General features: G+C 30.5%; 4 protein-coding genes and 1 long non-coding RNA gene across 9 annotated transcripts in view; 4 read left to right on the plus strand and 1 right to left on the minus strand.

The window, feature by feature from the left end:
* Positions 1–2,320, plus strand: part of LOC111039356 (UNC93-like protein MFSD11) — a 7,993-nt gene extending 5,673 nt beyond the window's left edge. The window contains exons 5-10 of the mRNA XM_022322846.1: positions 18–286; positions 371–496; positions 553–742; positions 812–947; positions 1,629–1,759; positions 2,114–2,320. Coding sequence (XP_022178538.1) covers positions 18–286; positions 371–496; positions 553–742; positions 812–947; positions 1,629–1,759; positions 2,114–2,129 — 868 coding nt within the window. The 3' untranslated portion in view covers positions 2,130–2,320. The remainder of the gene's footprint in view (positions 1–17; positions 287–370; positions 497–552; positions 743–811; positions 948–1,628; positions 1,760–2,113) is intronic.
* Positions 2,321–2,355: 35 nt separating this feature from the next.
* LOC111039358 lies at positions 2,356–4,942 on the minus strand. Of its 2 annotated transcripts, XR_002605089.1 has the most exons (3): positions 4,505–4,942; positions 4,274–4,431; positions 2,356–3,396 (listed from the first exon to the last, which is right to left on the minus strand). It is a non-coding gene; the product is annotated as an uncharacterized LOC111039358 (long non-coding RNA). The 2 variants fall into 2 exon arrangements; XR_002605088.1 differs by lacking the exon at positions 2,356–3,396 and having other exon boundaries at positions 4,064–4,431.
* Positions 4,943–9,502: 4,560 nt separating this feature from the next.
* LOC111039378 (UNC93-like protein MFSD11) lies at positions 9,503–17,673 on the plus strand. 4 transcript variants are annotated; one of them, XM_022322881.1, is made up of 11 exons: positions 9,503–9,707; positions 9,824–9,897; positions 13,115–13,249; positions 13,538–13,707; positions 13,818–13,994; positions 14,090–14,358; positions 14,431–14,556; positions 14,612–14,801; positions 14,889–15,024; positions 15,137–15,267; positions 17,468–17,580. In XM_022322881.1, exons 3-11 carry the CDS (start codon positions 13,163–13,165, stop codon positions 17,484–17,486), a joined length of 1,305 nt encoding a protein of 434 aa, XP_022178573.1. In that variant the 5' UTR covers positions 9,503–9,707; positions 9,824–9,897; positions 13,115–13,162; the 3' UTR covers positions 17,487–17,580. The 4 variants fall into 4 exon arrangements, with proteins under 4 accessions (XP_022178573.1, XP_022178576.1, XP_022178574.1 ...); XM_022322884.1 differs by having other exon boundaries at positions 9,503–9,897; positions 17,468–17,673; XM_022322882.1 differs by lacking the exons at positions 9,503–9,707; positions 9,824–9,897 and adding an exon at positions 11,321–11,524.
* A 12,061-nt stretch (positions 17,674–29,734) lies between these two features.
* On the plus strand, positions 29,735–40,029 carry LOC111039374. Its single transcript, XM_022322874.1, has 4 exons — positions 29,735–29,818; positions 37,094–37,376; positions 38,525–38,621; positions 39,987–40,029. The coding sequence occupies exons 1-4, from the start codon at positions 29,735–29,737 to the stop codon at positions 40,027–40,029; spliced, it is 507 nt and encodes a 168-aa protein (XP_022178566.1).
* Positions 40,030–45,299: 5,270 nt separating this feature from the next.
* Positions 45,300–64,193, plus strand: LOC111039347 (meteorin-like protein). Its single transcript, XM_022322826.1, has 4 exons — positions 45,300–45,831; positions 56,313–56,722; positions 61,054–61,110; positions 62,621–64,193. The coding sequence occupies exons 1-4, from the start codon at positions 45,662–45,664 to the stop codon at positions 62,917–62,919; spliced, it is 936 nt and encodes a 311-aa protein (XP_022178518.1). The 5' UTR covers positions 45,300–45,661; the 3' UTR covers positions 62,920–64,193.
* The last annotated feature ends 46,750 nt before the right edge of the window (positions 64,194–110,943 follow it).

Consider the following 110,943-nt stretch of genomic DNA (forward strand, 5'->3'; position numbering starts at 1 on the left):
TTTTGTTTGGGTTTCAGTATGTTTTTAGGAAATACATTTGTGTTTTTTGCACTTCATGATAAAAATCATTTGGATGAATCAACAAGAACATTAGTCTTCACCGTCCTCATAGCCATATGTTTTTTGGGTACATTATTATTTTTACTTTTACGATCGCCTTTAAGTTCAGAAGGAACTGAAAATGAACGAGGAGAAACTTTATCGCCTATTCAAGAAATAAAAAATTCTCTGTCTCTTTTCCTAACTGAAGACATGTGTTTGTTAAACATGTCATTTTTTTTTACTGGTGAGTGGAAAAATTATCATTAGATAAATTTTAGTAGTATAGTATATGCTTGTTACCTAATTGATTTGTAATATTTTTTTATAGGTTTACATTTGTCATTTTATAGTGGTGTCTATAGCTCAAGTATTGGATTTACCACAAATATGGGGACCAACAGTAAACAGCTTGTGGGTTTATCAGGAATCTTGATTGGCGTTGGCGAAATTTTAGGTTAAAGCAATTTGACAATTGCTTCAACAATTACAATACATTCCAATTTTTTGTAGGAGGTTTTCTGTTCAGCATTTTGGGTAAAAAAACTTCTGATAACAACGTTGAATCCAAGGGATTCAGTCATTCAGCAGTGGTTGCTCTTGGTTTTATTATAAATATTGTTGCATACGGTTTGATATTTATAAATTTACCAGACGAATCACCATTTGGTGATACAACTGCCAAGTCATTTATTGAACCTAAGTAATATTAATTTTTTGGGTATTAATTTCAACACATAACTTATCATAAAATGTATACATTACTTTTTAGTCAGTACCTAGCAATTTTCTGCAGTTTTCTCTTGGGTTTTGGTGATAGTTGTTTCAATACTCAAATTTACAATGTCATTGGACAAAGATATTCTGAAAATAGTGCTCCAGCTATGGCCTTGTTTAAATTTATGCAGGTATATATTTTGTGTTGAACAGTTAATTTGTGATACAAACTATACACGGGGATTCAAGTAAATAGCTCACACCCATTATTTTCTTCAACTATGCAGTTATCAAAAATTTGATTCTTGGAATTTTTAAATATACATAAAGATTGTATTTTCAAACGTTTGATGTATTTTGTTCAACTGAAGGAATGTCTGTGGATATCTACAAATGATTTTTTTTTAATGAGAACCCTCCCTTTTCTACTGTAAATTAGTAAGTGGACATCTGACCAGCCAGATCTAATAAATAAATATATTTAATATTTTTTGGAAATTCATTATTAAGGCCAATTTTTTTTATGATAAACATTTTAATAACTGATAATCTACTCATTAGGTACACCAAAATGTTCAAAAAAAAATATCTACCAATTAACATTTTAAAAAAGGGGGAGGGAGGCTCATCCGAAAAACAGAAGTTTGTATTTTACAGCCTACAGGGCACTTTAAGTACCTGGTACAAAAAATGTTGAGAATTTGGAAATGTGGTCTTTAAATAGGTATATTAAAAAAGTTCCAAAAATCAGAATTTAAATTAATTAATTATAAGAGAGAAATAGGGATGAGTGTGCTTGGAGAATCGCCCAGTATTCAATTGAATATTATTATTTTTAAATAAGTCTTATGCTTAATATTATATTATTTTAGTCAATAGCTGCTGCCATTAGTTTCTTCTACAGTAATCATTTCGGAATGTATGTTCAACTAACCTTGTTGGTGATCACATTAATTATGGGTACTCTGTCGTTTTTCAAAGTGGATAAGTCCATTGATAACCGGTGAGAAAAGTCTTACAACAATACCCATATACAGCTTCATTGGACACAATTTTGGAGTATCAGTGTATTAATATTACATTCCAATATTTTCAATTTTTTATACAATTATTTCTTATTAATAGTTATTACATCACTCTTTATATTATCATAATTTTTTTTTGTTCATACCATCATTGATTTTATAATTTAGTTTATTGTAAAATCAATATTACCAGTATTGTGTTTATGAAAAAATTTTGCCTTTTTAAGGACCAAAAGTATTCAATGTGCCAATTATGCAAATTATCAATTAAAATAATATATATATATATATATCGTGTTTTTACTATTTATTTATAATTTATTATTTTCTAGATATAAAGAATTTTAGAATTTTAATATTCATTGGACCAAATGATTTGAACCATATATGAACGTCAAGTTATTTATTAAATATTATTAAGAAAAATATAATATGTGTGACTAGTGAAACTAGTGTAATAGTATATTAACCAAAAATCTCAATTTTGTCATACTAAAGATATTTTTTTCTAGGTTAATACTTAAATTATTAAAAAGTTTAAAGAAACCATTATTTTTTTTATTAATTAACATTGTACCAACAAACAATATTTTTCAATGTTAAAAGAAGTAAATATTTATTTTGGTTCTTTGTTTATTATTATATTAACTATAATGTTATTAATTGTCTTAAATTAAACACTTATACACCGCAAATATAGAGACGTAGGTTAAAACAATGTATTATAATATTATAATATATTAGATAGTGATTAGAAAATAATACATTGTTATCAGTAAAAACTGTTATCAATATTATACTTAGTTCAAAATAAAAAATGCAGTCTTTGGTGACATGGTTTCATCGGCGGCAGTCAGGCAACACCAGTTTGTTACCCCCACAGAGTCATCTATATATAGGTACCTGCCGTGTAACATTGCTCCTCCACTGCTCACAAAGTGACAGCCGACTGTGTTTCTTAAGCTTAACCAGAATAGATTATCGTCATTAAATTTATGAAAGGTTTGAAGAACAAGTTAATTTTTCCATAATGAAGTATAACAATGTTATTTATATTTTTTATTGTAACATCTTGTTTTTATTCCTCAAAATTAAATAACATAAAATGTCTTAGTTGTAGCAATAGTGTATACCTACTGTATATTAATGCAATTTTATTTATTATATTGTGATAAAATTTCATTTTGTTTTCTTGTAATTGATTTATAGATTTAGCCATTTAGGTGAGGCTTGGGGTTCTTTCATAGGCTATTGATGAAGTCCCATTTTTCAATTATATCAGATATTAAAATATTTTCAATATCTCTTGGATAATTATTATACCTAATGTAAATACTGAAATCAGAAATACTGTATAAGATGATATGCCATGTGAAAAAACATAATCATTATTTCAATAAAATGGTGTTCCTATACTCTGTTCACGTTAAGAATATGCCACTTTAACGCACGACGACTGAGCCGCCGATCACTGCCTGATCCCCCGGCGGTCGCTCTGTCGTATTCTGTGATTGGTGGACACTCGACAGTCATCGGCGATGCTCGTTTTGTTATGGGATGCGCGAGCAAGACGAATATTCGTCAGCTGAGCAGCTCGCTGAACTATCATTCCACTCTGAAATTATTTCTAATGCAGCAAACGGAAACAATTCCACTAAATCATTTACAGCGTCATAACGTTGAATCCACCGTGTAGCACAGACTACAGTCTACAGAGTCTCTTCAACGATTTAACTTTGGGTTCAAAGTCACAACCATCAATTTTAATAATATTACACTACCATCAATTTTACATAATATTACACTACTGTCTACTACGTTTCGGAGTGTTAAAAAATGTACACATTTTTTCTAATATACCAAGATAATTTCGTATTGGTTTAATGTTACTAGCAGTTGAAACTGACATGTTTAATGAGTGGGCAGCACAATGAAATTATTATGTCTGAGGAACACCTCTAAACTTTCCAGACATGTTACTGGCACCGTCATAACCTAGTCCAAACGAAAAATCGCACTGAACTAACCTACAAGTTAACTTTGCATCGGTCGAAGCACTTTTTCAATTTTATCAACTTTTATATTAATATATTAAAACTATTATATATTATATGATCCGACCAATGCAAAGTCAACTTTTTATCAAATAAAAAATCGTTATGTACATTTTTTAAATCAGACCACTATTAAGTACCTTAATTTTTGTCGGTGTCTCGTTATTTTGACACGGTCATTTATGCACATGCAATATTGACCCAAAATAAGTACAATTTGAAAATAAATTAGGTATGAATTGTGTAATGTATAATGTAAAATATGAATAAAATAATAATTGGTAATATAAAAATAGGTACATTTAAAAGTAGCAATCCTTAGCAACACATTGAAGCACTTCGTCAGTTGGGAAGCTACTTGTATAAAATACATCTATTTATAATATTATTACTAACATATGTTTTGCAATTTAAAAAATTATAAATTATAAGCAATACCTTGAATCACTTCGTAGTTCGTCGGTTATCTAGTCACTTGAATTTGTATACATTTGAAATAATCTTTTGATAAATCTTTGTTCTTTTTTTAGGATAGTGCTACCCAACAATTAATTGTTCTTCGGTTACTTTTGTTAAACTTTCATCTTTGAAATATACTAAAACATTTCCATATGACTGGTTTCTTACAAGTTATAAATGCTGAAAATGTATTGTTATGGGCCTCAATACCTACTGTTATTGGTCCTAGCCCCTAGGTTGATCATTTTGAAGACGTTTTCAATATTTCCATATTTCGATATGATGTGGTTATCGACTTCGACCTTTCTTGTATAAAATTCCGATCGCGTACTTTCGAAATAAGTGATTAGTGGGTATAACATTTCTTAATTTTCAATATAAAACTCTTGACTGGGAAATTTTTACCGTTTTATGTCTTAGGAACTCAAAAATAATGTTATTACAATTGACTCTTAAAAATATTGATTTACATATTATTAAAATCATATATTTTTAGTAGAAAAATACCACAAAAATAAACGATTTTTCCATACGTGCGAACCTATTATCGTCTCCGTATTGTCTGCAGTGCCACGCGTTCCCCTAAGCCAGCGGTTCCCAACCTTTTTTTTTCTTCTGTACCCCTAAGCTTAATATTTTTCTAGATTGTACCCCTCTTTATATTTTTAAAATTTTTTCACGTAACCACTCTTAAAACATTTAATTAAAAATAACAATAATATAATATAATGTAATAAATGTATATATTTTTATATTGAGTAATAAGACACATAAAAAATTACTTATTTTACTTATTTAATAAACAATATGGAAAATAACGAATTATAAAATATAAATAAGAAAAGTTTTCATACAATAATCACAGTTTGAAAGCAATCGACATACTTATTCCATTATAAAATTAAGTTTTACCCTTGTGTACGAATGTGCGATAACGATATAAACCGGCCGAAGCTCAATACACACCAACACCGCAACCCTTAGATCATATACACTGGATAGAGCTATGGTTTAAAATCTTGAAGCATAGCTGTTTGTGCCCGAAGTCATCACTGCGCATGAGCAAAGTATATGATCTAAGCATTCAGTACCTAATCGTCCTTATCACTATAACGTCTATAACACATTATTGTTCCTTCCCTGTCCCGCGCGTTCTATTTCATTCCTCACGCATGCGCACTAAGTACTTCGGGCATGAACAGGTCTGCTTCAAACACGGACTACGCGTGGTATACGCTATAGCTCTATCCAGTGTATATGATCTAAGTCGCAACCTTATTATATAATAATATTATATAATCTATAATATGACAGACGACAGTATTCTATGTAGTATTGGTATTCTATACTTTGTAATCCACATCTATAAGATAAGAAAAAATTGTTATTTGTGTGTCACAAGTTTTCATTTGTAATAACGTATTAACGTATATTGCATATTTCCGAAACGAATAGTCTTAAATTAAACAAATTCAATATTTGTCCGCCATTACTCAATTTTTTTCGCGTACCCCTTGAGATCATCGCGAGTACCCCCCGGTTGGGAACCGCTGCCCTAAGCAGTGTTGAGCAAAGATAACTAAAATATATTTATCTAGATAAAGATAAAAGATAATTGGTTTTAATTTATCTAGATACAGATAAAAGATGATTAATAACTTAATCATTTAGATAAATATAAAAGATAAATACTATTTATCTGGATAAAAAAAGATAACAAGTTTAATTACTATTACACTTGTTATTTAAACTACATTTAATTTTTAATTTAAATTATTATTTAGAATATATATTTTACATTCAAATTTGAAAAATTGAATTTTATTGTTTATAATTAATCCATAAAAATTCAGTTTTCTAGTGAACTAGGTATAGCATCCCTCAAATATACAGCATCCCGCAAATAGAGAGTATCCCGAGTATATATAGCATCCCACGTATATATAGTATCTCGCAATAATGTCGTATCCCGGACATAATATAGTATTCTGCATTAAAGTAGCATCCAGCAAAATCAGCAAATAAAGAGCATCCCGCGTATAAATAGTATCCCGCGTTTTTTATTTTACAAGTGCACATACACAATCTATACATTTCGTACAATAATTGTATGGGATAAGACCAATTGGTTTTAAGAGTTGAATTCAATGTATTTTATGTTTAATTTTTTAATTTTTATTTTATTCTCCAAGAAGAAAACTTATTAAATCCTGAGCTGTTTCCTTGATACCAAGTGTGTTAACATTTTTTAGTAATATTTTATGATCTATAGTATCAAATGCTTTTGCTAGATCCAAATAAACAGTTGCACATTTTTTTTTTTCGAAAGAATTATAAATATAGCTTGATACTGTTGAACTTGCTTGTTCAGTATTTTTACCAGGTCTAAAACCGAATTGGGTACATGATAGAATATTATTACTTTCAAGGTAATGCACTAATTCTTTTTTAATAATTTTTTCAAACGATTTGGCAATATTTGATATTTGTGAGGTTGGGCGATAGTTTTCAATGTTAGATTTGTCACCTTTTTTGTGTATTGGTGTTATTACTGAAATTTTAAAGCATTCCGGAATAGTAGATGTTGTTGTAGCTAAATTGAAAATGTGTGATAATGGTTTAATTAATGAATGTATATTTAATTTGATCATTTTTACTGAAATTTCATCTAATCCTGGAGAAGAATCATCTTTTAAAGCCTTTATTGCTTTTATAATTTCTTTATCATTAATTACGCTAAGTTTATTAAATGACATGTCTGTAGTATTCGAGATTAGTTGTTCAGTGTATGTACATTCTATGCTATGTATATTTTGTCTTGTAAGTTTTATTTGGTTATACATGTTTTGTGCTGCATTTGTAAAGTACTCATTAAAATAATTCGATATTTCTTTTGACTTATCTGCAGAGTGCAGTTTTTCACCAAATTTGTTATTAATAGTTTGAATAAATGAATTTGTTTTAGAACGTTTTGTCGCGTTTTTAATAACTTTCCAGTTTAGTTTCTAGTCATTTCCGGCTTTTTCTAATTCAGATTTATAAAATTTATTTTTTGCTTCTTTTATCGTGTTAGTTAAAGTATTCCTGTATTTTAAATAGTACTGTTTAAGTTTTTCGTTAAATGGATGCTTTTTTAAACTCAGATGTAATTTATCTCTACGACGAATTGATGTAATAATTACAGTTGTTGCCCAAGGTTTAATTTTTTTGGATTTTGATGATATTTTTTTTTCTAAAGAACAATTTTTTATGGAGTTTTATCGGGAATCTACTGTAAAAATATTCTAAAATAGTATTATTATTTATTACGGTTCAGAAAAAATATATTTCTAGTGTATTTAAGACTTAGTTTCCTTTTTGGATTATTTTTATTTAAATATTCTTTTTTTAACGATATAAAAATTTTAATAACATTATAAAAAATCAATTAAAAATACTCGACAAAAAAAAGAAATACATTTTTATGTATAACTGTATAAGTATTTGTAACAACTAACAACTAATATCAATCTATACCTAATTATAGCTAATGCCTGATACATAAATTATGAAATAGAAGCTAATGGTTAAAATAAATAAGTAGGTTTAAGTTACTAATAAAATACTTTATAGTACCTACATATTTTGTCAGACTTGATAGTTCCTACTAAAATAATAAATATATATATTTAACATTAACTTGTCAGCTGTCTTAAGTTTTGAATGTACATGTCATATATTATAAGTTATAACATATTATATTTAAGAAAAAATCTAGGGTTAATTGTAGGTTATAATAATTTTTGATAACATGACTTGAATTCGAAACAAAGCGATTTATTACCTTTGATATGCTAGCAAAATAGAACCTATTCTAAATTAATAAGAAAATGTATTGACCAGCTGTCTTCATTTTTGATAAGTGATTTATTGTTTATACCTATAAGTGTTTAATAATTATGATTGATGTGCATCAATTAATTATTTTTTAGTCACATCTCAATTTCTTTAACCGATAAAGTTTGTCCATCGATAATCGATAAATTAATAGGTACTAAAATTAAATTATTATATTATTATTTACTATTTAGTTATTAATTATATATAAATCACATCGGTGCAAAATACTGCATATACCTACCCCAATTTTTTTAGGAAAATTAAAGCCTTCCCTTCTATCATATTTTCTAAATATGATATATTCTTAAAACTAAGTACCTATAATAATTTTTGAGTTGAAGGGGGGAGGGTTGACAGAGATTTATGGGAAAGCCTCTCTCATATTTGAGACAGTGATTAATCAATCAGGTGTGTAAATAAATTAATGGTATACCTAATTCAATTTCTATTTTTGTTCTTCATTTCGATTTGGTTTAATTATGTATTAAATGTAGGTAGGTCCCTAATTATATTATGTATGAATTTTGGGTTGAGTTAATATGTGTAATTTTTATAAATCGTGCAATAAATTTTTAAAATTATGAAAAAAAATGATTTAATAGATACATTTTATTAATCTTTTTGAAATATAGATAAAAATAAAAACGTTCCAGACCGTAAGTAAGTAATTCATACTAAAACTAAAAATCCTAAAATACCTGCACAATTTTTCATTACTTATAGATCTTTAAAATTCCAACTTGAACGTTTGAAATAGGTACCTACACATTTAAAAGAAGAATGAAAATGTTAGTTATTTTGTTGTAAAAAATTATTTATCGTAATTTAAAGAACCTACTGTTGTTAGTTTAAGAGTCACAACAAAAAACCAAAATGGTTTTGCATTAAAATTCCCGTTTTTCCTTATTTTTTTTTTTGAGGTTTCCCCCACACTTTTGAAAACTGTGAGGTATTTTTTACTTTTAACGAATAATAAATTATAAAATAATATTTAGGACATTAAAAAATTCCTATGTATTGTTTTCTGATTTTCAGATAATAATTTTAATTCATATTTGTCGTAGGTATTATAAACGCATTTCAAATTATTTAAATCCCCTGCCCCCACCACATCTGAATTCAATTTTTCCCCTGCCTTGAATAAGTACGCTATAGATATACGTTATAATATAAAATTTATCTAATTATGTACCCACCTCTATTTACTATTTAGTATTATTATATCTGCTCATTTTTATATATTGTAGTTGAATTGAAGTGGTATTCCGTCGAGTGGCGACATCTACATCGACTAACCGGTTATTTATACATGCTGATTATCCTTTCTCGTACTATTATTATTCTGCGTTAGTGCGAGTTACTGACCTACTTAACGATATTTCCATATTATAGATTGTTTCAAATTTTGTTTAGTCGATTACGAATAGTCATTAGAAAAACATCTCTAAATTCGACTTTTATAGATTCTATAACAAAAATAATAATTTGCGTTGATTGTTTAACGATATAAAATGTACACTGTGCGGTTGTATAGGTATTACATTAATTGTTATTTGTTATTATTTATTTATTGCATTATACGACTCTAACGTAATAAACGAGTATCATTAAAAATTTAATTTTCTAACAACTAAAATGTAACATCTGCAGGTGTTTAAAATGTCAATAAATTACATTTGTGTAATTCACTAATTGGTATGGTGAAGTTGTACTACCGAGCTCAGGTAGGTAAAACTGGATACATTATTATTATTTTTTATTTCGCCAACATTATATACATGATATTATTTTTATAACCAAATTAAGTATGTATAATAATTACAATTAATACCAACATTAAAATTAAAATGACAACATATTGATCAATATTTTATTGTACATTTTGTAGTTGACCTGGCTAGAGTCTAGACGAAAAATTACATAACTTCATTATTCAGTACATAGTCATTTGTAGCTGACATATTTAAGTCTTTATTTACCGCTTGTCCTTTACTATCATATTATATCAGCATTAACCTAACTTGGGAGATCAAACGTTAAAATGGTAGAATTGGTAAACAACGACAAGGCACTCACATACTTATAGTGGCGTATTTACTATTTAGGATTTTAACTTAGGGGGGAGATACTTTTTGATTCAGAAGCCGCTAACTTAACTCTAGATAATAACTGCTCTATAAGGAAATACAAAAGTCCCAAAAATTCTCAGGACAGCCCTGGGCTTTGTAAAAAAAAATTGCACTTACAAATTACGTACGATTTAATATTTCCATAAATACTTTACGGGTCCTGATTTCCTATATAGACCATTTGTTCTCTAATTAAATAAAAAAGTTACGAGAACATAAAATACCGGAGGGGTAGAAAACTGTCGGTTCTATATTTTATATTAAAGTAATTAATTTTCATATTAATAATATAGCACATATATTAGATTTTTTGGTTACAGTATAAACTAAGTATGAGAAAACATGTTTTAAATGCTCAAACCGCTTAGCTATAAAAATTAAAAATGTATATTGTTTTAACTGCAAACAATTTGCCAATTTTTGTAGATTTGATAAACTTTTTCAACGTTTAAACTTTAAATACTTATCAAATAAAAATCAATTATTTTAATCGATTTATTTTTTATTCAATAAATAATACTAATATATAATACTTAATATTCTTATGTCACCACATATAGCAATGCGTCATCTCAGAACCGTTATTCGTATACAAAGAATACGATTTATCACTAAATTTAAATTTAACATGTCCACTATTATTGTTTTTTATTATTACATACTTATAGACAGTTATAGTGGCCTATTCAATGACTACGTTTAGGTACACTCAACACCCACGACTGAACAGCAGTCAGAGTGGTTATACACATACTAGTCCGCTTCTTTTTTTTCGCACCTATACCTACTACTTGGTATATCTTTATAATAATAATAATTGACACGTTTTTATCAAATCTAAAACCTATTAAAAAATTGAGAACCCGTGTTTCTTCTTATCGCCGTTATTTGTTGTTTAAAAAAAAAAGTTGATCGAAATGTTTGTTTATTATTGTATTTTTATAAAATTGAAGATAACCAATTGGTGATTTTCGCATTCGACGTTGGGCGTTTCCTACTGCAATCTGTGCCCAACTCGGCTGCTTTAACCGTTCAGTTTCATACATTCAGTGATTTCTGATGGTTGTGTTGAAGTTGTCGCCAGGTCCGCTGGCGCCGGTCTCAAATTTATAACATACAACTTGATATTTTGTGCTACATGCCTACATTATATCATGTAATATTATTGTGCGTATGGTGGTTACAAGTGTCTGAAATTATTCAACATTGGATAATGAATAATGTTAGTATATATGCCTTGGTCTTTGTTCTCCATTCGGTTTGAAATCGATTTTATTGTTTTGATATAAGTTTAAACGCTGCAGCTTACATAGTACATTATAATAGTAGCTGGTACCTTCATGATATTAATTACAATATAATACTATAGTAAATATTGGATAATTACACTATATCAATTACGATTCACGAACCTAAGGTAAACCATATTAAATTGTGTAATTTTTAACGATTAATCGAAAATCCAAATTTATATTTAAATCAAGTTAAAAAAATTACCTGACGACGTATACCGTACTACAACTATTAGGCATTACTACATACACAATTACACAAATATAAATCTGATCAAACTACAAAAAAAAAAAAAAATGTCCAGTGAAACTAATTTTAGAACCTAAATATTATCTGATGAGCTACGTAAAATCGGCACCACCACCTGGAGCTTTGTCACGGGGGAATGAGGGGTCATCCTCCCCCTTTGGATTATTTTTGTTACATAAAATATATGACGAAGGAATAAATGTATTTACAATGTTATCTCAGAATAGTCATATTCATATCTCCCCCTTTCAAAAAAGCCGAGCACGTCACTGACCTTCACGGCTCCACTAGTTGTTAGAAACAAGAACTGTTTATAGTTTATACTTAGCTAATAGGTAGGTACTTGGTACGTAATATGCATTTGCTTAAGAGTTAAGATGAGCATACCTGCTAAACACAAATTTAGTGTTAAATAAATGAACACATATTATAGACACGTCATAATGTTTGATGTTTTGCAATCTTTTTTGTTATCATTCGGAGTATTTTGTTTACACAGATTATTTTAATTAAATATAAACTATAGTCAAGTCACATAAATGTTAATTACCGTCTCAGGAATTAAATAACCACATATTTAATTATTAGGTGCGATTGAAGTGCATCATTATAAATTATATATATCAAGTATATTGCACATATTTTATAGTAATTGCATACAAATATTATTGAGTTATTAATAATTACTCCTAACAATGATATCGAGAGACAGTCAACAAGCTAGTAATATTCAATTCATAAAATATATTACTATTAATAATTTATTGTAATGAAAAATATAAGCTTTAAACAAATCCTATAAAATCATTAAAATCATACTATAGTTTAAGTATTATTAGTACCTACTAAGAAAAAAATTATTTTCAGCCTATGGCCAGATTGGTGATCTTATTTCAATAAAAAAAATTATTTATATATTTATTTAATGTATTTTATTTCGCCTTTAACTACATTGATTAAGCTACCTAGTGATAAAGTTAATTTTGTACAATTATATTTACAGTTTGATACAATACACCTAAGTGATGTTATGAAGACATTATGTTATAGAACCTAATAAAGATTTATACCAATACCTATTCAACTTAATATATGTTCAACCCTAATGTTTAATATTATTAATTTGTATTTAATTGAATTCTAGTAAATTATTGATGTATATTATTATTGTTTATAATTCAATTACCATTATTTCTAGAAATATTTTTACGATAAATGTTGAAATATAGTGAATATATGAATTAGGTACTAATTAATATTATATTTACAGAAAATACTCAAAATATCAAGTCAATAATTCAAAATCAAATAAATCAAAATGGATAAAAGGCTATACAACATTTGCCTATTAGGCTTATCATTCATGTTTCTTTTTGCTGCATATCAAACAATAGGAAATATCGAAGTAAATATTTTATTAACATTGTTTCTAGTTGGGATTATATTTTAAGGAATAGTTTTTTACAATTACAAAATGTTCAATGTTCTATGGCTATCATTGTCCATTAGCCATTAGTGCAAAAGCCTACGGGTGTGCAAAATTAAGTGCATAGCCTGCAAAATCAATATTATGAATATATTTAAAATAATAATAATTAATTTCAGTCTTAATATTCATTAATCAATTTAAAAAAAAACACTGTTACCAACATAATTGAATAAGTATTGTTTTATTAATGCTATATTCTTTTAGGAAACTTTACTGAAAAGCGTGCAAAGTGACTATCCTTCATTTACCGGCGATGGTTATACTAGTTTGTCAATTAGCTATTTTGTATTCGCATTGGGTAATTGGATTTCCCCGTCAATTGTCAATTATACAGGGTGCAAGATAGCTATGATTATAGGCGCAATTTGTTACACGTGTGTACTTGTTTAAATAATAAAATTATAATTTTTAATTTTAAAATATAGGTACACTGGCGTATTCTAAATACTTATGCACTTTCACTGAATGTCAACATTTTGTTTAGTATGTTTTTAGTATCATTTCTCTGGCTGTCTTCGTTTTTACTGTATCTTATGTCTGCGGTACAAGGTTTCGGTGCTGCAATTATTTGGACAGGACAAGGAACGTACTTAACACTAAACTCTGATTCATTTACAATGTCTAGAAATACAGGAGTATTTTGGTCACTATCGAATATAAGGTTTTAACTTTATATATTTTTAATATCAAATATTATTAGGTACGCACACATATCATTATTCATATATTGTGTATAATTTTTGTGTATGTTTCAAGTATGATTTTAGGAAATACATTTGTGTCTCTTGCACTTCACGATAAAGATGATTTTGATGAATCGACCAGAAAATTTATATACATTGTACTCATAGTTGTAAGTGTACTCGGTACATTATTGTTCTTACTTTTACGATCTCCTGTGAACTCAGATGGGACTGTGAACGAACGAGTTGAAACAATAAGTTCTATTCAGGAAATCAAAAACACTATGTCGCTTTTTTTAACCAAAGAAATGCGCTTATTAAATATAACTTTTTTTTTTACTGGTTAGTGTAAAAATTCTTTTCAGATGTATTTTATAATATTAATTTATTATTTGTTCTGGGATTATTGTACAGGTTTACATTTGTCATTCTATGCTAGTGTCTATAGTTCGAGTATTGGATTTACTAAGAGAATGGGTTCCAATAGTAAACAGCTTGTGGGATTATCTGGAATATTGATCGGCGTTGGCGAAATCTTAGGTTACAACATTAAACTATTACATTGAACAATTAAAATATATTCAAGCTTTCATAGGAGGTTTGATATTCAGTGTTTTGGGACAAAAGACTGTTGTCAACAACACTAACTCGAAAGGATTAAGCCATTCAGCAGTAATTGCATTAGGTTTTATGGTAAATATCGTAGCATATGGTTTGATATTTATAAATTTACCGAACGACTCACCATTTGGCGATACAACTGCAAACGCATTTATAAATCCCAAGTAATATATAAATATGTTTTTAACATACATCATTATCATGAAATATGTATAAGTAGTGAGTACTTACAAAGTTACATACAATTTTAGTCCACACCTAGCAATTTTCTGCAGTTTTCTTTTGGGTTTTGGCGACAGCTGTTTCAATACCCAACTTTACAATATAATTGGACTAAGGTATTCTGAAAACAGTGCTCCACCCACGGCCTTATTCAATTTCATGCAGGTATTTGATTCTTGTTTAATGATAATCGATCATTTGTTTATAATATATATATATATATATATATATATTAAATTATGAATGATATCTGTAATGTTAATAAATTGTATTTTAGTCAATAGCAGCTGCTGTAAGTTTTTACTATAGCAATTATTTTGGAATATATATCCAAATAATATTATTGATGGTCTCATTAACTATGGCTACTTTGTCTTTCTTCAAAGTGGAAGAATCTACTGATAAACGGTGAGAAAAGTTTTACATCATTCAATATTAGCTTTATTATGCTAGGAACTTATAAGTTTATAACTTATATAAGATGACACCTTACATAGATGACAAAAACATGATTGATTATAAAACATTTTTTTTTACGACACGATTGAGCAAATTTGACGGTGTGTCAAAGGGATGTAGGAATACAAAATAAAAACGACACGATTTAAGTATAAAAAACTGTGAGATGTTGAAATTTTAAGTTTTAAACTATATACAACAAATATTTATTTAGATAATTTAAATAATTCAAAATATGGTACGAATCAAAAATTTCTGATAGAATGATTGACATACTATTTATATATATATTAAAAAAATAAACTAGACATTTTTTTAAACATACTAGTTGATCGAATACTACAATATAAATAAAATTGATTCTATAATAATTTTGGAATTATTACTAATTATTAATCTTAATTATCTTATATTTTCCCTCGATGCTAAATAATTACACTTTAGAACGTCGCATTTCTGACGGCAGTACATTATAGATAAAACTAATATTTATTGTTCCGGAACTAATTTACTAGCCGATAACAATATTGTCGATAAACTTGGGTTGAGTTCACTTCTCGCGGCTCGTTTAAGTTGGGTATCATTATAATTATTGGTGTAATAATACTTGAAAATAATAAATTTCAAAATTTCGGCAATGAGATTATGGCAACGTCCGATAAAATAATCTATGTTCAACCATGTTGCTAAAAGGTATATGCTCAATCGTGCTTTACCGACATAGAGTTATTATTCCAATACTTTATATCATATTATGTTGTACTACAATTTTGACTTTTTGTCGGATCAGCACATTCTTGATTATCGATTTGATTGATCTGTTACAAATATAAATTACAAAACATTATCTATGCAGGTATATTGAGTTGACATTATTATTAAGTGTTTCTACTGCATATTTTTATATTTAGATAGTATATTTATATATATTATATTTTTTATAAACGTATGGATCATGAAAAACCTAACCACTTTTCTTTTTCTTTTTTAATAAAGCTACCGGTATAAAATTAACCTAACCACTTGATCACAGATAATAATTTCATATTTCAATTACATTTCATTTTTCAATTAAGTCAACTAAATTGTTTATCTAATGACCTTGAGTCCATATGGTGAAGGTCAAAGAAAAGTTTTTTTGCTATGTCCTGCAAAATGTAAATTAAAGGTGGAGATAACAACATTTATGATAGGTCATTGAGGTTAGATTATTAAAAGACCTTTTAATAGCTTAACTGCTTTAACTCGTAATAATTTTTGAACATCAAATATTGCAAATAGGTGTATGGTGCATTAGCGGCGTCGCGTCGTTAGATAATTATTGACGGGCATAGGTCAATAAATAGTTTACAAACATTGATTTAATCAAAATGTGTTTTATGTAAATAGTTCTAAAAAAATTAATACTTCAATTAGGTAGTTCGACAATTTTATTTGATAGCTACGCTACAGCCAATTAATATCTCTAAAAATAATCGTCATTAAGGTCAAATAATTTGTTGTGATTAGATTTACTATTTAGTAGTTTTTCTCATTAATTTATCAATTAAAAAGTATTAATAATTAATTTTCAAACGGAAACTGTAACCACGAGTTTATTTATTATTAGTTATTACTATTATTTATTTTAAAATTGCCTGTTTATATAAAACTTATGTTGCATACAAATGGGTTATAATAGTTATATATTATAAATTTAAAGTATAATAATTTGGGATTCGAGTGTTATTAAGGTCTTATCTTTTTTTATTAGCTTTCTCTATACAATATACACTTATTTGAACATTATTATCTCCAAAATATCATACAAAATACAAAAATCACTACAATTTTTGGAGGTGTTTTTTAAGAGTAAAACCGAAATTGTTTGTCTATTTCTTTTCCTATACAAATATGGTCACCTTAATTTTTTATAGACTTGAATTATCTATAATTATTATGAATTTATTATAGTTTGATATTATATTAAATAAAATGTATAATATCAAGATAAATATTTTCACAAAAATATTCTCAGTTAATTATTCACTGTTTTGTTTAACATTTAAAGTGTCAAATACATGTATTATTTTGTAGAAATTAAAAATATTTATCTACAGAAATGTATCATTTGTTCTACTTGTATTTACAATTCATTATTTGTTTATAGGTATTATGAAGAATTATAAGAGTTAAATGTTCTCTAAGTGAAATCATTTGACCTATTGTACGCGTCAAGTTATTTATGTATTATATTCCATTCATGTTTCGTGAAGTATTTTATGACTTATAAAATATATTAGCTGTACATAACATGTAATAAAAATAAAAATCTCAAATCTGGCATACCAAAGATATAGGTACATAATATTTCATAGAATTACTATAATTTATTATAATAAATGAAAAAAAAAATGTTAATAAATGTATAATACTATAAGACAATGCATAGATATGTATAAATAATGTTACATGGAAGTTAATTTTTAATTTTTAATTTTACTAACAATAATACCTTTAGTGTTTGTGTAGTATATGTACTGAAAATACCTATTTATATTCCACTTTCTTGAAATCATACCTAAGCCTTTAATTCTTATGAAAAGTAACTATGTTGACTAGTCATTATTAGATAAATAAAATATTAAAGAGCAAAATAATTGCATAGATTATATGATAAATTTAAAATTATATGTTCTTATTTAAAAATGAATAATGTATAATTATTAAAATCTATATTATATTAGATCAAAGGTTTTGAAAATTGTATTTCTTTACATTAAAAATTGTTGTCTTATAAAAAGGGAAACGATTTGAAATGCTTAACGATTGCATTCAATTGTTGGAAATATGTATAAGTTATAACTGATAAACTGAACGCATATCATATGCATGTACCTATATATTATATATATTCTATACATAGTGCAATTATTTATAAATTTCAAAATATGTAGGTTTACACTTTCGTAAACACTATAATAACATTAACAACCTATCACATTATAATATCAGTGTCTACAAGACCTACAGTAGTCGTACTAATTATGTATATGGGGACTTAAACGCAAAACGCAGTGTCATGCGCGATGCGCCCATGTTCTTATAAATAGAAAGTAAACACTAACTATTAAATACTAAATAGTGAATAATAATTTTAACTGTCGATAGGATTTTTAAAGCTGAAACAATCAGTGTTTAGTTCAACCCTGCAGTCTATAAACCAGACAATAATTTTTTTACATGTAAATTATCTACCATATTACTGCCATTGAGACATTGTGAGTTGTGGCTTAATCAACAAATTAGTTGAGGATATTTCGGTTTTATTTTAATTCACCATCGATAAACTGTAACTACGTCGAGCAACTTAGTCATCCATTTTTGTTCATCGAAATATTTTTCACCTCTATTCTCCTATTATTCGATGGCTGTTTAATATCGACTTAAGTATAATAATACATATATATATGTTACGGGCAAAGTGGAAAATTCGGGCAATGTATACAATGTCCGAGGTATATTGGGCAATGTAAATTGTGAAGTATTTACTATTTATACAAATAATCTGCATAATATTATTTTACCTAATCAATGATATTATATACTAATTTAATTATACTCGTTTATATGGTTATTTATATAAGAGTATTACAATTTTTTTTTAATTTATTAAATTTTAAATGTATTTAAAGGTAATGCAATAAAATATTATGTGCATAATGTTCAGTTATATGATATCATACATGAAGTTCATTTGTAAATTGGACATGGAGGTAGAAATAGAATGGAACACGAGATTAATAAAAAGTACAAAAATATAACTAGAGATGTAATAATGTTATACTTAAATAATTGTGAATCGTATAAAAAGAAGGGAAGTACAACTAAAAAAGGGTTGGTTGTAAAACCAATCATATCTTCTGAAATGAATTCTCGCTGTCAAATTGACTTGATCGACATGCAAGCACAATCAGATGGCGAATATAAGTTCATATTAGTTTATCAGGATCATCTAACAAAATATATTATGCAGATTATTTATATAAATACTTCACAATTTACATTGCCCAATATACCTCGGACATTGTATACATTGCCCGAATTTTCCACTTTGCCCGTAACATATATATAGGTACGTGAAGACATTTTCGGCCATTTTGCTTTCCACGCAGAATTCATTTCAATCGAAGTCATAACAATAACGGTTCATATGCTATTATACCATATGATGTATATAGTCTATACCTATAGCCTATAGGTTATAATAATATATGTATATAATGTAAATACATTTGGTTTGGATTCTTCCCTTTTTTTTTGTCAAACGAATTTGTGCAACTCAAAATTTAGTGAAACTATTTCTAATATACACGTAGCCACGTAGGTATACGTGATACTAGTGTAAACATTGTTGTGCACACTTACTAATTTACTATATTCTTCTGTATAGCCTATATGTACCTTTTATCGACGAATCAATTTTAATACAGCCAAAATGCGAATTTAAACTGCTGTATAGTGCATACTCAACACTCATAACTAGAGCAAGGACTTTCATGCACTAAAAAATCATCAAATATGCATTTAAAAATATGCACTTATGCATCAAAAAATTAAAAATATGAGGTTAAATATACCCTTAAAAAAATTAATTTTATTATTATTCTACATAAGTTTTAACTATATTTATATTATTAAATTCATTTGGAATCTGTTTTGAATGCTGGATCCCATTTCTTCATTTATTCTGCACATAATAAAACAAAAAAGGTATTTACCGACCATTATTATTATTTCAAGATAACATTTATCTTTATCGTCTTTATGAGTTTATAACAATTGTTGACCTTAGTTCATGAAAAATGTTCACCAAAGAGCTTGATTTTCGATAAACCATCAAAATATGCACTAAAAGCTTAAAATACGCCCCTTAAACCAAAAAATGTCCAAATATGCAAAAATATGCACTAAAAACTTTTAGCTTTTGGTCACAAACGTTGTGAAAGGTATTGTGTACTTACTCTGCATACGTTTAACTAAACCATAAAAAACATGCAAATGCATGAAAGTCCTTGCTCTACTCATAACCATAATTAACCACGTAGATATAATAGGTATTATGGATTTTATCCATAATTATAATAATAGGTGAACTGTATTAAGTCATAATTAATTTAATGAAAAGTGTACTTTTTTAAAAAAGATATGCAGTTCCATTAATTCGATGAAATCAATTTTCTGAAAATATTGAATTGAATTAATTGGATTAATAATCAAACCTGTTTTAACATGCTTTTTTCATAAATAAAATATTTTTCTGCGTGTGGTTGTCACTGGAATTCTCTTATTTGGTTTCCGTTTAACAGGTGTTTTTGACAATACCTATTAAACGGTGGCTTTTGAAGATTCTGCAACGACAGTGGTCAACGGACCGCTGCAGCAGTAGTCTATCATGGCAAGGGCAAGCTCTAAAGTTCAATTTATTTTTGAAACGGTGACATGGCTGATGGCTGCACAGAGCACTGTCTATTGAATCACCCTGGAAGTGTGATAACGAAAGAAGATAGTCCAACTAGATGCATAATCATTCATTATTTTTCCTATAAAATGCATACATGAAATCTTTGATTATTTTTTCAACAGCGAAGAAATAGCCTAATGTTAGCAAATTAATTTATTAATTTCTCCTATCAAATCTGGTCAAACAATTATTTAAATGATAATATTATGTCCTTCGATATTGGACAATACCTTTCCTAGTACCTATGTACCCATTACGTAAACACTATAATATCGTGAGCTAGAACAATGGAGCTACAATATGAACATGAATTTTGACGTGTTGAAATAGACTCAACCTCCACGCTAACCACTCACAAGTTTTGTTATTGTTATTATAAATTATTATATATGACAGAAATAAAATAAAAAGTAAACATATAATTCTTTAAATCTTTGTCCTACACATAAAGACTAGAATTTTAAAACGAAAATTTAAGTAAAAAATAGATTTTCTAGATTCTTATACTATATTATTAACTTTAAATTTGTAGTTTAAATCTGATATCAGGTATACGAGACATGAGACATTTTCCCCAAAAGGTATGTTTTAGAATTTAGAACAAAACAATCGATTGCTCGCATGCCCCCCGAGAAATAAGTATAACACAGATTAGTTAAAATTCTGAATTCTGGTACACTTCAAAAACTATAAAATCATATAAAAAAATAATAATGAAAAAGTCATTAATTAATTAAATTCCATTTTCTAATAATATTATTATTATTATTACTTATTGGATATTGAGTATTGATTATATTATTATACTAGTAGACAAATAGACAAAAGTTATGATGAAAATAATGCTATTCATAAAACACTATATAAGACAATACTGGAAACTTGATTAATATTTTTAGGTCGACACTAATGAGTAATGACTATTATTAATATTTGAATTTTTGTTTAAATGATTGCAGTCTATTTTTAAGGAGCCGATATAGGCAACACAAAGAGTGTGTGTTGCCGAAATGTGTGCCTAAATAATCATAAGACGTACACTTATTAGTTATTATCATAGACCTTATGGCTTATACAGTTATGCCTATCCACTCATAGACTGGCCCTGTCTAAATTAGTAACATTATGCATCATGGTCAGTGATATAGACTGCTTGATTTAGTGACTGAGTGACCGTTGCATGCACGTAGTCATGTACTTTATATTATATCCTATAAGTTGTATTATGTATAGTCATAGACTAAGTAACTCAGTCGACAAAAATCGCGGTCCCCAATATTTTAACCACAACATTAAAGTGCATTTCTCCTCTATTAGTATAAGGTTAAATTATTATAACAGCTAACTTCACACACATGCATCAAGCACGACACAACTTTGAGGTTGATTTTAAAATTTATTTTTTATATTATTGTCTAGCAGGAATATAGCTTGAGTGTGTACTACAATCGGGCACAACGTAAAAATAGCAATTACATGATACGGTTCACGAGAGCATCTCAGTTAATTTCAAATTGCCCAGGGTGAACCCAGGGGAGATAGATAAACTGAATTACATGCCAAAAATGAGTTGTTTTTTTACATATATAATTCAAATATTTTTCATTGATGTAAATAAAAGTATCTACAATATATTATACTAATAGAATTGTGCAACACACTTCATTATATTGAATGCTGATGGAATGACACCTAATGTAAATTATCGATGTTATCGAGGTAACACAGATGTTCGTATCTCATTTAGTTATGTTTTGATACCTAATGGATCATTGCCAACATCAACCGATTTAAGCCCTGAATATGGACATTTTACTGGCAGTAGTTGCTGTAATGTGTTACCCATAGATTAGATTATATTATTATATAATAATGAAGATTCTGACTCAATAATTTTCTTATAGTGGACTTTTACGTATAGGAATCTATTTTTGGTCGTAGTGATTTATCGTTAGATATCGTAATACACGTTTAAAACGGGTTTTTTCGTGGCCCTTGCGATTATGGTCGGGTTCTAAATGAGAACTTATTAATATTGCGATTTCGTCATAAGAGCGATGTACTCACAAATACTATAAGAGCAAGATAAGTGCCGAATAATAACGCTTGCGATGTCGGGCTCAGGTGGCTGTACATAATTTTTGACACAGTAATAAATTTCGCTATTTCAGACAACCGTGGTTTACGGAAAAAGAACTACGTCTGCAGTTCATCATAAATATTTTGAACGTAACTAATGCTCGTGAATTGTTACATAGAAATATATGCATAAATGCATTCAAATGTCAACAAATATGCACAAACAAAGTATTGTGCTTGTAAATGATATGCAACTAAAATTATAATAATAAGTCAAAAAATTAATATTTTATTGTAATTTAACCAAAATTTTACATTTTAAATATTACCTAAGCATTATAATATTCTACGATATCCATCAAGATATTTAGATATCATACAAAAGGCATTGACAAAATTGAGTATCATCGAAACATATAATTTTTTCATCATCACATGCATGCTGGTGTATTGAGCTACAACTGCAGTTAGGTAGGTACAAAAGTATTATGTATTTTATTACTGCTGTATATAAACGTAAAATCAAGTTCTAGACAGACTTAAGTTTCATTAATAAAATACAAATAATCTTCTGAAAAAGAAAACGTTTCTGTGATGAAATAATCATCAAAAACAGAAGAAAAATGTTTAGAAAAAAAGGTTTCGGTAATATAATAACCGTCAAGGCGTCAAAGACAGCAAAAAAAACAATTTCGGTACATAATAATAATAATATAATAGTCGTTACTCTGCACTTGAATTACTGGGTCCGTCTCTCTCGCAGACGTCTTCCGTATGTACAAATGTACAGTTCTGTACATATACATACCTACATACAATAATATATAAATATATATATAAGTACAAAAACGTCAGTCGCACTTGTCGCACACACGTCGATCGTAAATAATCGTCAGCCCGCAATCCCACGGTGTATAAAATATAGTTTTTTTATTTTCCGCGCACCTCGTGTTGTGACACGCCGAGCAGCATATACGTATCAGCTGTGTATTACGGCGATGTATATGATATTATTTTTGTAGTACTTAATAAATATATCGTGCGCGAGGGGGAGGCCGTATTACAATCCGTGCACGCCGGTCTATCGTCACGATAACGTTACGAAAAAAAAACCAAAATAAATAATAAAAAATCGTTTTTAAACGGCCGCGGCTGGGGCCGTACGTCATAAAAAAATACGATGTATATTATAGTGTGCTGTACGGTATACACTTTCGGCCGAATAAGCCCGGTCGTTAATTGGCTCAAATGTTGATAAAGTCGATATTAATATATTTTATATTATATTATTATTACGTCGGGAGGTTACGCATGGGGGGCACCCATTACCCGTATACTTATGATATTATTGTATATGTGCGCACAGGCCTTCGGTGCATCGGCCGGCTAGTGTGAGTGGGTTCGAGCACATCATATTATATTATTACTGTATTATATTGCTTTTACGTATTGTTACGACTCGTGGCGGTGATGTATGAGCTCACAAATCACGGTTTGTCAATAATAATAATAATAATAATATTATATTATTATTATTAACATTATACATTACGGTTATGATCAACGCGTTAAGTGACCCATCAAACGACACTTCAATTTCTAAGGGCCCTGTCGTCGTTAGTCAACCGAGGGGATGTGAACTCTCCGGTCGAAACACACTCTGCAGCGTTAATCATAGTATCATAATATAATACTAATACAACGATATACATTCATTCTAATGTACACATCAAAAACGGTCTATGCTATAAATTATTATAAATATTACCGTAGACAATTTTTATGTTTACACGCTCAGACGCTAATATTATCTAATATGTAGGTATATATTATACATATTACAGTGTAATAGATACAGAGACGTATTTTCGGGGGAGAGACCAAAGCAGGAGGAGGCCATCGATCCGAGTGAGCGGCACTTTTTTCAATTGGTATAGGTACGATATGTTTTGAATTATCGGGCTTATAATATTTATTGGTATATTAAATAGTCATAATAAGTAATATCAGTATAATATAAATTACTGTCAACAGCAGTATACCACCAAACCCCCATTACCATCCGTTTATGTTCTAATCGTTAAAAAGTACAGTTTACTCCACTGTTTTTATAGACTTTCGGCTACATTTATAATTTCTACTATTTAATGTTTATGTATACGTACACCTACATTATACATATCATAAAGTTACGTACAACTTATAATACGTACGTGTGTGTACCTACGCAGCAAACCACAAAAATATATAAGGTCGCTAAACTATCAGCACAAGGATATATTTTGCGGCTTTGATGCTCACTCGTAATAATATGTATTACTTATATTTCAGGGATACCCGAAACCTTATTAAACTAGTCGGTAGTGGCTACAACTGCACAGCTACATAACTTTACATTTGAAATGTCTCTAATAATATGATCGACCCCTGTTTATTTTTTATATGTATTTTTGTAAAACTTTAAATTCAAAACAATGATATAACATAATTTCTCAAAACAATTTGGCACTATAATTAATCTTACAGTAAGTTATAATGGTATTCCACAATGTGCATAAGTAAATGCCATAGCATCAGGTGGCAAGTACCTACATATAATAATATATACATTATACTTGCAGGAACTATAATACAATCATATTTACTCAAGGAAATATTTTAAGTCAATTTACCACTTATATCAATACACAATCAATTGAATCACTTCACCTGATTAAAAAATGACTATGCATTTCGAAACGATTTATTGTCAGAAATAAAGGTGCAAGTCGCCTTATAATTTTATGACTTTTGACAAATATCTTGATGGCATCGAAGTACATAGGTATAGAGGCGGATCGCATGTACAAAGTTATTGTTGATGTTATTTTTATTTTTATATAAGATATATGTATATTATACATAGGTATACCTGCTATCGGTACTATCTAAACTGTGAAGGCGATCAACCGATAATGGTGTGGAAAAATATATTATATTGTGTTTATTGTACTGCTATCGATCTCTATTCATTCAATTAAAGACGATCGACTGGTTGTGGACCACTGAAAACGTAGATCGCCTATACATAGGTAAGTAAGTCTTGTGTTATAGTCGAGCAAACGATTCGGAACGAACCAACTGAATAATTGAGCATTTGATCTATTGCGGTTTTGTTTTTTTGTACCTGAGAAATAATTGTTTCTAATCTTTGTTTTCTTTCAGCAGTATAGAATACTAGTTGCTTAAAATATCTGGTATCGTCATTTTAAAATAATTCACACAGTTTCAAACTTATCATTACTGTTTACACCTAGAAGTTGTTTATCTAACAGTTTTTGAAGTAGACTACGCCAGTATGCATACATATTCTATAATGTAGTCACACATTACCTGTAATAATAATAATAATAATAATATGTATAGGTGTATCGTAATAATTATCGTATGTATAATGTAACCACAGAAAAGCTGTGTAAATTGTTTATTAGAGGAGAAAAACATACAATTTTTCGATGAAAGAATAATATTACTATACAATTTATTATTATGCAGCTTTGCATATAATAATATAACGAAACAAATAGTAGTATAAATTACCAAATACTTAACATTTTTAACGGGGATCGATTATTGGAAAATGTTGGGTAGGGCGACCCCTGTACCCGCTAGTAGGATTACGATCGTACTTCTCAGGAGTCTGTATGGGTACATGTATTGCACTAACATTATCTATTAAGACTTAGAAAATAAATAACAATAACCGTTAATGAAATGGTTCATATAATGGTAAAATTATGATGCCATAATAACTACACATGTATATAGGTATAGGTAAAAATATTGAGTAGGTATATAGGGTAAACATGAAAAATAATTTGTATGTTTTGAAAAAAGTCTTGAAAAAAATCTATATTTTATTTCCAAAATCAAAATGGCTTACAATAAGATTTAAAATGTATCCTGGTATACGCAACTATAAGATCGATTTTGTTTACGTGCGTGGGTTATAAACCGTTATTTTTTCCGAAAATCGTTTAGGATGGACCTTATATATTGTATAACACTATCGTAACGATCATTACGATAATAAACGCCAATTCACTGTATAGTAAGTATATATAAAATGTATTATAGGCCAACCCCTGTAATTAGGTCACAAAAGGGTTGCCGTTATCTATCCTCTACACATGGAATTACGTCCTTGAATATATCTTTCGGGATGTCGTAAAATAGTATACATCATTATTACGTATATTATTACTATATTACATAGGTATAGTGTTATATTGTAGAGGATTTCGTTTGTCAATTTACGACAAATAAATAATGCTAAACACGTTGAAATGTTTATAATGTTTTTTTTTTTTTAAATGGCCTTTAACGTTAAAATGTTTATTGATAATTTTATTTATAAATGCATAATATGATATATTACATTAATTTATAATATATTAAATAAATAAAAAATGTATTGCGTTAATCGAGGATCGTGACAATAATATACTGCTATATTTAAATTTATTTAAATTGCACAAAAGAATAATGAATTTTGTTATTAATTAGATAGGTATATAATATTATAATGTTAGTATATTAATGAGAAAATAACCATAGACATAGATCTAGGTACTGTATGGTACTAGTAGATTCAGGGGTGTTACTGTGTTAGATATAATAAAAGCTTTACTGCAAGACTGTAACCACGTTACTTCATTTCGTTAGAATTGTTTTCATTTAACTAAAATGTTGTAATGGAAATTTCGTTTGATTATTGTACTGGGATATTAGCTTTTGCAAATATGAAATTAAGTAGAAATTCTACTACTCTCTACTACCTACATTAGGTACTATCTTTTATATTATCATTTTCTATGCTCAGAGAAATTTAAAAACATATATTAAACTTATTTTAAGCTATTTGTAGTTTTTACTGGGATCCATTATGACCATTCTTTGGCACGTCAGTATTATAAGTTAATAATAATAATATACATTTATTCCGTCAATTACAGTTAACAATTAATTAGATATTAAATTGTGTACATAATGAATGATAATAAGATTGACCACCTCCAAAAAAATTATTCTATGTGATATTTTTAGAAATAATTAGTTTTCATTCAGAATCGTTTTTCGTACAGGCAATTATCAATGTCATCAAAATGTAAGTAATTCAATGCAACTCAATCAAATTCAACACGATTGAACACACATATTACAGTGGTCTACTCAATGACAAGGTACACTTTTACACAAGTCGTCACTGAAAACATGTACGATAAGTCATAAGTATCGATAACTATACCACAGAAAGACTTCCCTGGCTTTTTTTAAACCAAACTAGGCGCCACTAACTACTAAGTAATGAATAATATTAATATTAGGTTCTATCATCCGTTCGTTGTATACTATATATTTACCATTACCACGTGGATTACAATAAAAAAGAGAAAAAATGTTTTTTTTTCTTTTGCAAATTTTAAACACTTTTAGTCACACGTTGTAAAATTGCAAAGGCAAACGTACGCGAGATTTACGACTAGACGACTGACCCGTTTTTTTTTACACTTGTGCAATCTCCTATTAATTTTTTCATTCATTTAAACCAAAATCGTTGCAGATGTGTGTCGTCTGCGTACACGCCGCCACCGAATTGATATATATATATATATATATTAATACGAGTATATACACATACACGAAATATCCGCTCTCCCGCGCCGCCTGTACCGGATCCCACGTAATAATAATAATAATCTAGTCTGATGATGATAATAATAATAATAACGACGACGACGCAACTGTTCCGCTCCCACGGGAGACGGGGCCAAAAGTTCTGTTCTAGCGATATAACTAATGACAGCGTGGAGGTTCACACCACGGTCCTGTATCACAATATTATTATTTTATGTTTATGAATGACGTAAGCTGCTAATCGAAATACACAGGCGCGCGCGCGCCAAGCTGATTAATGCGTGAAAACTATATACTATAATATATTTTGTCAACAACCCAAAACACGATATTTTATAATGTCATAACGTTTATCGTTATATATAGTGTCGTTTTAAAGTGCTCGGTGGTTTCGACGACAGCAATGACCGTGTGGAGGCAAACCATTTGGTGGCAATACCACCAGTGTCATCATAATATTATATACACGACATTTAGTCGACAGGAACAGTCGTAATAAAAATTTTAATCAATCCGATATCATATCGATCAAACTTCTTATAATATTTCGACTCTATAAACTATCAAACTCATTGTGATAATAATATTGTGAACGCAGGCAGTTAAAAAAGGTATTATATGTACATATATTGTACATTCGTATTGGTACTTCTATATTTTGTAGTTCTAGCATCGATAGATTGTTAGGTTGATAGCCAAAATTAGTAATTATTTTATCAGGTTTATTCAAAAGTACATAGTATACAGGACTTACGTAGGAAAAAACGGACTCTTCTAACAAATATAAAATAAACATCTGAGTAAATTTACAGAAAAAAAAATTCATATAGGTAAATATAAATTTGAAATATTGAATACATGGTTGTAAAACGTGGACGATAGAAAAATATGAGAAAGGTAGACTGCAAGGCGATAGAGATGTGAATGTGGAGGAAAATTACGGAAATAAGCTGGAGAGAGCCTAAGACAAATGAAGAGGTGTTGGACGAATTTCATGAGAGAAGAACAATGATGAACGTAATAAAGAGAAAAAAATTCTTATTGGACATCTGCTAAGGTGCCATGCCACCACGAGTTCATCACTATCGTCATGAAACGAAAAATAAGTGGTCAAATAACTGAAGGATGACCGCGTAAATGGATTTCACCTCTAGGAGGATGGCATGTGACGGCCATAGTGGTTACAACGACAGAGCTTGGTCTTTAAAAGCTGATGATGATGATGATAGTATAGGTAGCTATGTTATATTCAACTTATAGTATTATGCTATATACCATTGGCCGATACATCTACTTATCTACTTTGAACAGTTAAAATAAAAATTTTAAATCATAAATTAAACCCAACAATTAGAAATATTATAAAATTTATGTAATATTTATTAGTTATTAAATAAAATAAAATGTATTAGATAGAGATATATTTGCACTTATGAAATCCACCATTATGGCATGGGTCTCATAAAAATTATAACCATCAATGGACCACGAGTCAAAAAAAGTTGAAGACCACTGGTATTATAGACCTAGATACTCAATACTATAATAGAACATGTGCTTGATGGGTAAAAAAAAAATAAAAACAATTGTGTTCAAGTTTAAGCCTATTTGGAATTTGGATGAGCCCTCTAAATCGTATACACACGCGTGTACGCCATGTATAATAGGGGCGATTCTATTGTCATTCCAATGAAACAACATAATATATAAATTATAATACAATTTATTATACCATATAATAAACGGCAACATAATTACTTTATTTTACGTCCGAGTAACTATTATTATTTGATTTAATCAATCACGCAGTATACTTTGTTATACGGTAAAGAGCAACGACTTTCGACTGATGATAGATTTCAAGCTACCTACCAATTTATTATTATCATTATTAATTATTATAGTGTGCTAGTTTTGTCTCCACGGTTGTATATTATATTTTGATATTTCATTGCTCTTCATTTGAGAACTTCACAATTTGCTTAGACAGTTAATTAGTCTTATTGATATTTGATGAAACATTGAAACAAATAATATTATCCCATTTTCCTGGACATCTGACTCTACCCACGTGAATTATACCTGAGATGAAGCTATAAAATACATAATATTTACTTTCGATCATCCGTGTATGCACCTACCCAATATTCATAATTTTTAGTTGACGAATTATACACAACATACCTTATAATACTTGTTAAAAACAGTGAAAACTAAATGTTTGACTATACACTGCACTAAAGATAATAATATAATATGTTACCTTGTGTCTTTTGTTAGATAATACGATATAATGTTTTCATTCAATTTGAATTTTTAAATTTTGATTGATTATATTAGGGGTATAGTCTATCGATGACTTTATTGTCTACAGAGTTATCTATAACGAATAACGATTATTCTAAAGAAAAAATAATGTGTCATGTGACGATGATAAACTTCATTCTTTCTAAAAGACCATTTAATATTATTACTAGGGTTCGGATTTGAAGGCAATATAATCAATAAAAAAAGCATTTAAAATGTAAAAAAAGGCAAAAAAAGGCATTTAATTTATATCAAAAGGCAATTCATAAATATACTACAAAATAAAATAGTGAACATTTTTTAAACACTTTCAAATGCACACATTTTGAGAAAAATACAAATTAAAATTGAGCATGAATACTAAACTATATTAAGTTTATGCTATTTTGTATAAATAGATTAGGTGCCTTTTTTTAAAACCAGGTTTGTCCTAAGAATTAGTTAAAACAATTTTAAATATTAACTTATTTGAGTTATACTAGTTAATTTAATGCAAAATAAACTAGTTGGTATTAAAAAAAAATTGACTACCATGTATTGTGATAAGCTGTCTTCAGAAAAATTAGGGGTTAAAATATTTTTGTACATCGAAAACGATCTTTCTACGTCCACCGAAGTTATCGGGGTTATTTCATACTTAAATAATTATCTAAATTAAGATTGCAAATTGATAGATCGTCATCGCTTGTGGTTTCTCCAATCAATACTTGGTTGATCTTTTTGATATTTTCCCATCCCTTGTTCTTCGATATAACTTTGTTGAACCTAACCAAATACTCGATAAGATGATATCGATTAATATTGCGAATAATAAAACTCATTTGTAGCGATAATACGCAAGCTGTGTATACAACTATAAAATCAACTGAAAAATTAAACACAAAATAGGCATTTATAAGTACTAAAGGTAAAAAAGGCAAAAAGGCATTTATAAGTAAAAAGGCAAAAAAAGGCAAAAAAAAAAAGATACATCGTCTAAGAAATTAAATGAAACACATTTTTGTATAAAAATTATTTTTCTATTGTGATTAATAAGAGAAAGGCATTTGCCTTCAAATCCGAACCTTAATTATTACATTAAATATTTAATATTAAACGTTACTATAATAATATGACCTCTGATATTCAAATAATGTGCATTCTTAAATACCTCTATTTCATTGGAGTATTAGAAAAACAAATTATACTGAGAGTCTGAGAATCACTATTAAGGAATAAGGATATTCTCAATATTCTGAGTAAATTGCACTGAGACAACCTCGATGAATAAAACATTTAGTCACAACATGTATTCTCCACACATAGAACTTATTGTTTGCATGTAGATTTACATATATTTGAGTCACTAAAATCTTACACTATTATTACATTCAATAGCTATTATAAATTTAAATAATTAAATGCAATTAAAATTACCATTGTTCGTGATAAATATTCTAATTGCAATCTATGATGCACACCCGTATGTGTTTTCTAAGTCAAATTTACAACATAGACAATTTGATTTCAACCAATATTCGGTAGTAATATTAGTAACAGCTAAAGTAAACTAACTTAATATAAGAGTGAGTTATTAACCCATCATTAAGCTTGGGTATGAACATTATCTGTGTTTTTCCATATTTTTATTGTTACTATACATAAAAAAAATTAAACTAGTTATACGAATTTTGAAACGGTAAATATAATATTCACATTCTCATAACTAGCTTAAAAACTAGAATATCGTCAAAAATCGACGTAAAAAGACAGATAATATACTTACATACATGCCCAACTCGATATGACCACACAAATTAGTTCTATTGAACGTTGAACCCAAATCGAACTAGAGGTCATTATATAAGTATCATACATTTAATTTCAAAATGCAAAAAAAATTACCTATAGCAGGCTTTGAAGTTAAATAATCTATTTATGGAACAACAATTAACTCTGCTTGATATATTTTATAAGTAAATCGAAAACGAAACGGTAAAAAAAATTAGTTAAATGTATCTATTATTGTTGAGTGGTCGTTACCCTGTTTGGCCTATTGGAGTGAGTTTTATACTATTATAATATATAACATATATTATATGTCTTTAATAAATAATAAAATCCTAGCATTATTCCAACAAAAAATCAGAGGAGATAGCTGCTGGTTATGATTTCAATACTTTATCAAAACAATTAAATGGGCCGATACGCTTACTACTTAATATTTGGAAATGTGATTCAAGTATAGGTAGATAATTAAGTTATTACTAATATTATGTGTGCCAAAATACGCTTAAGTATATCTTTTGGAAAATACATTTTATGCGGCTCGCGTATATTATGATTACTACATGGAAGAAGTCGGTTCATATGAAAAATAATATTGACTTCGGAGTACACACTGATTTTTAAATAAACAATTCAAAATTTTTTTACTAGATTCTTGCACAAAACCTGTGGAAAATATTCCCAGAGCACATGTGTGGCTCAGTGAACACTTAACATATAATATACAGGATGATTCACCGAGCATGATTACCCCCTTTTTTCTTCAATAATGCAGTTCTTCAAAATATGATTTTTGATACTTTTAATTATTCTTAAAAACCATATTTTCAAATGTTTTGGGATTTATTGTATTACTTAAGTGTTCTATAAACGTCTGTTTAACAGGTGAGAATTTCCCTCTCAGCTGTAAATTATTCAGTGGAAAAAATTTCAGAAAATCTAATCAAAATATATAAGAGTAGTTTTTGAGTTATTTAACTTTGTGTTCTAAGGATAAAAGGATAACATAGTAATGGGTTTATCAAAAATGTGAGGGCTATGGTAATTTGACAATTTTAGTCATTGCTATTAATCTATCAATAAGTAGTGAACTTTATGTTTTTTCAAAACCATTTTTAAGGATTATTATTCTCTGTACAAACATTTTGATAACTGAGAAACTACTCATTTAAATTATCCACTTAAAAGTGTACAGTAAAAAAGGTGGATTCTCATTTAAAAAACAGGAGCTTGTATTGCCCCCAGGACAATCCTTAAGTAATCCAAAAGAATTCGAGAATTTAAAAACATGATCTTTTAATAAGTATATATAAAAATTTCAAAAATCAGAATTTGAATAGATTCGTTATTACTTATTAAAGAAAAAAATTGGGTCGAACTTGCTTGGTAAATCACTCTGTATAATAAACAATATATAACACATATTATATTATACTTAGATATTGGTATTTCCTTCGGTGGAATCGCAACCAAAAACCACAGTTCCCATACACCACGCACGTTATGAGAACTATATACATTCACAATATCGGCGACGACAATGTGGGGAAAATTTAGTGTTGGCTTTTTTTTACACTTTTTCACACTATGCCCTTGTAGAATAATTGTCTGCAGCAGTAACATTGTCTCCACCACCGCATTCCGTTCCGGCGCTGTTTATCATAATATTTTATCATTATAATATTAATTCTACAATTATATTATAATGGATAGTCGCTATAAATTTATTTGTTGGTGACACGGGAAAAAAATAGTAGACACGACGTCTTGTGCAAGATGTGTGTATAATATGACGTATAATAATATTGCATACGCGCAGCTTATGGTATGTGAAACGTATATAATATTGTAAATATATACAGAGTTATTCACCAAGCATGTTCAACCTCTTTTTTTCGTCAATAACATATTCAAAATTAATTTTTTGGAATTTTTTAAATAACTTAAAGACTATCAATTTTCAAATGTTTGAATTTTTTTGAACTACTTAAAAAGTGTACTGTGGAGATATACAAACTTCTGTTTTTGAAACGAGAACCCCCTTTTCAACTGTAAATTATTCACTGGATAATTTTTCTGAAAAATCATAGTATCCTATGAATGTAACTTGTTGGGTTATATTTTAACTTTATATGGTCTAAGCATAAAATATCCATCCAAGGGAATGAGTTTATAAGATGGGAGGCTATGGTCATTTAAAAATGTTAACTGTTAATATTAATCTATTAACATTCATAATTTGAAAAAAAAATGGCCCCAGTATAATGAACAATAGTTAACTTCTTAAGTAATACAAAAAAATATTCAAGTATTTGAAAAATTGTCTTATTTTGTACATTTCGAAGTTCCAAAAATCAGAATTTTAATAAATTCATTTTTAAAGGTAAAAATGTGGGTGAGCATGCTTGGTGATCATCCTGTATATTATATATTTTAAAGTATAAACAAGAGCTCCACCGTCTCCAGGACAATATTATTATTATTACAACGTACATAAATTAATAATATAATATTCACTTCGATTTGTTTTGCTGCAGACCAGAAGAAACTTAATGTCGTGTAGATATTATTATAATATGGTACCATAGCGGATTACTCGCGGTTATCGTTTCGTTCGCTGTATATTCACACCGCACATTTTGATATAACATTATACATATTATATAGAAACTTGTCACTTGCCTATATAAATCTCTCGAACTTTATCCGCCGGACATCTGAAGCTTGAGATGGACTTTTTGCTGGGCGTATGTATTTATTTTCCTATACGCGACGACGACGACGATGATTAAATTTCATACTCGTATGATCATCATACAATATTAATTGAATATTTATATAAAAAAGATGCGATTATTATTATTATAATTATTATTATTTATGTATTAATTGTAAGTCACCTGTACAAATCGTATATTATTACATACTTGTGCGCAATATATTATATTTTACCGACTTGTTTATGTGTACATGCATTATGTATGTATATTTTTTTAACCGTCGACATTTATCTAATTATTGAGTGACATATTATAAGTGTTAAGTCACGGCGATTATTAGTTGCGCAGTGTGGAAACTGGAAAACGACGGTCTCGGACGAGATTTTCAGAGAGATAAAAATGTCGTCCTCTGCAGATCGTTTTAATTGCGGTACATCCATCCTAGTATAATAAATAATAATATACATATTATATACTGGCGTCTCAGACCCGTTCAAAAACAAAAAAAGAATAACGTAAATTCAAATGATTCAGATGTCTCAAAGGTATCAAAAATCAAAATTGTTTTTGAAACTAAACTCATATTTTTTTTTTGTGGAGGAGGGGGCCTATATTTTCAGTCCGATACATCACATACAAATAACATAAGCATTTAAATACATGTTTTTTTCGAGCTACTCCACATAATTTGCAATTAAATTACCAAAAGTGTGCTATTGGGTAGATACTACATGCATGAGAGAATATAACATTTCATCTCATCTTATGCGCACTAAATTATTATTAACTTTTAAATATATATAGCTATATGTAGGTAATAATATGTGTAATTTCAATGAGCTATTTCGATGAGTTATTCCACAGTGTCGCCTGAGGCATCAATTATTATTATTTACATCAAAACTATAATATAATATAGAAATAGATACATAGGTATACGAATATTCCAAATTACGATTTATTTTTAAGTTTTTTTTATATTTACAATTTATATAATACATATTATTTATTTACCTATACTGCCGTCTGCCAGTTTAATGAGTTGTCTCAATCTAACTAATGCATTATAATTTTTTTTAAATTGTAAAAGGTTCATAACATACAACACAAATGAAAAATATATCCTACGTGAGGCCTTGGATAATATTCTTATAATTGATAAATGTTAATACTATAACCATAGGTCAGTAAACTCTAATATTAAAAATAACAAGAGTAAAAACGGATTCTTCTGAACTTGAAATTTTTTTTGTGATACTGTAGTAAGATAAAGATACTCGCGACACTTTAACATAGTTGTTTTTTATTTTTTATTTTTTATATTAATAAATAAGGATATGCTATAAATTATAATAGTTTCAAAAGTAATTTGATATATTTTTTTTTAATATTAAATAATATGTATTATTCAGGCATACAGTTTATATTTATTTATTAAATAATCATTATAAATTATAGAAGTAAACATTGTTATAAGTGGTCTTTTTTAACAGAATTTAGTATGTGATTCAGAACAATGAGTACTTACACCAAATTGTATTGCTGTATTATTGTTATTATTGTGTCTATGAATACACGCCCACGTCTAATTTTTATATTATTTATCACATTAAAATATAGACAAAATTAATAAATTAAGTTTTGTTTTCGTATTAGTTATCATCGTATGTTATATTGTATAAAAATCAAAAACTGTGAAATTAACAAACCTTTTATTATTTAGAATGATGATACATTTTTACAAAATAGAAGTAAAATGAAGGCCGAATCATACCTAGACGAAAAACATATAATTCTCTTGGTGAATCATTTAACCAGTACGTTGTTAATACACGAACCCAACGATCCAATAGAATTTCTTGTACACCAAGTGGAAGACATAATAAATTTCCGAAAACAAAGGAGCAAACCACCGATTCTGTACAACAACGATAATTTAACGAATATTTTTAAGGGTGTAGATTTTTTAAATACGGGCACGATTGATCTAAGTCAATACTTCAGTGGTGAGTTTAAATAGCAGCGAATATTTGATATAAATTAAGTGTATAAATAAATATATTTTACATATTATACAATAGGTAATCAAATAATTAAATAACCTAAGTTGGTAGTAGACGATTGAACGAATTTAATCGTAACTCGATGTCGCGGTCGATGGTCTATAATATTATATAGTACATACTATTATATTATTATTATATTACTATACGCTACCTAACTCGCTCAATGCAATAGGCCAAGTCGCCTACTCGCCGAGTGTTGAATACTCGTCGCTGGTCGACCGCGAATAAACTTAACGACCTACTTTTGTCATTACTGGCAATTCCTCTGTCTAGCGAGTGAAATCGCTATTTGTGTGATCGACATGTCTATAGAAAAATCGGTAGTAGCGACTTGTGCCTATAGACTATAGTGACTATTAATAGTCGCGAGCGAGTTTAGTACTTAATACTTAATAGTATAATCAGACTAGTCTCTATGCAAACTCGTAGTAAATTTTCCCAATTGTAATCAGCACGCTTTAAATATAATTATGTATATAATATAGCAGACAATATATCTACCCTAAACATATTACTAAACGGTAAACGTTAATAGAGTAACATTTAAATAAAGCTATTTGATTTATGTTATTGTGTCAAGCTTAATATAATCATTATATACACTATAGTCGTCACTTATTCCAAATTTGAATTAATATAGACTTATTCATTGCGAATAAATGAGCACAGCATACAATAAAATTAATTACTAATTAAACCTAGACTATTTTTTATAAACTAATTTACTAATAAAATAGGTACCTATAAATACTATTTTGTTAATTTTTTTATACTACACGTTTGAATATTGTTACTATAAGTAATTAATGTTGATTATATAATTGACTTGCAAATGTCAAATTGTAAAACGCCTAATACCTACCTATTTATTTATTATTTTTGTTGAACGAAATAAAATGTTAAATCTAGCTGATCTTTAATAGAATTGCATATTCTTGAATTTAAATTTAAATTTCATATTTCATATTTCGGAATATGAATATTTTATATTCCCAACCATAATAATAATACCTACTAAGTGGATTTAAAATTGTATTTTTGTTAATTCGATGTTAATGATTTATTATTAATGATTTCTTACTGATTAGCTATGAAGATGCTGGGATTGAATGAAACTGATTTCAACCAGAATCCACAAGTAGACGAAAAAAATCAAATTGAATGTAAAACATTCGTATTCGAGGCGTAAGTAAAATATATTAGGTATATACTAAAAAGTTTCAAAAAACTACCTAAAATGTCATGAGCTACTAAGTAATTATCTTTGAATTTATCTATCATCGAATCATTCATAAATTAATTTTAATCATCGATTCGTAACTACGGGCTATAGGTTAATGTGTATCAATATTTGTACTTATATCCTATGATTTCTATTGTCTCACGACTTACGTCTATCGATTTACGCAGTTACAATGCATGGTTATTATTGGCTGTAACTATTACTGAATTCATTGTTGATTTTATAGAAATCAACAACATCAACTGACGAGGATTTTCCCTCATATCATAATGGTTTATTATGAAATTCAATTAACTATACATATTCTATAGACTATAGTAGGACAGTGGGTATTCTACTATGTTTACATGTTAAATAGATCAGACAGTATTTTAATTGCACCGTGACGTTTGACCTACATTTTGCCAATTTGGGTATATTGAATTTGAAAACTATATATAGGCAATATGCAATTTATTATTTTATTTAAACCATATTTTAGATTCATAATATTTCATAAAAAGGTCAAGATACTTGCAGATAGTGTGTTAAATAATTATTATTAAAAATCTTTATGTTCTAGAAAAAAATATATGTTCGTAGTTATTTTTTTTTTTTTTTTGTTTAAGCTTCGGCAACTGAGGCCATTAGCTGTAGGTTGTGTGGTACTGTAGAGTTTTGGGACTGTAGGGGGGGGGGAACACGTGTGTGTTTTTGTTTTGGCAGAATTTCTATTGGGCACCCGTAGGTTTCTGCCATGCCCGGTTGGGGGATGGCGGCACTTGTTCTCCGGTCACCGCGACTTGTCCAGAGAAAAATGCCGCCCGGTGGCCGAGGATCGAACCGCGATCGGCTGCGTCGCAGCGGACGCGTCAGACCACTCGGTCACCTCGTCCCCCTTTCGTAGTTATTATTATTTATAAATTATTAAAAAATGTTGAATATATTCAATTACACATGGTTATCGGTTGGGTGATTAAGTAATAACATTATATTATACTATTTTAATGATCATTTAATAATAATTGCATGTACAAATATGTTTTAAACCATCGTTAACGACGTTAAAATATTATAATAAATATAGTACATTAGGAAAATCATGATATAACTTATGAGTTATAACTGAATGTTTTGTATAAGTAACCAATTATAATACATGCGTAATATTTAACTACAGTATTTTTTCCACCCAATGTGCTAACTGTACACGATATGATAAAAAATATTTTTGTAACAATCCAAAATACTTATAAACATTAAAAATATAGACATATTTTGTAATAGTAAACAGGGCAATGACAGTTATTTTATTCCAAATTTTTCAGAAAGTTTGCGTTAATAAAACAAATGACCACGATGATACAATAAAGGCAATAACGATAATTATGAAACACGTGTACAAACAACATAAGCGATGCGGAAATGGAAATGAAATTGTTGAATTAGTGAGAAACTTCTTTCTTTGGGAAATATAATATTATATAATAATAACGCTAATGGTTCTTTTTTTTGTCTACTGCCTGTTGTACACACCATCGTGTAATAATAATATATATATTTTATATTACATGCGTGTAATACTGTGTAATGGGTCTCTAGGGCCTCTTGACGATTTACACGCAACCGGTCGTAACAGGGGGGTGGTTTAAAATAAATTCATTCAATTTTTTTTTCAGACCCATTTAATATACAGTCGCGTCTTCATCGAACGAATCCCGTGCACACAATATATATACGACGGGTATGGGTAGTGGGCAGTGGGCACTTATATTGTGTGTGGAATATATCACAACATTCACAACAATAATAGAATTTTCGAATTGTACATACCTACTCAGAATATAATACATATTATACATGCTGCATATAGGTACATCGGTCGTTAAAACAAATTCAATTGTATCGATATTTGTACAATACTTGTCCCTTTCACCCCCTTTGTGCAGCTTCAGCCCCGAATGAGAGTATATTATATCCCTGAACGAGGAACGAGTGACCTAGTTTCTGAAACGATTATCCCAATTTGTCACGGTGACCAAAGCATTTGTGTACGAAAACATGTTCTTTTTGTGATCGTATTATTAATATATAGTACATACGGTCAACAATGATTTGACCCCAGCAAAAGGGTTGTTCGGAATTTTAAGCGGAACACAATAAAAATCGTTTCCCATTTTATGTCGTATTTACTTTTATGGGAAGAAATGTTTTGTACTTGTACCGCTGGGTGTGTTATACGGCTCCGTCGCTTTTGATGGAAGGTTTGAACGATGTGTGAAAAAGTATAGGTACTACTCCTAACATGTTTATGACCTGGGAGCCTAAGAACGTAGAAAAGAAATAATGTATACATAAATAATATTACAAGTTGTAAAACTGATTTAAGTCTGACAAAAAAAATATTACAAAAGAACCCATTACTTGTGGAATAAATTTAGTTTAAAAAAAAGTATCAGTTGAAAAATTATTTTTATACATAGGTATAACATTTGGATTTTCCATCAATTTTGATACGTATAAATTCGTAAAATTTTAAAATATAATAAATAAATAATAAATTCTCATGGACTACAATTGTATGTATGAGTTCTAAATTGCTGTAAGTAATTACACATTTACAAATTATCAGTATCGACGTAGGTAGTTATTTCTTTTATATGTGGTAATTATAATTTTGACTAATGACCGAGTCCAGTTTAAATCGTATTCCCCGTAAATAAATCGTATTAGTATAATTCTGTTAACGAATCAATAGATACCTCAATTACTTAAATACTCATTAACATATTGCATTAAAATATTCTATAGGTATATAATTTATAGTTATTTAAAAATAATAAGCAATTCCTTCAATATGCATTTTTTTTTTTTTATCGATATCATTAAAATAATGATAAAATTTTTAATTAAAGTAAACTAATATGTTTAATTTTTTTGCTTACCTACTAAGATTTAATAATAACTTTCTAAATTCAATTTTGCTGCTTATTCTGTAATTACCAATCACCAAAACGTGAGTTTTATCTTTTGTAATTTAAAACATTCGTAATATTACCTCCTCATGATGGTTTTAAGTGCATATCGACGCATGCATAAAAAATTATTTATTTAAGACATGCATTCATAATAAATTTCTAAATAACGATTCCAAAGTAGGATATTATTGATTATTTTGAAATATTTTTTTTACATTTAAACTTAAGAGCGTTTTAATTAAAACAATTATTTACACGAGTGTGGCATGTCAAGTTACTTTATTATTTTTAAATTATAGCTATTCATAATCATAGTTAAGTTGGTTGACTGTTGTAATACTTTTAAAATTAATTGAAATTAATGAAATTGCTGTTTTCATACGAAAGAATATTATTTAGTATTTATTTAACAGTGTGTTTTCAATATTTTAAATGATTTAAATCCTTTAAAAAAAAATAATTTAGCAAAATATTTTTCACTTGAAGTCGTTTACAACTAGGTGCTTCTCACCAAAAAGTTATTATACATATGATTAAATAAATAATTATGATTATACAGTAATTACCAAGTTTTTGTCATTAAATTAGAATCTTCTTTATAGTTGCAATTTGTCTAAGTTACTCTTGTGATTTTGGTAAATTCTTCCCTTTGGTATTTGATCAAGAAGATCAAAAAGGTTCTCTTATAAATATAATTAATGGAATAATTTGTATATATTATTATAGGTACACTTAATAGTCTTTAGAACCATACATTGGAAACATAAGTAAAGCAAAACTGTATAGGATTGCACTTGTAAATTCATAGGAACCTACGCGATTATAATAAGATTTACTAAGAATTAAACAAATCAACAAAAATTTGTATACTTCTAATAGTTATGTACTACGAATATACAAACTATAGCTCAATCAGATATGCTTAAAATTCTATTTAATTGTATATTACAATACAAAATAGGTATTTCAATATTAATTATTGTTCCTAAATAATATATTTCATAAACGAGAAACAAAACGAAAACAACAAATAATTGAAACGTGAAACTAAATACCTATATACTCATATCGTATTTAATCATAATCTTATATAGACTATACGACAAAAATAATGTCGGAAATCGACGTAATGTCGAATAATGTATACGATATACGTTAATATGTATTATATAAATACAAAATTACATGAAAGCGATACATTTTTATTGAAGACAACTATTACAAATGCGTTTTACGAATTCGTGTTGAACTCATTTAAATGATGCGCATTAAAATTGTACAAAACACAAATTAATAATATTCGAGTTCCTTAATTTAAAAAATTAACTACTTCCCACAAGTGGACTTAAACATTTTAATTAGTTTGAATCAGCTTGGTATAGATAATATCTATAATATAATTAATGTATGGTAATTTTTTGCTATTTACATACCATAAGGCATTTAATTTCACAGTAATAATCGAATTAAAGAATTTTGAATGTGTAGACATTATAGCCATAGTTAAATGTGTTAATAATTTTTAGTAAAAAAAAAAAGATACTTAATTTACAAAATATTTAATAATTTAAGTATAGAATCCTAACATTTCCAATATTTCATTCCACCAGAGTCCACATTATTTGAGCGATATGCCGATATGTATATATATATATATATATATATAATATAATTCAATGTCCAAAGATAAGATGTTAAAATCTACCTTGAAAGAGCAAGTGATTTACTGATAATTAATGACAAATAATACTATTTATTGTTTAACCATCAATTAAAAATTTCATTCTAAGCTCCCCTCTATTATGTCATCAATCACCGTTCATCGCATCCCTAACAATCTACATAGGAGACTTAAAAGAAAATGGACATACCACGACGCTCCTGAATAATATTGCAGAAAACAAAATGTATTGTCAATACGTTTGAGAATCATTAACACGTTGACGTTATAATCATATTCAACATTTTTAAATAGAAAAAAAAGTTGTATTAATAGTATACCTTTGTATATTATTATGTTTGTCAATAATGAATAAATACATATTAATAGGTACATTATTATACACCTAAACATTTATCATATCACAAAATTCAAAATAAAATAATTTTTGGAATTTTGATGAATTACAAGCAAAGCCATCGAAATATTGAGTTGGGTAATATAATTTTAAAATAATTTATTCAAAGAATATTTTATTATTCATAATTTCGACCCTATAGTAATATTACTCATTATTAATATACAATAAAAACACATCGATCTAACACTATATTCATTTTTTGACCTTTTTATATGTATATTTTACCTACATATTCTGAATGTGCATAGCCCTCCTATGGAGTCAACTACAGACGCAATGTATTTTATATTTATATGAAATTTCAAAACTTAATCTTTTTTTAAATAACTAAACTATATGGGGGCATATTCGATTTATTTTAAAATATGTTAGGTAATTATTATGTATACTTTATGTAAATAATATGATTACCGAGTTTGTAAATTGTATAATAAAGAATTCTACATGCTATTTATTTAAAAAAATATTTCACAGATCTGACAGATCGCCTAGGTACCATATAAAATACCTATGAATATAGCATTATAGCTATATATTGAAAACATAACAAGGCGCTTAAAATGGCGAAAAAACGAAAATTGAATTCTAAATAATAAGAAAGTAAAGTCTAAAGTAAAGACTAAAAGCAATGTATGTGTACTACCAAGTATCAAGTATCATGAAATCGAAGTGCAATATTTTGAACGGACATATTTAAAAAAAATATAGTTTTGAAACTGTAAAAAGGACATCAAATCCAACAGTCTAAATTAGCTGCTTAAAAGTATGTCACACATTTGGTAATCCTCAGGCTATACATTATGTTACATTGTTACTCATATAGATAGGCTGAAAGTAGTATTCGCAAACGAACAGACAGACATCGATCTGTATGGGGGTGCAACTTGTTAGGTATTCGTTTCGCTTGAGATTAACATTGTTAATGCGATTATGTAGCACCACTCTATATGATGTCATACTAATCACGTTCACCATACATCCCAATGTAATATATTATGTAAACGTAGACGGTAGTGTTTAGTTGCTATTATTTCCACGAATCGTCACGTAATAATACACCAAACCTAGCCAATCCATCCAACCACCCTCCGCAACACCATTGATCCCTTTTGCCGAATCTATAGCCTTAAGGTACACACTATACTACTATATATACACCTATAATACCACACACTATATTTATACGTATATAGGTACATACCTACAGCACTAAATCAACCTGTCCGGAGGGTTGTTTTGCTGACCGTCGCTCGTCGTCGGGTCACCTTCGAGCCGGAGGGGACGATTACGATTTTCGTAGTTCCGCCGCCGGGGTGCGTTTTTGTAATATTATTATTATTATTATTATTATTTTAGCTTCTCGGAGAGCAGAGTGTAGTCCGGTGAAACGTGTGTAGAACCCCGCGGGACCAAACCTCAAGCTGTGGCGGCAAACCGGTTCGGCATATATATGCTCGTCCTAATAAACCCAATCGTCTGTGGCGGCCCCAAGGGGTTGTGTGGAGGGTGGGGGATTCGAGCTCGCGCTCGTGCGCGCGCTCTTTTAGTCTGATAATATTATAAGCGCGACCGAACGAGAGCGGCGGCCGCGGCGGTGAGTGGCGACGGGTACGACTCAACGACTGGCGAGGTCAGTCTGTCGATGGCATCCACTCGTGTATGAACCGCGTCGTGCGACGTTACATTATTGTTCATCTCCTGTTTTCCCGTCGAATTCGATCGCGTATATTTTATCTGTGCGGCGTGTTTCTGCAGTGCTCACATCTACGGGTCGATTTAAAATAATTATTTTTACGATCGTTTTTCACCAACCTTGGGTTGATCATTTATTTTGATTTTTCGTCCGTCGTGAATCGTGGTGTGCGGTGGCGGTAGATAACCCGAACGTAAACCTATGTGGCTGTACAAATATCGGTACAAAAGCGCGGGTGAACCATCGAAGAAATGACCGTCGCCGCGATTTCGCGGCTTTGGCCCGGCGGCGGCGGTGGTGTCGCGGGTCGGCCCCGCTACATTATCGAGACGACGACTACTGTTCTGCTGCTGGTGCCGCTTTTCCTGCTGGCCCTGGCGACGGCGTCACGTGCGTCCGACAGCTGTGATTGGAGTGGAAGGTAAAACATTATTGTATTTCGCACTAATAGCATTATGACATGTATAGACCTTACACAAATTGTAGGCACTAGGTACTCTGATTTTCAAACTGATTTTGCAATACGTCTAAACGTAATTATATTTTACGTAATGATTTTATATACGCAGACGTTCCGTGATAGAGCAATCTATTTAAAATCAGAGTGTTTCAGAAATCGATAAGAAAAGCTCAAACGTACCTATCTTTAAACGTCGATTGATGGTTAGTACAGTGGCTAATGGCTAATATAATATTAAGTTGCTAAGTACAGTAAAATTCGTTTATGTGGCGTTGTATTTACAATTAATTGTGTGTATACAATTTAAACAATAATCTTTTATTTTTAAACACATACTAAATTCAGTAGAAATCTATTTTTTTATACGAGTAGATCCACATAATTGTTTATGTATAATTAGTTATATTTGTGATATCAATATTGAGTCGATAGACGATACGATAGTGTCAATGAAAGTGTGTTATGTAATCTTAAAGATTAGAAAAAGAAACAAGCGTGTTTGTGTTCGCATCTCGTACAAAAGTTAATATTATAAACATATATACACTTTTTCGATAAAATATATTTATAATACATAGTATATCATATAGTAAAAAAAATCATGACAACAAATATAAATGTTTACGTTTGTTTCAATCATTTTTGAAAGAATAAAACAAATTTTTATTTTATAATTCATTTACATGGTGACATTGTGTATGGTATTTGTCTTATTTATATTTGTGAATTAATTATTGACATTGCATTATATTATATAATATTCATTCCTGTAACTTCAACACATGTCAGGTCTCAAGATATAATAGGAAAGCTAAACATTTTTATAACTATGTGTGCTTAATGTTAATGCTTATTTAATAGAACACCTATATATTTGATTTTACTTTAATTATACCTATTTCATTCAAATTAAATTAAAACGTTCCTTGGCATGAATTAGGCCTTAAATAATTGAGAAGTTACATATATTTTGACATACATAATAAGTGTATTAATAACATAATTAAACTTATAATTTATATATTTTAAACATTTATTTTGTTTTTGTGTTTAAAACGTTCATGGATAGGTATAATAAATATTATGAAAATCTGTTAACCATTGCGTATACCTTGATAAATCGATGTATATTATATTATGCTATAGTCTTTTATCTAAAGTCAATTAGGTTTCTCTCCTTTACAGAACTGAACACAATTTTTTTCTACTTCAATTAGGTCACGTGCGCAAAACTGGTTCCAATAAAGCTCTTGAAACGGACCGACTTGTTGAATCCATTCCCTCCCCCGTGTTTTAATTATAACTGACAATGAAAAAAATATAGTCAGATACAGATGAGATATAAACCAGAATTGCGTGGTTTGCCAAATTCGGCATGATATTTATCCGGTCGTCAAATGTAACCAGTTTTTTTTTACTTCAAGACAATTTTCCTCGTCACACACAAAAAACAAATCAAGAAAATAATGCGCCCATCGAGTACGCGTTATTATCACAAATTCTTGATAAAAAAAATTTTCTCGTAGGTGAAATAAATTATTATTATTTACGATTTTTTAACAATAATAACATTATACATTTATTGTTCAACGACCGCTGACTGGCAAATTTTATATCAACATTTCAGTCTTTCACTGTTCATAAATTATACTGCAACGTTTGCATATTTTGAAAACATACAAATTAACTGTATCGACAAATACAAAACGCGTGCCATTCAAATTCCCTTTCAACTCATATAATATAACTATATAAGAATTATATTAAGCTATTATGGTAATTAATGAGACTTCCTGTCGCTACTGGCCATTGTGTGGCTTATAAAGTAATTATTTCACTGTATCTATAATGTTTGGGACACTTCGAGTTCCGGTCAATCAGAGGAACATTGTTATACTTATAATAATCTTACACGTTTAACATATTATTATGATTGTACCCACTTAGAGTGGTACACACTATACCTATCTGTTTTCATCTTCTTTGTAGCGTCTTAATGTATACACCACGTATAACGAAAATTGTAATAATGAATATAGACCAAAATGTTCATAGGTATACTGTAGGAAGTAAATTAAAGCCATTTATATCCATAAGAAACATACTTTTTGAATCAGAGCTTTATACTAGTGTAATACGATATTCAGTAACAATTAAGAAATGTTTTAATTTATTTATACTAAACAACATCTATTTATGGAAAATTGTGGTGCGACTTGCGATAGTATAAAGTAACCTAGTTATAATAATATTAGTATGATTTTCCCATACTTGGTTAAAAAAAATAAAAAATAAAAAATAAATATTTACTACATAAAATGTTGATAACATACATTATTATGACACGATATCATTATTAGGACTATTGTTTTTTTTAACTCACTCTCAGTGTACATTTCAGTAATATATAAATTTCTATTCATAGTCACTTTCTCATAATAATTATAAAAAAAAATGATTATTTATAATATACTTATTAAATGGCTGCGTTTTAAAATTTGAATAGTTAAATTTGTACCTAATTTAAAAGATAGTTAATCAAATTTATGTACTTATTATTGTTATGGGTTTGGGGGCTTGGGGCTTTTTGGCATATATATATGTATGTGTCTTATGATTAAACCGCCCCATAAGTTATGACCTCAAATAAAATAGGGCAATAGTTTTGAGTATTAACTCCTGACAAACGTCTATGAACGGTTTTCAACCATCAGTTCCCACGAAATCACGCATCACCATGCAATTTCTCTATACAAAACGTCCCCCACGGCCGCCGATTCGTGTTCCACGTTCAACTGACGTTTTGTAACAAGATTAAAAAGAACTGTTTTCTTATTATACCTACTTTCTCCGATTCGTGATCAAGAAAAAGTTACCTACCGTTCATTTTTATTTCTAATTAAACGCTATGTCACGAAATGGTAAAAAAAATATAGAAAATAATCTTATTGGAATAAGTCTGGCAGAAAAATGAATCTCGTTCTTTTATTAAAAAGATAACTGTCGTTATTCAATAGTAATAAACCAATAACCTAGCCAATAAAAATATTGTTTCATCTCGTTTTCCGCTACTTACAAGTTACAAGACATATATGCGCATTTGGTGAATTATACTACTTCAGTACTATAATACTAATAAATACATACATATTCCTATAATAATGATATAAAATGTATAATTTACCATGCGGTAGAGTAAATTCAAAATTAATGGAATTTTTGATATTAACTCTAGAATGATACACTTTATCCTTGTCCACTATATTTTCGTGGGAATAACGATTTTTTCGTCGTGACTTATGTGGTAGAGTAGCCAATTATTTTCAAACGTGCACTACTCAAAATTAAGATTTTATAATATTGTACGTTTTTGTAAAGAAGATGAACTCAATTGTATTGTGTGTTCCAATTGCATAACTATTTTGGGCTGAGCAATAAATTTACTATAGTAGGTAGCAGATACATACTCTGGATATATTACTTCATAATATTAGCTATTGCAACAAAAATATTAATTGTTATTTGGTTATAGAATAATAATGATTAGGTACCTATATCTAAATGAATAAACTTCTTCGTTGTCATGAAAAATATAAATTTAAATCATTAAAACTTTTTAATCAATATATTTAGTAAGAATAATATACCATATAAGAATAAATTAGATCTTTGTGTGTAAATAACTGCGTAATTGTTCAATTTTAAAATTTTAAATATCTTAGTCTTCATTTTGTGGATGAAGTTCTCTGAAACATCAAACATAATAGTGATGAAACCTGTTTTTAAATAGTAACATTAGGTGTATAAGTCAATAATAGTTAGGATTTTTTAATTGAATAAGATATATTATATGCGTCAGAACGTCCACACGTATAATTACCGACGCCATTAATGGAAAGAGAATCGTATGAGATGATTAGTAACTGGCTACCGTCTGTACTCGGTCGTCTGCAGTAATCACATATTCAGTGGTTAAAATTTTCATTTGCACGATTCCCCCTTCTATTTTGTTTTTTATTTTATGTTTTATTTTTGATTACGACACGTTCTGAGGGGGCCCGCAGCATGTAAAACGATACGACCCTTCAAATATTGTTTCAACACCGGCCGTATTTATTTTCTGAATATAACTATATATAAGTCTATAACAACAGGTGGCGACGAAAGCCGTCAAAACTTCAATACACGTGTGTACTGCGATAAATAATATTATTTGCTGCAAAGGTTCATAATCCAACTATTATATAGATAAGAATAATATTCCACAGGCAATAAGTGAAAGCAGATAACCTGTAATTTTATCAGTCTTCTGTAACTTTGTGAACATCGCTGTAGATTTACCACCCGGAGACTTCACAATCCCGATCACAATACAAATTCTATGAAATTAATGGAAACATGTGTTTTTATATTAGATCACAGCGTGACTCTGATACGGTAACAATGGGCCCACCTCGGTTCGATTACTTGGCACGTTTTATTACAAAAATAATTTTCTCTTCCACCAGCGATCTGCCCCCTTAGGTTACCATTGCTATTACGGGGTCTAGATTTGGGGATGATCACTCAAACGTATCGATCATCCGGGTGCGATTTCTTCTATATACAAGTCCTATGGATAATTGGCCCTATTTCCAAAAATCGTGCGTGCACGCATTATCCTTTGTACAAAATTATAGACCTTTTTGCGGATCAATTGTGTTATTATAGAGTTTTATTATTAAGTTTTTAATAAGTTCAAACGATTACAGGTAATTGCACGTTGGTATATAGGTACTACGGCAATAAATAAAAGTATTACAGTGCTCGAGGGCTTGTTTTATACATATATTTTATTTCAAAAAGGGTGGGTAAACGTTTTTGGCGCCACACGCACATGCAACACATAACCCTGTCGGCAGATAGGGACACCGCCATACTGGACCAGATGGCCATCAATGTAATCGCAACATGTGGCATTGTTTTTGCTGCTCAGTATAAGGCAGTGGGGCGTAGTTTGCAGGACCCTTGGAAATTTGTCGCTAATTAAATGATTTTTGTGACTAGTTAAAATTAAAAAGTCGTGTTTTCTGCAAGGACAAAAAAAATATACCATATTGTATTAACCAGCAGATTCCTGCACGTCTGGCTAATCAGTCTAAATTACTACACAGTCTGTATAGTTAATGAACTCAACAAAAGGTCCGTTTAATTGCGGTTCTCTCTGGATCGTTATTTAGCTTAATAGCCATCCATTGAGGGTTTATATTATTATTATTTTATGGGTGTTTTTTTTTTGTATGTATTTTAACAACTTCACGGACAATACAATTTCAAAGCATGTCACTGTAATGAAGAAGTCGTTCCGACAAACGAAATGCTAAATTATCCTAGTTCGTTCTTGTAACTCTATATTTTTGGCGGTTATTTAAAACAAATTTTCCAATATGTTTTCTCCATTGGTCAATTTTATACAGGGGTTTATTCGACTGGAAAAAGAATCGTACTCATATTTGGTTGAACTTCGCGTGTTGTGGCCGAAACACGATACTGGTGGCGATGAACAGCTAAAATATAACGTCTAATCGCTCGGAAAAACCATTAGGTAATTCAATACATGGTTGTCCACTGCGGTAGTCCGAGGATAAGGGAATAATATTATATATTAGGCGTATACTTGAAATCGGCTCGCAGAAGACAATAATATGACATATTTGTTATCGTTGACCCTGCACGAAGGTCCCGTAAAATATCACGCTATCCAATCCTCCAAACACCCTCATCAAAAAAAGGGTAGACGTTTGTATGTCTAGACACTCCAGCGTCCAGACGACCGAGAACCGAGGGAGATAACAAAAAATATTTTTCAAAATAATATATTGTCCTCTCAATAAAGAATCCGGCTGCAAAATGACCGAGCTTCGGTCAAAACGAGCAGATTTCTATCTACATCTGTTCTGGTCGACTCGAGTCCTCTTCGGGCCAATCCCAAAACTGGTATAAAAATAAAAACAACAATAATATTCTATGTGCAGTACAACAGTTTATATTAGGCACTAACGCACTATTGATTTTTCTATTGTCTTATTTTGTGATTTTACTCTCATGTGTGGAGGGTCGTGTATCTATCTGTACAATACGAATTAAATTGTACTGGTGTATGTGTGTACGGTATGCACCTATGTATTTTAATATTTTATATATACCCACGACGATACTTATGAAAATTCTCACAACCATGGTTAGTCAATCGATTTGTCTCAGCGACCTTATAGACGCACAAATATAATAATATAATATAAGTAATAATATCACAGCTGCAGTTACATAATATAATACCACGATAATTGCGTGTTGCGGTCATTTGTTCTTTGTGGCGATTAACATTATTCGATTCCGCTACTTTACCTCATTCCAATCTCATAGACCTCTGTTGAGAGTGGCACCGACACGTCGTTTACAAGTGACCACCGGTATAATGTAATAAACATCGGTAAAAACGGTGAGAACTGACGTCGAATATTTCTGATGGCCTATTGTGAGAAATCTCGAGTTTTTTTTATTTTTTCCCAGGAAGACGGTTGATGATACGATTTTAATATCTTCGATACATATTACACGTACATATTATTATTAGTAGGTATCTCTACTACTTTTAAATTATAATAGTTGTGACTTGTGAACCAAGGAACTCGACATTACATTTCCACGGCTCTATTGTCTTCCGACTGTCCACGAAAAACTACCGCAAGCACATATAGTAGCATATATATGTATATAATTAATGTTGTAACTCCGACGGTGATTAATACATTTTGCTCGAAGGAAAAACGTATAATATCCGGGTGAAACGATTCGAGTATTCGATGAATTTCTTTGTCGGGATAGTCTCCACGTCTCGCGAACAGCTTACACGCTGAACGAGCGTGTACAAGAACTGAAAAATATCTAAAATAAGTGTTCTTATTATCTATCATACGTGTAAATAATATTATGTATACGGTATACCCATATAGGCTAAATGAATCTTTCTATATTCTATAATAATATATTATATTGTATCGTCCCCACAAGTAGTAATATCTTTTTGCTACTCTTTTTGTTAGTAAACTAATCGTCTGCAGTATGGAAAACAGATTAATTTATATTATGATGTCTTCAATTTTTCCAGTATACGGACAATGAGTGAAAGACGACTTTGCGAGACGTCGTGAGTTGAATATTACTCTCGTTGCGGATTTCATTATACGTAATATAAACGCTCTTGATTCATGAAAACGATTATTATTCACCATATCTATATACGACTGTGTAGAAGGGTTCTCTTTTCTCGTCACAATAGAGACGTTCCGTAACGACGTCATAAACGCCCGTGTATGCATTATTATATTATTATCATGGTTTATCATAATTAAATAGCCTTTGACGGAAAACGTGGGCACAGGTAATTCAATATATTATTAAATATATATTATAAAATGAACGGAGCAGCCACAAGAGCCAATAATATCGGCGGCGGCGGCGGTATGGCCATTGTGCGCTACCTATAAAGTTTATAATACATACCTGTCTACCTGTTTAAAGAAACCCCAAACAAACTCTATTATAATATACATGTGCAAACGGGATGATGGAGGGGGGACATCTGCCAGCTGACACTCGAGTTTTTGACCCTAGTGGGTCCTAGTTTCACTATATACCAGCGACGTCTGGACAGATTTACCACCGTACACTGACCGTGTTATTATTTCTTTTGTAACCACCATAAAAATCAAAATAATATTTACAAAACATATTATTATTATACCAAGAGAATAGGTCAGTATTTTTTTCCTTTTTTTTTTGTATATAAATAATGGGTCTTTAGTAAAAAGGCTACACGCGGGGCTACGAAATAAAAAAAAATGAAATAGAAAAGAGCTGCTTCTCAATGCCTCCGAAAATCAATTACTCCAGTCGAGCTGTTATTATTATTATTCACTGAAGTGACAAAATTAATAACTATTATGGTACGAAAAAATCTCATAGACATCACATTACGCGAGTGTTGGGTACCTTACTATCATTCATCACGCGTTTGGATTGTATATAACGAGTACACAAGACGAAAGGGCACTCGTAAGCAGACCTTTCATATAATATAATATAATAATATTATTATGTCCCACCATAGACCGCGGAGTGTGTTGATAGTTTCGTATTATCCTTAACCTCCATCATTAATATCCAAGACGGATGCGCAATGGGCCTGGGTATAGGGATAATCGGAACTTGGCGGCCGATGCGTAGCCCCGTCTTCCCCGGTGGTCCGTTGTCGCTGTAAGACTTCGTCGTCGATCATTTAATATCATTACTGTCGGCGCAAATCCCCACACGAGGTCCATTATAATTATACTACTTGATGTATATATATATATATAAGTATAGACGCCTGCAGTGTTATATATAAAGTATATATTAATGTATTTTACATTATTATATTATATTCACAATGCAATATCCTCTAATAGCAGCATTATACAGACACACACTATGTATGTGCTTAGTACGTATATTATGTTCGACCTGAAACCCGGGATGACATTTCATTCGCCATTAAAGTATATTATACTATTATATTTTGATCCAGCGTGTGTACTTACAACACGTCACGATGTGGATCGGCGTTATTTCGAAAATATTTGTCGATACAGATCATTAGAGGCGTGCATATAGAGCCGTCGTATATAATACACATATACATCGTTGTTTCAACTCAAGGTTAACCTTATTTTTTATGAACTACATATTATTATATACGTGTCCGGCCGGTAGTTATATTAGTATATATTAATTTTATGACGCTTGTTGTGCCCCTTATACGCTCCGGTATACTCGTACACGTACATACATTTATTTCTATATCCGAGAAGACAAAACGCCGAAACAATATAACGTGTATAACGACCACCGTGTTAAGACATTAATCATAGAATTAATCCGTCGCGGGTCATAATATTATACTACATAAAAAAAGAATAGCACGTACGTATCTACCCATATAAAATTGTAGGCATTCGTTGAGCTCGTTGCAGGTTATCGAGCATTATCGACGGTGTGCGTCGACGCGGATCAATGTCATTCGATTCCGGGGAGAGAGGGATGATGACTTTCAACCACCCCCACAACATACTTAACAAGTGTTAGCCCCGGACGATTAAAAAACATCCAATCGGCTACGGCCCTCGAGACGATCTTAAACGGCGTTCTTCCCAACACGTGTTGAAATCTGGTGTCAATGGTGAAGTGCACGCGTGTGTGCGTATTATTATATAGATAATTTATTCCGGATCGTTTTTATAGTTCAAACGAAATAATAATAGAACGGCGTTTCGGGTTTTGGTGCAGTAATAGCTCGATTTGCATATACTATAATATACACCTACCTATATAATAGGTACCGCCAGTTCTCGACTACTAAATACGTATTATTTTACTACAAATATAATGTAGGTATACCTACGTTGTGGATATTATTACTGGTGCAGGCGTTTTGTACACTGACGTTTGTCGGCGGTAATGTATACATGACACAAAATTGCCCACAGGGAAACTGCAGTGTAATAAAATTTACATTTCGTCCGTAAACATAAATAAAAGAATCCTAAGGGCGAACGGGAAGAATTTCGACCGCACGTGTCATCGACAAAACGCATAGTTTTCGTATATTTTGGGACCTGCACCCACTTCAAAATAACATATTTTCTCCGGATCATTAAAACAATCTAAAAAAAATTTATCGTGCATAATTGCTATAACAGTTTTTTAAATCGAGTTGATTACGGAAATAATTATTACTTGTACATCATAAAATATACAACCATCGCGTATAGACGATATTAATTATGTTATAGTTTATGTTAATATATTTGTCTCGTCGATGCCACAGCTATATTACTCCGTTATTATGAAAAAAAAATGTTGAGTCTGACATCAGTGACTTGATTAACGTTTTTGTCCACGTAAACTCTATAGGTATATAATATTTATACATCATCTAAAGTAATACTAACGTAAACACTAGACACTTGAAATGTGTGTATAATATATAATTATAGGAGTTGACATGTCGATTTATATACTCCCGGCGAGCATATAATATCATATGTTTATATATTACAAGGTATGTATACTGTATGTATCTAAAAGGTCGTATCGTTTAAAAATATTCATTGTTTAGGTACATACTACGCATGTATGTATTATATATTACGAGGAACAAATTGATTTAAGAGGAAGGAAAATATATGCAAACCTATCACAGTTTTACGAGAAACCTAAATATTTCATTATTATAGCCTCCTATTAAAATATTCTGTAAATAAAATTGTACTCGAGCAGGTAGTCAACTGGATATTGTCTGACCATAACTCAAATATTCTTATCATATATAATTTTAAAATGTTTTCGTTTTTTTTTCCTAGCGGACTGACGTCGGATTCGTCAGAACACTCAGTGCGGCCCGTTCGATTGGACCGGTGCTGGGCGGGCACGGTGCGCTGGTCGTACCCTCGGGGAGCTCTAAGGGTGGTATTCCGGTTGACGGGCACCAGTGGCGGTCGCGAGTTCCGCGTCTGCCTCAAACCGGACAGGCTGGACGGCGTTCGTGTGCTCTTGGACAGCGCACCTCGTCGCCTGATCGCCGTATACGATTACCGCAAGGCCGGTGAGCCGCTCCGGTCGCGGTGCTTCAAGAGCGTCGGTGGCACAGCCGCTTTCTACGTGGAGGCGGACAAGACGGGTGACCGGTCCGGTCCCGTCCGGTTCCGTTACGATCTCGAACCACTCGCCGAGCCCGCACCTCAACTGTTCGTAGCCGACAACCTCGATGACGGTAAGTTTCGGCGATTACCATATTAATACCTACATTAGTACACACTGTATATTATTATACATATCTATACCTATATGCATCCTACCTAACGCGGTAATAGAACCTATAACTATATAATATGGATAAACTCGAGTTGGGTCGCAAATTCATCAAATTTATATTAGTTGGGCTTTCGATCTATTTTCTCAAATGCTGCAGACAGGTTCAGCCTGCGAGGGACTCGCAAAAAGACTGGCTAGAAAGATTCTCCCTGGAAATATTTGTTTTTGATGGTCTGCAATAATATTGATGATTAGTTAAATTTGATTCGAAATAATAAATTATTCAAACTATGAGATTCTGAACAATAAATTATATAATAATTTATTCTTCGTGATCATGAATCACAATAATTATATTGACAAAGAAACAGAATGACTAGTCTTTCTAAAAAAATTATCCGCCCATGTTTCACCGGTGTACCAATACTGATTAACTTGAACCTATCTATAAGGATCTGACTCCAATTTTTTGTAAGGAGTACAATATATTACTAAAAACAAATTTAAGTTTGTACAGAAATTAAATTCGGCAAGAAAGTGTCGGTTACAAGTTTACAATCAGTGTAGTATGTACATTGTACATGTACACTATACAGCCCAAAAGTATCTCAGAATATTATTATTTATTCGTTAATATCTCATTTTCCTAGTCGTCATTGTGTGTTACTTCACAATAATATAAATAGCTATTAAGTATATTGACACAAACAAGACTGATCGAATTAAAAAACTATATTTATTCGGTTCAGCACCAATAAGTCAAGTAATCGCGATAATTTGATTTGTTTTATTACGGTTGAATACATTGTTTCGACGTAATCGGAAAAATTCAACAAACATTAAGACAATCCGTGACAATAATATTTGCAGATTATTATTTAATATTTACCGTTCGTCGATTAAAATAATAGTCACTGGGTATTATATCGAAGTACAGTTTTCAATTTTTGATGTCGATTGTGAAATTGTTGACACAATCGACACAGAAAATGAATGCACCAATAATGAATAATATTTTATTAGGTACCTATATGTTTTTACAAACAACTAAATAAACTTAAAAATATATGTTCACGTTCATTAAAAAAAACACTTGCCTATAATTTTTTTATTTTATAGTAGTCATATGGATTAATAGTGTAAAAGTTCAAATCTGTACTTACAGCAAAAAAATAAAAGTTTTCTGTGGGCAATAAGTACAGGTTTACTAATATTTTGAAAATATCATTTCTGTTCATGCAAAATGTCAAATGCATCTAAATATATTAAAAAGCTGCCGCAACGATTTTGAAAATAATAATATGTCCATAAAATGAGAATATAAATATTTGACGAATATTTTAAATATCTATAACGGTTAGTACATAATATTATGGTTTTTAAATTACAACAAAATAAAGAAATATTCCAGTTTTTTCCTTTTTTTTTTTTGTTTTTCCCAATTATTTTGAATGTATGGGGAATTTTTTATTTTTGACCCCTCCCTTTTCCAAATAGATTCAATTTTCCTCATAAAATCACCAATGAATTTCAAGTTAGAAACATTTTTATTACTCCTTGTTGATGACAGATGAAAAAAAACACACTCACAATAATATTGTAAAACCAATACCGCTCATTCCGCTCAGTACATAAAATAGAATGCAAAAGCTTTGATCAATATAAAAATTGTTACATAACATTTAATTAGGCTGCCCACGAACTACAAAAGTACGTTGGGCGAAAATGTTATTTTAGTATTTGAAATTAAATAATACATTTTGTTGTTGTCTATAATAACGATTGCAGGTATGAAAAAAAATAAATTGGAATCGTTTAACAAAACTCGTTTTTTAGTCCACAAAACTGCAGAACCCAATCGCAGCCGTGTAAAACATATTTTATAATCGATCAAATTACTTATTTCATCCGACATCCATTCTTTATATATTATTATCTGCTTGAAATGACTATCGAAGAAATAAACTATTAACACCATTAACATTCAAATGTTCTTTTCACAAACATATGTAGTTTTTAATCTGATGGGGCGTGACAAGCATGGCGTTAAAACCGTCTTATACCTAGGCGGTTTCCGACGGCATACAAGATCAGCTGTCCGTTACTATAAATTAATAATAATAATAACCAAAAAATAAAACATATTTATTTTCCCAAGTAGCATTATCCAGCCTTACGGTGTTACGTAGGTGTTGCTGGAATAGCAGGTAATTTATAATATAATATAATAATATTGAAATGTAAATAAAGAGGCGAACACACACATGGCGCGTATAATATACTTTAACATTAAACAGTACCTACGCAAGGAATTATTATTTTTTTTATATTATATAAATATCGCTTTATTGATGGGATTTAAAATCTGTGCGTATACCGACAACTGTAATTATAAGAAAATTAGATTTTTTAAAAAAATAAAGAAACAATGACGTTAAAGAGAAAACGACTTGTCTTGTATAATAATAATTATTATTGAAATAATATATTATCTGAAATAATATTTAGATTATTATTTTTTGACCGGTGCTATTTGAACGGACGTTTTGCGATTTAAAATTGGGGACGACCCGTTTCATAATAACATAAATAATTGTACATCGTGTATAATATGTACGTGATCGCGTTCATATATTTCGTTTTTAACACGCGTCTGTCCATCAACTAACCGAGATTACAAGATAGATAATATAATAATATAATAATATACAGTTTTTTTGTTTGTACCTGTATGTTATAGGTATTATTTTTTATTCCGTACATCGATCACGCTTGTCTTAAGCCGTCCGAGTTTGTTAATATATTATAATATGAAATAACAATGACACGCGGCGTCTCGCCGATATTGCCATATGTATATTATAGGTATAGGAATGAATTAAATCGGGCAGGTGTCTCAGGTATATTGTTCGTTGAAATGATCATTGACCCTAATTTTCTTTACTTCATTACAGAAACAATAGAAAATGAGCTTAACAATAAGCATTTGTCTAAGATTTCCGACCTTCTCGAGTGCAGACATTGGGTTTTCACTACAAGTCTATACTATAATATAGGGCCGTAATTAATGGAACCAGTGTAAAATAATATTGCTTAACCACATAATATAAATATTACTATATATTATAGTCAGTATAGAGAAGATAATGATTTTTCACAAAAGCATTGTGTTTTTGACAACTTTAGGCGTGTTTACTCATTGTTACGCAATCAGAATGATTTTACTTCGTTCTACAACAACTAGTCTGAATTGCGTATAACCTGCATAATTTAAGTATTATAAAAAAAAGCACGCGTCGTTACATGTATACAATATGCATATAAATCGTGCAGGCTATAAAAATGAGACATTTTCTGGACTATTTTTTAACTGCGTATACTTAAAAAAGTTGATTTTGACATGAGTATAATATATTCTCGATATTATCATTTTTTTTTCTTCTGAGATCATATGTTAAATGCGATATTTGACCTACGTTCAGCCAGTAAACGCTTACTATCAAAGTCCTCGTTGGAAGTCACAAAAAAAAATAAAAATAGACCGGCCATAAATTTACTGGAGAAACCTCAAGATAAAAAAAAACCACATAGGTACGCGTTGTTGAAAAATACCGGTTTCGCCTACATTAACAAAGTACACACTGTATACACTTTTATTTCTGTTGTATATATAATACTATATTATGTATGATTTTTTTCTTTTATTACTCGGTTATAATATTTATTTATTAACACCATAAACAATGGGAAATGGTGGCCATCGAAGAAATACGCTAATGGTGATTTTTATTTAAAAAAGTTATGGGCTGTTTAACATAAATGGCCTTTTATTGGACATATACATGTACATATTATAAATAATATTATATGCATCTGGAGCTCCTTAACCAGATACAACACTAGGCTATAATTATTATAACTTTATAACACTAGACCTAACTATGGACAGTTTATTGGATTTTAATACTACTTTAGAGTCAAGAGTAAGTTATAAATAATATGATAATTCGACGTGTAAAGATGCGTTCGGTATCTCAACTACCTACTGTCCTACTATATATAATAAAATAATATACGACATAGACTAATCTAAAAGAAAATTACGCCTATCCTGCTGTGGAACGTCGTATGATTATATGTCAATTTAAGAAGAAAAAAACAGACATTACACGAAGCAGTCAAACATTTGGCTTTATTTTTACTTTTTAGTGATATAATAGTGAAAAAGCTATTTTTACAGTGCCATCTTTAATACGATTTTAATTATATATATTTTTTTTCTATTTTCAGAGTGCCGGCCGTGTACCGTAGAAGAAATGACACAAGCTTACTGCACGAGTAGTTTAGGTGAGTTTCGATCATTCATTGTATATTTATACTTTTTACTCGATTTTTATGACTGTTTTATGAATATTCACGGTTGGGTGCGTGTTTCAAAAATCAATGACCACATTAACCAAACCGTCCCCGTTATGTATAATCGATTTGATTATCGCGTATACAATTCGGGACGTTTAATCCAATACATTTAAGGCTTTTAAATAGATTTAACAAAATATAGTAAAATATATATTATTTTATGAACATACGAGTACCTACAATGAAATAATTTATATGTTAATTATCCCTTTTCTAATCACTGCCCACTTGATTGGACCATTGTTATCTTTAAATTATATAGGTACCGGCTCTATACTTCTTTACAGAAATTAGGAGAGTTCCTTTAATTATTATCAAATAACGATATACGATACGTACCTACGTGTTAGTGTGTTACCGGTATCTCCCGATAAACAATACGAGGATAGTCAAAAGCGAGTGTGGGAAACGTACAAATTTATATTATTAATTTATATATGCGTAGGTATAATAATTATAATAATAGTAATATATAAGTACATTTTTAAAACGTCGTTTATTAATACAATAGTGATGATTATGGTGATGACGATGTACTTCTTAAGTTTCTATTTAAATTAATTTTTCCATGCGTCGTATTCTTATATAATAAGTAGAATAGTACATAATTGTGTTTTAATTACACGCGAATAGATATATAACATGTACCTATAGGAAATTTACTACTAGAAATCGATATATAACTATTTTATATTGTGCTAGAGCTTTTTACGGCGTCAGCACAATGTATTTTGTTTTCTATTACCATTCCACACTATATTGTTAACTTGTTTAATAATCAGGTGCCCATATTCTGAATTTATATTTATATATATAAATATTTTCAAATCCTATATGCATATATGATACTATAATAGATTGATAGTTATAGGTATAAATAGGTACCTTTCTGAAAATATTTTCGGGCGAGCCAGTTAATGATTAAAATATTATTCGGTGAGAGGTGAATTTTACTGATAAGGTCGGACACGTGTGGAATACAGACGAGAATTCTATTGAGTATAACTATTTTGTAGCGTAGTGTGCCCACAACGGCACTAGTCTCACTTTACTCGATTTTATTGTTTCTAAAGCCGTGTGTATACCAGTTTTTAAGGGAAAATCAATAAACCCTCCCAAGCAGCAATCACTGTATATACATTATATTATTAAATATGCGTACAGTAGAGTATACACAGACATTTGCGATGGTATTAAGGGGGGGGGGTACATAAAAAATTATACATCTATATTTCTGTATTATATCAAAACATTAAAGTAAAAAAAAATCCAAAAGGGTTTGAACACCCAACCTTCCCAACCGTGTGTATGCCACAGATCGTAACCGTGAATAAAGCTTTAAATTTTAGTATTTACCTACCATGCAATATAAATAGAATAGGAAAAAAATATTATTCGAAACAGTAATAATTTGTTTTGTTGTTTTCCTCTTTTGCAGTGGTCCAAGGCACTATAGTGGGCGTGTCTTACGACGGTGATGTGTCGCGCGTGCGCGTAATGCCCACCAAGGCGCATCGTCTGCCACCCGAAGAGGACGATCGGGTGGTGGTGCGAGACGACCGGCCGATGACCATTACGTTCGGTCGGGGTTGCAGGCCTGCCGCCGGGCCCGGTGAGTTCGTGTTCATGGCCCGAACCAAGTTCGACGAATTGGCCCTGCGATGTGCGCCCAGGCTGGAGGAATGGAGGCAAGCCGTCAAGGCAGACAAAGCTCCAGGTTGCATTCTGGCCGGTTAACCTTCAAAAAATACATCATATATTATACGTTCATATATATATATAAATATATAATGTATAAATATATATGTCTAGGATAAGATAGGTACCGTACGGACGTGATATAGGTATTATATACTTTACGTATTATGCGTATGGTACCTAAGTAGGAACTGTTATATATTACATACTATACAGGGTTACCAAAACCGTTGTTGATTTACGTTGTTTAAAAACTATTTTTTATGTTCAAAAGTCATGTTATAATAATATTTTATTTTGTACAGAATATGTGTAAAATAGCCATTTTAGATTTATATTTTTATGTAGCCATATAAAGGTAATCTATACATTATACTTTCAGTGGACGCTATTAAACAAAGATCGCTAACTGCAACTGCTATGCATATAAAATATGATATTCGTTTCGTCAAACGAGCAGTCGTATACTCGTGGATAGTATACTCATAATATAATCTTATAATTAATGCAATGCAAATTCGTTCGCGCGTGGAGTTAGCAGAAATTGCATTCTGCTGAACGGGTTCACCAGAAAGGTAGGATGAGGAGAAGGAAGTGGGCAAGGACTCGTGTACATATTATATTATCATATTTTCCTTATTGACATAGAAGAAGGGTTCTGCGGCTGTGATCTGAAACTGTTTACATAAAAATTCAAAAAAAATGTATTAATACACAATGAACGTGCATTTACCCTTATAGATACTTATAATGTATATGACATCTAGACGGCATGTCAAATTTCTGAGCGTGTGAGAGAATGTACTATACATTATAGAAATCTATAATACATAATCGTTTATTTCTGACTGGTAGGTAAATAGTTCAGCTCTTGCACTGCTTTTCGTAAAATTGATTGCATATAATATATATATATTATAATATGTATGATACGATAATAATATACAATAATATTATACTGTTGGTAATTTAAAGACTTTAACGCACGCCAGTCGACGAGACTATACAAATATATACGAACGAATTTTCCATGCATATATTTTACTAGAGTCCCGACTATATTTTGTCACTAAAAATCATGAGATTTACAGATTCGTTTTTACCCCATGTCTCTATTATTTTATGCAGATGTCACGCTTATTATACTATATTTTAATTGTTTACCCTATTTTACTGCTGTAGCATCTGAACCAAAAGGTACTTTTAACTCCCTCTCCCGTACGTTTATGTAATGCTATAATGTACGCTCGGTATATATGAATTGTATATCGTTCATATGTGAATCTATGTGCCAAACCTTAAATAAAAAAAAACAGAAAGTTTTTTTGTACAAGTAATATCATTATTGGTTCGTAGTTATATTATATTATAATGATATTATATCAAATGGTTTATTCGATTTTATTATATTTTACTTAACTTATATACGCATTAAAAACAATACCTATATTATATAATTATATTATTTCTAACGAGCTTCATATTATGCATTTCGTAGTGCAATGTTAAAATATTAATATTAAGATAATGTGTTTGTTAGGATTATTATTTTAATCACTTTGTTATGTTTTTAATAATTGTAAAATCTCATATTTTGTGTAAATTATTTTTGTTTGTGTATGAATATATTGTAACTATCATTAAACGATATATTATGATCTCAACTTTTTAAAACGATAGCGAACAAAAATTGTAATTAATTCTACTAATATTGAAAATATATTTGTGTTATCAGTTAAAATGGACATGTTTTTTTATTAACCCGTCTGTATATTTGTATAGGTACCTATATACAATCTATATAGTATAATATTACTACAATTTTCCTCTCGAACGTATAAGGTACAGCGAAGTACGATATATTATAAGTATTTATACGATAAAAAAGAAATTATAAAATGTTATTATAAACGCTTATAATATTGTATATAGCTACCTTACATTATATAATATATATATATATATATAGTTGGTCGGGCAGTCGGGCCGGACAATGGTCAGTCGAGAGCGAAAAGGAGCGTACTATATATAGGATATGAACGAAAAAAATAAAGGTACGAATTGAAAACCGGCCATAAATCAGAGGAGCCTCTGTGCAAGATGCCCTCCGGAGGACGACGACGACGAGGTATGCCGGTCTCATTAAGGTCCGATTTTATTTAGAACACGCGCCGCGGCGATCTCTCGCGCGCGCTCACGGGACGTCCTCTAATTAGCGGCGGCGCGCGCTCGTTTCGACATTCCCCGCGCTCGCGACGAACTCGTTTGTCTGCCGCCGCCGCCGCCACCGCCACTGTCGTCAACCAACCCGCTGCACCACCGAAAGACGCCGCATCGTCCGATTTACCCTGTGAAGCGGTGTTGCCCCTCCCCTGCGACCGCCGCCCACCCGCCGAGCGACTACTCTGGGCGAGTATTTTTTTTTCCGATGTTTCCTTATTACCATTATATTCAGTTCCCCGCCCGTCGCTGATCGCGCGCAGATGATACGATCATCTCGTCGTCTGCGCACCGTGGTCGGGTCGCGATTTCCATCTCGTCGCGGTCGAAAAACTGGATTTTCTCGTCGATTTTGCGTTTTTTTTTTCAATCCACCACACCGTACGATCTGCAGCACAGCGGCGGCGGCGGTTTGTGGTAAATTATAATAATATTGTTATTATTATAGGCGACATTCTGCAGCAGTATACGCCTACGATTATTATATTCTCACCGCGTATATCGGCCGCTATAGAGCTGCGATTATGTAGAGGCGATTACGAAAAAACAACCGATTGGGATGTACTTATTATCATTACTGACCACCCTCATTGTTTGATATTTTAATTAAATCCGAAAAGAATAAATCGTACATTGAATATCCAAAAACGAAACTGAACACATATAATCGTGGTGTTAATGTACCTATGTATAATAGTATATTATCATACGAAAACTAAAAGAAGTGGTTTACAGTTTGCTGCGGAATTGCGTCACCGACAAATATTTGTGACGCCGGCCCGTCAGCGAAAAGCCGAGTCTGCACACAAATAAACTCCGATTAAATCATTACATACATTATATAACATTTTTTGTTATAAAATTATAAATTATCATAGTAATTGGTCAATTCTCAATAGGTAGGGATATAGTATATGTATGCGTGAATGCAATATTACTACCTGGCTGTCCACAGTTGCGTATCTTTGAGGAGGTGGACAACAGTGGAGAAGTTTTTCCCAGAGATTTTTTGTTAGCATAATTAATATTTATTTTGCTTTGCTTTTGAATTTTTATACTTTTCATGTTGAGATAAGTATACCTATACAAAACTGTCATCAGCGCGGAGGAATAATATTATGTAGGTAGGTAGGTACCACTCTGCTGCTGCTGCACCCACAACGGTTCGTGCGGTTTTTATTTCTAATTTTTTTCTCCGTTTCCACTGTTTTCGACGTTTCCGCGACGGCACACCACCTTTATATATTATATACGAAACCCGTACCTAATTTCGTGTAATAATATTACATTACACTGCTCTGCCCTGCACCGGCGACCCAATCCAGTGGTCAAACTCTATACCTAATATATAATAATATATGTATATGTGGTACAGCCAAATAGCCATTTACGTACGCTGTATAATTTTCTGTACACGCCAATGTGAACATTTTCGTGTGGGTTTATGCATGGGATTGTTATTTATTATTATAAATTATATTATACACACGCCGTTATGATAATATCCCGCACCGCACATTAACCGCGACATCATTTCATGTACAATTATTATTATTACCACTTTGGTAATAATTATTAACATTATATCGAAAGTATGTGTGTACCTGCCATAATAATAATAATAATAATAATAAATAAATCGTATAACCTTTAAGTTACAATATAAAGTATGCCATACAATATATATACCGCAGGTAACAAAAGTGTTTGAGATTCAAGTCGGCCGAATATTGTTTATTTTTCGCTTCTCCGCTTTATTTTATAATATACGAGCAGGTTAATATATTCGTATAGTATAATATTATACATAGCCACATAGGTATACGGTAACACATAATGTACACGACAGCTGTTCACAGTGGATGAATATTCGTTCGTGCTCTCGTATTTAATGAAATCTATTATCTTTTATACTTATTTGCTTTTTCGTAAGAGTAAATAATAATTTGAAATTCTATACGATGTTGTGAAAAAAGAAGATCTTATGGGCATAAAAAATACTACAGGGTGGCCATCATAGCAATATTATATGTCTATATAATTTATAATATGCACATTGTACATACTATATAGATACCGGGTACAGGTATATTTTATAACTTTGGTTGTTGCTATTTCAATTTTTAACAGTTAACAACTAGATGGTAGGTATATTTAATATTTTAATGTATATTATTCAAGTATATATGAAACCATATATTTATTAAATAATTATCTTTCATATCCGAAGGATGGAATCATAAGATATTTTTTTTGGTATTATTGATTTCAATAATAACTCAGTAGCATAGGCAATTACAGTTTAATACATTTAAAATTAAAATTATATCAAGTATTTACAAAGTGTTATAATTATCATTCGATTATAATATATTTTATTGACTAAATTGGTTGATTTTCAGAATTTTCTTGTTTTATTCAGGATTGAGTTCAAGAGTAGCGCCCAGGCTTCCCGTTATATTGAGAATTTGAGATTCTTTTCATATCGTTGACATTTCATTAATAAGTGCTATACTGCGATCTTGACACCTGCACATGCTACGCGTATCATGGAAGGTTCTTTTACCATGATAATTCTATGGGTAATTCTTGTGTGCCTGATTCTAGATCGGCTGATCTTGCAATTCATTTATGAGTTCAAAGTTGAGTTTTCCCCTCTGAATGCTGATTTATTATTTCATTTTTTCGGTTTTGTGTTCCGATTATTCCGCAGAATATATGATATTAAAGTAATTTTTATAAAGTTTTTGAAATAAAAAAATTGTCGTTTTGTGAAAATAACTTCAATATCAATAAACATGACGGATGTTGCAGTATTATTCTTGTGCTTCGGGTTTACGGTCATATTCAGCATGCAACAATAAATTAGTATGGGTCAAACAAAAGTAGGCGCCTATACATGTATAATATCATTCCCGAAGACCTATATTCTAACAAAACCGCAATGACAGCCAGCGTACGATCGTCGTTTCTTTAATAACGCGTACATAGCACAAGTATAAGATGTGTATAATATATAATATCGTTTGTGTACGGTTCGTTTGAAAACGTTGCATTTTAGACATCCTGATGCCATTGTGATATTATATCACTATAAAATATAAACTGTAGGGCTTATAGTTAAACATACGTTCACGGCCTTCACGGTTTATAATATTATCTATGATGATTTAGGTACCTATATCAATATTGTATATTATTTAATATTGAAGTGTATCAAGTCGCCGAGTGCACTCGGGAGCTTGAGAAGATACCGCTGTTGAGTTACGTTTGCACAGAATTTATCGTCAATTTTTCACAGCTGCACACACTTGCACTTTTAGAACAATTTTGAAACTGGAGATTTTTGTTGACCAACGCACTTGTTGCGATCATAGGAGAGCTTGCAAATGCCTATGGAAAATCGGCTAAAACATTGTAAACCCTCGTTATTGAAACACAATTGTTTCAGTTTACACGCGTAGATAAGCGATTCACCAGTATTATTTTATTTACATTATTTACATCGTATCATCAAATCATATTTTTCGGGAGTTCCGGTATAATTATTTCTTCAATTTGTATAACAATAATAAAAAAAACAAAAATGTTTAAATGCAGATATTATAATAATATATGCTTTGACCATGACTATTCAGATACCGATCGTCGTCTTATATAGGTTCCTCTACCTATATAGTAGTGATATAATATCGGGTTGCTGCCTATACCTACTTACAAGAGCTAGGTATCTGGATACTATAATCTTGAAGCGTAATTATTTTTGTCAGGCAAGTAAACGAATATAATAATATAAGTATAATATTATCTATACACACACATTATCTAGAGACAAACTAATAAAACGGTATAAATTTTTATGTACGCGCAATAATATAACGACGATAATATTAATGTCCGCCGCAGCACGCCCGCGGCAACATACGACGCGAAACATAACATTATATATAGTCCGTACGACAACGCAATATAATAAAATGTCCGTAGAAATTAACGACGGAACAAAAATAATATAATATACAAACTATACAGCTAGAATATATTATATACCTGTGTAGTCATTTATTATATTCGTATTCGTGTAAACGTATCCGCACGTGTCATAAAAAAGGCGCGGCGGGGCTGTTATAAAATATATATTTATTTAATATACGAAAAACACGACGACATAATAATATATAATATCATAATAAATATGTGTGTATGCATGTGTGTGTGTGTGTGTGGACTCGGTTACAAATACCTCTACGTATACTTGGGTGTATACAAATATTAGAATATTGCGAGACGAACCTGACCGTGACATTTCGGTGCAGCCCGTCCGCTGAGCGGTCGGTTATGCAGCAGCGACGAGTGTACAATAATGTTAACATAATATTATTTACCAAATATGACACTAAAAAATGACGGACGAGTCGGCGATTTTCGTTCTGAACTATCGACTGGTTTAAGCGGAATCGTGTCTGTGAAGAGGAGGTGCGGTATAATATATCATACGCTGTCGTGTATGGGTTTAAGCGTGGATTGAAAATATTCCCTTCGCAATCGCGAACGGCGGACGACTGAGAGTTGTTGTAGATCGCAGAGCCTAAAAACGACATGTCCAATATGTACATGACATTACTGTATGAAAAATAGCAAATATTTAGTACATGATAATATAAAATCACGGGAAAAAACCTTCAGACTCGAGAGTGATAAGTTCGTAACGCGACCAGTCTTGGAGATCGTATTACAAAAATAATATCATAATTATTATTGGTACGGTGCAGGTACGTGCCATTCGCGATAATGCGTATACTTAATTAGGCATTGTGCGACATACTCTCCGGCTCGCGTTCTCCCATACATGAAACATATTATTATATTATACATTATTATTATTATAGTTATGGTATAGGCGGGGAACCGTACCGCGCGACGGCTTGCGCGATTAATTATCGCCGTTACGTCGCAAACGGGCTTGGCAGCGGGACGTAAACAATGCGCGTGTATAATAATAATAATATTAATAATAACACGTGCGTACCTGCGCCGTACAAAACGCCAGTACCTATAGTGCATATTATCATCATTATAATATTATTATGGTAATTCTGTCAGCGTTATACATTATAATAATATACATTCTATACCTATAGGTAGGTACGCGACCGACGCTAAAAATGATCACGATAACTGCATTGCAGCGTATATTATTATATATAACAACTAATATTATCACGTATATATATATTATTATGGTCAGCGCGCCGATAAATGGATTTTATTATGTGTAGGTATGGAAGACGGACGCGGTACGCGGGGGAGAGGGTCGCAAGACGGAAAGAAGAGGAGGAGGACGAGGAGGAAGAGTGACGGTATATCTGCGGAGACGAAGCTGTATACTCCATTATATATATATATATATATTATTATGACTAAAAAAATAACGCGTATACGCGACCATGACGAGGTGTGGTCGGGCACTATAAAATTAACTACTTAACAGAACCCGCGCTCAGGTATTGTAAGTGTATTATATACGTGTATAATATAGGTAGTATATACCTTATACGTACGGGTAACACTCTCGCGGTAGTCGTCGGCCGGTTAATGGAAGGTGTGTTCGGTCGAGATCATGCGGCGGCCGCAGAGTATTTGGACGTCACTATGCCTCGGAGATCTCGTACTTTTTAACACGTGTGAGTGTGTGTGTGTGTGTGTGTGTGTGTGTGTGCGTGCGTGCGTGCGTACCCGTTTACGAGTCGACTTTGTCACATTCGGATAGCCCGCGTACAAGACGTGTGAAAAATTTACATAATACTATTATCGTTGTAAAAACGTGTGTTTCTACGCATCGCGCATATGGGACGTTGGGCAGAGAGACCGACGGGCGGACGGAAGGTGCGAGAGAGCGGAGAAGTCTAAAAAACAATCGTACATTATATACACAATAAAGGTAGGCAGGTACGACGACGACGAGTGACGACGAAGGCAGCGTGTCCGACCGGAATGGCAATTACGTGTTTTACGCGACGTATACATGCAGATAAGCTGCTACGATGAACACCTGCTTAAAGCTCTCATCTAAAAACACGTCATAATATAATTATTACAATATTATATAATGTGGTACTGCTGCAGAGACGAAGTTATGTACATAATATTATGTACTTTAAAAAAATATACAGAGTGTTATTTTAAGAATGTTCACCCCCATTTACTATTTTTAATGATAAATTCTGATTTTTAGAAGAATTTTTAAGTATACTCAAAGACCATATTTTCAAATTCCTGAATTTTTTGAAGAGGTGCCCGTGTGTATTTTTGCTAATCAAATTAGAACCCTTAAAAATTTTGATGTGTCTAAAAATTCTAATGAGTAGTTTTTGAGTAATTAAAATGTAAATTTAAATAATCATTAAATATGGTTTAACAAATATATGAACTAAATACCTATATGTAATATTACTACATCTTACATATTATACTTGAATCATTTTTAAAAATGATTTATATTGGTAGATCAATAGTGATTACTGACATTTTCAAATCATTTTAGCCTCCATTTCTACTTAACCCATTACCATAGATATGTCCTTAGTCTTTAGAACACAAAGTTATGTAACTCAAAAACTCGAATTTTAATTTAGGAACATCAAAATTCTCAAAAAAAATATCTGATGGTTAATTAAAAGTGAAAAAGTGGGAAGTTCCTGTTTGAAAAACAAAAGTTTGTATTGTCACAGGATCATTTGTAATGGTTAAAAATTTTCAAGTATTAAAACATATGGTGTTCAAGTGTATTTAAAAATTCCAAAAATCTTAATTTGAATATATGCATAATTTAAGCATACAAATAAGATGAGCATGCTTAAAAAATCACCCTGTTTATGACGTATTTACATCTACGGTAGATAAACATTCATGGATATAAGTACCTTTAATATTATATTTAACCAATAACCAAGAATGGAGGGTTAGCGCATTCTAAATAAAAATAGTATTTATTAAATAATATTTCACGATATTCCACCTTTTATAAAATTGAGTTTTGGACACTTAATATTTCATCACCGTAGAACTGTTTTTTAAAAATAATATAGAACTAATTAATTAAGAATATGATCTAAAACATTGTTGAAAATATATTTTTTCAACGATGTACCTGAAGTGTATGAATAGTTCCTCAGTTTGTTAAATATTTATTTATTACATGAACTATGAATAAAAACAAAATACCACTTAATACTCCCTTATAGATACAAATACGATTTAAAAATAAGATAACATTTCCTCTAGAAATGTAAATATGTATTATTTTTCTTTTACTGATAATAGAGCCAGTTGTGAATAAATCCGTTAATGTGTGAATAATCCTACCAAGTCGATTAATCCAGATAAGCCATGTTCGTTTTCGAGATCTGGATACTTCAGATGTTTGCAGGATTTAGTTTCAATATAGGAACATATTCTACAACATATATGTACTAGATGTATAGTAACTTGAACCAGTTTACACTTTGGTACCTATAAGTAACAAGGTGATAACTAAAGACCGGATTTATATGCATTTAAAATGTTAAAATATGCATGCAAATATGCACTTAAAAAGTTCTGAATATGCACTTAAAAATCATAAAACATGCAAAATAATTTTTGATTATTACAGCTTTTTATTTATGGTAAAATTATAAAATCAAAACATTTATGACGAAAATATGCACTTAAATATCACAAAACATGCAAAATAAATTTTTATTACCTATTACAGCTTTTTATTTATGGAAAATTTATAAAATCAAAACATTTATGATGAAAAAAAAAATGCAAAAATATGCAAAATAAAAATTTGTAACATTATTTGTTTAACTATGATTGATGAAAATCCATTTACTGCATGTAATAGCTTATAAAAATATGAATATGCATAATATGCTAAATCCGGTCTTTAGTGATAACAGTAAGTAACAACATCACAAACGTGTTAACCATTCTATATAATTATACTACTCATATTGTTTTTGTGATGATGACGAGGATACAAGAGTACTATTCTCAGATAAATCAGCTTAAATGTAATTCTTATAATCTTGTACATTAATTTAACCCAATTAAATATAGCAAAAAAAAAACTTAACAGTGAAAATATGAAAATTAACAAAAAATACATAATGAATGCATAATTAAATTATATGTCGTTTTATATCTTTTGAAACTCTAAACGGCTCAAAAGTGTGTATATTTCACGGTTTGTTAAAACGTTGTGTAACGGGTTAGATATAATATGCACTGTGAAAAACTAAAACTAGGTATTAACATAGTTACATTGATAAAAAATATTACTGCAGTAGTTGAATATAATATTTTATGGAATAAAAAAATTAATGAACTACTAAAATATAATTTAAAATTTTAATGAACTATCATACCTATTATCTACTCAGCACTCATATAGTCATATATGAATTGACCAATTATAAATTTAATATTCGAGTAATAACTGGATAATATACAGTGGATACTGTGTATAGTGACATAGTGTATAGGCAGATTATTATAGTTTATAATATTGTACTTTCTGCATTTTGTATGCAACTAAAAATCTGAATAACACGAGGCAACAAGTTATTTTCCTCTGCAGTAAATGCGTTAATTAAAATAAACGGCTCATCGCCCCGACTCACCATATACCTATACTATTTTTATTATTTATTACCCGATGTTATCAAGTCGATTTTGTATCTTCAAAGATTCCATGTGATTAAGCCTATGCATGTACTATGTTCTGAGACTAACGTCTACCTAACAGTATTCTGTTGAGAAAACGGCGGCACGTCTTTGCCAAAATGGTTCTCAATTTCTCACGTTATTTATTATTATTGTATTAGTTTCGATTCATATATTTTAATACGCCCGATTGATATCTCAGGCCAATAATGAAAATCAAATTTGACCTTGATTGCGACTATTGCGGTGTTGTACGGCGTAATAATACGTCATAATATAGGCACGCAGCATTTATAGTTTAAAGTATCAACGTGACTATATATATACGTTTTAGAATGCAAAATAATAACAACAAAAAAATAATCATTCAGCAATGAGTCGACGTTCCACAAAACGATTGTATGTGTTATACTGTTACCGATGTTATATATTTTATATACACGAGAATACGACGTATGGTATGAAATTACTATTTTATAAAATAGTCTATTGAGATATTCGTGCTGTAAATGATTTGATTTCGATTCAATCGTTGTGATGCGAATGAAATAATATCGAAAGCGTTGCAATGTGTTAAGATTGCCATATACATTATATATTTATATAACTATAATAATATTATATATCTGATATATAGGTATATACAATATATATTGTGCATAGGTCAATACATAGATCATATATACATGGATTGGACATACCGCGACAACCGCGTATTCAAGTGTGATCGAAGAGCATATACTAGTTGTACCAAAGAGGTTACATGTAATTAAGGTGTGGTGTCCTAACAAACTGTGATGAGTAATCATGACACAAACATTTATATACTATTTTAGTTTGTACTTTTTAATAATAACTTAAAAACACTGACCAAATAGTAAGCAATTACAATAGTCAATAATAATAGTAAAAAAAAAAACAGTTTATTGAACAGTAAAAAGTGATTCCGAATGTTCAGTCTATACTTAACAGTATAATAATTACACAAATTCCTACCCAGCTACCCCCTTAAAATATTCCAATTTAAAATTGTGTACTTACTGGAGTTTTTAAGACATATTTTTCACTTGATCATTTTAAAAATAACATTTATTTTATATATTTACTTATGTAGTAGATATGTATACACTAGTATAGCCGTGTAGGTATCTGTCTATACAAAAAGCACCGCATTAGTTCCACGAGATGTTTTGAACGGTCACAATATTGAATATATTATATACTGAAATTATATAATACACAGTCGGTATTCATGGGGACGTTTTTGGTACTATACATTCGGCTATAGGTATAGGTAATTATCCGAGCCTTCAACCTGATAACATATTGTCTTAGTTGAGAAGAGCACGTATATTTTGTAATATGTAAACAGCTATGAATAATTATTTTAGTTGTTGTTAATGATTCTGTTTGTTATCACTTATTATATATTTTAGTATACACATAATGCCTATAATATACGTTTTTCATTAGTAATTATATCCTTTCATTAAATCAACTAATTGTACGGCTATTTAAATATTTGAAAAAGTTTTACCTTATATGCGCCTAAATATACATAGATATACTTGACAAATATTCATGGAGTGACCATCGTACCAAATTTATTTTTCTAAGTGTATTTATTTATTTATTTATTTTACCTTATTCAACGAATAAAGAAAAGTTATAGTAAGTACGTAGTAAACAAACGCATTTATTTAAAATGTATACATGCATTTTATTTGTATTCATTAATAAATAGTAGTAAATGATAATATTATTAGCCAATACAATTTTCATTATTTTCAAAACTTCAAGAAAATAAAATATGTCTTTTTCGATGATTGGTGTGAGGGGGGGGGGAATTTGAACTCACGGCTTATTTTGAACTTTGGTTTTCAATTACTCTAGCCCCTGTAACTATATAATACTAGTTACGCCCATGCCCAAAACTGTATCAAACCCTTTGTAATATATTCCTCGTAATGTAAGTACCTACTAATTACCCAATATCATTTTTTACTACATTTTTGAAATCAAACTCAATAAAAATTAATGAAAAAAAAATACATTTTATTATATCACAACTATCGACATATAATATCGCTATCATCACTATATAGGTACCATCTCCCAATCTTTTAAACTATTTGCAGTTCACATTAACTATACCTACTAGTTCAGCTACGTTCTCTTAGAACCACTTGAATACAAACTTGACTAGGGTCGACCGTAGACCAAATTCTTTTTTTTTCAATATCTGTACTACACACCGGAGACATAGATCTGCCAATATACATATAGAGTAATTTGATGATATTGTAATTTTATTTGTGATACATTTTGATCAAACGGTGTATTTTATAAGTTAGGAGACTTAAGTTTTAGTTTTGGTTATTTACGCCTAAATGATAGGATATGATTGTATAGATACCTACATCGTAGAATCGTACACATACTATATTTAATTAGTATTACGACAGTGTCCAAAGCTCAACATTGCAGTGTTATTAGTCATTAAAAAATGTATTGGAAAATTGGTCATTTCGTTTTACTGTGTTTTTTCTTCGATTACACGATTTTTTTAAACTTAATAAATTGTTGTCGTTGTTGATGCAATAATTATTATAAATGTAAAAAACGAGTTCTATACTTTGACATAGTTTAAAAAAAACGTTTGTTTATGATACACAATTCAATATACATACACGCAAATTAAAATACAAATAGTATAGATTATAATGTAAATATATATTATGCTATATTATAGTATACTCATTACTCACACGTCGAATTTTATATGTATAATGGAAGTGGGCACGAAATTCTCTCGAGACTATTGCAGGGCTATACAATAAACAGAAGTCTCTAGTGGTGTTTTTTTCTAGCACATATACTAGACTGATATTGCTGCCAAAATTATACCATACAGACTTTCGCAAAACGTTCCACAGGCCGCGGCGGCGCCGATACACATCTGTTCACGACTTTCGTTCACGGCGACCAGGACACCAGGTGAATGGCAATATTATACACACGGTTGTTGCTGTGCGGACTCGTCAACCGGTGTACCTATACGGTGTTGGCATGCGTATACATTTATCTATATTATATATACATATATTAAACATATATATGTATATATAACTCAATATATATATAACTATATATGAGTAACGTTCCGCACGCGATCCGGACGGGGCCACCGCCTCTGTTTTACCTAGGTATATGTTATTTTGATTTATCGGTGCCCATTATAATTCATACGCATCGGATGCTGCAGCTTTTATATACATGCACATAGTATTTACGATCGAAGAAATCGCTGCACTGTTTAATAAGCCATGTGCGAAGACGAGTTAACGAGTGAAGAGGTGTCGGAACCAGTTTCGCGCTATATAGGTACGTCTATAACTGTATAGTATACGTGTCCTGGGCACTGCAGCTGACGGACGGAAAATAATAGGTAGATAGGTATATAGCTCATACTCAATGTGCACTTATACTATACTATTCGTTGGGAAATCGTTACGCGACGGCGATGAGTGAAATCCGAAATCTGCTTGCAGTGGCAGAACTGTACACAGTCGTTTTCACTAGCCGAGCAAAAATATGTCAAATGTGGTAATGTTTACATCGACGTCTTCTGTGTCTACAATATCTTACAGGTTTAAATAAACTTAAAATAACGTAAGAATCAGGGTTTTACACCCTGATTGATCTAAACTCTTAACATATCCTAAAAAACATTCCGGCTGCTTACGAACTGAGTAACAATGAAACATTTTAGAATGAATTGAGTCCCTGGTTGTTTTAAGGTACACACTAATTGAGTCCCACCTAATTAAGAAAAAAAACCATCTTCCTTGACGATTTGTTGATAAATGTTTATAAAAACAAAATATGTATCCATCAATCAAAAAAACACTTTTATTTCTTTCACTTAACGTACATGGTACTCGGTGTACCTCGTAAACTAAAGTTTAAAGTATTAATTTTAACCATACCATTATAGATGGTATTAAAATAATTATTAATACTATACTATCGATGGTAGAAATAAAATCCAAAATTCAAGAAATATGTTGTTATATTACCTGACGAAAGCGATACAAATGATATGAAAAAAATCACGAAGTCGTCTCCATGTAGGTACCTATGTATATTATAATTGATTTTATATTTTACTCAAAATAATCCTCGGACTCCATTAGTATATTTTTGTTTTTCAACCGCAAACTCAATAATTTGTATATTTCTCGTTTATACTCAGGACTCAATTAGTATACAGTGAAAAAACTCATATAAAATATAGGTAAACAGACTGATTTTTCTCCGGCTATAATATGATATAATAGCACCAAAATATAAAAAATACTTCTACTGTACTTCTAAAATATACTACTATCTTGTGCACGAATTTCGATGTTTTAAATATTTGAAAATATTTAAGATCTTCAAAAACTCGTTTATTTGCAATCGATTTTATAGAATTCATTTTCGCCACGGTATAGCAAAACTGCAGAAGACTCTAAGCGAACATTACTAAGCATTAACAATAAAATGTTGTAACACAAAAGCTATCACGCTCCATCGTAATCAGATAATAAATGTGTCTGTTACGCTGGTTAATAAATTTAACGTCTTTGTTTTAAGATTATTAAACGTATGACATTTTTGAACAATATAGGTACCTCTATATCATTAAAATAGGTATACCTGGGTTTTTGGTACTCTTCTAGTATATGATTTACTTTTTTCTCAACTTGTCTTCCACCGTTATTTTCCAAAACACCTGAATTAACCGAAATACGAATGATTTTTTATATTACAAATATGAATCATACTGAACAAATGAAATGGATAATAATTTCTACTAAGAATAATTTAAATAAATAGGTAGGTATTAATTATTGTTAAATCTAATAACTTCATAGGCACAATTAATATGCTCAACATTTAGTGGAGGTCCGGAGGAGGTAAGTTATTTTGATGATATCTAAAATATGTGTTTCACGTGGTATATAAAATATAATATTGACGTCTTATCGTATCTTATTGTATCTGATCATTTTTTTAATTTTTCTAGGTTTAACTTAACTTTACTAATTACCCATATTGATCCGGACAATAAAGGGATATTTACACCTAAACGATCGTTTAATTTTATTATTTCCGTGTTTGAACACCCGAATACATCCAGCACTTAAATGGGTTAAGACTCAAAACCCGAATAATTGGTTAGGGTGCAAAGCCCTGCAGGTAAAACAAAATCGATTATAGCCTGTACAATTAATATTCAGACAATCGATACCTTTCAAAACCTTTTAGTATACGAATTAACTAATTAAATTATATTCAAAAATATTCATACAAAATATATTATATGCATTATCATATAATAATTTTTATTAGGTGATAATTTGCCAGCAATATAGTGAGATATAACATTAATATATTATAATTGCAGTCAATTCGTAATCTGCAGACTGCAGATTATTATTTCGGCCTTCCTCTTGTCCTCTCCAGTCCTCTGTAGCCAGTTTACACGACTGTGAGATCTGCAGAAATCTGCGAACTGTGTTTTATAGATTTCTCATTATATAGTTATTTATCTGAATTATTTCCATGATTTTGTAATTTCTAAGCTCATGAAGTCATAACACTCGTTGCTTGCAGACAACGATAGTAGATGGTAACCTGATTTTCTTATTTTGCACTCGTAAGTATGCAAATAGTATAATAATAAAATTGTTTTGCTAAATCGTGTTTTTATGTAGGTACTTATACTCTACCGCATAATAATATTATACATTAATAATACATATATTTATAATTTTACTGTCCGTCCATTTTTCTTTCTCTCTCTCTCACCATTAATCCCCCCGAGTCCTGTATCTAATTCTCTAAGTATACATAATATAACACAATTGTGCTTATATATACATATTTATATACTATCGCATGAATATACTATACTATAATAGTATTCTAATCAATTTTTTAACGATCTTGCAGGGCACACTTAATCTTAGTTTCTTATTTTTATTTTTTACAATTGTTTCTTGTTATTACAAACATTAATACAATCTTTAATCACCGTCTTTAGTATAGTGACGTAAGGTGCCTTATTTATATTGCGTTATTCATACATTCAATATTTGTAGTTTCTGGAATTGGTGAGTGACGAGTGTATATTCGGATATTTTCTTACCTCTCGCAAAAGTACAGTGGTCCTGAACACGGTATAAAAATGTGTGAAAAGGTGTCTTCTGAAAAGTATAATATAATACAATACATTATATTTACTGAAATTAAAATTAATGTTTTTATAAAATTAGATGAATTTTTACCATCAATGTTTTAGTAATTTTTACTGTGATCATCACCATCGTTTTATTTGCATTAAGTATACCTATTGTGCAGTGTTTCTTTTGTTTGAAGAATAATGACAATATGTAAACTGCTATTTACTAACAAATCGTTACATGTTTCCCGTTATATAATATGATACTACAAAAAACAATACCTGGGTACCTATAAAATTTTATGTAATAGCTATAAATTGCTAGTAATTATAGTTACCATCCAAGGTAGTTCGAGTTTCATACGGCGCTGCGTTTATATAACTTATTTTAACATTTGTCATGAGTATATCCTTTTAAAGCCTCAAAGGATTAAATATTGTTTTTCCCAGATAGCCTGTCTAGATAGCCTTCTTACCTACACTTACACATTAAATGTCCCCTTGCGGATTTAACAACATATTTTCATGTATTCCCAGTATTCGAGCACATTAGCCACTTTGGTATTTTTAATGTCTTAATACTTAATGCTCGTTTTGTTGCAAATTGTTTTCGCATTCTATAGCGATTATATATGTACGAGTTTCCTCTTGGTTTTGTACCCATTATTTACTATTATTATTATTTTTTTTTGTTATAAATAGTTTATTTCTTTTACCGTATCATTCTCGGTGTTTCTGTTATCTCCATAAACCCAGTTACTATGAACATAAACACGCGGCACTCGATTTCCTTTCATAACACACCTTTTTGCACGAATTATTAACATCGCGAGCACGGAAAAGTCCAGAACCACTACCACGCCCATATTATTCACAGTCGCATAATGTAATAAACTAGATAACATCGTTGTTAGCCATTTGCGGTTTGTGCATGGGTTAATCTAAAATGTAATATTTCTTCGTTTAACCATGTGTCACTACTATTCGACAATATAATAAAATATACTTCAGTCGTAACTCAATGCACTTGAAATATGTGTAGATTTTAGATAGCATACCCAATATAATACATGTGATTGTGTTTATATTTTTTTTTAATAATTTTGTAAATGATCTTATAACTTAAAAACACAACAACATTGAAAATATACACTCTTAACAAGTATTAAAATTTAAAACCATCATTGAACATTCAATGAACACACAAGTCACTGTCACTGAATAGCAGTGTTGAGCATTATCTAGATAAAAAAATCATACTATATTTCTAATCAATAGATAACAGTATGAAAATGCTTATCTGGTATTTGATAAATGTCAACTTCACTAATTTTTATTATTTTTATTTTTACAATATGATATTCCTAGCTTTCAGTATCCATATCTAGTAATAATAAATAATTATATCCAGGTTTTTTTGGCTTTTTACGTGCGATGAGGAAGTTCGGTTTTCAAAAAATAATGGAATAGTAACTAAGTGAGTAGGTAGTGGCTTTATACTAATGGTTCTTAAATAATTGAACCACGAAGACGTCCATGTCGGAGGCGTTAAAGAGGTAGTATTATGTTGAGGTGGTAGTGCATAGAACATGTTGACTTATTCCATGCTAAATATTTATATAAAAAAATTACACTTTTTTCGAACAAATAAAACAGATGTACATTTTAACAACAATATATAGGGACCTATAATCAGACATACAATTAAAATATACGTTTCTCGTTGAACGAATTAAGTCTAATAATATACCGATTAACTAAACATAATATAGATCTACCTAGCAGTAAAACCTGATATCCAATTATCTTTGCACACAGGACTATTAATAATAGAAATTCAAAGACTATGTATACCTATAATAATGATACTTCAAAATCAATTTTAGATAGTAAGACCCTTAAGTTGTACTTTGGAACAAATAATTGCTTACTGTATTCGTTTTGTTTACTATAGGTGGTTCATAAAATACATATTAACTAATGTTTGAAAGAAACCAAATGTTTTACAGAATAGGATTGAATTTTAGAATCTTTTGTATATGAAGACTAAAAAGAAAAAAAGAAAATGTATTAAATTCATAAAAAAACCACATATATTTGCATACCTGTTATATTACTACATTAGTAAATTACATTATAATATTGTCGTTTCCAAAATAAATTTCTAATCATTATTATATTAGGTACATTGTAAAGGTACTTCCAACAATATTGTTATGTATTTTTACATGCACGTGGTAGGTAACCATATAGAAGATAATAAGTAACTTGAAGTGCTGCGGTGTCTGGCTTCAGCACTGATGTGCTCTGAGTGACAGCACCGGCCGGTGCTATTAGATCCCGGATGGGTGACCACCCGAGTTCTTAGTGGCAAATTCTTGCCACACATACACGTGTGTAACCCCTACGATAGCTATTCGCAATAGCTGCCGGGCTCAAGGTCAATAAAAAAAAATTAAGAAGATATAATTGGGACAAGTGGGCAATGATGATAAATCAATCGATGTAAAATCAATTCGCAGCAGTTGACCACACGAGACAATTACGTCAGAAGCACGAGCGTGCGAAAAAAACACTATAACAGTATAAAGTCGCATCTTGACAACCTGCAGCTGTCCAGTATACATAATTATCGTACCAATTTTGTGTATTATACTCGATTTGTACGACCAGTGCACGTACATGTGTGTTTAGTGCCCGAGTGCAATCATAATATTGTGTAATAAGTAAAGTCGACTACGAGTAAATTGACTGCAAAAGTGCCGAACAACAGTCACCGCCGCCGGTCTATAGTGCGGTAGGTAAATATATATCATATTATAATGTACGCGATTTAGTGTGTTTGCGAGTGTAAAAGAATATATTATAATTTATAATACACAGGTGTGTACAAAATATGGTTATGAAAATATGAATTTCTTATTCCGTGTTATTACTCATTACACTCTCGTCGCGCACAAAGCGTAATCGAGCGGCGTCCGCGATTTATGTAGATCGTACGAGTTGGTTTTTTTTTCTGTCGATCGGCGAAGAGGTCTATCGTGCCGAACACGCGTTCGATAATAATATCGTATAATAACACATAATATGATTCACCTACCTATGTAATAATACCAGCCATAATGTAGTGATGTAGTTCATTTGTATAATACATATGTAAAAAAAAAAAAGTCCACCCCCGAAGGGCTTGCTATTATTATTACTATTATTATTATACTCTCGAGCAAGCGTGCGCGATCTCCTACCTATTTGTGGCTGTATATATATATATGTATTATGTATATATACTCGATATATTTAAATGGGCGAGCGTCAAGTCCACTGACTGATGGCAGCCGTTTGTAGGCACTCACACACACATGCGCACACGCACACACACACACACACACACACACACGCACACACACTTGAGTCCGTCGTATCCCGTTTCACCGGTAACGTACCCGCCGGGCCGCCGCGCGCGTATGAAACCGGTCCCCTCAGCGCCCCGGACACGACGCACATGATGACCTGCTCGGGCCGACGGCTATGCAGCGTGCGTGCGTGTGTAAGAGTAGCTGACTGGCTGGACGTCGTGGCGTGCGCAATGATTGACGGCCATCGATTATATTATACTTGCCTATATATTAGAATAATATGTAATAATATGTGTATTAATAATTTATTATGTCTTACCTATGTGCGTACCGTTCCGGGTTCGATACACATGATATTATTCCTATATATGATCCAATACATAAACAGTGTCGGATTCCCATCCATACATATATGTGTGCGGATGATTTATAGCAATAAATAACGTATTCATAATCAGATTAAAAAAAAATTACCCCAATACCCCCACCCCTCGAATTCACGTGGTACTCCGTTGCGCGAGCAGCACGCATACAAGGGACTGGTTGGGGTTAAGGGTTGAACCCCTCTGAAATGAAATTTTAAAAAAAAGTTTCATGTGGATATTATAACGTGATAATTATAAAGATTTATGCCAAACAACTAGGATAACCTCATAATAACACGATAAATTAATAATATTTTGATTATTGACAATACAAATGTTTAACTCTTTTACCGCCTAAAATTGTTCACGTTTGTGTGTGTGAGGGCATCTAAAATGAGTTTCTGGTCAAAAATCGGACCGTAAATTTATTATGTGTGTGCGAATTATTGATTTATAACCTCCGTCCACCGATATTACATGATATGCGAATACGTCTTAGACGCGTGCACCGAGTATAATATCGTCATTTATCATATTTTCGTATAATAGCATATTATAGTTTCTCCGCTTGCTATTGCTGTTGCGCGATTATATTATTCCCTATTCGGAAAAATATTGAAATTTGAAATATATCTCATGTTAGAATCTATGAAGTATAAGGTATTTTTGGTCTCAACGAGGCGCATAACGCATTATACATCATTGTATAATCCACGTCGGATTATATAGCGTTCATATTGTAAATTGTAATCCCGAACACGGTGTAATTAAAAAATCATAAAAAAAATCTCGGATTTAAAGCTCGGAGTATGACGTGACGTCGATGGTCCTCCGATTCGACCTTGGCGGGAAATAAAAGGTTTTGTAAGAACACGCATTATTACATTAATTGTATTAATAACACCAGTGTTCTAAACAATTTAAAGTGTACGGTCTCTGTAATATTATATTATTATATTATATACACACATGTGCACGATGCCGAGAAGGGTTTGAATCAACGTCTCATAAAAAGTCGACCGTCGCCCGTCAAAAATCGAATTGTTTTACGACGACGGCACATTCTGGCATTCTGCGGCTCGTATGTTCGAAATTACAGCTAAGTGCAGTACCCAACTCTCTCCGTCAAATAGCCTCATGCTATCCCATGCATATAAATACATTACTTATGTCTATAGGACGTATATTGACGTCTTATTAGTATTCGTCCGAGCTGCTAGCGGCGCTAGGGCTGTACGTTTTATACATTGGTAAAATAATATTATAATGTGTGTATATATATATATGTTATTAAGTATTCCATGCATTTATGATATCATAACCATGTGCACAGACTAGACTACATATATATATATATAAATACATAACTGCGTAATTCGCATGTATATAGGCATAATTTACATAGTTGGGCACAGCGCGTGTTGCGTCTATAACAGAAAGAAGATTTCTTACAGATGTATTAAACAAACCACCTAGCTAGGTATGCACAAATTACAATCATTATTTTTTTTATTTTTTTTTATACATTAATTATCCATTTAAAAAGAAAATAGCACTGATAAATTATATGAACGAAAGTTTGAGTTTAATCATTATCAAGAAGGCTAATTTTTTTCAAATCTGGGGTCCCTTTCTTTTATTTCGAGCACTGCATTTACCAGTTAATCTCTGTTTAAAATTGTTGGCAAAAATAGTATGCTACATAACTTTCAATAAACAAATATACCTATATCTATATCCACATAGACAATATTGGTACCTAATAACAATATTATTACATTAATTATTATTATTTATTAATTATAATACAAATAATGCACTTATAAATAATAATAATCAATTAAGCCATAACCGAGCGTAGTCACTATGTAGAATTATGGCGAGTTCGCAGGTTAATGGTTATGCATATTGATATATTATGATTTGTTCAACAATTTAAAAAAAAATTAACTAAAAATGTTTTTAAAAATATAAATTTACCGAAGAAATTATTGTTTAATGATAAAATAATAATATAATATATAAAATATTACTTATAGAGAGGGCGAGAGGCTATACAATTTTGCACACACATCGGACAACAAGTCACGATAATATGTATTGTACATAAATGAAATGGGAACACTAAGAAAAACAAAGAAGAAAAGAGAGCAACGCCGTGACTTTGCAAACCAAATCAGCGATTTTATTTTTACCTTCCGTTCGACACACAACAATAGGGGTACATTACAATATAATAATAATAATAATATATACCTATTATACCTAGATACCTATATAATAATAATCAGGTGTGCAGTGAATATATACTTCGTTTGCAGTGCGTTTGTCCTTCGTCGTTACTTCTTATAAGTTATAGTCATCCTTTTTACTCGACCTTTATTATGATAATATATATGATATGATAATACACGTATACGTATAATATATATTTATATAAAATTGTACATATTATAAAAATTGTATACATATATTATATTAGTATATTATTCACATAAAGGCATAAGGAATAACGTAGGCATTCTGTTTTACTTGTCGACGATATTGTTCAATATGTATAGTAACTTCATACTATACATAGTCTTATAGAGCGTAATTACTTTATCTTGAACGAATAGTTATGGCCAATATCTCCAGAACTGTATGGTACTTTTAAATATTAAGGATATACATATTGATAATCATACAGAAAAATGTGAAAAGTACTTGAGGTTAAAAAATTGTAATAATTCCTCATACATACCCCGATGTATCGCCTGGTTTGCGATAAATAAATCATCCTGTGTACCTACATATTGTATTTAATACTTATATATATATATATATATATTTACATGCATATTGCATATCTTATAAAATAATATAATGGTAGATCGCGTAGCTCGTGCCCCGTGTACTGTAGCAGCAGTGTCCAGTGCCACCCCCGCCTCGCCATCAAATCGCACATCATTTATACGCACTTAGTTTGTATGTACCTATGTGTATGTATGTATGTATGTATGCATGTATATATTTACCTATCATGTATGTATGTATATTGTATATATATATATAAGCTATGCGCCCGTCTGTTCGTACGCGTGTATAATAATAATATTGTTATCTCTGCTCTGCAACCGCGACTGCTGGACGACGACACAGACTGTTCGCCGTCGGTACAACGACCTCGATGGGCTGCTGTATAACCGGTGAGGTGGTCGTATACGACTCATCTTATACATCGTCACACGACGAGTGTATATAATAATAGTCGTCACCAGTATTGTGTAAATATAAATATGATACATTACGTTTAAACTATGCGTATGTGCAACCGAAGAGTACAACCCATTATAGAGACTAGGGAGTGTTGTAGCCGAGTGTCATAACATCACTCAAGATTGGCTGATATTTGTTTTTGTGGTACGAAATGAAGTGGGGAGCTTTGGATTTTTTGTCAATGCTGACGACGGTTTATAGATGTGAAATCGATTCACCGAAGCACATAGCGGAAATAATAGTATAGACTCTATAGGTACACTTATATGTAATAGATTTTCTTAAATATAAGTAAAATTATGATATTGATTCTTTCGTCGTTCATCTATCAGTAGATATTCATCCCAGTAAAAAGATAAAATGACATAATATGGGGATTTTTTGATGTTTCATAATGGACTTTCATATTATTAAAATTATATTCTAAGCAATATTTTTATGAAAATTTGTATTTATTTATATTGAATATCGAACTAAAGTGTATACAATAAAATATGCTGAGTGAATAGGTGGACCGATGAAACACAATAATTGTGCTGGAACATATGCATTTTTTGCAGTTTCACAACTCTTATGCATAAAAATCTATACTGGTTCAAAACGAACATAAAAAATTATCAGAAAAATATTGCACTCGAACTGTGAAATTCAAATATGTGGTCAACACATTAATGATTTATGTAAAATTGTAAAAATTTACTTCGACAAATAAAAAACCGAACAAAAAATATTGTTATAGTGGAGGTGCAATATTTTTAGTTTTTTTTTTTTGTGTGTGATACCGTTTAGTGTTCTTCCAAACTATCTATTATGGTAGTATTATGGCTCATTCGAAGCAATACGTGTATGGGTATAGGAAATAGGTGTATTAATGCATTACTGTGCACCTTATTTCGGGACTACGTTTCATTGTGCAATAGGTTCAACAAATATTTAATTAGACGCACCGGTGAAAAGTTGTTATAACTATAGCCAAATATTCTACTTATTAAATACATGAACGTATTAATTTCATAAATGTATTACATTTTTATTTGATAAATTAGGGGCATTAGAAATTTTTTCGCGTGTGCCATCGTCTTGGTATATTAATATACGTTTCTATTATTATTTTATACGACGTATTATTAAGTATGGTATGCCGTTAAGAACGCCAAAGGGCTTGGATTAATGTATTCTTTGCTATGTACATTATTATGCATGACTGATTTAGCCAGCGTTCATTTATCTCAAGACGTTTAAAATAGCATTCGGTATGAGTAATTTAAGAAAAAAGACGGGGCCTATTATAATATTAATCCGCAGACTGTTAACCATTGGTTGGTAGTTGGTACTATAGGTATATGTACCTAATTATAACATAAGATTCAGATAATTATTCTTGGTTCGTTTAATAAATGTACATTAGTATTTTAATATTTATTTTAAATTTTTGTGTTTTTATAATAGTTGTTAAATAAATATCTGAGACAGATAATGTTGTATTATTGTATATAAGTATACAATTCTTCCGAGTCCTGCAATAATCGGTATACCCGAGGCGCTGTCGATCGAGTTTAAGGAGTGCCTCGCCTATATATATATAATATTATCATGCCTACATTAACTATACGTATTAGATACAACCATACAGATATAATATGTGCACAGATATTTTAGTTTTAGATAATTATCATTTTTATATCAAACTCCAGACTGTCTAACTCTCGGACAGACAGCCATCACGAAGGTAATATTGAACATTGGTACTACAGGTATCACGATTAGTTTAACGTATCGAATGTTTGAAATCCGCGACTTTATTTTTAATAACATAAGTATTATACACGCATAAACAGTTTAACACGCGTAGTATATAATGTATAATATATGCGCATATAGCCGAAAGGAAACTGTTTTCTAAACGTATGCGCGAGTACACGAGTAGGTATAATAATTAATATTATATTCACTCAAAGTAGTATAAATATCGATAGTTCTTATTATACTGCGATACATATTATTATATATACGCATAATGTAAAATATGAAGTTTTTTTTATGCCAACAATAACAATTATTATTCATTTTGTACGATTGTCGGTACATTGTATTATATTTTGTAAAAATCAAAATTCATTCCATTTTCTGAGAATTCTGATTTAAATTTTTTTTTTGAAAATTTATAAATAGCCGATTTTGTAAATCTGGTTTTGATTGCAAGAACATTTAAGTAAACCGAGTGGTTTATTTTTTACTAAGGTTTTTGTATAAGTACCAATTTCCACAAAAATAATGAGATTTCAAAAAATTTAATTAAAAAGTATTGATTAGAAGTTAGAACAAATGTTTTTTCATTTGTCAGGTCTTTCTGTTACACTCTGGGTTATTTGTCATATGAATATGCAATATTATTATGTATAAGGTATTATCAATTACATACTTACATATATTCATACTTGCATAGTTGCATACATATAGTAAACCCCCAATCTCAAGGACACTTGAATATGTATAATAATTTAATCATGTCCACTGTATAAAAATGTCTGTTAATGGGGTAGTTAAATATATTTTATGTGAATACCTACTTTAAATTGTCTTGCACAACGGCGCCATTGAGAAATTTCACAGTACAGTTTTTCAGTTCTACAACTCCAAACATAATAATGTGGATCAACATGCATTTTGTATTTTCTATAGAAAGCAATAAAACATATTATGATCTACCTACAATCTATATAAACATTAAACACCTATCTAATAATGCTGTATCTATTGACACTACGATTTTAAGAGGACAATCGTTTAAACATAACTCAGAAAAGTCGTTAAAAATGAATTTTGGCGTTCGAATTTATACACCAGTATAAAATATAATAAAACGATATTATTGATGACTCCATAAAATATTTACTATTGTTATTTAGTATTTACCTTTACCGTGCATTTAAGTTAAACATCATTGGAATAGATCGTTGAACAGTGAACACTATATTATTGGAAGATGTCAACAGAGCACACCTGTCCGTTGTTGAATTCAAAATTTAAATGCTGTTCTAAGGTGAAAATCCTATTGTCGAGACCACTCCGCTGTGGGGTGTATATGAATGTGATAAAAGTGTACACATGCACATTGCACACGCATCACATAAGTGCGAGGAAATCACAAGAGGGTGTGAAATACTGAACAAACACAAAATGTTTATGGTACGTGCCGTACCCGAAGTATTGAATATAGGTTTTTTTCTCACCAACACTAATAAATAGACTATTAAACCGGCAAAATGAAATAAATGAACATATTGTGACTGTAGAACTTTTTTAAAACAAAAATTAGTTTGTAGGTACTATTTTCTTTATTGCTCCTTTTTCGTTTAGGGACGTGTAAATAAAATCCCAAGATATAACCCTGTTTACATTTACCATAAAACATTTGAACAAACTAACTAATTTATAAATTCTAATTATATAAGACTCACAACATTTTAAGCACATCTGTAACATTTATATATTATGTATATATTATACCGCATGAGTTAAATATCTAGTTTTAAGACTCTGAAATTTGAAATGTTTTTAGTTTTTTACTTTATTGAGAACATATCCAATTACTTACTATAATGATTCGTACCTTAAAAAAAATGCTTTTCATCGGTCAATATTATTATTTATATATCAAACACCAACAAATAAAATATTATTATTCAGTATAGGTAATGTAATTTGATAAAATATTATGTTATTTAATACAGATATTTTTTTTTAAAACAGGTATCTTTAGTACCTATGACGACACTGACGACTGGCAATATTTTGCTAATATTTATTTAGTTAACAACAATATTACACAAACAAAAGGATAACTTTTTTCATTAAAATGTTAATAATACATAGAAAATAGTATACAATATACATGTAATATATTTTCTGTATAACATAGGTATAATTTATTGTTATTTAATGTAAAATTTAATAAATATATTCTTATACAATATAATTGTATATTGTGGTTTGACAACCATACTAAATACTTGTATCATATTGGTTGGTGCATATGCAAAACATATAGGTAATTAGTATATTTTTGTTAAACTAATCTTGCTTTGTGTAATCACTGCAAAAAATATTATTTGTATTGGTTTCATACTCATTTTTTTTATTTACAGTACAATAATTAATGAAATGATATCTACTCATATAGGTATAGAAAACAAGGGCAGATATAAAGCAGCTATAAGGATAACGAGTATAATGACTGACGCATGTGCACAGAGACTACGTCCCCCCAGTTAAATAACATTTCAAACATCGGTTCTCATTTATACGTTATACTTATTAATTTAGTACTTTAAAGTTTCAAGCAGTAGGTGGATACTTAAAATAGGGTGCAGTTTCTACTTACTACCTACAATATACTTTAGCACATGTTCATGAATTATGTGTGACCTACATACGTATAGTGTTTAAATGACTTATACAATATGTGCAGCATATCTTGTCAGCAGCCCACCTCAAAAATACCTGAAAGTTAGTGATATTTTCAATGGGTCTCGAATGTATAGGAGGACTATAATATAATATTATAATGGATTTCCTGGATCGATCTTTTTTTTCAATCAGTGGAACTATAATTAATTAAAATTAAAAAAAAAACAAAACACCCGTCGATTGATCGCGATTTAACACGACCGTATTATAATCGGTTATCCGGATATATACAGGCATCTATATAATATAGAGTTAATATCATACGACGAGGCATGACCAAGTGTAATTTCCCCAGACAGTCGGTCGTCGGGATTGTCGCTGCGCTATAATAGACTGCAGAGAAGAAGAAAAAAAAGAAAACCGCACTAATTAGTCGGCAGGCGTACCCCCTTATAATACAGGTATAGCCGCTCTCCCCTGGTCGTCCGTGATCTGTAAGCAGACGTTGTCTTTGGAACGTGTCCGTTTCTGGAGGACGAGGCGAGAATATCTAATGACACGACGACGACCAGAGCAGCCGGTGTAAAACGATACACGTATACCCATAAAATCTACTCGCACACATAAATAATTACGATATTATATTATACACACGCTCGGGCACCAGTAAAATAATATAATATCGTACGGGTACCTATAATGTATAGTAATATATAGGTACACGTTTTGTGTTGCAGCACTTAACAGCAGTGTTTGTTCTTGGACATTATTATACATACGCATTTATATACCTAATATTAATATTCCGTCGAAACGCTCGCCAATAATAATTATCATATAGGTACGTAACGATATTATGTACATATAATGACAATATATAATATAACATAAGTGTATATAATATCTATTGTATATTGTGGTGAATATAATATGCGAACAACCAGTTCGGACGCGTGCCATATTATATATAATATTATAATAATACACCGCACAAACATTACGATTATTATATGTTTATATTATACTACGATTTAACAGTCCCTCCTCGTCAGCCCGCGCATCGTCCAACCGTCGCAGTGATATCAGTCCATATTATTATTATTATTATTATTATATTATATTATAAAAACACGAGAACAATAACAATAATCTTAATAACAATACGAAGAAGAGGAAAAAACAAAACCGACGACTGTAGCGGCAAACCTATACATACGTGCTCTATTATACATAATTTATGTTACATCGTATATAGGTATCGTCTTTATAATAATATGTGTACACGCGTGTGTAAAATAATACATTCGTTTCGTTATTTCTTTAACGCTGCCGCGAATCGCGATTTTTTTTCATTTCGACATTATATATATATAGTGACACCGTCAATATACGCTCATCGTCCGTATTCTATATCCATATCCCCACACAAATATGGTACAAATAATTATCATCAAAGTCGCGACACTTGAGCGCGTCTGTTCAGTGCAATTTGTATACGTACATACTTGGACATTTCTGCAGCACACACTAATCTGGTCATACTCGAGTTTTTTTATGGTTTTTTTTTTTTTTTTTTTTCTTCGACGGTTACGAGTAGGTATGATATACATTTAGCAATACGAGTTTGTATCCGAGGTACGGTGCGAGTATTTTTAATTGTTCGAGATTGCATGTGTACCTCCTATACCTATTTTGGGTATACCTACACATACTTGCAGGCACATTATTATAAGCATATACATTTTATGTAAGTATACCTACGATGAAAAAATACGTTGGGCATATTATACCCGTACTACACGTACCTGTATATTATATATGTAGCTGAGAAATCGAAGCCGTCGTCAATGTAATATTATGTTTTATTGTTTTGTCAAACATTCGACTGTTACCGTGTATGGTAACGGTCGAATGTCTACGTCTGCAGCGTATTCGCATATAATGTCGCATCCGCGCCTTATGCGTATATTGCGTACCTTGTACATATGCCTATAAATTATTATTGTTATTATTACACCACGCGTATCTGCAGTAAACGAGAGTATTTGTACGAGTTATCAATATTCGTATAGTGTTGATGGTATAAAGGTCACATATTGTAATTGAGGTACTTGTATATTATGTTAATTATTATGTAATGGCGTAACGATCAAAGATTGATTTCATTTAAATATATTAGTCATTTTATTTGCATTTTATTGGTCATTTTATTAATTTGTATTCTCGGACTTTAATCGCAGAGTGCACTGCGCATAAATATTATCAAATACGTGAAGATTCTCCGCTACCGATGACGGATTTCCAAAATGTCTTTATACGGTTTAGACTAGAAACAGCTACACTTTAGCTTTTATATAACACTGCATATGACAAAATATTATCCTGTGATCCAGCTGACTACATATTTTTATGTTATTAAGTTATTATTTCTATACTGATATACATTCTGAAGACTGAGGTTTGTATAAACAATTGATTCATTTGATGGTTCACTAAAATTTAGAGGACCAAATACCAATCATTGGCCACTAAATCTAGTGACTATGAGTTTATTAAATGTTTAGTGATTGTCTATGCAATCCGGCATAAGCATAAGTATCAATTTCAAATTTGATTAATTTTGTTTCTAACTACCATAATAGTATAAATATATAATGTGTACCTACTTATTGGGTACACACTTCAATTATAAAAATAAACGAGTACAGTCAAGAGCTCGTTTCGAATATAACTATATATTAAATAAAGTGTTGTTATGACTTTATGAGTCTATGACATATAATTTATAATATTTTAAAATAATAATTACTGTCAAATACTACCATTTCAGATATGTGCTCTTATGGTTTCAGTATAATTGTAATAAATACCAGCAAAGTGTATTTGACAATATTTGAACATTTCAGTCTACTAATTTCTGAGTTATTACTTCTATAGATTTTTCATTCACTTAAGAATATGCTAAGGCTCATTGTAAACACATGGTGAATGTTTCTATTAATATTCCACCGTTGAAAATTTATATGGTAATATTGAACAAGTTTTAAATTTTGATTAAAACTATATTATCGTTAGTAGCCACATACTTATAAGTACAAGATGTAAAATACGTGTTAATATAATTTAATAATTTATTTAAATTGAATGTGTTAATTTTATGTAGTGAATGACAAGGCATTTCAATAAAGAAATGTAAACACTATAGTGAACCTCATCATGCATATAGATGTATACAGTCACCTCATATACCTATACATGACAGCATGACGTGTGTTCAAACTTTAAACACTAATGATAATAATACTCGAAACCAATAGTTTTACATTCGATACGAATTCCACATAATATTATAGAAATAAAAGACTAAATAGGATGAGTATAAAAATATATATTCAAGCGAAAGAATGAAGTAAGAACTTATAGTCACCTGTTGATTCCAATCAAAGCGATGAATATTGTATTAGTTTCGCTTTCACATGGATTATTATAAGTAAAATATTCTCTACGGACCATGGCCCATGACCCATGAGTCATGATAGATGTCAGATAATATGATACTTTGAACTTTAAAGACATAAGTTTAGGTAAAAGTACTGACAAATTGAGTACAAATTTTAAAATAATTTATGGCATATCAGATTTTTTAATGTACGAGTATACAGGGTACAACAGAAAAACATGACGAATGAAATAACTTTTGTTTTAATCAATTTTTTTTTATATAAATAATACATTGCCTCTTGCATTACACGTATAATATATGTATGTACATTTTTTTTTAATAGGTACTGAAAATAAAAAAATTTAAATCTGGTGGAAATTTTCTTTGAATAATTATAATCGTTAATTTGTAATTCTGGTTTTTAGAAAACCTAGATTGTAAAGACATTCATGTAAATCAAGTGGTGACATTTTTTAAGATTTATTTCAAAATTTGAAAAATAATAACTTTTTAATAAATAAAATGTAGATTTTAAAAAATACCTATTTTAAAATACTCATAAAATATTTTTTAAAAAGGCTATATAAAATATAGTCTGAGTTAAAAATGTTTTTTATTTTTTTATTTTCAGAACTAAAAAATAAAAATAAACTACATTGTATATTATATACATGTAGTGCAAGATTCAATAAATTACACATATAAAAGAAATTCAAATATATTAACTAAAACAAAAGTTATATTTTATTTGCCAGGTCTTAATCTTACACACTTTATATTATGAATTACTAGTTGTTAAGAAAATTATACTATTAAGAACTTTACTAACACTATTAATATGGTATAATAGAATAATTACTCTTCATTAAAAGCAACTTATTTTAACATAAACATTAAACACAATAAATAACAACGGATACTTGCAGCACACAGGGCCAAATTTGAAGGAGAACATTAAGAGCAAATGCCTCGAGCTCAATTTTTTTGGCGGCCTCCACAAAATGACTTCAGCTTTATTTTTGACTAATAGATTTAAAAATGTATACTGAAAATATTTTAATATATTATATTATAATAGTATTGTAAAGAAAACCAATAATCGATGTTAAAATGTAATTTTTTTATGTTTTTTTGTAGCATGAAGATAATTTGAGGGATAGAAGAAAGAAAAGTGTATTAGATTCAGACGGCCACAATATTTTTTACCCAGATTGTACGTCCTACGATATCAGTCCTTATAGACGCCATGAGCATCGATACTAACATAACGTATTTAAAATAACAAATAATCCTTATTATAGCTATTACTTATGACTTTATGAGTTATATCTATTTTTATTACATATAATGGTCATAATAGTCCTACTCCTATACCGACTATGCCTATTGAAGTAATACATTATCAACTACATTATTATTTACATCCAGGTTTTGGATACAGGAAAAACTATTCATATGTGCAAATACTCGTAAATAAAAAAACCAAATAATAAAAGTAAATCAATTTACTTTTATTCGAATATAAGAGCCTGATATTATAATGGATTCTACTGATTACTGAGTATACTGCAGGCGGTTATGTTTTATTAAACACAATTTCTATTATAGTATACACGATAAAACAATTTGTTTTATTATTTTTTAAGAATACAAACAACAATAAACCAAGTTTATAAAATAATCAAGTCTTTTTTCTTTATCTTTTTTTTATTATTATTTACAACACTATTTTTCGTAAATATTATATTCACAAAGACCCCGCATTCATTAAACATATAATATTATCATGGAAGTAGAATTTTAAAGTAATTAATAATGATATTTTATTGATATCTATGTTTTGTTTGGAGTCTACTAATTTTTATTACAAATTTTTAAACAACACATTTAAAATGCACATTAGCTTCTCAATCATATATAGAATATAATTAATATAATTTACATAAGATATAGAGTGCATTTAAAAAACAAATTTGCTTGTGTTGTGTGTATATAAATCTCTATAAAGACTCTATAGACGAATATTGAGTACTGACATGTTTTGAGTAGGTATCAATATAATAACTACAATATCTTGAATATATTATAAAAATATGTGTATACCTACGGGCTAAAAATACCTACATTGAATAAAATAATTTTCTACTCAAAGAATTCGCATAAACAAGCATTTGAAATATTTTTGAAATGTTTACACCAAAAATGACAATATAGTGCCTATTTTATATGGGTAGTATTTACATCAGAGTATATAACTGTATAAGTAATATAACTATATAAGACATAAGTACTAATATTATTTATATTATTTTATTAGTGTCTTTTTTATTACTATAAATAATTCGTGTATAAAATATAATATACTACCCAAGTCCTAGATGAAGAATTGACTCGGTATTTAATATTTATAGGCACTTGGAGTGTATTTTTATTATTATGTTTTATGTTTCATTTTGTATAATTTAAATGTAGTTTAATGCATGCATTATTACTATTCAATTAACACTACACCACAGCGCAATAAATTACGACGATCCATATAAAACCCGACATCGAAATATTATCATTTAAAATATTGAAAGTTTCGGAGCCTATAATAAGAAACTCAAACATTTATGATTTAATGTACCTTTATACATTATGTGAGTATAATTTTTATTTCATTTTACTGATGTCTATTCCGTTATAAATATTTGAAGAGTAACTCAGAGTGAGTACTGAATAGGTACTATACCACTGCAGTCTACTATAGTTTGTAATAGAATAATAAGTATTCATGAATTGCATCAGTCATAGTGTCATACTATAATAACTTTGAAACGAAATAATTTTTTACTTTTATTTACTATCGATTTGGTAATAAAGATTGAATTTTATTATTTTAATGGCAGGTACTTTGTAGTTTATGCATTTATGCAGAGTTAAGTAGAAGCAAAACAAAAATACGTCATCTATATAGATACAGCGGATATACATCATTACACTGCAACATTGATAATCTTTTTACCGACCAGAAGTTGATATTTTTTAGTCCTGAACATCGCTAAGTTATGTCGAGTAATTAAAAGTCGCCCAATCAAGAACAAAACCAGATACCTTTTGATATTGTCAATCTGTCCTCGTCTGGACATCACCAGTGTGTATGTTACCACCGAATTTTTTTTCGATTTGTTTTCATTCGTTGCAGTTATGCAAAGACAAGGAACTGTTTATTGTCGGGCTAGCCAACGTGTAAACCTGTCATCAGACTCATCAGACTGTCCAAAAGTCGTTATTCAGTAACAATAGATGCACTTACAACTTCGTCGGCCATATACTCGTATTCTATACCTAAGTATTTACTCGACCCATCATGTACTGGCAATGTCGACGGCGACAAAATATATTATCCAATGGTCATCCACTCATCGGAGAATGCTGAAAACTGTATTCTGCGCACGGCTGTCGATCCATATGATACATATAATAATATATTATGTGACATTGTAATATTTTGTCGTACTCGCACATATTATTATACATATTGTGAAATGTGGTCCAGCGTGTTCATTGCCCCCGGCGGCAGCGACACAAGGCTCTATTGTTTTTATTATTTCCTCAACGCCGGCAGGGCGAGTTGACATATCATTCCACGTGTCCTTGGACATTACCGAACAATGGTCGCCTTACAATGTACAATATATAGATGGGGCACGTGCTTGCGCGCGAGTTGTATTGTGACTGCCCGGCGGCACATCCATCTGAACGGCGTTAAATACGATTACCGATCGTTATAATAATACATATACATATAATATAATACAGGCAGGTCGAAGGTATATAATATAGGTAGGTGTAGGTAGGTGTACGAGGAACCTATTTGGAGAGCACGATAATACACAGAGAGCTGCTGCAGGTATAGTATAATAATATATTATATATATAATATACAACGTGTATCGTAGCGCCCGTCACTCGGCGGCGTGCTGGTCTCGCCGAAGAAGCTGGAACGTGCCCCTTCTTATTGTAGACAGGTGATAGAATGTAGGGTAAAATGTTCGACCATGGTTATCGATTTACCTTGTTTTTCATCAAAATTGTGTCCACGTCACATATCGTGGTATTGACAGTACGCCAGTGCCAATATATTTAGATACTTATAAAAAACCAGTAACTATAACTATACATAGTATATAATAATACGCCACATGAAAACTAAGGGAGCGTCGATCCAATCCAAATTTGTAGTAAAAATATCTAGTTGTGAATTCGGGGTTTGATAATTCTGTAGCTTCTTATAAGGCATTGTTGAGCAGTGTGTTAAAGACACTCACATCCGCTTCTATTATGCCCATACTGGCTATACAGCAGGCTTCTATTATAAGTATATAATATATTATTATTTATAAATGTATAGATACCTAGCTACAGTAGGTAGGTACTCGATTACCCTTACCATTTTCAATCATTTGTCAATAATCGATCACCAGATCACACTAACCATTATATTATAAATTACAAAATAAACAACGTTCAAAACGGTTTGTATTTGGTGGTAAATACATCGCATGATAATTTCTGGTCCGACCATTGATTTAATGACACCGAAGAACTACGATTACTGGTAAACGAGGCGTACAAAAATCTATTAAAACGCACCATTCTGACCGCAGTAACTTTCCCACACTTATTTGTTTTAAGAAACCACCACAGATCGTTGAAATTGATTTTCGATATATAAATATATACTACCGTATACACTTGTTTATTTGTTACGGTACATATTATACCAAAAACACATACCTAGCCAAAGGGTTTACAAGTCTAAGATCGTTTAAATACCAAACCGAACCTACGCATCGGAATAAGATGCACGGATTATACCGTGAAAAGTTAGGTCGTCAAATATGCACGTCGACAATCAACATCGAATGCAACAGTTTGCAACCCGACTATTTGTTATTAATTATTATTTTATACAATAATACTATAATATTGGTACTATATACTACTATCTATGACAAAATATCATCTTCGTTCTCGTGTACGTTTGGGCTATAATCTATATTTATTATTACATTCGCCCGTGGACTGTGATGCAGGCCAATTCGACTTACTACATCGCACACGATACGAATTATGTGGTACGTTAATACATTTCGGGATTATTAATCGTCCTATACGTACCTTTTTATCATTATTATTATAAGTATACACTATAAATTATATAATTTATTTATTATATATAAGTATACCTACCACACTCATCACATCGTTTATAATAATATATAGGGTATATGTGTCCGGCGAAAAAAGAAAAGAAAAATCATCAATCAAAGCATTAGCCAATTGTTGCGTCTAAGTCAATTGAATATTATTATTATTATTATTATTTATTATTATATTAGAACGTCTTTGGCTAAATAACATAATCGTCACGAACTCTTCGGGGGAGCATACACACACACACACACACACACACACACACACACTGCACACTGTATATGTATACGACATCTATATATAATGCATATAAATATGCGTGTGTGTGTGTGTGTGTGTGTGTGTGTGTACAGTGTACCTATACGGCAGTAGTTGTGTGTTCTCATACATTAAACCGGCGGCAAACCTCCGAGTCCCGGACTTACACGCGGCTTTCAGAGTCGTTCATTTATCGAGTACAAATAAAACGTGACCGTGTCGCTGGCACGGAGATATCCGCGTACCTCTATAAGAAAATATTATATTATGTATATAATACACGAGTGAGACGCAACGATGTTATTATAAATACGAGTCGAGCGAATCGTATTCGGATATAGCTGATGTATAATAATATAGGTATACATATACAGCGAGGGTGTTTTATAATATTATTAAACCGCGTTGTTGTTGCTGTTGTTGTTGCGCTAGTATTATCGATCATTATTAATACGTTGATATCGTATTTATTGTCCAGAATAAATGTCCAGCCTACAATAAAATCGTGTAATATAATATATATACCTATAATAGTATATACATATCTACTAATATAGATATGCGATTGAAATGTCAAAAGTGGTGATGTTTCAATTGTTATAACGTAATATTATCTATTAAGTATGTATAATCATTATACTTGTTACAATTAATAATAATAATATTTTTTTTTTTTTTACTAAGTAAACTGTTTGTGGCATCTGTGTCCATTGGATGTAACATTATATTTCAGATAAAATGTATTCATAAAAACTTTACTAATGATCATAACAAAATTACGTTTTTAAGGAATAAAATAAATAAATAAATATTAAGTATTAAATTCTATGATTGTAAATAATAGAAGTTCTATTGCTAAGCAGGCATGCATTACAATTTCGTTACCTATAAGATGAGTTTCACTTAGGAAGTGAATGAGCTTGAAGAGGTTGTTGGGTTCGGGATTAATAATAATATTATAACACACCAAATGTATACTTACGATTCGTTGTCAGGTGTACTCTTAAAGATCGTTCAGTATTTAATTTAGTGGAATATTGTAATATGTATAAGATATGTGTAACGTGAGCTAAAGTCCCTAATACTTATGCAGTAAGCACATTAATTGATGATTATGAATTATTTATTAAACTTTGATAAATTGAAAAAAAAAACATACATTTAGTCATCATTCCATTTTTACTCGCACACGAATATGCAATAGAAAAATATTATTTAGTCATAACTCATAAGCAGCACTGCAGCAGCAGTAGTGCAATACATATACAAATTAAGTATTTTTCGTACTCGAAAAGTGAAAGTCGTTACGCGTATTTTCAGCGGATTCATATGAATTACAATCTATACAGTACATACGAATATGTAATATAATAAGTATAACTCAGTAAAAGTATAAATAAACATATTATGATTTGATAAAAAATATTTAAACAATTATTCTAAAATACACTTCCTGATAATGCTACATAATTTGTAATAATATCAGACTTGTGGTTAAAATACTTTTGTCACATTGCGGATTTAAAAAATATGTTTTCAATTGCAAAACCGATAAAAAACCATCACCGGATACTATATTAACATTATTATTAATCGTGATTTCCATTATGCGGTGAAATTATAAAATACGCATTTACCGTGTGAGTGTGATTTTTTTTAAGAACTTTATCAAAAATTTGATGTATATACATGTATATATATATATATCAAACCACAATTTAACAGTTATTGATATTATTTTCATCTGAATGGTAAATATCATTAACTATACTAGCTGTTATTCAACAATAGGTTTCGTCAAAATTTACGAATTTCTGTACGTCCGTTCGTCTGTGCAACGCAACAAAACACATTATAGGTACCTATAAACTATAATATATTATATGCGATTTATATTGTACGCAAACGTCAAAAATCTAATATCTATATAGATGCAACTAAAGTATAGGTACCAGGTTGCTACATATCGGTTTCGATTTGAAACTACAGCAATCCTTATATGTCTACCTATATATTCTTTGTAGTTAACGATTTTTTTGTTCCAAACTCACTTACATCATGTACCTATGGCTATCGTATACAAACCTTCCGGCACCGTCCGGTCGGGTATCGCGTGAAACACTATATACACCATTAAAACCGACGCAATATAATAATATGACCGTTTAAACAAATTCCACCTTTAACCCGCGGTAGCATTTCGGGAATTAAACACGAATAATTATGTATACGGATCAAATATGGTATACATTATTATTATGCGTATATACCGATACGATGTTTCAGTATTGTTATTAGTATTTTTTTTTTTTCATGATATTTAATGGCCATGCGATCGTGCCCCTGGCAGCAATTTTCCATTTCGATTGTAAATATAATATCTACACTTGATGGAATAGACATACGCGTATAATACATGATATGTGTGTGTGTGTGTGTGTAAACGAAAACAGAGGCAGGTGCCGTGCTTTAGAATGCGTGGCAAACCAATGATGATAGGAATTATATCGCGATGTGTGCGGACAACAGTGAACAACTATTATTTTCTTTGTACGGATCAGAACACACAGTTTACAGCAGTTTGTACAAAACTCACCCCGGGTCGAAAGATTTGTTTAATAATATCGGATTAGGGATATGCTCGCGCCAGCAAGAGGCGGATTGTTTAGCGTCTTTATTTTCGGTGAGCACAGCCGAGTATAATATTATACGTGTACAACGTATATATATATTGTATTTTTTTTTTCGCCCATACAACGCGCTACCACATTATACGGGGTGAAAAAAATTAATATAATGTGTGCCCGCATTACATCACGCACACCCGTCAAAATGTCCACCCTTTGCCACTAGCTATAGACTGTACTATATTATCATTATTATTATTATTATTATTATTGTACATACACGTGATATCCATCACGTCCCCTTAAAACCGTGTCGAAACTAATGGTTATATACGCGATCTTATATTTTAAAAAAAAAATAAGGGATTTAGGTATTCATTAGAAAAACGTCTGCCTGTAAAATATGATCGCATGACCATAATGTATGTAAAATATGGAGTATTAAATCATATACTTGTAAGGCTAAACGTACTTACGCCCTATCTACTTATGTATAAATCGTATAAGTCTAATCGTTTTCGATTTTTATCGATGGTTGTGTATTTATTATTTCAAAAAAGAAAATGTAATTTTTACTCGTACATACATAGCACATCGATATTTTGTGTCCTCGGACGAATAAAATAGTCACGTATTCGATGAAATAGACATTTGTAACAGTCACGTCCCCCGCAGCACTGCAACAGTGTTATTATATTATGCGTTTCGTAACAGTAGGATCATTTTTTTTTTTTTATCAAACACCTGACGACGAAGAAATCTATTAGAATCGAAATATTTGACGTACCTATATAACGTAATATTATACACAAGTGATAAATGATAATAGTAAAACGGATTCATTTTTCATGTATGTGACTTTGTATCTATTGATTCGATCGAAAACCATATTTTTATCGAACTGTCGGGTTTAATCATACCCACCGATATTGAAATATATTCTCAACGAATTTATTCGTCGGTTTTCTAGTAATACCTACTTAGCACATGTGTAAACAATATTTATGAATATCAGAATATCTTAATTATATATCTTATGACAAATTTTTAATACCCTGTGAAATAAAATATCCCTGCACTAAATTGTTTCGGTGACACACATAATTTTAGGAACCATTGAATATATATAAGTAAAATAGTTTAAAATAGTTGTAGTTTCTACGTACAAGAAAGTTCGTATAATAATAAATAAATAATATACAGCTGCTCTACGGTTAAAATATAGGTAATGAATATTAATAATAAAGCACTGATTATAAAAAATGAATTTGTTATTAGCAACGAGTCCGTGCGCCTTTAGGCTAGGTACAAAAAAAAATCTTAAAAAATATATTATTTCTTGCTGCTGCTGCAGTAATTAATTATTATTTATTTCTGTTGGCCCGTGGAGTTTATACGCTAAATTGTATTTTGCTAAACAACTAATACAAGCATATTATATGCAAATATGAAATAAGTGAGCAGGTGGTACTGTGATAGACACTGGCGAATCATATGCGCGCATACGATTTTTACCAGTTACCTAAGCCGCGGTGTATGCATTATAATATATAATTTAAAATGTATGCAAAAATTACACTACATATACATCAGTTTAGTAGATTTACATGTAAACTGATTATTCGCTGAGTAAAATAATTAACCGCACATAAATAATAAGTGTGGTAGTCGTTTTATACTACAATGTATATTTTAAATATTTTTACCTACCTGTGTAGTAAATAGTAAAATAGCATTTCAAATAAAAATCCGATTCAATACCTAGTAATTTTTTTTTTTGTTTGTGTGGCAGAGGCAAGGCATCATAATATAATTTTAATATACCTACATAGTATGTACTATGTAGTACATACATTATAATTGGTTGGACGGTTGGTACATTTCGAAATGTACAATGCATAATACACATGACATACATATAGTTATTATATGTATTAGGTACATGGAAATATTAAAATTAGGTTAAAAACAAAAGTGGATTATCTTCATCGTTTATCGTTATACTATATAAATACATAGTATGAGGTGGACCTATGGACATATATTATAGTAACATAGTGATTTAGTAGGAATTGCGATCATAACATACTTTCCTATACCCATATATTGTATAAACTCGGATGTGTTAAATCTAATGTCTGCAGGACTTTCTACACTAGTATTATATTATACACTGCCTACTATGTATATTATATCAGATGGTATGTGTATCAGCTTTGTTCGATATTATGTATGTTAACCTTACGAAGCATGTATGAAACCATAAATCGCCGACTACTGCTGCAGCGGTCTTTTATGTCGACCGGCTTGTATATACACACAGGCGATAACCATATACCGTATACTCGTACATGGTATATAGAGGGCAGTGGGCACGAACACGTATAATGTAAATATGTGATGCTGTAAATAATGTAAATCGTTGAATACATGTAGATCCATATAGTATATATCGACGATAAATGCGCTGAGTCCGTCGAGTAAAGTACCTATGGAGACTAAACCTACGGTAAAAAATAGGTATACCTATAAACGCACTATAGTAGTAAAATTTTAAGTCAACTATAACTATATAATATAGTAGTTGGGTAGACAGGAAATTTCATTGTGGGGGCCATATATATTGTATTGATTATTTTTAAGATAAATCATAGGGCATATAGTGCCCCCCCCCAAACTAATATTACATTTAAAAAAGAAGGAACCATCCCCAGTATCCCCCCCCCCCAGTGAATACGCCCGTGAAATAGATATAGATATATAGATTAACATATACTGTCAAAATAAATTGAAAATAAATAAAATTGTTGTCATGGAATTACCTATGATCTAAAAACTGTATACGTACCCACTATGGCACTATACCCAGGTACTTTAATTTTCATCTGCAGACCTAATCCTCATTCGTAAGGTATGTCCTTTCTATACATCCTTATATATCGTTTTATATACAGCTAGGTGCCCGCCTACGCTATATCTATGTAATATGATTCCCCGGCTAGCTGGTTAGTTACTAATATGCATACATTTAAATTTGGCTAGTTTTTTTTTCGATATCACGACGGTTTCCAAAAAGTAATATTATACTTACCAATAAGCAATATTATCACTATTAGCAGCTAATCGACAGCTGAGCAGGATGCCTCGTCGTGATATTCAATTTTTTTTTTTTATCCGAGTTGTGCAGCAGACCATTATAATATATTATAATTTATAATATATGGGTAACTCTATAATATGTCTTGATTAAAAAATAAGGTACACTACGTCGTGAGGCAACTTGTATAATATTACTATAGAGTACCTTATAGGCGCAACTATGGACCAATATTTTTGGGGGTGCACAAATTTTAAGAATTCTCAGACCCCCAGATTCTCCACAGTTCACACTATATAAGTACTAGCTGTTCCATCACGGCGTTTCCAGTGTATTATATATAGCTGTATAAAAAAACCCTCTTTTACCCCCTTAGAGATCGAATTTCGACTTAAGTTTGTTTAAAATCTTAATCGTGATTGCTTAAACTAACCATGATGAACAAACACCTATAAATACTTACAATTATAAATTAACTGTTTTATATCACTGCAGATAGAAAATAGATGGATCTGTTTTAAATGAAAAGCGATAAGCGTGATGCCTCGATTAAGGAAAGTAAGGAAATAAACGCCGATCAAAAACATAGTTAGAAGGACAAAAAGTTATAGTTGCATGTCACTGTGGAAACCCACAGGTCGCCGTGCTGTAAAATATGTATATAGATATGCGATTTGTACGTAAAAAATTTGTTTTTGCTGATTTCAACCATTTAAAATCAAAATTTTGAAAAATCCTTCTTAGTGGAACTCGACATTACAATATTATCCATCCTCAAAATTTCAATTCGATAACTCAAATAGGTTCGGCTCTGCGTTGATTATTGCTAAGGTAACTTTCCTTTTTATATATAGAGATGAGTGCAACAGTTATAGATTAAGAAAATAAAATGTTCACAACTATTTTAACATGATTTTTCTGTCCAGTAAATTATATTTATTTAAATTACTGCAAGTTCGGACTTCAGTATGCAACGTGGTCCATCTCTCCTCTCTCAATTATTCAAATCGACAGTTATTTTTATTCAGTTGGGGACTTTTTAATTCGAGCTAACTTGAACTAAAAAAGTAAAACAGCTTGAAACTGGAAGATCTAGATTATCAATTTCTTTTTGAGAATTTTTTTATTTTTTTTTTCAATACTATTGGTAGGTACAATAGGTCTTATATTATTTGTGTTAATATTATTAATTATTAGGGAATATAAGTAGATAATAAATAGTATTGGAAGTAACATAAACATTAAATCATTAAAATATTACATTTTCATAAAAAAAATCATAACAATTTTTGGAACAACACAATTTAATTATTTACTTGATAAAGAAAATTGTCGATACCCTGTTCAAAATTCAAAGTTATATTTCATCAATTTATAACATAATACTATTATTATTTTTATCATCACAACCTAGCTGTAATTTGTTCTATACACCATTAAATAAGTAGTACCTACCTATTATATTCCTTAATGATATACAGTATTGTACTTCTGCACTGTGCACTCTTCGCAAACTTTTGTATTTATTGACAACTTTTATTTCAAAAAAATCATATAACAATAGAAAAAGACTTAAATTTTTTCTGAGAGTACATCTAACCATCTAAGACTTAGGTCCTAGTTGCGCCAATGGAATACCTATAGGCTATAGCTTATAGACAGGAACGATAAACTGTGAAACAATTGTCTATATTATTACATATAGGTAGTCATATATTAACTAGCAGTTACCACCATTGTGAACAAATACGAAATGGTCCTCGGAACTACATCATAGTACCGGTGTGCCATATAAGCTTATATATAAGCAGTATACTGCAATACAAGTCGAATCTGAGAAATTAACCCGCCGTTATACTTACTTCTAACTCTATTATATATAATATTACTATATTGTAACCAACATAACATAGCATACTGAATATGTATACATACATGTATAATAGAATATAATATATTGATTGTTATTATACACGACCCCCGGACCCGCGATTGTTCTTGGTGGCTTGCTGTGTTTCTGATGGAAAAATTCATACCCAAAGCCCAAAGGTGAACTCGACACGAAACGATCCATTGTTTACGTATCGGGCAACCTGTCTTTATTCTATATAGTAATAATCATAACCATAATAATAATAATAATAATAATAACAACACGGCTGATGAATCTCAAAACACTCCGGGGTTATTATTCCACAAGACATAATCTAAAATATAAAATAATAATAATAATGATAATGATAAAAAAAACACATATAAGAATACCTATACGACGCTGGAAAATCGAAAACGTGTGTCATGGTATAAAAGCGCACGTGCGTCCACCTGACGTGACCGCGACACCTAAACGTAATCCTCGCCTTAAAATATTCTAAGTATTCACCGGGTTTTCAGACATAACTCTGTAGCATCTATATATGAGTATCTAAACTAATTTAGATTAATTTAAATTATCTTTTTGGTTTATTTTTTTTCACGATCTATTGTAGTAAGGTCTGTAATATAATTTAAACTTAACCGACATTTCCGAAATAAAACCACACTTTTAGGGAAGGAAGGACGATATAGAGTACACTCCTGTCTCCTAATAGTATCATTTAGGTAGTAATAATTTAATATAATACACCTATAGAATCACCACCCGTGGCTACCGTAGACATAAACTATATATAATAAAATAAAGAAGAAATAATCATCAGGTTAAATTCAGGTGACATTTTTGATTTTAAGACGTCATACTCGCACAAAAGATTTTGTGTTAACTGGGTTATTCATGTTACACGTTTTAATTTAGGTATACCTCCTCTCGCTTTGTGGGGGTTTAATACGTAATATCCTTGGTAAATATTTATTTGAAAATTGGTCCATAGGGGAAGAAATATTCCTGTAGGTAAGCATGATATAACTATTTACCTATTTGTGTATATCGCATTATCGCGGGAAAAGTGAAGAATAATATTAATAGTTTACCTAAAACGCGGTCGAGAAAATAATATTAATTTACTACTATGTTGTTCCGAACATGGATTTATATAGACTTCATTATGACACCCGAACGTAATAAAATAATAATCGAAAATCGTGCGAGGTATACAAATAGATTGGTGTGGCGTGTAGGCACATGACTTACCTATAATCTATATGTATATAATATATGTGAAGCTGGTAGGTTCGGTAAATTTCTCCGCCCTCGTGCCTGTTATTATAATATTATATTGTTGTACTTATTCGTCGCGCGAGGGCCGACAATGACACACGTATTATAGAGGTATTATATAGCTGCTGGTACCCATAATATTATATAATACGTAATATTATATATAAATATAAGTTATTATTCGTGGGTATATCGTTTATCGTTACGAAGTCCTCTTGTAGTTGTATTATTCCTTACCTTGTGCCTTTAATTTTTTCTTCGCCGTGCGGAAAACGTTGATTTTATCATACGTACCTACATACTATATAATAGTATAATAGTATAATATTATGTACTATAAAAGCATAAAAGAAATGCCAATAAATAAAAAAAAATTAACCATGAAAACCTTTTAACTCAAATAATTTATTAATATGTATAGGTGAATCGAAGGGATGTTTCGAACGTTTTTTTTGGACGACAACATACCCACACGGACACGGCCTCATCTTTTGAGTTTTGACTATTGCAATAAATCGCTACCAAATGAAACTACTCGTACTAATCTGATAAAAAATCTTAATACTATATACTACCAAAAAGTCAGAAGTAAAAAAGTACTAGAAAAAAACCCGAGTAAGAGTTCGTGATTAAAAAGTCCGGTACATACAATTTTGTAAAAGAAAAAATATGATGTGATGCACAATCAAACTTCCAATTAGTTGTTTTATAAATTTTAACTAAATGATATACCTGAAGAAATTAATAAATAATCTTGTAAGTAAAAATATCGGCAAAATATTCTCAAAATACATCGATTAAATATATTATTTTAAATATTGTTATACCAGAATTTTTTTTAAATAGGTGCATTATTTTATTAACTATAGTTAATTAAACTGATAAATCATAGTATTGGATAAACATTATGACTGCCTATTAAATTTTTTTTAAAGATTGTTATACATAATACATATATCATATACACCGGAATTTTCTTAGTTAATATTTAATTAAACTGAGAAATTATTATAATATATTTTGTACATGATGATAATGATACTAAGTACCTAGTTATAATCTTTGAATTTTATTTTTTACATGTAAATGAGTCATATACCAGACTTTTTTTCCTAGGATTTTTTTACTACGAACTGTTTTTACCGGGATTCTCTGAAAACATATTTATATTTGTTTTAATGTTTACTTGAAAGTAATCAACACACTTTTACAAACTTTAAAAATAGTTGCCTTATTTTTCCCTTTAAAGTTTAAACTCAGTGATTACTGAGATTATACAAAATTGAAAAAAAAAATCAAAATTATATGATGATTCGATGTCAAGTTAACTTCTTGATAAATTCAAGTTTTCATATTTCTCATCGGATTAGGTACTAGCTTTTTAGGTACGATGAAACAAACTTACATGATTTTTATTCTAAAATGTTACTCGTCAAATATAGATTGGTGACATGTATGTGCGCGTGTGGAACCTACTCACGGTTCTTGAACTAAATGTTTGTACGAACAACACTACAGCAGTATACGTATCTCATCTCATATTTTCTTACTAAAATATTTTATGTTAATTGCCTCCACAAAATATATCATCAGAAGGTACATTATTCAATTTTACAATAGGGGGCACCAGACATTTTAGTACGGGCACGGAGCAGTTGTCCTAACTTCCATACGCTAGAATCACCACTGCCTACCAGATTTTTTTTTACACTACATCATATACGCTCAAA

This window comes from Myzus persicae, unplaced genomic scaffold (assembly GCF_001856785.1).
Source record: "Myzus persicae strain clone G006 unplaced genomic scaffold, MPER_G0061.0, whole genome shotgun sequence".
In the NCBI taxonomy this organism is placed as follows: Eukaryota; Metazoa; Arthropoda; class Insecta; order Hemiptera; family Aphididae; genus Myzus; species Myzus persicae.

Excerpts from the sequence above, each read along its gene's own strand:
- LOC111039378 (XM_022322884.1), top strand. The coding sequence starts at position 13,163 with ATGGATAAAAGGCTATACAACATTTGCCTATTAGGCTTATCATTCATG. Across the intron at positions 13,995-14,089 it reads TGGTCACTATCGAATATAAG|TATGATTTTAGGAAATACAT; the intron begins GTTTTAACTTTA and ends GTATGTTTCAAG. Across the intron at positions 14,557-14,611 it reads CGGCGTTGGCGAAATCTTAG|GAGGTTTGATATTCAGTGTT; the intron begins GTTACAACATTA and ends AAGCTTTCATAG.
- LOC111039374 (XM_022322874.1), top strand. The coding sequence starts at position 29,735 with ATGGCATGTGACGGCCATAGTGGTTACAACGACAGAGCTTGGTCTTTA. Across the intron at positions 29,819-37,093 it reads ATGATAGTATAGGTAGCTAT|AATGATGATACATTTTTACA; the intron begins GTTATATTCAAC and ends TTTATTATTTAG. Across the intron at positions 37,377-38,524 it reads TCTAAGTCAATACTTCAGTG|CTATGAAGATGCTGGGATTG; the intron begins GTGAGTTTAAAT and ends CTTACTGATTAG.
- LOC111039347 (XM_022322826.1), top strand. The coding sequence starts at position 45,662 with ATGACCGTCGCCGCGATTTCGCGGCTTTGGCCCGGCGGCGGCGGTGGT. Across the intron at positions 45,832-56,312 it reads AGCTGTGATTGGAGTGGAAG|CGGACTGACGTCGGATTCGT; the intron begins GTAAAACATTAT and ends TTTTTTTCCTAG. Across the intron at positions 61,111-62,620 it reads TTACTGCACGAGTAGTTTAG|TGGTCCAAGGCACTATAGTG; the intron begins GTGAGTTTCGAT and ends CCTCTTTTGCAG.